Here is a 144,179-nt window from a genome sequence, read left to right on the forward strand (position 1 = left end):
AGGGGACCAAAAGCACCGAACAAGACTAATCTACACTGTCTGCGGAGGACCAAAAACACCGAAAAAGACTAATCTACACTGTCTGCGGAGGACCAAAAACACCGAACAAGACTAATCTATGGTGTCTGCAGAGGACCAAAAACACCGAACCAGACTAATCTACACTGTCTGCGGAGGACCAAAAACACCGAACAAGGCTAATCTACACTGTCTGCAAAGGACCAATAACACCGAACAAGACTAATCTATGGTGTCTGCAGACGACCAAAAACACCAAACAAGACTAATCTATGGTGTCTGCAGAGGACCAAAAACACCGAACAAGAGTGATCTATGGTGTCTGTGGAGGACCAAAAACACCGAACAAGACTAATCTATGGTGTCTGCGGAGGACCAAAAACACCGAACAAGACTAATCTACACTGTCTGCAGAGGTCCAAAAACACCGAACAAGACTAATGTACACTGTCTGCGGAGGACCAAAAACACCGAACAAGACTAATCTACACTGTCTGCGGAGGACCAAATACACCGAACACAACGTATCTACACTGTCTGCGGAGGACCAAAAACACCGAACAAGACTAATCTACGGTGTCTGCGGAGGACCAATAACACCGAACAAGACTAATCTACACTGCCTGCGGAGGACCAAGAACACCAAACAAGAGTAATCTACACTGTCTGTGGAGGACCAAATACACCGAACACAACGTATCTACACTGTCTGCGGAGGACCAAAAACACCGAACAAGACTAATGTACACTGTCTGCGGAGGACCAAAAACACCGAACAAGGCTAATCTACACTGTCTGCGGAGGACCAAAAACACCGAACAAGACTAATCTATGCTGTCTGCGGAGGACCAAAAACACCGAACAAGACTACACCGAACAAGACTAATCTACACTGTCTGCGGAGGATCAAAAACACCGAACAAGACTAATCTATGGTGTCTGCGGAGGACCAAAAACACCGAACAAGACTAATCTAAGGTGTCTGCGGAGGACCAAAAACACTGAACAAGACTAATCTACACTGTCTGCGGAGGACCAAAAACACCGAACAAAACTAATCTACACTGTCTGCGGAGGACCAAAAACACCTAAAAAGACTAATCTATGGTGTCTGCGGAGGACCAAAAACACCGAACACAACTAATCTACACTGTCTGCGGAGGACCAAAAACACCAAACAAGACTAATCTATGGTGTCTGCGGAGGACCAAAAACACCGAACAAGACTAATCTATGGTGTCTGCGGAGGACCAAAAACACCGAACACAACTAATCTACACTGTCTGCGGAGGACCAAAAACACCAAACAAGACTAATCTATGGTGTCTGCGGAGGACCATAAACACCGAACACAACTAATCTACACTGCCTGCGGAGGACCAAAAACACCGAACAAGACTAATCTATGGTGTCTGCGGAGGACCAAACACACCGAACAAGTCTAATCTACACTGTCTGCAGAGGACCAAAAACACCGAACAAGGCTAATCTACACTGTCTGCAAAGGACCAAAAACATCGAACAAGACTAATCTATGGTGTCTGCAGACGACCAAAAACACCGAACAAGACTAATCTATGGTGTCTGCAGAGGACCAAAAACACCGAACAAGAGTGATCTATGGTGTCTGTGGAGGACCAGAAACACCGAACAAGACTAATCTACACTGTCTGCGGAGGACCAAAAACACCGAACAAGACTAATCTATGGTGTCTGCAGAGGACCAAAAACACCGAACAAGACTAATCTACACTGTCTGCGGAGGATCAAAAACACCGAACAAGACTAATCTATGGTGTCTGCGGAGGACCAAAAACACCGAACAAGACTAATCTAAGGTGTCTGCGGAGGACCAAAAACACTGAGCAAGACTAATCTACACTGTCTGCGGAGGACCAAAAACACCGAACAAAACTAATCTACACTGTCTGCGGAGGACCAAAAACACCTAACAAGACTAATTTATGGTGTCTGCGGAGGACCAAAAACACCGAACACAACTAATCTACACTGTCTGCGGAGGAACAAAAACACCAAACAAGACTAATCTATGGTGTCTGCGGAGGACCAAAAACACCGAACAAGACTATTCTATGGTGTCTGTGGAGGACCAAAAACACCGAACAAGACTAATCTATGGTGTCTGCGGAGGACCAAAAACACAGAACACAACTAATCTACACTGTCTGCGGAGGACCAAAAACACCGAACAAAACTAATCTACGGTGTCTGCGGAGGACCAAAAACACCGAACACAACTAATCTACACTGTCTGCGGAGGACCAAAAACACCGAACAAGACTAATCTATGGTGTCTGCGGAAGACCAAAAACACCGAACAAGACTAATCTATGGTGTCTGCAGAGGACCAAAAACACCGAACAAGAGTGATCTATGGTGTCTGTGGAGGACCAAAAACACCGAACAAGACTAATCTACACTGTCTGCGGAGGACCAAAAACACCGAACAAGACTAATCTATGGTGTCTGCAGAGGACCAAAAACACCGAACAAGACTAATCTACACTGTCTGCGGAGGATCAAAAACACCGAACAAGACTAATCTATGGTGTCTGCGGAGGACCAAAAACACCGAACAAGACTAATCTAAGGTGTCTGCGGGGGACCAAAAACACTGAGCAAGACTAATCTACACTGTCTGCGGAGGACCAAAAACACCGAACAAAACTAATCTACACTGTCTGCGGAGGACCAAAAACACCTAACAAGACTAATTTATGGTGTCTGCGGAGGACCAAAAACACCGAACACAACTAATCTACACTGTCTGCGGAGGACCAAAAACACCAAACAAGACTAATCTATGGTGTCTGCGGAGGACCAAAAACACCGAACAAGACTAATCTATGGTGTCTGCAGAGGACCAAAAACACCGAACAAGACCAATCTATGGTGTCTGTGGAGGACCAAAAACACCGAACAAGACTAATCTATGGTGTCTGCGGAGGACCGAAAACACAGAACACAACTAATCTACACTGTCTGCGGAGGACCAAAAACACCGAACAAAACTAATCTACGGTGTCTGCGGAGGACCAAAAACACCGAACACAACTAATCTACACTGTCTGCGGAGGACCAAAAACACCGAACAAGACTAATCTATGGTGTCTGCGGAAGACCAAAAACACCGAACAAGTCTAATCTACACTGTCTGCAGAGGACCAAAAACACCGAACAAGACTAATCTATGGTGTCTGCGGAGGACCGAAAACACCGAACAAGACTAATCTACACTGTATGCAGGGGACCAAAAGCACCGAACAAGACTAATCTACACTGTCTGCGGAGGACCAAAAACACCGAACAAGACTAATCTACACTGTCTGCGGAGGACCAAAAACACCGAACAAGACTAATCTATGGTGTCTGCAGAGGACCAAAAACACCGAACCAGACTAATCTACACTGTCTGCGGAGGACCAAAAACACCGAACAAGGCTAATCTACACTGTCTGCAAAGGACCAAAAACACCGAACAAGACTAATCTATGGTGTCTGCAGACGACCAAAAACACCGAACAAGACTAATCTATGGTGTCTGCAGAGGACCAAAAACACCGAACAAGAGTGATCTATGGTGTCTGTGGAGGACCAAAAACACCGAACAAGACTAATCTATGGTGTCTGCGGAGGACCAAAAACACCGAACAAGACTAATCTACACTGTCTGCAGAGGACCAAAAACACCGAACAAGACTAATGTACAATGTCTGCGGAGGACCAAAAACACCGAACAAGACTAATCTACACTGTCTGCGGAGGACCAAATACACCGAACACAACGTATCTACACTGTCTGCGGAAGACCAAAAACACCGAACAAGACTAATCTACGGTGTCTACGGAGGACCAATAACACCGAACAAGACTAATCTACACTGCCTGCGGAGGACCAAGAACACCGAACAAGACTAATCTACACTGTCTGCGGAGGACCAAATACAACGAACAAGACTAATCTATGGTGTCTGCAGAGGACCAAAAACACCGAACAAGAGTGATCTATGGTGTCTGTGGAGGACCAAAAACACCGAACAAGACTAATCTATGGTGTCTGCGGAGGACCAAAAACACCGAACAAGACTAATGTACACTGTCTGCAGAGGACCAAAAACACCGAACAAGACTAATGTACACTGTCTGCGGAGGACCAAAAACACCGAACAAGACTAATCTACACTGTCTGCGGAGACCAAATACACCGAACACAACGTATCTACACTGTCTGCGGAGGACCAAAAACACCGAACAAGACTAATGTACACTGTCTGCGGAGGACCAAAAACACCGAACAAGACTAATCTACACTGTCTGCGGAGGACCAAAAACACCGAACAAAACTAATCTACACTGTCTGCGGAGGACCAAAAACACCTAAAAAGACTAATCTATGGTGTCTGCGGAGGACCAAAAACACCGAACACAACTAATCTACACTGTCTGCGGAGGACCAAAAACACCAAACAAGACTACTCTATGGTGTCTGCGGAGGACCAAAAACACCAAACAAGACTAATCTATAGTGTCTGCAGAGGAATAAAAACACCGAACAAGACTAATCTATGGTGTCTGTGGAGGACCAAAAACACCGAACAAGACTAATCTATGGTGTCTGCGGAGGACCAAAAACACCGAACACAACTAATCTACACTGTCTGCGGAGGACCAAAAACACCGAACAAGACTAATCTATGGTGTCTGCGGAGGACCAAAAACACCGAACACAACTAATCTACACTGTCTGCAGAGGACCAAAAACACCGAACAAGACTAATCTATGGTGTCTGCGGAGGACCAAAAACACCGAACAAGTCTAATCTACACTGTCTGCAGAGGACCAAAAACACCGAACAAGGCTAATCTACACTGTCTGCAAAGGACCAAAAACATCGAACAAGACTAATCTATGGTGTCTGCAGACGACCAAAAACACCGAACAAGACTAATCTATGGTGTCTGCAGAGGACCAAAAACACCGAACAAGACTAATCTACACTGTCTGCGGAGGACCAAATACACCGAACACAACGTATCTACACTGTCTGCGGAAGACCAAAAACACCGAACAAGACTAATCTACGGTGTCTACGGAGGACCAATAACACCGAACAAGACTAATCTACACTGCCTGCGGAGGACCAAGAACACCGAACAAGACTAATCTACACTGTCTGCGGAGGACCAAATACAACGAACAAGACTAATCTATGGTGTCTGCAGAGGACCAAAAACACCGAACAAGAGTGATCTATGGTGTCTGTGGAGGACCAAAAACACCGAACAAGACTAATCTATGGTGTCTGCGGAGGACCAAAAACACCGAACAAGACTAATGTACACTGTCTGCAGAGGACCAAAAACACCGAACAAGACTAATGTACACTGTCTGCGGAGGACCAAAAACACCGAACAAGACTAATCTACACTGTCTGCGGAGACCAAATACACCGAACACAACGTATCTACACTGTCTGCGGAGGACCAAAAACACCGAACAAGACTAATGTACACTGTCTGCGGAGGACCAAAAACACCGAACAAGACTAATCTACACTGTCTGCGGAGGACCAAAAACACCGAACAAAACTAATCTACACTGTCTGCGGAGGACCAAAAACACCTAAAAAGACTAATCTATGGTGTCTGCGGAGGACCAAAAACACCGAACACAACTAATCTACACTGTCTGCGGAGGACCAAAAACACCAAACAAGACTACTCTATGGTGTCTGCGGAGGACCAAAAACACCAAACAAGACTAATCTATAGTGTCTGCAGAGGAATAAAAACACCGAACAAGACTAATCTATGGTGTCTGTGGAGGACCAAAAACACCGAACAAGACTAATCTATGGTGTCTGCGGAGGACCAAAAACACCGAACACAACTAATCTACACTGTCTGCGGAGGACCAAAAACACCGAACAAGACTAATCTATGGTGTCTGCGGAGGACCAAAAACACCGAACACAACTAATCTACACTGTCTGCAGAGGACCAAAAACACCGAACAAGACTAATCTATGGTGTCTGCGGAGGACCAAAAACACCGAACAAGTCTAATCTACACTGTCTGCAGAGGACCAAAAACACCGAACAAGGCTAATCTACACTGTCTGCAAAGGACCAAAAACATCGAACAAGACTAATCTATGGTGTCTGCAGACGACCAAAAACACCGAACAAGACTAATCTATGGTGTCTGCAGAGGACCAAAAACACCGAACAAGACTAATCTACGGTGTCTGTGGAGGACCAAAAACACCGAACAAGACTAATCTACACTGTCTGCGGAGGACCAAAAACACCGAACAAGACTAATCTATGGTGTCTGCAGAGGACCAAAAACACCGAACAAGACTAATCTACACTGTCTGCGGAGGATCAAAAACACCGAACAAGACTAATCTATGGTGTCTGCGGAGGACCAAAAACACCGAACAAGACTAATCTAAGGTGTCTGCGGAGGACCAAAAACACTGAGCAAGACTAATCTACACTGTCTGCGGAGGACCAAAAACACCGAACAAAACTAATCTACACTGTCTGCGGAGGACCAAAAACACCTAACAAGACTAATTTATGGTGTCTGCAGACGACCAAAAACACCGAACACAACTAATCTACACTGTCTGCGGAGGACCAAAAACACCAAACAAGACTAATCTATGGTGTCTGCGGAGGACCAAAAACACCGAACAAGACTAATCTATGGTGTCTGCAGAGGACCAAAAACACCGAACAAGACTAATCTATGGTGTCTGTGGAGGACCAAAAACACCGAACAAGACTAATCTATGGTGTCTGCGGAGGACCAAAAACACAGAACACAACTAATCTACACTGTCTGCGGAGGACCAAAAACACCGAACAAAACTAATCTATGGTGTCTGCGGAGGACCAAAAACACCGAACACAACTAATCTACACTGTCTGCGGAGGACCAAAAACACCGAACAAGACTAATCTATGGTGTCTGCGGAAGACCAAAAACACCGAACAAGTCTAATCTACACTGTCTGCAGAGGACCAAAAACACCGAACAAGACTAATCTATGGTGTCTGCGGAGGACCGAAAACACCGAACAAGACTAATCTACACTGTATGCAGGGGACCAAAAGCACCGAACAAGACTAATCTACACTGTCTGCGGAGGACCAAAAACACCGAACAAGACTAATCTACACTGTCTGCGGAGGACCAAAAACACCGAACAAGACTAATCTATGGTGTCTGCGGAGGACCAAAAACACCGAACACAACTAATCTACACTGTCTGCGGAGGACCAAAAACACCGAACAAGACTAATCTATGGTGTCTGCGGAGGACCAAAAACACCGAACAAGTCTAATCTACACTGTCTGCAGAGGACCAAAAACACCGAACAAGGCTAATCTACACTGTCTGCAAAGGACCAAAAACATCGAACAAGACTAATCTATGGTGTCTGCAGACGACCAAAAACACCGAACAAGACTAATCTATGGTGTCTGCAGAGGACCAAAAACACCGAACAAGAGTGATCTATGGTGTCTGTGGAGGACCAAAAACACCGAACAAGACTAATCTACACTGTCTGCGGAGGACCAAAAACACCGAACAAGACTAATCTATGGTGTCTGCAGAGGACCAAAAACACCGAACAAGACTAATCTACACTGTCTGCGGAGGATCAAAAACACCGAACAAGACTAATCTATGGTGTCTGCGGAGGACCAAAAACACCGAACAAGACTAATCTAAGGTGTCTGCGGAGGACCAAAAACACTGAGCAAGACTAATCTACACTGTCTGCGGAGGACCAAAAACACCGAACAAAACTAATCTACACTGTCTGCGGAGGACCAAAAACACCTAACAAGACTAATTTATGGTGTCTGCGGAGGACCAAAAACACCGAACACAACTAATCTACACTGTCTGCGGAGGACCAAAAACACCAAACAAGACTAATCTATGGTGTCTGCGGAGGACCAAAAACACCGAACAAGACTAATCTATGGTGTCTGCAGAGGACCAAAAACACCGAACAAGACTAATCTACACTGTCTGCGGAGGACCAAAAACACCGAACAAGACTAATCTATGGTGTCTGCGGAGGACCAAAAACACCGAACACAACTAATCTACACTGTCTGCGGAGGACCAAAAACACCGAACAAGACTAATCTATGGTGTCTGCGGAGGACCAAAAACACCGAACAAGTCTAATCTACACTGTCTGCAGAGGACCAAAAACACCGAACAAGGCTAATCTACACTGTCTGCAAAGGACCAAAAACATCGAACAAGACTAATCTATGGTGTCTGCAGACGACCAAAAACACCGAACAAGACTAATCTATGGTGTCTGCAGAGGACCAAAAACACCGAACAAGAGTGATCTATGGTGTCTGTGGAGGACCAAAAACACCGAACAAGACTAATCTACACTGTCTGCGGAGGACCAAAAACACCGAACAAGACTAATCTATGGTGTCTGCAGAGGACCAAAAACACCGAACAAGACTAATCTACACTGTCTGCGGAGGATCAAAAACACCGAACAAGACTAATCTATGGTGTCTGCGGAGGACCAAAAACACCGAACAAGACTAATCTAAGGTGTCTGCGGAGGACCAAAAACACTGAGCAAGACTAATCTACACTGTCTGCGGAGGACCAAAAACACCGAACAAAACTAATCTACACTGTCTGCGGAGGACCAAAAACACCTAACAAGACTAATTTATGGTGTCTGCGGAGGACCAAAAACACCGAACACAACTAATCTACACTGTCTGCGGAGGACCAAAAACACCAAACAAGACTAATCTATGGTGTCTGCGGAGGACCAAAAACACCGAACAAGACTAAGCTGTGGTGTCTGCAGAGGACCAAAAACAACGAAAAAGACTAATCTACACTGTCTGCGGAGGATCAAAAACACCGAACAAGACTAATCTATGGTGTCTGCGGAGGACCAAAAACACCGAACAAGACTAATCTAAGGTGTCTGCGGAGGACCAAAAACACTGAGCAAGACTAATCTACACTGTCTGCGGAGGACCAAAAACACCGAACAAAACTAATCTACACTGTCTGCGGAGGACCAAAAACACCAAACAAGACTAATCTATGGTGTCTGTGGAGGACCAAAAACACCGAACAAGACTAATCTATGGTGTCTGCGGAGGACCAAAAACACAGAACACAACTAATCTACACTGTCTGCGGAGGACCAAAAACACCGAACAAGACTAATCTATGGTGTCTGCGGAGGACCAAAAACACCGAACACAACTAATCTACACTGTCTGCGGAGGACCAAAAACACCGAACAAGACTAATCTATGGTGTCTGCGGAGGACCAAAAACACCGAACAAGTCTAATCTACACTGTCTGCAGAGGACCAAAAACACCGAACAAGACTAATCTACGGTGTCTGCGGAGGACCAATAACACCGAACAAGACTAATCTACACTGCCTGCGGAGGACCAAGAACACCGAACAAGACTAATCTACACTGTCTGCGGAGGACCAAATACACCGAACACAACGTATCTACACTGTCTACGGAGGACCAAAAACACCGAACAAGACTAATGTACACTGTCTGCGGAGGACCAAAAACACCTAACAAGACTAATCTACACTGTCTGCGGAGGACCAAAAACACCGAACAAGACTAATCTATGCTGTCTGCAGAGGACCAAAAGCACCGAACACAACTAATCTACACTGTCTGCGGAGGACCAAAAACACCGAACAAGACTAATCTATGGTGTCTGCAGAGGACCAAAAACACCGAACAAGACTACTCTATGGTGTCTGCAGAGGACCAAAAACACCGAACAAGACTAATCTACACTGTCTGCGGAGGATCAAAAACACCGAACAAGACTAATCTATGGTGTCTGCGGAGGACCAAAAACACCGAACAAGACTAATCTAAGGTGTCTGCGGAGGACCAAAAACACTGAACAAGACTAATCTACACTGTCTGCGGAGGACCAAAAACACCGAACAAAACTAATCTACACTGTCTGCGGAGGACCAATAACACCTAAAAAGACTAATCTATGGTGTCTGCGGAGGATCAAAAACACCGAACACAACTAATCTACACTGTCTGCGGAGGACCAAAAACACCAAACAAGACTAATCTATGGTGTGTGCGGAGGACCAAAAACACCGAACAAGACTAATCTATGGTGTCTGCAGAGGACCAAAAACACCGAAAAAGACTAATCTATGGTGTCTGTGGAGGACCAAAAACACCGAACAAGACTAATCTATGGTGTCTGCGGAGGACCAAAAACACCGAACACAACTAATCTACACTGTCTGCGGAGGACCAAAAACACCGAACAAGACAAATCTATGGTGTCTGCAGAGGACCAAAAACACCGAACCAGACTAATCTACACTGTCTGCGGAGGACCAAAAACACCGAACAAGGCTAATCTACACTGTCTGCAGAGGACCAAAAACACCGAACAAGACTAATCTATGGTGTCTGCAGACGACCAAAAACACCGAACAAGACTAATCTATGGTGTCTGCAGAGGACCAAAAACACCGAACAAGAGTGATCTATGGTGTCTGTGGAGGACCAAAAACACAAAACAAGACTAATATATGGTGTCTGCGGAGGACCAAAAACACCGAACAAGACTAAGCTGTGGTGTCTGCAGAGGACCAAAAACAACGAAAAAGACTAATCTACACTGTCTGCGGAGGATCAAAAACACCGAACAAGACTAATCTATGGTGTCTGCGGAGGACCAAAAACACCGAACAAGACTAATCTAAGGTGTCTGCGGAGGACCAAAAACACTGAGCAAGACTAATCTACACTGTCTGCGGAGGACCAAAAACACCGAACAAAACTAATCTACACTGTCTGCGGAGGACCAAAAACACCAAACAAGACTAATCTATGGTGTCTGTGGAGGACCAAAAACACCGAACAAGACTAATCTATGGTGTCTGCGGAGGACCAAAAACACAGAACACAACTAATCTACACTGTCTGCGGAGGACCAAAAACACCGAACAAGACTAATCTATGGTGTCTGCGGAGGACCAAAAACACCGAACACAACTAATCTACACTGTCTGCGGAGGACCAAAAACACCGAACAAGACTAATCTATGGTGTCTGCGGAGGACCAAAAACACCGAACAAGTCTAATCTACACTGTCTGCAGAGGACCAAAAACACCGAACAAGACTAATCTATGGTGTCTGCGGAGGACCGAAAACACCGAACAAGACTAATCTACACTGTATGCAGGGGACCAAAAGCACCGAACAAGACTAATCTACACTGTCTGCGGAGGACCAAAAACACCGAAAAAGACTAATCTACACTGTCTGCGGAGGACCAAAAACACCGAACAAGACTAATCTATGGTGTCTGCAGAGGACCAAAAACACCGAACCAGACTAATCTACACTGTCTGCGGAGGACCAAAAACACCGAACAAGGCTAATCTACACTGTCTGCAAAGGACCAATAACACCGAACAAGACTAATCTATGGTGTCTGCAGACGACCAAAAACACCAAACAAGACTAATCTATGGTGTCTGCAGAGGACCAAAAACACCGAACAAGAGTGATCTATGGTGTCTGTGGAGGACCAAAAACACCGAACAAGACTAATCTATGGTGTCTGCGGAGGACCAAAAACACCGAACAAGACTAATCTACACTGTCTGCAGAGGTCCAAAAACACCGAACAAGACTAATGTACACTGTCTGCGGAGGACCAAAAACACCGAACAAGACTAATCTACACTGTCTGCGGAGGACCAAATACACCGAACACAACGTATCTACACTGTCTGCGGAGGACCAAAAACACCGAACAAGACTAATCTACGGTGTCTGCGGAGGACCAATAACACCGAACAAGACTAATCTACACTGCCTGCGGAGGACCAAGAACACCAAACAAGAGTAATCTACACTGTCTGTGGAGGACCAAATACACCGAACACAACGTATCTACACTGTCTGCGGAGGACCAAAAACACCGAACAAGACTAATGTACACTGTCTGCGGAGGACCAAAAACACCGAACAAGGCTAATCTACACTGTCTGCGGAGGACCAAAAACACCGAACAAGACTAATCTATGCTGTCTGCGGAGGACCAAAAACACCGAACAAGACTACACCGAACAAGACTAATCTACACTGTCTGCGGAGGATCAAAAACACCGAACAAGACTAATCTATGGTGTCTGCGGAGGACCAAAAACACCGAACAAGACTAATCTAAGGTGTCTGCGGAGGACCAAAAACACTGAACAAGACTAATCTACACTGTCTGCGGAGGACCAAAAACACCGAACAAAACTAATCTACACTGTCTGCGGAGGACCAAAAACACCTAAAAAGACTAATCTATGGTGTCTGCGGAGGACCAAAAACACCGAACACAACTAATCTACACTGTCTGCGGAGGACCAAAAACACCAAACAAGACTAATCTATGGTGTCTGCGGAGGACCAAAAACACCGAACAAGACTAATCTATGGTGTCTGCGGAGGACCAAAAACACCGAACACAACTAATCTACACTGTCTGCGGAGGACCAAAAACACCAAACAAGACTAATCTATGGTGTCTGCGGAGGACCATAAACACCGAACACAACTAATCTACACTGCCTGCGGAGGACCAAAAACACCGAACAAGACTAATCTATGGTGTCTGCGGAGGACCAAACACACCGAACAAGTCTAATCTACACTGTCTGCAGAGGACCAAAAACACCGAACAAGGCTAATCTACACTGTCTGCAAAGGACCAAAAACATCGAACAAGACTAATCTATGGTGTCTGCAGACGACCAAAAACACCGAACAAGACTAATCTATGGTGTCTGCAGAGGACCAAAAACACCGAACAAGAGTGATCTATGGTGTCTGTGGAGGACCAGAAACACCGAACAAGACTAATCTACACTGTCTGCGGAGGACCAAAAACACCGAACAAGACTAATCTATGGTGTCTGCAGAGGACCAAAAACACCGAACAAGACTAATCTACACTGTCTGCGGAGGATCAAAAACACCGAACAAGACTAATCTATGGTGTCTGCGGAGGACCAAAAACACCGAACAAGACTAATCTAAGGTGTCTGCGGAGGACCAAAAACACTGAGCAAGACTAATCTACACTGTCTGCGGAGGACCAAAAACACCGAACAAAACTAATCTACACTGTCTGCGGAGGACCAAAAACACCTAACAAGACTAATTTATGGTGTCTGCGGAGGACCAAAAACACCGAACACAACTAATCTACACTGTCTGCGGAGGAACAAAAACACCAAACAAGACTAATCTATGGTGTCTGCGGAGGACCAAAAACACCGAACAAGACTATTCTATGGTGTCTGTGGAGGACCAAAAACACCGAACAAGACTAATCTATGGTGTCTGCGGAGGACCAAAAACACAGAACACAACTAATCTACACTGTCTGCGGAGGACCAAAAACACCGAACAAAACTAATCTACGGTGTCTGCGGAGGACCAAAAACACCGAACACAACTAATCTACACTGTCTGCGGAGGACCAAAAACACCGAACAAGACTAATCTATGGTGTCTGCGGAAGACCAAAAACACCGAACAAGACTAATCTATGGTGTCTGCAGAGGACCAAAAACACCGAACAAGAGTGATCTATGGTGTCTGTGGAGGACCAAAAACACCGAACAAGACTAATCTACACTGTCTGCGGAGGACCAAAAACACCGAACAAGACTAATCTATGGTGTCTGCAGAGGACCAAAAACACCGAACAAGACTAATCTACACTGTCTGCGGAGGATCAAAAACACCGAACAAGACTAATCTATGGTGTCTGCGGAGGACCAAAAACACCGAACAAGACTAATCTAAGGTGTCTGCGGGGGACCAAAAACACTGAGCAAGACTAATCTACACTGTCTGCGGAGGACCAAAAACACCGAACAAAACTAATCTACACTGTCTGCGGAGGACCAAAAACACCTAACAAGACTAATTTATGGTGTCTGCGGAGGACCAAAAACACCGAACACAACTAATCTACACTGTCTGCGGAGGACCAAAAACACCAAACAAGACTAATCTATGGTGTCTGCGGAGGACCAAAAACACCGAACAAGACTAATCTATGGTGTCTGCAGAGGACCAAAAACACCGAACAAGACCAATCTATGGTGTCTGTGGAGGACCAAAAACACCGAACAAGACTAATCTATGGTGTCTGCGGAGGACCGAAAACACAGAACACAACTAATCTACACTGTCTGCGGAGGACCAAAAACACCGAACAAAACTAATCTACGGTGTCTGCGGAGGACCAAAAACACCGAACACAACTAATCTACACTGTCTGCGGAGGACCAAAAACACCGAACAAGACTAATCTATGGTGTCTGCGGAAGACCAAAAACACCGAACAAGTCTAATCTACACTGTCTGCAGAGGACCAAAAACACCGAACAAGACTAATCTATGGTGTCTGCGGAGGACCGAAAACACCGAACAAGACTAATCTACACTGTATGCAGGGGACCAAAAGCACCGAACAAGACTAATCTACACTGTCTGCGGAGGACCAAAAACACCGAACAAGACTAATCTACACTGTCTGCGGAGGACCAAAAACACCGAACAAGACTAATCTATGGTGTCTGCAGAGGACCAAAAACACCGAACCAGACTAATCTACACTGTCTGCGGAGGACCAAAAACACCGAACAAGGCTAATCTACACTGTCTGCAAAGGACCAAAAACACCGAACAAGACTAATCTATGGTGTCTGCAGACGACCAAAAACACCGAACAAGACTAATCTATGGTGTCTGCAGAGGACCAAAAACACCGAACAAGAGTGATCTATGGTGTCTGTGGAGGACCAAAAACACCGAACAAGACTAATCTATGGTGTCTGCGGAGGACCAAAAACACCGAACAAGACTAATCTACACTGTCTGCAGAGGACCAAAAACACCGAACAAGACTAATGTACAATGTCTGCGGAGGACCAAAAACACCGAACAAGACTAATCTACACTGTCTGCGGAGGACCAAATACACCGAACACAACGTATCTACACTGTCTGCGGAAGACCAAAAACACCGAACAAGACTAATCTACGGTGTCTACGGAGGACCAATAACACCGAACAAGACTAATCTACACTGCCTGCGGAGGACCAAGAACACCGAACAAGACTAATCTACACTGTCTGCGGAGGACCAAATACAACGAACAAGACTAATCTATGGTGTCTGCAGAGGACCAAAAACACCGAACAAGAGTGATCTATGGTGTCTGTGGAGGACCAAAAACACCGAACAAGACTAATCTATGGTGTCTGCGGAGGACCAAAAACACCGAACAAGACTAATGTACACTGTCTGCAGAGGACCAAAAACACCGAACAAGACTAATGTACACTGTCTGCGGAGGACCAAAAACACCGAACAAGACTAATCTACACTGTCTGCGGAGACCAAATACACCGAACACAACGTATCTACACTGTCTGCGGAGGACCAAAAACACCGAACAAGACTAATGTACACTGTCTGCGGAGGACCAAAAACACCGAACAAGACTAATCTACACTGTCTGCGGAGGACCAAAAACACCGAACAAAACTAATCTACACTGTCTGCGGAGGACCAAAAACACCTAAAAAGACTAATCTATGGTGTCTGCGGAGGACCAAAAACACCGAACACAACTAATCTACACTGTCTGCGGAGGACCAAAAACACCAAACAAGACTACTCTATGGTGTCTGCGGAGGACCAAAAACACCAAACAAGACTAATCTATAGTGTCTGCAGAGGAATAAAAACACCGAACAAGACTAATCTATGGTGTCTGTGGAGGACCAAAAACACCGAACAAGACTAATCTATGGTGTCTGCGGAGGACCAAAAACACCGAACACAACTAATCTACACTGTCTGCGGAGGACCAAAAACACCGAACAAGACTAATCTATGGTGTCTGCGGAGGACCAAAAACACCGAACACAACTAATCTACACTGTCTGCAGAGGACCAAAAACACCGAACAAGACTAATCTATGGTGTCTGCGGAGGACCAAAAACACCGAACAAGTCTAATCTACACTGTCTGCAGAGGACCAAAAACACCGAACAAGGCTAATCTACACTGTCTGCAAAGGACCAAAAACATCGAACAAGACTAATCTATGGTGTCTGCAGACGACCAAAAACACCGAACAAGACTAATCTATGGTGTCTGCAGAGGACCAAAAACACCGAACAAGACTAATCTACACTGTCTGCGGAGGACCAAATACACCGAACACAACGTATCTACACTGTCTGCGGAAGACCAAAAACACCGAACAAGACTAATCTACGGTGTCTACGGAGGACCAATAACACCGAACAAGACTAATCTACACTGCCTGCGGAGGACCAAGAACACCGAACAAGACTAATCTACACTGTCTGCGGAGGACCAAATACAACGAACAAGACTAATCTATGGTGTCTGCAGAGGACCAAAAACACCGAACAAGAGTGATCTATGGTGTCTGTGGAGGACCAAAAACACCGAACAAGACTAATCTATGGTGTCTGCGGAGGACCAAAAACACCGAACAAGACTAATGTACACTGTCTGCAGAGGACCAAAAACACCGAACAAGACTAATGTACACTGTCTGCGGAGGACCAAAAACACCGAACAAGACTAATCTACACTGTCTGCGGAGACCAAATACACCGAACACAACGTATCTACACTGTCTGCGGAGGACCAAAAACACCGAACAAGACTAATGTACACTGTCTGCGGAGGACCAAAAACACCGAACAAGACTAATCTACACTGTCTGCGGAGGACCAAAAACACCGAACAAAACTAATCTACACTGTCTGCGGAGGACCAAAAACACCTAAAAAGACTAATCTATGGTGTCTGCGGAGGACCAAAAACACCGAACACAACTAATCTACACTGTCTGCGGAGGACCAAAAACACCAAACAAGACTACTCTATGGTGTCTGCGGAGGACCAAAAACACCAAACAAGACTAATCTATAGTGTCTGCAGAGGAATAAAAACACCGAACAAGACTAATCTATGGTGTCTGTGGAGGACCAAAAACACCGAACAAGACTAATCTATGGTGTCTGCGGAGGACCAAAAACACCGAACACAACTAATCTACACTGTCTGCGGAGGACCAAAAACACCGAACAAGACTAATCTATGGTGTCTGCGGAGGACCAAAAACACCGAACACAACTAATCTACACTGTCTGCAGAGGACCAAAAACACCGAACAAGACTAATCTATGGTGTCTGCGGAGGACCAAAAACACCGAACAAGTCTAATCTACACTGTCTGCAGAGGACCAAAAACACCGAACAAGGCTAATCTACACTGTCTGCAAAGGACCAAAAACATCGAACAAGACTAATCTATGGTGTCTGCAGACGACCAAAAACACCGAACAAGACTAATCTATGGTGTCTGCAGAGGACCAAAAACACCGAACAAGACTAATCTACGGTGTCTGTGGAGGACCAAAAACACCGAACAAGACTAATCTACACTGTCTGCGGAGGACCAAAAACACCGAACAAGACTAATCTATGGTGTCTGCAGAGGACCAAAAACACCGAACAAGACTAATCTACACTGTCTGCGGAGGATCAAAAACACCGAACAAGACTAATCTATGGTGTCTGCGGAGGACCAAAAACACCGAACAAGACTAATCTAAGGTGTCTGCGGAGGACCAAAAACACTGAGCAAGACTAATCTACACTGTCTGCGGAGGACCAAAAACACCGAACAAAACTAATCTACACTGTCTGCGGAGGACCAAAAACACCTAACAAGACTAATTTATGGTGTCTGCAGACGACCAAAAACACCGAACACAACTAATCTACACTGTCTGCGGAGGACCAAAAACACCAAACAAGACTAATCTATGGTGTCTGCGGAGGACCAAAAACACCGAACAAGACTAATCTATGGTGTCTGCAGAGGACCAAAAACACCGAACAAGACTAATCTATGGTGTCTGTGGAGGACCAAAAACACCGAACAAGACTAATCTATGGTGTCTGCGGAGGACCAAAAACACAGAACACAACTAATCTACACTGTCTGCGGAGGACCAAAAACACCGAACAAAACTAATCTATGGTGTCTGCGGAGGACCAAAAACACCGAACACAACTAATCTACACTGTCTGCGGAGGACCAAAAACACCGAACAAGACTAATCTATGGTGTCTGCGGAAGACCAAAAACACCGAACAAGTCTAATCTACACTGTCTGCAGAGGACCAAAAACACCGAACAAGACTAATCTATGGTGTCTGCGGAGGACCGAAAACACCGAACAAGACTAATCTACACTGTATGCAGGGGACCAAAAGCACCGAACAAGACTAATCTACACTGTCTGCGGAGGACCAAAAACACCGAACAAGACTAATCTACACTGTCTGCGGAGGACCAAAAACACCGAACAAGACTAATCTATGGTGTCTGCGGAGGACCAAAAACACCGAACACAACTAATCTACACTGTCTGCGGAGGACCAAAAACACCGAACAAGACTAATCTATGGTGTCTGCGGAGGACCAAAAACACCGAACAAGTCTAATCTACACTGTCTGCAGAGGACCAAAAACACCGAACAAGGCTAATCTACACTGTCTGCAAAGGACCAAAAACATCGAACAAGACTAATCTATGGTGTCTGCAGACGACCAAAAACACCGAACAAGACTAATCTATGGTGTCTGCAGAGGACCAAAAACACCGAACAAGAGTGATCTATGGTGTCTGTGGAGGACCAAAAACACCGAACAAGACTAATCTACACTGTCTGCGGAGGACCAAAAACACCGAACAAGACTAATCTATGGTGTCTGCAGAGGACCAAAAACACCGAACAAGACTAATCTACACTGTCTGCGGAGGATCAAAAACACCGAACAAGACTAATCTATGGTGTCTGCGGAGGACCAAAAACACCGAACAAGACTAATCTAAGGTGTCTGCGGAGGACCAAAAACACTGAGCAAGACTAATCTACACTGTCTGCGGAGGACCAAAAACACCGAACAAAACTAATCTACACTGTCTGCGGAGGACCAAAAACACCTAACAAGACTAATTTATGGTGTCTGCGGAGGACCAAAAACACCGAACACAACTAATCTACACTGTCTGCGGAGGACCAAAAACACCAAACAAGACTAATCTATGGTGTCTGCGGAGGACCAAAAACACCGAACAAGACTAATCTATGGTGTCTGCAGAGGACCAAAAACACCGAACAAGACTAATCTACACTGTCTGCGGAGGACCAAAAACACCGAACAAGACTAATCTATGGTGTCTGCGGAGGACCAAAAACACCGAACACAACTAATCTACACTGTCTGCGGAGGACCAAAAACACCGAACAAGACTAATCTATGGTGTCTGCGGAGGACCAAAAACACCGAACAAGTCTAATCTACACTGTCTGCAGAGGACCAAAAACACCGAACAAGGCTAATCTACACTGTCTGCAAAGGACCAAAAACATCGAACAAGACTAATCTATGGTGTCTGCAGACGACCAAAAACACCGAACAAGACTAATCTATGGTGTCTGCAGAGGACCAAAAACACCGAACAAGAGTGATCTATGGTGTCTGTGGAGGACCAAAAACACCGAACAAGACTAATCTACACTGTCTGCGGAGGACCAAAAACACCGAACAAGACTAATCTATGGTGTCTGCAGAGGACCAAAAACACCGAACAAGACTAATCTACACTGTCTGCGGAGGATCAAAAACACCGAACAAGACTAATCTATGGTGTCTGCGGAGGACCAAAAACACCGAACAAGACTAATCTAAGGTGTCTGCGGAGGACCAAAAACACTGAGCAAGACTAATCTACACTGTCTGCGGAGGACCAAAAACACCGAACAAAACTAATCTACACTGTCTGCGGAGGACCAAAAACACCTAACAAGACTAATTTATGGTGTCTGCGGAGGACCAAAAACACCGAACACAACTAATCTACACTGTCTGCGGAGGACCAAAAACACCAAACAAGACTAATCTATGGTGTCTGCGGAGGACCAAAAACACCGAACAAGACTAATCTATGGTGTCTGCAGAGGACCAAAAACACCGAACAAGACTAATCTATGGTGTCTGCGGAGGACCAAAAACACCGAACAAGACTAATCTATGGTGTCTGCAGAGGACCAAAAACACCGAACAAGACTAATCTATGGTGTCTGTGGAGGACCAAAAACACCGAACAAGACTAATCTATGGTGTCTGCGGAGGACCAAAAACACAGAACACAACTAATCTACACTGTCTGCGGAGGACCAAAAACACCGAACAAAACTAATCTATGGTGTCTGCGGAGGACCAAAAACACCGAACACAACTAATCTACACTGTCTACGGAGGACCAAAAACACCGAACAAGACTAATCTATGGTGTCTGCGGAAGACCAAAAACACCGAACAAGTCTAATCTACACTGTCTGCAGAGGACCAAAAACACCGAACAAGACTAATCTATGGTGTCTGCGGAGGACCGAAAACACCGAACAAGACTAATCTACACTGTATGCAGGGGACCAAAAGCACCGAACAAGACTAATCTACACTGTCTGCGGAGGACCAAAAACACCGAACAAGACTAATCTACACTGTCTGCGGAGGACCAAAAACACCGAACAAGACTAATCTATGGTGTCTGCGGAGGACCAAAAACACCGAACACAACTAATCTACACTGTCTGCGGAGGACCAAAAACACCGAACAAGACTAATCTATGGTGTCTGCGGAGGACCAAAAACACCGAACAAGTCTAATCTACACTGTCTGCAGAGGACCAAAAACACCGAACAAGGCTAATCTACACTGTCTGCAAAGGACCAAAAACATCGAACAAGACTAATCTATGGTGTCTGCAGACGACCAAAAACACCGAACAAGACTAATCTATGGTGTCTGCAGAGGACCAAAAACACCGAACAAGAGTGATCTATGGTGTCTGTGGAGGACCAAAAACACCGAACAAGACTAATCTACACTGTCTGCGGAGGACCAAAAACACCGAACAAGACTAATCTATGGTGTCTGCAGAGGACCAAAAACACCGAACAAGACTAATCTACACTGCCTGCGGAGGACCAAGAACACCGAACAAGACTAATCTACACTGTCTGCGGAGGACCAAATACACCGAACACAACGTATCTACACTGTCTACGGAGGACCAAAAACACCGAACAAGACTAATCTATGGTGTCTGCAGAGGACCAAAAACACCGAACAAGACTACTCTATGGTGTCTGCAGAGGACCAAAAACACCGAACAAGACTAATCTACACTGTCTGCGGAGGATCAAAAACACCGAACAAGACTAATCTATGGTGTCTACGGAGGACCAAAAACACCGAACAAGACTAATCTAAGGTGTCTGCGGAGGACCAAAAACACTGAACAAGACTAATCTACACTGTCTGCGGAGGACCAAAAACACCGAAGAAAACTAATCTACACTGTCTGCGGAGGACCAATAACACCTAAAAAGACTAATCTATGGTGTCTGCGGAGGATCAAAAACACCGAACACAACTAATCTACACTGTCTGCGGAGGACCAAAAACACCAAACAAGACTAATCTATGGTGTGTGCGGAGGACCAAAAACACCGAACAAGACTAATCTATGGTGTCTGCAGAGGACCAAAAACACCGAAAAAGACTAATCTATGGTGTCTGTGGAGGACCAAAAACACCGAACAAGACTAATCTATGGTGTCTGCGGAGGACCAAAAACACCGAACACAACTAATCTACACTGTCTGCGGAGGACCAAAAACACCGAACAAGACTAATCTATGGTGTCTGCGGAGGACCAAAAACACCGAACACAACTAATCTACACTGTCTGCGGAGGACCAAAAACACCGAACAAGACTAATCTATGGTGTCTGCAGAGGACCAAAAACACCGAACAAGTCTAATCTACACTGTCTGCAGAGGACCAAAAACACCGAACAAGACTAATCTATGGTGTCTGCAGAGGACCAAAAACACCGAACCAGACTAATCTACACTGTCTGCGGAGGACCAAAAACACCGAACAAGGCTAATCTACACTGTCTGCAGAGGACCAAAAACACCGAACAAGACTAATCTATGGTGTCTGCAGACGACCAAAAACACCGAACAAGACTAATCTATGGTGTCTGCAGAGGACCAAAAACACCGAACAAGAGTGATCTATGGTGTCTGTGGAGGACCAAAAACACCAAACAAGACTAATCTATGGTGTCTGCGGAGGACCAAAAACACCGAACAAGACTAAGCTATGGTGTCTGCAGAGGACCAAAAACAACGAAAAAGACTAATCTACACTGTCTGCGGAGGATCAAAAACACCGAACAAGACTAATCTATGGTGTCTGCGGAGGACCAAAAACACCGAACAAGACTAATCTAAGGTGTCTGCGGAGGACCAAAAACACTGAGCAAGACTAATCTACACTGTCTGCGGAGGACCAAAAACACCGAACAAAACTAATCTACACTGTCTGCGGAGGACCAAAAACACCTAACAAGACTAATTTATGGTGTCTGCGGAGGACCAAAAACACCGAACACAACTAATCTACACTGTCTGCGGAGTAACAAAAACACCAAACAAGACTAATCTATGGTGTCTGCGGAGGACCAAAAACACCGAACAAGACTAATCTATGGTGTCTGCAGAGGACCAAAAACACCGAACAAGACTAATCTATGGTGTCTGTGGAGGACCAAAAACACCGAACAAGACTAATCTATGGTGTCTGCGGAGGACCAAAAACACAGAACACAACTAATCTACACTGTCTGCGGAGGACCAAAAACACCGAACAAGACTAATCTATGGTGTCTGCGGAGGACCAAAAACACCGAACACAACTAATCTACACTGTCTGCGGAGGACCAAAAACACCGAACAAGACTAATCTATGGTGTCTGCGGAGGACCAAAAACACCGAACAAGTCTAATCTACACTGTCTGCAGAGGACCAAAAACACCGAACAAGACTAATCTATGGTGTCTGCGGAGGACCGAAAACACCGAACAAGACTAATCTACACTGTATGCAGGGGACCAAAAGCACCGAACAAGACTAATCTACACTGTCTGCGGAGGACCAAAAACACCGAAAAAGACTAATCTACACTGTCTGCGGAGGACCAAAAACACCGAACAAGACTAATCTATGGTGTCTGCAGAGGACCAAAAACACCGAACCAGACTAATCTACACTGTCTGCGGAGGACCAAAAACACCGAACAAGGCTAATCTACACTGTCTGCAAAGGACCAATAACACCGAACAAGACTAATCTAAGGTGTCTGCGGAGGACCAAAAACATTGAACAAGACTAATCTACACTGTCTGCGGAGGACCAAAAACACCGAACAAAACTAATCTACACTGTCTGCGGAGGACCAAAAACACCGAACAAGACTAATCTATGGTGTCTGCGGAGGACCAAAAACACCGAACACAACTAATCTACACTGTCTGCGGAGGACCAAAAACACCGAACAAGCCTAATCTATGGTGTCTGCGGAGGACCAAAAACACTGAACACAACTAAGCTACACTGTCTGCGGAGGACCAAAAACACCGAACAAGACTAATCTATGGTGTCTGCGGAGGACCAAAACACCGAACAAGACTAATCTACACTGTCTGCAGAGGACCAAAACACCGAACAAGACTAATCTATGGTGTCTGCGGAGGACCGAAAACACCGAACAAGACTAATCTACACTGTATGCAGGGGACCAAAAGCACCGAACAAGACTAATCTACACTGTCTGCGGAGGACCAAAAACACCGAACAAGACTAATCTACACTGTCTGCGGAGGACCAAAAACACGGAACAAGACTAATCTATGGTGTCTGCAGAGGACCAAAAACACCGAACCAGACTAATCTACACTGTCTGCGGAGGACCAAAAACACCGAACAAGGCTAATCTACTGTCTGCAAAGGACCAAAAACACCGAACAAGACTAATCTATGGTGTCTGCAGACGACCATAAACACCGAACAAGACTAATCTATGGTGTCTGCAGAGGACCAAAAACACCGAACAAGACTAATCTACACTGTCTGCAGAGGACCAAAAACACCGAACAAGACTAATGTACACTGTCTGCGGAGGACCAAAAACACCGAACAAGACTAATCTACACTGTCTGCGGAGGACCAAATACACCGAACACAACGTATCTACACTGTCTGCGGAGGACCAAAAACACCGAACAAGACTAATCTACGGTGTCTGCGGAGGACCAATAACACCGAACAAGACTAATCTACACTGCCTGCGGAGGACCAAGAACACCGAACAAGACTAATCTACACTGTCTGCGGAGGACCAAATACACCGAACACAACGTATCTACACTGTCTACGGAGGACCAAAAACACCGAACAAGACTAATGTACACTGTCTGCGGAGGACCAAAAACACCTAACAAGACTAATCTACACTGTCTGCGGAGGACCAAAAACACCGAACAAGACTAATCTATGCTGTCTGCAGAGGACCAAAAGCACCGAACACAACTAATCTACACTGTCTGCGGAGGACCAAAAACACCGAACAAGACTAATCTATGGTGTCTGCAGAGGACCAAAAACACCGAACAAGACTACTCTATGGTGTCTGCAGAGGACCAAAAACACCGAACAAGACTAATCTACACTGTCTGCGGAGGATCAAAAACACCGAACAAGACTAATCTATGGTGTCTGCGGAGGACCAAAAACACCGAACAAGACTAATCTAAGGTGTCTGCGGAGGACCAAAAACACTGAACAAGACTAATCTACACTGTCTGCGGAGGACCAAAAACACCGAACAAAACTAATCTACACTGTCTGCGGAGGACCAATAACACCTAAAAAGACTAATCTATGGTGTCTGCGGAGGATCAAAAACACCGAACACAACTAATCTACACTGTCTGCGGAGGACCAAAAACACCAAACAAGACTAATCTATGGTGTGTGCGGAGGACCAAAAACACCGAACAAGACTAATCTATGGTGTCTGCAGAGGACCAAAAACACCGAAAAAGACTAATCTATGGTGTCTGTGGAGGACCAAAAACACCGAACAAGACTAATCTATGGTGTCTGCGGAGGACCAAAAACACCGAACACAACTAATCTACACTGTCTGCGGAGGACCAAAAACACCGAACAAGACAAATCTATGGTGTCTGCAGAGGACCAAAAACACCGAACCAGACTAATCTACACTGTCTGCGGAGGACCAAAAACACCGAACAAGGCTAATCTACACTGTCTGCAGAGGACCAAAAACACCGAACAAGACTAATCTATGGTGTCTGCAGACGACCAAAAACACCGAACAAGACTAATCTATGGTGTCTGCAGAGGACCAAAAACACCGAACAAGAGTGATCTATGGTGTCTGTGGAGGACCAAAAACACAAAACAAGACTAATATATGGTGTCTGCGGAGGACCAAAAACACCGAACAAGACTAAGCTGTGGTGTCTGCAGAGGACCAAAAACAACGAAAAAGACTAATCTACACTGTCTGCGGAGGATCAAAAACACCGAACAAGACTAATCTATGGTGTCTGCGGAGGACCAAAAACACCGAACAAGACTAATCTAAGGTGTCTGCGGAGGACCAAAAACACTGAGCAAGACTAATCTACACTGTCTGCGGAGGACCAAAAACACCGAACAAAACTAATCTACACTGTCTGCGGAGGACCAAAAACACCAAACAAGACTAATCTATGGTGTCTGTGGAGGACCAAAAACACCGAACAAGACTAATCTATGGTGTCTGCGGAGGACCAAAAACACAGAACACAACTAATCTACACTGTCTGCGGAGGACCAAAAACACCGAACAAGACTAATCTATGGTGTCTGCGGAGGACCAAAAACACCGAACACAACTAATCTACACTGTCTGCGGAGGACCAAAAACACCGAACAAGACTAATCTATGGTGTCTGCGGAGGACCAAAAACACCGAACAAGTCTAATCTACACTGTCTGCAGAGGACCAAAAACACCGAACAAGACTAATCTATGGTGTCTGCGGAGGACCGAAAACACCGAACAAGACTAATCTACACTGTATGCAGGGGACCAAAAGCACCGAACAAGACTAATCTACACTGTCTGCGGAGGACCAAAAACACCGAAAAAGACTAATCTACACTGTCTGCGGAGGACCAAAAACACCGAACAAGACTAATCTATGGTGTCTGCAGAGGACCAAAAACACCGAACCAGACTAATCTACACTGTCTGCGGAGGACCAAAAACACCGAACAAGGCTAATCTACACTGTCTGCAAAGGACCAATAACACCGAACAAGACTAATCTATGGTGTCTGCAGACGACCAAAAACACCAAACAAGACTAATCTATGGTGTCTGCAGAGGACCAAAAACACCGAACAAGAGTGATCTATGGTGTCTGTGGAGGACCAAAAACACCGAACAAGACTAATCTATGGTGTCTGCGGAGGACCAAAAACACCGAACAAGACTAATCTACACTGTCTGCAGAGGTCCAAAAACACCGAACAAGACTAATGTACACTGTCTGCGGAGGACCAAAAACACCGAACAAGACTAATCTACACTGTCTGCGGAGGACCAAATACACCGAACACAACGTATCTACACTGTCTGCGGAGGACCAAAAACACCGAACAAGACTAATCTACGGTGTCTGCGGAGGACCAATAACACCGAACAAGACTAATCTACACTGCCTGCGGAGGACCAAGAACACCAAACAAGAGTAATCTACACTGTCTGTGGAGGACCAAATACACCGAACACAACGTATCTACACTGTCTGCGGAGGACCAAAAACACCGAACAAGACTAATGTACACTGTCTGCGGAGGACCAAAAACACCGAACAAGGCTAATCTACACTGTCTGCGGAGGACCAAAAACACCGAACAAGACTAATCTATGCTGTCTGCGGAGGACCAAAAACACCGAACAAGACTACACCGAACAAGACTAATCTACACTGTCTGCGGAGGATCAAAAACACCGAACAAGACTAATCTATGGTGTCTGCGGAGGACCAAAAACACCGAACAAGACTAATCTAAGGTGTCTGCGGAGGACCAAAAACACTGAACAAGACTAATCTACACTGTCTGCGGAGGACCAAAAACACCGAACAAAACTAATCTACACTGTCTGCGGAGGACCAAAAACACCTAAAAAGACTAATCTATGGTGTCTGCGGAGGACCAAAAACACCGAACACAACTAATCTACACTGTCTGCGGAGGACCAAAAACACCAAACAAGACTAATCTATGGTGTCTGCGGAGGACCAAAAACACCGAACAAGACTAATCTATGGTGTCTGCGGAGGACCAAAAACACCGAACACAACTAATCTACACTGTCTGCGGAGGACCAAAAACACCAAACAAGACTAATCTATGGTGTCTGCGGAGGACCATAAACACCGAACACAACTAATCTACACTGCCTGCGGAGGACCAAAAACACCGAACAAGACTAATCTATGGTGTCTGCGGAGGACCAAACACACCGAACAAGTCTAATCTACACTGTCTGCAGAGGACCAAAAACACCGAACAAGGCTAATCTACACTGTCTGCAAAGGACCAAAAACATCGAACAAGACTAATCTATGGTGTCTGCAGACGACCAAAAACACCGAACAAGACTAATCTATGGTGTCTGCAGAGGACCAAAAACACCGAACCAGACTAATCTACACTGTCTGCGGAGGACCAAAAACACCGAACAAGGCTAATCTACACTGTCTGCAAAGGACCAATAACACCGAACAAGACTAATCTATGGTGTCTGCAGACGACCAAAAACACCAAACAAGACTAATCTATGGTGTCTGCAGAGGACCAAAAACACCGAACAAGAGTGATCTATGGTGTCTGTGGAGGACCAAAAACACCGAACAAGACTAATCTATGGTGTCTGCGGAGGACCAAAAACACCGAACAAGACTAATCTACACTGTCTGCAGAGGTCCAAAAACACCGAACAAGACTAATGTACACTGTCTGCGGAGGACCAAAAACACCGAACAAGACTAATCTACACTGTCTGCGGAGGACCAAATACACCGAACACAACGTATCTACACTGTCTGCGGAGGACCAAAAACACCGAACAAGACTAATCTACGGTGTCTGCGGAGGACCAATAACACCGAACAAGACTAATCTACACTGCCTGCGGAGGACCAAGAACACCAAACAAGAGTAATCTACACTGTCTGTGGAGGACCAAATACACCGAACACAACGTATCTACACTGTCTGCGGAGGACCAAAAACACCGAACAAGACTAATGTACACTGTCTGCGGAGGACCAAAAACACCGAACAAGGCTAATCTACACTGTCTGCGGAGGACCAAAAACACCGAACAAGACTAATCTATGCTGTCTGCGGAGGACCAAAAACACCGAACAAGACTACACCGAACAAGACTAATCTACACTGTCTGCGGAGGATCAAAAACACCGAACAAGACTAATCTATGGTGTCTGCGGAGGACCAAAAACACCGAACAAGACTAATCTAAGGTGTCTGCGGAGGACCAAAAACACTGAACAAGACTAATCTACACTGTCTGCGGAGGACCAAAAACACCGAACAAAACTAATCTACACTGTCTGCGGAGGACCAAAAACACCTAAAAAGACTAATCTATGGTGTCTGCGGAGGACCAAAAACACCGAACACAACTAATCTACACTGTCTGCGGAGGACCAAAAACACCAAACAAGACTAATCTATGGTGTCTGCGGAGGACCAAAAACACCGAACAAGACTAATCTATGGTGTCTGCGGAGGACCAAAAACACCGAACACAACTAATCTACACTGTCTGCGGAGGACCAAAAACACCAAACAAGTCTAATCTATGGTGTCTGCGGAGGACCATAAACACCGAACACAACTAATCTACACTGCCTGCGGAGGACCAAAAACACCGAACAAGACTAATCTATGGTGTCTGCGGAGGACCAAACACACCGAACAAGTCTAATCTACACTGTCTGCAGAGGACCAAAAACACCGAACAAGGCTAATCTACACTGTCTGCAAAGGACCAAAAACATCGAACAAGACTAATCTATGGTGTCTGCAGACGACCAAAAACACCGAACAAGACTAATCTATGGTGTCTGCAGAGGACCAAAAACACCGAACAAGAGTGATCTATGGTGTCTGTGGAGGACCAGAAACACCGAACAAGACTAATCTACACTGTCTGCGGAGGACCAAAAACACCGAACAAGACTAATCTATGGTGTCTGCAGAGGACCAAAAACACCGAACAAGACTAATCTACACTGTCTGCGGAGGATCAAAAACACCGAACAAGACTAATCTATGGTGTCTGCGGGGGACCAAAAACACCGAACAAGACTAATCTAAGGTGTCTGCGGAGGACCAAAAACACTGAGCAAGACTAATCTACACTGTCTGCGGAGGACCAAAAACACCGAACAAAACTAATCTACACTGTCTGCGGAGGACCAAAAACACCTAACAAGACTAATTTATGGTGTCTGCGGAGGACCAAAAACACCGAACACAACTAATCTACACTGTCTGCGGAGGAACAAAAACACCAAACAAGACTAATCTATGGTGTCTGCGGAGGACCAAAAACACCGAACAAGACTAATCTATGGTGTCTGCAGAGGACCAAAAACACCGAACAAGACTAATCTATGGTGTCTGTGGAGGACCAAAAACACCGAACAAGACTAATCTATGGTGTCTGCGGAGGACCAAAAACACAGAACACAACTAATCTACACTGTCTGCGGAGGACCAAAAACACCGAACAAAACTAATCTACGGTGTCTGCGGAGGACCAAAAACACCGAACACAACTAATCTACACTGTCTGCGGAGGACCAAAAACACCGAACAAGACTAATCTATGGTGTCTGCGGAAGACCAAAAACACCGAACAAGACTAATCTATGGTGTCTGCAGAGGACCAAAAACACCGAACAAGAGTGATCTATGGTGTCTGTGGAGGACCAAAAACACCGAACAAGACTAATCTACACTGTCTGCGGAGGACCAAAAACACCGAACAAGACTAATCTATGGTGTCTGCAGAGGACCAAAAACACCGAACAAGACTAATCTACACTGTCTGCGGAGGATCAAAAACACCGAACAAGACTAATCTATGGTGTCTGCGGAGGACCAAAAACACCGAACAAGACTAATCTAAGGTGTCTGCGGGGGACCAAAAACACTGAGCAAGACTAATCTACACTGTCTGCGGAGGACCAAAAACACCGAACAAAACTAATCTACACTGTCTGCGGAGGACCAAAAACACCTAACAAGACTAATTCATGGTGTCTGCGGAGGACCAAAAACACCGAACACAACTAATCTACACTGTCTGCGGAGGACCAAAAACACCAAACAAGACTAATCTATGGTGTCTGCGGAGGACCAAAAACACCGAACAAGACTAATCTATGGTGTCTGCAGAGGACCAAAAACACCGAACAAGACCAATCTATGGTGTCTGTGGAGGACCAAAAACACCGAACAAGACTAATCTATGGTGTCTGCGGAGGACCGAAAACACAGAACACAACTAATCTACACTGTCTGCGGAGGACCAAAAACACCGAACAAAACTAATCTACGGTGTCTGCGGAGGACCAAAAACACCGAACACAACTAATCTACACTGTCTGCGGAGGACCAAAAACACCGAACAAGACTAATCTATGGTGTCTGCGGAAGACCAAAAACACCGAACAAGTCTAATCTACACTGTCTGCAGAGGACCAAAAACACCGAACAAGACTAATCTATGGTGTCTGCGGAGGACCGAAAACACCGAACAAGACTAATCTACACTGTATGCAGGGGACCAAAAGCACCGAACAAGACTAATCTACACTGTCTGCGGAGGACCAAAAACACCGAACAAGACTAATCTACACTGTCTGCGGAGGACCAAAAACACCGAACAAGACTAATCTATGGTGTCTGCAGAGGACCAAAAACACCGAACCAGACTAATCTACACTGTCTGCGGAGGACCAAAAACACCGAACAAGGCTAATCTACACTGTCTGCAAAGGACCAAAAACACCGAACAAGACTAATCTATGGTGTCTGCAGACGACCAAAAACACCGAACAAGACTAATCTATGGTGTCTGCAGAGGACCAAAAACACCGAACAAGAGTGATCTATGGTGTCTGTGGAGGACCAAAAACACCGAACAAGACTAATCTATGGTGTCTGCGGAGGACCAAAAACACCGAACAAGACTAATCTACACTGTCTGCAGAGGACCAAAAACACCGAACAAGACTAATGTACAATGTCTGCGGAGGACCAAAAACACCGAACAAGACTAATCTACACTGTCTGCGGAGGACCAAATACACCGAACACAACGTATCTACACTGTCTGCGGAAGACCAAAAACACCGAACAAGACTAATCTACGGTGTCTACGGAGGACCAATAACACCGAACAAGACTAATCTACACTGCCTGCGGAGGACCAAGAACACCGAACAAGACTAATCTACACTGTCTGCGGAGGACCAAATACAACGAACAAGACTAATCTATGGTGTCTGCAGAGGACCAAAAACACCGAACAAGAGTGATCTATGGTGTCTGTGGAGGACCAAAAACACCGAACAAGACTAATCTATGGTGTCTGCGGAGGACCAAAAACACCGAACAAGACTAATGTACACTGTCTGCAGAGGACCAAAAACACCGAACAAGACTAATGTACACTGTCTGCGGAGGACCAAAAACACCGAACAAGACTAATCTACACTGTCTGCGGAGACCAAATACACCGAACACAACGTATCTACACTGTCTGCGGAGGACCAAAAACACCGAACAAGACTAATGTACACTGTCTGCGGAGGACCAAAAACACCGAACAAGACTAATCTACACTGTCTGCGGAGGACCAAAAACACCGAACAAAACTAATATACACTGTCTGCGGAGGACCAAAAACACCTAAAAAGACTAATCTATGGTGTCTGCGGAGGACCAAAAACACCGAACACAACTAATCTACACTGTCTGCGGAGGACCAAAAACACCAAACAAGACTACTCTATGGTGTCTGCGGAGGACCAAAAACACCAAACAAGACTAATCTATAGTGTCTGCAGAGGAATAAAAACACCGAACAAGACTAATCTATGGTGTCTGTGGAGGACCAAAAACACCGAACAAGACTAATCTATGGTGTCTGCGGAGGACCAAAAACACCGAACACAACTAATCTACACTGTCTGCGGAGGACCAAAAACACCGAACAAGACTAATCTATGGTGTCTGCGGAGGACCAAAAACACCGAACACAACTAATCTACACTGTCTGCAGAGGACCAAAAACACCGAACAAGACTAATCTATGGTGTCTGCGGAGGACCAAAAACACCGAACAAGTCTAATCTACACTGTCTGCAGAGGACCAAAAACACCGAACAAGGCTAATCTACACTGTCTGCAAAGGACCAAAAACATCGAACAAGACTAATCTATGGTGTCTGCAGACGACCAAAAACACCGAACAAGACTAATCTATGGTGTCTGCAGAGGACCAAAAACACCGAACAAGACTAATCTACACTGTCTGCGGAGGACCAAATACACCGAACACAACGTATCTACACTGTCTGCGGAAGACCAAAAACACCGAACAAGACTAATCTACGGTGTCTACGGAGGACCAATAACACCGAACAAGACTAATCTACACTGCCTGCGGAGGACCAAGAACACCGAACAAGACTAATCTACACTGTCTGCGGAGGACCAAATACAACGAACAAGACTAATCTATGGTGTCTGCAGAGGACCAAAAACACCGAACAAGAGTGATCTATGGTGTCTGTGGAGGACCAAAAACACCGAACAAGACTAATCTATGGTGTCTGCGGAGGACCAAAAACACCGAACAAGACTAATGTACACTGTCTGCAGAGGACCAAAAACACCGAACAAGACTAATGTACACTGTCTGCGGAGGACCAAAAACACCGAACAAGACTAATCTACACTGTCTGCGGAGACCAAATACACCGAACACAACGTATCTACACTGTCTGCGGAGGACCAAAAACACCGAACAAGACTAATGTACACTGTCTGCGGAGGACCAAAAACACCGAACAAGACTAATCTACACTGTCTGCGGAGGACCAAAAACACCGAACAAAACTAATCTACACTGTCTGCGGAGGACCAAAAACACCTAAAAAGACTAATCTATGGTGTCTGCGGAGGACCAAAAACACCGAACACAACTAATCTACACTGTCTGCGGAGGACCAAAAACACCAAACAAGACTACTCTATGGTGTCTGCGGAGGACCAAAAACACCAAACAAGACTAATCTATAGTGTCTGCAGAGGAATAAAAACACCGAACAAGACTAATCTATGGTGTCTGTGGAGGACCAAAAACACCGAACAAGACTAATCTATGGTGTCTGCGGAGGACCAAAAACACCGAACACAACTAATCTACACTGTCTGCGGAGGACCAAAAACACCGAACAAGACTAATCTATGGTGTCTGCGGAGGACCAAAAACACCGAACACAACTAATCTACACTGTCTGCAGAGGACCAAAAACACCGAACAAGACTAATCTATGGTGTCTGCGGAGGACCAAAAACACCGAACAAGTCTAATCTACACTGTCTGCAGAGGACCAAAAACACCGAACAAGGCTAATCTACACTGTCTGCAAAGGACCAAAAACATCGAACAAGACTAATCTATGGTGTCTGCAGACGACCAAAAACACCGAACAAGACTAATCTATGGTGTCTGCAGAGGACCAAAAACACCGAACAAGACTAATCTACGGTGTCTGTGGAGGACCAAAAACACCGAACAAGACTAATCTACACTGTCTGCGGAGGACCAAAAACACCGAACAAGACTAATCTATGGTGTCTGCAGAGGACCAAAAACACCGAACAAGACTAATCTACACTGTCTGCGGAGGATCAAAAACACCGAACAAGACTAATCTATGGTGTCTGCGGAGGACCAAAAACACCGAACAAGACTAATCTAAGGTGTCTGCGGAGGACCAAAAACGCTGAGCAAGACTAATCTACACTGTCTGCGGAGGACCAAAAACACCGAACAAAACTAATCTACACTGTCTGCGGAGGACCAAAAACACCTAACAAGACTAATTTATGGTGTCTGCAGACGACCAAAAACACCGAACACAACTAATCTACACTGTCTGCGGAGGACCAAAAACACCAAACAAGACTAATCTATGGTGTCTGCGGAGGACCAAAAACACCGAACAAGACTAATCTATGGTGTCTGCAGAGGACCAAAAACACCGAACAAGACTAATCTATGGTGTCTGTGGAGGACCAAAAACACCGAACAAGACTAATCTATGGTGTCTGCGGAGGACCAAAAACACAGAACACAACTAATCTACACTGTCTGCGGAGGACCAAAAATACCGAACAAAACTAATCTATGGTGTCTGCGGAGGACCAAAAACACCGAACACAACTAATCTACACTGTCTGCGGAGGACCAAAAACACCGAACAAGACTAATCTATGGTGTCTGCGGAAGACCAAAAACACCGAACAAGTCTAATCTACACTGTCTGCAGAGGACCAAAAACACCGAACAAGACTAATCTATGGTGTCTGCGGAGGACCGAAAACACCGAACAAGACTAATCTACACTGTATGCAGGGGACCAAAAGCACCGAACAAGACTAATCTACACTGTCTGCGGAGGACCAAAAACACCGAACAAGACTAATCTACACTGTCTGCGGAGGACCAAAAACACCGAACAAGACTAATCTATGGTGTCTGCGGAGGACCAAAAACACCGAACACAACTAATCTACACTGTCTGCGGAGGACCAAAAACACCGAACAAGACTAATCTATGGTGTCTGCGGAGGACCAAAAACACCGAACAAGTCTAATCTACACTGTCTGCAGAGGACCAAAAACACCGAACAAGGCTAATCTACACTGTCTGCAAAGGACCAAAAACATCGAACAAGACTAATCTATGGTGTCTGCAGACGACCAAAAACACCGAACAAGACTAATCTATGGTGTCTGCAGAGGACCAAAAACACCGAACAAGAGTGATCTATGGTGTCTGTGGAGGACCAAAAACACCGAACAAGACTAATCTACACTGTCTGCGGAGGACCAAAAACACCGAACAAGACTAATCTATGGTGTCTGCAGAGGACCAAAAACACCGAACAAGACTAATCTACACTGTCTGCGGAGGATCAAAAACACCGAACAAGACTAATCTATGGTGTCTGCGGAGGACCAAAAACACCGAACAAGACTAATCTAAGGTGTCTGCGGAGGACCAAAAACACTGAGCAAGACTAATCTACACTGTCTGCGGAGGACCAAAAACACCGAACAAAACTAATCTACACTGTCTGCGGAGGACCAAAAACACCTAACAAGACTAATTTATGGTGTCTGCGGAGGACCAAAAACACCGAACACAACTAATCTACACTGTCTGCGGAGGACCAAAAACACCAAACAAGACTAATCTATGGTGTCTGCGGAGGACCAAAAACACCGAACAAGACTAATCTATGGTGTCTGCAGAGGACCAAAAACACCGAACAAGACTAATCTATGGTGTCTGCGGAGGACCAAAAACACCGAACAAGACTAATCTATGGTGTCTGCAGAGGACCAAAAACACCGAACAAGACTAATCTATGGTGTCTGTGGAGGACCAAAAACACCGAACAAGACTAATCTATGGTGTCTGCGGAGGACCAAAAACACAGAACACAACTAATCTACACTGTCTGCGGAGGACCAAAAACACCGAACAAAACTAATCTATGGTGTCTGCGGAGGACCAAAAACACCGAACACAACTAATCTACACTGTCTGCGGAGGACCAAAAACACCGAACAAGACTAATCTATGGTGTCTGCGGAAGACCAAAAACACCGAACAAGTCTAATCTACACTGTCTGCAGAGGACCAAAAACACCGAACAAGACTAATCTATGGTGTCTGCGGAGGACCGAAAACACCGAACAAGACTAATCTACACTGTATGCAGGGGACCAAAAGCACCGAACAAGACTAATCTACACTGTCTGCGGAGGACCAAAAACACCGAACAAGACTAATCTACACTGTCTGCGGAGGACCAAAAACACCGAACAAGACTAATCTATGGTGTCTGCGGAGGACCAAAAACACCGAACACAACTAATCTACACTGTCTGCGGAGGACCAAAAACACCGAACAAGACTAATCTATGGTGTCTGCGGAGGACCAAAAACACCGAACAAGTCTAATCTACACTGTCTGCAGAGGACCAAAAACACCGAACAAGGCTAATCTACACTGTCTGCAAAGGACCAAAAACATCGAACAAGACTAATCTATGGTGTCTGCAGACGACCAAAAACACCGAACAAGACTAATCTATGGTGTCTGCAGAGGACCAAAAACACCGAACAAGAGTGATCTATGGTGTCTGTGGAGGACCAAAAACACCGAACAAGACTAATCTACACTGTCTGCGGAGGACCAAAAACACCGAACAAGACTAATCTATGGTGTCTGCAGAGGACCAAAAACACCGAACAAGACTAATCTACACTGTCTGCGGAGGATCAAAAACACCGAACAAGACTAATCTATGGTGTCTGCGGAGGACCAAAAACACCGAACAAGACTAATCTAAGGTGTCTGCGGAGGACCAAAAACACTGAGCAAGACTAATCTACACTGTCTGCGGAGGACCAAAAACACCGAACAAAACTAATCTACACTGTCTGCGGAGGACCAAAAACACCTAACAAGACTAATTTATGGTGTCTGCGGAGGACCAAAAACACCGAACACAACTAATCTACACTGTCTGCGGAGGACCAAAAACACCAAACAAGACTAATCTATGGTGTCTGCGGAGGACCAAAAACACCGAACAAGACTAATCTATGGTGTCTGCAGAGGACCAAAAACACCGAACAAGACTAATCTATGGTGTCTGTGGAGGACCAAAAACACCGAACAAGACTAATCTATGGTGTCTGCGGAGGACCAAAAACACAGAACACAACTAATCTACACTGTCTGCGGAGGACCAAAAACACCGAACAAAACTAATCTATGGTGTCTGCGGAGGACCAAAAACACCGAACACAACTAATCTACACTGTCTGCGGAGGACCAAAAACACCGAACAAGACTAATCTATGGTGTCTGCGGAAGACCAAAAACACCGAACAAGTCTAATCTACACTGTCTGCAGAGGACCAAAAACACCGAACAAGACTAATCTATGGTGTCTGCGGAGGACTGAAAACACCGAACAAGACTAATCTACACTGTATGCAGGGGACCAAAAGCACCGAACAAGACTAATCTACACTGTCTGCGGAGGACCAAAAACACCGAACAAGACTAATCTACACTGTCTGCGGAGGACCAAAAACACCGAACAAGACTAATCTATGGTGTCTGCAGAGGACCAAAAACACCGAACCAGACTAATCTACACTGTCTGCGGAGGACCAAAAACACCGAACAAGACTAATCTATGGTGTCTGCGGAGGACCAAAAACACCGAAAAAGACTAATCTACACTGTCTGCAGAGGACCAAAAACACCGAACAAGACTAATGTACAATGTCTGCGGAGGACCAAAAACACCGAACAAGACTAATCTACACTGTCTGCGGAGGACCAAATACACCGAACACAACGTATCTACACTGTCTGCGGAAGACCAAAAACACCGAACAAGACTAATCTACGGTGTCTACGGAGGACCAATAACACCGAACAAGACTAATCTACACTGCCTGCGGAGGACCAAGAACACCGAACAAGACTAATCTACACTGTCTGCGGAGGACCAAATACACCGAACAAGACTAATCTATGGTGTCTGCAGACTACCAAAAACACCGAACAAGACTAATCTATGGTGTCTGCAGAGGACCAAAAACACCGAACAAGAGTGATCTATGGTGTCTGTGGAGGACCAAAAACACCGAACAAGACTAATCTACACTGTCTGCGGAGGACCAAAAACACCGAACAAGACTAATCTATGGTGTCTGCAGAGGACCAAAAACACCGAACAAGACTAATCTACACTGTCTGCGGAGGATCAAAAACACCGAACAAGACTAATCTATGGTGTCTGCGGAGGACCAAAAACACCGAACAAGACTAATCTAAGGTGTCTGCGGAGGACCAAAAACACTGAGCAAGACTAATCTACACTGTCTGCGGAGGACCAAAAACACCGAACAAAACTAATCTACACTGTCTGCGGAGGACCAAAAACACCTAACAAGACTAATTTATGGTGTCTGCGGAGGACCAAAAACACCGAACACAACTAATCTAAACTGTCTGCGGAGGACCAAAAACACCAAACAAGACTAATCTATGGTGTCTGCGGAGGACCAAAAACACCGAACAAGACTAATCTATGGTGTCTGCAGAGGACCAAAAACACCGAACAAGACTAATCTATGGTGTCTGTGGAGGACCAAAAACACCGAACAAGACTAATCTATGGTGTCTGCGGAGGACCAAAAACACAGAACACAACTAATCTACACTGTCTGCGGAGGACCAAAAACACCGAACAAAACTAATCTATGGTGTCTGCGGAGGACCAAAAACACCGAACACAACTAATCTACACTGTCTGCGGAGGACCAAAAACACCGAACAAGACTAATCTATGGTGTCTGCGGAAGACCAAAAACACCGAACAAGTCTAATCTACACTGTCTGCAGAGGACCAAAAACACCGAACAAGACTAATCTATGGTGTCTGCGGAGGACCGAAAACACCGAACAAGACTAATCTACACTGTATGCAGGGGACCAAAAGCACCGAACAAGACTAATCTACACTGTCTGCGGAGGACCAAAAACACCGAACAAGAGTGATCTATGGTGTCTGTGGAGGACCAAAAACACCGAACAAGACTAATCTATGGTGTCTGCGGAGGACCAAAAACACCGAACAAGACTAATGTACACTGTCTGCAGAGGACCAAATACACCGAACAAGACTAATCTATGGTGTCTGCGGAGGACCAAAAACACCGAACAAGACTAATCTATGGTGTCTGCAGAGGAATAAAAACACCGAACAAGACTAATCTATGGTGTCTGTGGAGGACCAAAAACACCGAACAAGACTAATCTATGGTGTCTGCGGAGGACCAAAAACACCGAACACAACTAATCTACACTGTCTGCGGAGGACCAAAAACACCGAACAAGACTAATCTATGGTGTCTGCGGAGGACCAAAAACACCGAACACAACTAATCTACACTGTCTGCGGAGGACCAAAAACACCGAACAAGACTAATCTATGGTGTCTGCGGAGGACCAAAAACACCGAACAAGTCTAATCTACACTGTCTGCAGAGGACCAAAAACACCGAACAAGGCTAATCTACACTGTCTGCAAAGGACCAAAAACATCGAACAAGACTAATCTATGGTGTCTGCAGACGATCAAAAACACCGAACAAGACTAATCTATGGTGTCTGCAGAGGACCAAAAACACCGAACAAGAGTGATCTATGGTGTCTGTGGAGGACCAAAAACACCGAACAAGACTAATCTACACTGTCTGCGGAGGACCAAAAACACCGAACAAGACTAATCTACACTGTCTGCAGAGGACCAAAAACACCGAACAAGACTAATGTACACTGTCTGCGGAGGACCAAAAACACCTAAAAAGACTAATCTATGGTGTGTGCGGAGGACCAAAAACACCGAACAAGACTAATCTATGGTGTCTGCAGAGGACCAAAAACACCGAAAAAGACTAATCTATGGTGTCTGTGGAGGACCAAAAACACCGAGCAAGACTAATCTATGGTGTCTGCGGAGGACCAAAAACACCGAACACAACTAATCTACACTGTCTGCGGAGGACCAAAAACACCGAACAAGACTAATCTATGGTGTCTGCGGAGGACCAAAAACACCGAACACAACTAATCTACACTGTCTGCGGAGGACCAAAAACACCGAACAAGACTAATCTATGGTGTCTGCAGAGGACCAAAAACACCGAACAAGTCTAATCTACACTGTCTGCAGAGGACCGAAAACACCGAACAAGACTAATCTATGGTGTCTGCAGAGGACCAAAAACACCGAACCAGACTAATCTACACTGTCTGCGGAGGACCAAAAACACCGAACAAGGCTAATCTACACTGTCTGCAGAGGACCAAAAACACCGAACAAGACTAATCTATGGTGTCTGCAGACGACCAAAAACACCGAACAAGACTAATCTATGGTGTCTGCAGAGGACCAAAAACACCGAACAAGAGTGATCTATGGTGTCTGTGGAGGACCAAAAACACCAAACAAGACTAATCTATAGTGTCTGCGGAGGACCAAAAACACCGAACAAGACTAATCTATGGTGTCTGCAGACGATCAAAAACACCGAACAAGACTAATCTATGGTGTCTGCAGAGGACCAAAAACACCGAACAAGAGTGATCTATGGTGTCTGCAGAGGACCAAAAACACCGAACAAGAGTGATCTATGGTGTCTGTGGAGGACCAAAAACACCGAACAAGACTAATCTACACTGTCTGCGGAGGACCAAAAACACCGAACAAGACTAATCTACACTGTCTGCAGAGGACCAAAAACACCGAACAAGACTAATGTACACTGTCTGCGGAGGACCAAAAACACCTAAAAAGACTAATCTATGGTGTGTGCGGAGGACCAAAAACACCGAACAAGACTAATCTATGGTGTCTGCAGAGGACCAAAAACACCGAAAAAGACTAATCTATGGTGTCTGTGGAGGACCAAAAACACCGAGCAAGACTAATCTATGGTGTCTGCGGAGGACCAAAAACACCGAACACAACTAATCTACACTGTCTGCGGAGGACCAAAAACACCGAACAAGACTAATCTATGGTGTCTGCGGAGGACCAAAAACACCGAACACAACTAATCTACACTGTCTGCGGAGGACCAAAAACACCGAACAAGACTAATCTATGGTGTCTGCAGAGGACCAAAAACACCGAACAAGTCTAATCTACACTGTCTGCAGAGGACCGAAAACACCGAACAAGACTAATCTATGGTGTCTGCAGAGGACCAAAAACACCGAACCAGACTAATCTACACTGTCTGCGGAGGACCAAAAACACCGAACAAGGCTAATCTACACTGTCTGCAGAGGACCAAAAACACCGAACAAGACTAATCTATGGTGTCTGCAGACGACCAAAAACACCGAACAAGACTAATCTATGGTGTCTGCAGAGGACCAAAAACACCGAACAAGAGTGATCTATGGTGTCTGTGGAGGACCAAAAACACCAAACAAGACTAATCTATAGTGTCTGCGGAGGACCAAAAACACCGAACAAGACTAATCTATGGTGTCTGCAGAGGACCAAAAACAACGAAAAAGACTAATCTACACTGTCTGCGGAGGACCAAAAACACCGAACAAGACTAATCTAAGGTGTCTGCGGAGGACCAAAAACACTGAGCAAGACTAATCTACACTGTCTGCGGAGGACCAAAAACACCGAACAAAACTAATCTACACTGTCTGCGGAGGACCAAAAACACCTAACAAGACTAATTTATGGTGTCTGCGGAGGACCAAAAACACCGAACACAACTAATCTACACTGTCTGCGGAGGACCAAAAACACCAAACAAGACTAATCTATGGTGTCTGCGGAGGACCAAAAACACCGAACAAGACTAATCTATGGTGTCTGCAGAGGACCAAAAACACCGAACAAGACTAATCTATGGTGTCTGTGGAGGACCAAAAACACCGAACAAGACTAATCTATGGTGTCTGCGGAGGACCAAAAACACAGAACACAACTAATCTACACTGTCTGCGGAGGACCAAAAACACCGAACAAAACTAATCTATGGTGTCTGCGGAGGACCAAAAACACCGAACACAACTAATCTACACTGTCTGCGGAGGACCAAAAACACCGAACAAGACTAATCTATGGTGTCTGCGGAAGACCAAAAACACCGAACAAGTCTAATCTACACTGTCTGCAGAGGACCAAAAACACCGAACAAGACTAATCTATGGTGTCTGCGGAGGACCGAAAACACCGAACAAGACTAATCTACACTGTATGCAGGGGACCAAAAGCACCGAACAAGACTAATCTACACTGTCTGCGGAGGACCAAAAACACCGAACAAGACTAATCTACACTGTCTGCGGAGGACCAAAAACACCGAACAAGACTAATCTATGGTGTCTGCAGAGGACCAAAAACACCGAACCAGACTAATCTACACTGTCTGCGGAGGACCAAAAACACCGAACAAGACTAATCTATGGTGTCTGCGGAGGACCAAAAACACCGAAAAAGACTAATCTACACTGTCTGCAGAGGACCAAAAACACCGAACAAGACTAATGTACAATGTCTGCGGAGGACCAAAAACACCGAACAAGACTAATCTACACTGTCTGCGGAGGACCAAAAACACCGAACAAAACTAATCTACACTGTCTGCGGAGGACCAAAAACACCTAAAAAGACTAATCTATGGTGTCTGCGGAGGACCAAAAACACCGAACACAACTAATCTACACTGTCTGCGGAGGACCAAAAACACCGAACAAGACTAATCTATGGTGTCTGCGGAGGACCAAAAACACCGAACACAACTAATCTACACTGTCTGCGGAGGACCAAAAACACCGAACAAGACTAATCTATGGTGTCTGCGGAGGACCAAAAACACCGAACAAGTCTAATCTACACTGTCTGCAGAGGACCAAAAACACCGAACAAGGCTAATCTACATTGTCTGCAAAGGACCAAAAATATCGAGCAAGACTAATCTATGGTGTCTGCAGACAACCAAAAACACCGAACAAGACTAATCTATGGTGTCTGCAGAGGACCAAAAACACCGAACAAGAGTGATCTATGGTGTCTGTGGAGGACCAAAAACACCGAACAAGACTAATCTACACTGTCTGCGGAGGACCAAAAACACCGAAGAAGACTAATCTATGGTGTCTGCAGAGGACCAAAAACACCGAACAAGACTAATCTACACTGTCTGCGGAGGATCAAAAACACCGAACAAGACTAATCTATGGTGTCTGCGGAGGACCAAAAACACCGAACAAGACTAATCTAAGGTGTCTGCGGAAGACCAAAAACACTGAGCAAGACTTATCTACACTGTCTGCGGAGGACCAAAAACACCGAACAAAACTAATCTACACTGTCTGCGGAGGACCAAAAACACCTAACAAGACTAATTTATGGTGTCTGCGGAGGACCAAAAACACCGAACACAACTAATCTACACTGTCTGCGGAGGACCAAAAACACCAAACAAGACTAATCTATGGTGTCTGCGGAGGACCAAAAACACCGAACAAGACTAATCTATGGTGTCTGCAGAGGACCAAAAACACCGAACAAGACTAATCTATGGTGTCTGTGGAGGACCAAAAACACCGAACAAGACTAATCTATGGTGTCTGCGGAGGACCAAAAACACAGAACACAACTAATCTACACTGTCTGCGGAGGACCAAAAACACCGAACAAAACTAATCTATGGTGTCTGCGGAGGACCAAAAACACCGAACACAACTAATCTACACTGTCTGCGGAGGACCAAAAACACCGAACAAGACTAATCTATGGTGTCTGCGGAAGACCAAAAACACCGAACAAGTCTAATCTACACTGTCTGCAGAGGACCAAAAACACCGAACAAGACTAATCTATGGTGTCTGCGGAGGACCGAAAACACCGAACAAGACTAATCTACACTGTATGCAGGGGACCAAAAGCACCGAACAAGACTAATCTACACTGTCTGCGGAGGACCAAAAACACCGAACAAGACTAATCTACACTGTCTGCGGAGGACCAAAAACACCGAACAAGACTAATCTATGGTGTCTGCAGAGGACCAAAAACACCGAACCAGACTAATCTACACTGTCTGCGGAGGACCAAAAACACCGAACAAGACTAATCTATGGTGTCTGCGGAGGACCAAAAACACCGAAAAAGACTAATCTACACTGTCTGCAGAGGACCAAAAACACCGAACAAGACTAATGTACAATGTCTGCGGAGGACCAAAAACACCGAACAAGACTAATCTACACTGTCTGCGGAGGACCAAAAACACCGAACAAAACTAATCTACACTGTCTGCGGAGGACCAAAAACACCTAAAAAGACTAATCTATGGTGTCTGCGGAGGACCAAAAACACCGAACACAACTAATCTACACTGTCTGCGGAGGACCAAAAACACCGAACAAGACTAATCTATGGTGTCTGCGGAGGACCAAAAACACCGAACACAACTAATCTACACTGTCTGCGGAGGACCAAAAACACCGAACAAGACTAATCTATGGTGTCTGCGGAGGACCAAAAACACCGAACAAGTCTAATCTACACTGTCTGCAGAGGACCAAAAACACCGAACAAGGCTAATCTACATTGTCTGCAAAGGACCAAAAATATCGAGCAAGACTAATCTATGGTGTCTGCAGACAACCAAAAACACCGAACAAGACTAATCTATGGTGTCTGCAGAGGACCAAAAACACCGAACAAGAGTGATCTATGGTGTCTGTGGAGGACCAAAAACACCGAACAAGACTAATCTACACTGTCTGCGGAGGACCAAAAACACCGAAGAAGACTAATCTATGGTGTCTGCAGAGGACCAAAAACACCGAACAAGACTAATCTACACTGTCTGCGGAGGATCAAAAACACCGAACAAGACTAATCTATGGTGTCTGCGGAGGACCAAAAACACCGAACAAGACTAATCTAAGGTGTCTGCGGAAGACCAAAAACACTGAGCAAGACTTATCTACACTGTCTGCGGAGGACCAAAAACACCGAACAAAACTAATCTACACTGTCTGCGGAGGACCAAAAACATCTAACAAGACTAATTTATGGTGTCTGCGGAGAACCAAAAACACCGAACACAACTAATCTACACTGTCTGCGGAGGACCAAAAACACCAAACAAGACTAATCTATGGTGTCTGCGGAGGACCAAAAACACCGAACAAGACTAATCTATGGTGTCTGCAGAGGACCAAAAACACCGAACAAGACTAATCTATGGTGTCTGTGGAGGACCAAAAACACCGAACAAGACTAATCTATGGTGTCTGCGGAGGACCAAAAACACAGAACACAACTAATCTACACTGTCTGCGGAGGACCAAAAACACCGAACAAAACTAATCTATGGTGTCTGCGGAGGACCAAAAACACCGAACACAACTAATCTACACTGTCTGCGGAGGACCAAAAACACCGAACAAGACTAATGTATGGTGTCTGCGGAAGACCAAAAACACCGAACAAGTCTAATCTACACTGTCTGCAGAGGACCAAAAACACCGAACAAGACTAATCTATGGTGTCTGCGGAGGACCGAAAACACCGAACAAGACTAATCTACACTGTATGCAGGGGACCAAATGCACCGAACAAGACTAATCTACACTGTCTGCGGAGGACCAAAAACACCGAACAAGACTAATCTACACTGTCTGCGGAGGACCAAAAACACCGAACAAGACTAATCTATGGTGTCTGCAGAGGACCAAAAACACCGAACCAGACTAATCTACACTGTCTGCGGAGGACCAAAAACACCGAACAAGGCTAATCTACACTGTCTGCAAAGGACCAAAAACACTGAACAAGACTAATCTATGGTGTCTGCAGACGACCAAAAACACCGAACAAGACTAATCTATGGTGTCTGCAGAGGACCAAAAACACCGAACAAGAGTGATCTATGGTGTCTGTGGAGGACCAAAAACACCGAACAAGACTAATCTATGGTGTCTGCGGAGGACCAAAAACACCGAACAAGACTAATCTACACTGTCTGCAGAGGACCAAAAACACCGAACAAGACTAATGTACAATGTCTGCGGAGGACCAAAAACACCGAACAAGACTAATCTACACTGTCTGCGGAGGACCAAATACACCGAACAAGACTAATCTACGGTGTCTACGGAGGACCAATAACACCGAACAAGACTAATCTACACTGCCTGCGGAGGACCAAGAACACCGAACAAGACTAATCTACACTGTCTGCGGAGGACCAAATACACCGAACAAGACTAATCTATGGTGTCTGCAGAGGACCAAAAACACCGAACAAGAGTGATCTATGGTGTCTGTGGAGGAAAAAAAAACACCGAACAAGACTAATATATGGTGTCTGCGGAGGACCAAAAACACCGAACAAGACTAATGTACACTGTCTGCAGAGGACCAAAAACACCGAACAAGACTAATGTACACTGTCTGCGGAGGACCAAAAACACCGAACAAGACTAATCTACACTGTCTGCGGAGACCATATACACCGAACACAACGTATCTACACTGTCTGCGGAGGACCAAAAACACCGAACAAGACTAATGTACACTGTCTGCGGAGGACCAAAAACACCGAACAAGACTAATCTACACTGTCTGCGGAGGACCAAAAACACCGAACAAGACTAATCTACACTGTCTGCGGAGGACCAAAAACACCGAACAAGACTAATCTATGGTGTCTGCAGAGGACCAAAAACACCGAACAAGACTAATCTACACTGTCTGCGGAGGATCAAAAACACCGAACAAGACTAATCTATGGTGTCTGCGGAGGACCAAAAACACCGAACAAGACTAATCTAAGGTGTCTGCGGAGGACCAAAAACACTGAGCAAGACTAATCTACACTGTCTGCGGAGGACCAAAAACACCGAACAAAACTAATCTACACTGTCTGCGGAGGACCAAAAACACCTAACAAGACTAATCTATGGTGTCTGCGGAGGACCAAAAACACCGAACACAACTAATCTACACTGTCTGCGGAGGACCAAAAACACCAAACAAGACTAATCTATGGTGTCTGCGGAGGACCAAAAACACCGAACAAGACTAATCTATGGTGTCTGCAGAGGACCAAAAACACCGAACAAGACTAATCTATGGTGTCTGTGGAGGACCAAAAACACCGAACAAGACTAATCTATGGTGTCTGCGGAGGACCAAAAACACAGAACACAACTAATCTACACTGTCTGCGGAGGACCAAAAACACCGAACAAAACTAATCTATGGTGTCTGCGGAGGACCAAAAACACCGAACACAACTAATCTACACTGTCTGCGGAGGACCAAAAACACCGAACAAGACTAATCTATGGTGTCTGCGGAAGACCAAAAACACCGAACAAGTCTAATCTAAACTGTCTGCAGAGGACCAAAAACACCGAACAAGACTAATCTATGGTGTCTGCGGAGGACCGAAAACACCGAACAAGACTAATCTACACTGTATGCAGGGGACCAAAAGCACCGAACAAGACTAATCTACACTGTCTGCGGAGGACCAAAAACACCGAACAAGACTAATCTACACTGTCTGCGGAGGACCAAAAACACCGAACAAGACTAATCTATGGTGTCTGCAGAGGACCAAAAACACCGAACCAGACTAATCTACACTGTCTGCGGAGGACCAAAAACACCGAACAAGGCTAATCTACACTGTCTGCAAAGGACCAAAAACACCGAACAAGACTAATCTATGGTGTCTGCAGACGACCAAAAACACCGAACAAGACTAATCTATGGTGTCTGCAGAGGACCAAAAACACCGAACAAGATTGATCTATGGTGTCTGTGGAGGACCAAAAACACCGAACAAGACTAATCTATGGTGTCTGCGGAGGACCAAAAACACCGAACAAGACTAATCTACACTGTCTGCAGAGGACGAAAAACACCGAACAAGACTAATGTACAATGTCTGCGGAGGACCAAAAACACCGAACAAGACTAATCTACACTGTCTGCGGAGGACCAAATACACCGAACACAACGTATCTACACTGTCTGCGGAAGACCAAAAACACCGAACAAGACTAATCTACGGTGTCTACGGAGGACCAATAACACCGAACAAGACTAATCTACACTGCCTGCGGAGGACCAAGAACACCGAACAAGACTAATCTACACTGTCTGCGGAGGACCAAATACACCGAACAAGACTAATCTATGGTGTCTGCAGAGGACCAAAAACACCGAACAAGAGTGATCTATGGTGTCTGTGGAGGACCAAAAACACCGAACAAGACTAATATATGGTGTCTGCGGAGGACCAAAAACACCGAACAAGACTAATGTACACTGTCTGCAGAGGACCAAAAACACCGAACAAGACTAATGTACACTGTCTGCGGAGGACCAAAAACACCGAACAAGACTAATCTACACTGTCTGCGGAGACCAAATACACCGAACACAACGTATCTACACTGTCTGCGGAGGACCAAAAACACCGAACAAGACTAATGTACACTGTCTGCGGAGGACCAAAAACACCGAACAAGACTAATCTACACTGTCTGCGGAGGACCAAAAACACCGAACAAGACTAATCTATGCTGTCTGCGGAGGACCAAAAACACCTAACAAGACTAATCTATGGTGTCTGCAGAGGACCAAAAACACCGATCAAGACTAATCTACACTGTCTGCGGAGGATCAAAAACACCGAACAAGACTAATCTATGGTGTCTGCGGAGGACCAAAAACACCGAACAAGACTAATCTAAGGTGTCTGCGGAGGACCAAAAACACTGAACAAGTCTAATCTACACTGTCTGTGGAGGACCAAAATCACCGAACAAAACTAATCTACACTGTCTGCGGAGGACCAAAAACACCTAAAAAGACTAATCTATGGTGTCTGCAGAGGACCAAAAACACCGAACAAGACTAATCTATGGTGTCTGTGGAGGACCAAAAACACCGAACAAGACTAATCTATGGTGTCTGCGGAGGACCAAAAACACCGAACACAACTAATCTACACTGTCTGCGGAGGACCAAAAACACCGAACAAGACTAATCTATGGTGTCTGCGGAGGACCAAAAACACCGAACACAACTAATCTACACTGTCTGCGGAGGACCAAAAACACCGAACAAGACTAATCTATGGTGTCTGCGGAGGACCAAAAACACCGAACAAGTCTAATCTACACTGTCTGCAGAGGACCAAAAACACCGAACAAGACTAATCTATGGTGTCTGCGGAGGACCAAAAACACCGAACAAGACTAAGCTATGGTGTCTGCAGAGGACCAAAAACACCGAACAAGACTAAGCTATGGTGTCTGCAGAGGACCAAAAACACCGAACCAGACTAATCTACACTGTCTGCGGAGGACCAAAAACACCGAACAAGGCTAATCTACACTGTCTGCAAAGGACCAAAAACATCGAACAAGACTAATCTATGGTGTCTGCAGACGACCAAAAACACCGAACAAGACTAATCTATGGTGTCTGCAGAGGACCAAAAACACCGAACAAGAGTGATCTAATGTGTCTGTGGAGGACCAAAAACACCGAACAAGACTAATCTACACTGTCTGCGGAGGACCAAATACACCGAACAAGACTAATCTATGGTGTCTACAGAGGACCAAAAACACCGAACAAGAGTGATCTATGGTGTCTGTGGAGGACCAAAAACACCGAACAAGACTAATCTATGGTGTCTGCGGAGGACCAAAAACACCGAACAAGACTAATGTACACTGTCTGCAGAGGACCAAAAACACCGAACAAGACTAATGTACACTGTCTGCGGAGGACCAAAAACACCGAACAAGACTAATCTACACTGTCTGCGGAGACCAAATACACCGAACACAACGTATCTACACTGTCTGCGGAGGACCAAAAACACCGAACAAGACTAATGTACACTGTCTGCGGAGGACCAAAAACACCGAACAAGACTAATCTACACTGTCTGCGGAGGACCAAAAACACCGAACAAGACTAATCTATGCTGTCTGCGGAGGACCAAAAACACCTAACAAGACTAATCTATGGTGTCTGCAGAGGACCAAAAACACCGATCAAGACTAATCTACACTGTCTGCGGAGGATCAAAAACACCGAACAAGACTAATCTATGGTGTCTGCGGAGGACCAAAAACACCGAACAAGACTAATCTAAGGTGTCTGCGGAGGACCAAAAACACTGAACAAGTCTAATCTACACTGTCTGCGGAGGACCAAAAACACCGAACAAAACTAATCTACACTGTCTGCGGAGGACCAAAAACACCTAAAAAGACTAATCTATGGTGTCTGCAGAGGACCAAAAACACCGAACAAGACTAATCTATGGTGTCTGTGGAGGACCAAAAACACCGAACAAGACTAATCTATGGTGTCTGCGGAGGACCAAAAACACCGAACACAACTAATCTACACTGTCTGCGGAGGACCAAAAACACCGAACAAGACTAATCTATGGTGTCTGCGGAGGACCAAAAACACCGAACACAACTAATCTACACTGTCTGCGGAGGACCAAAAACACCGAACAAGACTAATCTATGGTGTCTGCGGAGGACCAAAAACACCGAACAAGTCTAATCTACACTGTCTGCAGAGGACCAAAAACACCGAACAAGACTAATCTATGGTGTCTGCGGAGGACCGAAAACACGGAACAAGACTAATCTACACTGTATGCAGGGGACCAAAAGCACCGAACAAGACTAATCTACACTGTTTGCGGAGGACCATAAACACCGAACAAGACTAATCTACACTGTCTGCGGAGGACCAAAAACACCGAACAAGACTAATCTATGGTGTCTGCAGAGGACCAAAAACATCGAACCAGACTAATCTACACTGTCAGCGGAGGACCAAAAACACCGAACAAGGCTAATCTACACTGTCTGCAAAGGACCAAAAACATCGAACAAGACTAATCTATGGTGTCTGCAGACGACCAAAAACGCCGAACAAGACTAATCTATGGTGTCTGCAGAGGACCAAAAACATCGAACAAGAGTGATCTATGGTGTCTGTGGAGGACCAAAAACACCGAACAAGACTAATCTATGGTGTCTGCGGAGGACCAAAAACACCGAACAAGACTAATGTACACTGTCTGCAGAGGACCAAAAACACCGAACAAGACTAATGTACACTGTCTGCGGAGGACCAAAAACACCGAACAAGACTAATCTACACTGTCTGCGGAGACCAAATACACCGAACACAACGTATCTACACTGTCTGCGGAGGACCAAAAACACCGAACAAGACTAATGTACACTGTCTGCGGAGGACCAAAAACACCGAACAAGACTAATCTACACTGTCTGCGGAGGACCAAAAACACCGAACAAAACTAATCTACACTGTCTGCGGAGGACCAAAAACACCTAAAAAGACTAATCTATGGTGTCTGCGGAGGACCAAAAACACCGAACACAACTAATCTACACTGTCTGCGGAGGACCAAAAACACCGAACAAGACTAATCTATGGTGTCTGCGGAGGACCAAAAACACCGAACACAACTAATCTACACTGTCTGCGGAGGACCAAAAACACCGAACAAGACTAATCTATGGTGTCTGCGGAGGACCAAAAACACCGAACAAGTCTAATCTACACTGTCTGCAGAGGACCAAAAACACCGAACAAGGCTAATCTACATTGTCTGCAAAGGACCAAAAATATCGAGCAAGACTAATCTATGGTGTCTGCAGACAACCAAAAACACCGAACAAGACTAATCTATGGTGTCTGCAGAGGACCAAAAACACCGAACAAGAGTGATCTATGGTGTCTGTGGAGGACCAAAAACACCGAACAAGACTAATCTACACTGTCTGCGGAGGACCAAAAACACCGAACAAGACTAATCTATGGTGTCTGCAGAGGACCAAAAACACCGAACAAGACTAATCTACACTGTCTGCGGAGGATCAAAAACACCGAACAAGACTAATCTATGGTGTCTGCGGAGGACCAAAAACACCGAACAAGACTAATCTAAGGTGTCTGCGGAAGACCAAAAACACTGAGCAAGACTAATCTACACTGTCTGCGGAGGACCAAAAACACCGAACAAAACTAATCTACACTGTCTGCGGAGGACCAAAAACACCTAACAAGACTAATTTATGGTGTCTGCGGAGGACCAAAAACACCGAACACAACTAATCTACACTGTCTGCGGAGGACCAAAAACACCAAACAAGACTAATCTATGGTGTCTGCGGAGGACCAAAAACACCGAACAAGACTAATCTATGGTGTCTGCAGAGGACCAAAAACACCGAACAAGACTAATCTATGGTGTCTGTGGAGGACCAAAAACACCGAACAAGACTAATCTATGGTGTCTGCGGAGGACCAAAAACACAGAACACAACTAATCTACACTGTCTGCGGAGGACCAAAAACACCGGACAAAACTAATCTATGGTGTCTGCGGAGGACCAAAAACACCGAACACAACTAATCTACACTGTCTGCGGAGGACCAAAAACACCGAACAAGACTAATGTATGGTGTCTGCGGAAGACCAAAAACACCGAACAAGTCTAATCTACACTGTCTGCAGAGGACCAAAAACACCGAACAAGACTAATCTATGGTGTCTGCGGAGGACCGAAAACACCGAACAAGACTAATCTACACTGTATGCAGGGGACCAAAAGCACCGAACAAGACTAATCTACACTGTCTGCGGAGGACCAAAAACACCGAACAAGACTAATCTACACTGTCTGCGGAGGACCAAAAACACCGAACAAGACTAATCTATGGTGTCTGCAGAGGACCAAAAACACCGAACCAGACTAATCTACACTGTCTGCGGAGGACCAAAAACACCGAACAAGGCTAATCTACACTGTCTGCAAAGGACCAAAAACACTGAACAAGACTAATCTATGGTGTCTGCAGACGACCAAAAACACCGAACAAGACTAATCTATGGTGTCTGCAGAGGACCAAAAACACCGAACAAGAGTGATCTATGGTGTCTGTGGAGGACCAAAAACACCGAACAAGACTAATCTATGGTGTCTGCGGAGGACCAAAAACACCGAACAAGACTAATCTACACTGTCTGCAGAGGACCAAAAACACCGAACAAGACTAATGTACAATGTCTGCGGAGGACCAAAAACACCGAACAAGACTAATCTACACTGTCTGCGGAGGACCAAATACACCGAACAAGACTAATCTACGGTGTCTACGGAGGACCAATAACACCGAACAAGACTAATCTACACTGCCTGCGGAGGACCAAGAACACCGAACAAGACTAATCTACACTGTCTGCGGAGGACCAAATACACCGAACAAGACTAATCTATGGTGTCTGCAGAGGACCAAAAACACCGAACAAGAGTGATCTATGGTGTCTGTGGAGGAAAAAAAAACACCGAACAAGACTAATATATGGTGTCTGCGGAGGACCAAAAACACCGAACAAGACTAATGTACACTGTCTGCAGAGGACCAAAAACACCGAACAAGACTAATGTACACTGTCTGCGGAGGACCAAAAACACCGAACAAGACTAATCTACACTGTCTGCGGAGACCATATACACCGAACACAACGTATCTACACTGTCTGCGGAGGACCAAAAACACCGAACAAGACTAATGTACACTGTCTGCGGAGGACCAAAAACACCGAACAAGACTAATCTACACTGTCTGCGGAGGACCAAAAACACCGAACAAGACTAATCTATGCTGTCTGCGGAGGACCAAAAACACCGATCAAGACTAATCTACACTGTCTGCGGAGGATCAAAAACACCGAACAAGACTAATCTATGGTGTCTGCGGAGGACCAAAAACACCGAACAAGACTAATCTAAGGTGTCTGCGGAGGACCAAAAACACTGAACAAGTCTAATCTACACTGTCTGCGGAGGACCAAAAACACCGAACAAAACTAATCTACACTGTCTGCGGAGGACCAAAAACACCTAAAAAGACTAATCTATGGTGTCTGCAGAGGACCAAAAACACCGAACAAGACTAATCTATGGTGTCTGTGGAGGACCAAAAACACCGAACAAGACTAATCTATGGTGTCTGCGGAGGACCAAAAACACCGAACACAACTAATCTACACTGTCTGCGGAGGACCAAAAACACCGAACAAGACTAATCTATGGTGTCTGCGGAGGACCAAAAACACCGAACACAACTAATCTACACTGTCTGCGGAGGACCAAAAACACCGAACAAGACTAATCTATGGTGACTGCGGAGGACCAAAAACACCGAACAAGTCTAATCTACACTGTCTGCAGAGGACCAAAAACACCGAACAAGACTAATCTATGGTGTCTGCGGAGGACCGAAAACACGGAACAAGACTAATCTACACTGTATGCAGGGGACCAAAAGCACCGAACAAGACTAATCTACACTGTTTGCGGAGGACCAAAAACACCGAACAAGACTAATCTACACTGTCTGCGGAGGACCAAAAACACCGAACAAGACTAAGCTATGGTGTCTGCAGAGGACCAAAAACACCGAACCAGACTAATCTACACTGTCTGCGGAGGACCAAAAACACCGAACAAGGCTAATCTACACTGTCTGCAAAGGACCAAAAACATCGAACAAGACTAATCTATGGTGTCTGCAGACGACCAAAAACACCGAACAAGACTAATCTATGGTGTCTGCAGAGGACCAAAAACACCGAAAAAGAGTGATCTATGGTGTCTGTGGAGGACCAAAAACACCGAACAAGACTAATCTACACTGTCTGCGGAGGACCAAATACACCGAACAAGACTAATCTATGGTGTCTACAGAGGACCAAAAACACCGAACAAGAGTGATCTATGGTGTCTGTGGAGGACCAAAAACACCGAACAAGACTAATCTATGGTGTCTGCGGAGGACCAAAAACACCGAACAAGACTAATGTACACTGTCTGCAGAGGACCAAAAACACCGAACAAGACTAATGTACACTGTCTGCGGAGGACCAAAAACACCGAACAAGACTAATCTACACTGTCTGCGGAGACCATATACACCGAACACAACGTATCTACACTGTCTGCGGAGGACCAAAAACACCGAACAAGACTAATGTACACTGTCTGCGGAGGACCAAAAACACCGAACAAGACTAATCTACACTGTCTGCGGAGGACCAAAAACACCGAACAAGACTAATCTATGCTGTCTGCGGAGGACCAAAAACACCGATCAAGACTAATCTACACTGTCTGCGGAGGATCAAAAACACCGAACAAGACTAATCTATGGTGTCTGCGGAGGACCAAAAACACCGAACAAGACTAATCTAAGGTGTCTGCGGAGGACCAAAAACACTGAACAAGTCTAATCTACACTGTCTGCGGAGGACCAAAAACACCGAACAAAACTAATCTACACTGTCTGCGGAGGACCAAAAACACCTAAAAAGACTAATCTATGGTGTCTGCAGAGGACCAAAAACACCGAACAAGACTAATCTATGGTGTCTGTGGAGGACCAAAAACACCGAACAAGACTAATCTATGGTGTCTGCGGAGGACCAAAAACACCGAACACAACTAATCTACACTGTCTGCGGAGGACCAAAAACACCGAACAAGACTAATCTATGGTGTCTGCGGAGGACCAAAAACACCGAACACAACTAATCTACACTGTCTGCGGAGGACCAAAAACACCGAACAAGACTAATCTATGGTGACTGCGGAGGACCAAAAACACCGAACAAGTCTAATCTACACTGTCTGCAGAGGACCAAAAACACCGAACAAGACTAATCTATGGTGTCTACAGAGGACCAAAAACACCGAACAAGAGTGATCTATGGTGTCTGTGGAGGACCAAAAACACCGAACAAGACTAATCTATGGTGTCTGCGGAGGACCAAAAACACCGAACAAGACTAATGTACACTGTCTGCAGAGGACCAAAAACACCGAACAAGACTAATGTACACTGTCTGCGGAGGACCAAAAACACCGAACAAGACTAATCTACACTGTCTGCGGAGACCAAATACACCGAACACAACGTATCTACACTGTCTGCGGAGGACCAAAAACACCGAACAAGACTAATGTACACTGTCTGCGGAGGACCAAAAACACCGAACAAGACTAATCTACACTGTCTGCGGAGGACCAAAAACACCGAACAAGACTAATCTATGCTGTCTGCGGAGGACCAAAAACACCTAACAAGACTAATCTATGGTGTCTGCAGAGGACCAAAAACACCGATCAAGACTAATCTACACTGTCTGCGGAGGATCAAAAACACCGAACAAGACTAATCTATGGTGTCTGCGGAGGACCAAAAACACCGAACAAGACTAATCTAAGGTGTCTGCGGAGGACCAAAAACACTGAACAAGTCTAATCTACACTGTCTGCGGAGGACCAAAAACACCGAACAAAACTAATCTACACTGTCTGCGGAGGACCAAAAACACCTAAAAAGACTAATCTATGGTGTCTGCAGAGGACCAAAAACACCGAACAAGACTAATCTATGGTGTCTGTGGAGGACCAAAAACACCGAACAAGACTAATCTATGGTGTCTGCGGAGGACCAAAAACACCGAACACAACTAATCTACACTGTCTGCGGAGGACCAAAAACACCGAACAAGACTAATCTATGGTGTCTGCGGAGGACCAAAAACACCGAACACAACTAATCTACACTGTCTGCGGAGGACCAAAAACACCGAACAAGACTAATCTATGGTGTCTGCGGAGGACCAAAAACACCGAACAAGTCTAATCTACACTGTCTGCAGAGGACCAAAAACACCGAACAAGACTAATCTATGGTGTCTGCGGAGGACCGAAAACACGGAACAAGACTAATCTACACTGTATGCAGGGGACCAAAAGCACCGAACAAGACTAATCTACACTGTTTGCGGAGGACCATAAACACCGAACAAGACTAATCTACACTGTCTGCGGAGGACCAAAAACACCGAACAAGACTAATCTATGGTGTCTGCAGAGGACCAAAAACATCGAACCAGACTAATCTACACTGTCAGCGGAGGACCAAAAACACCGAACAAGGCTAATCTACACTGTCTGCAAAGGACCAAAAACATCGAACAAGACTAATCTATGGTGTCTGCAGACGACCAAAAACGCCGAACAAGACTAATCTATGGTGTCTGCAGAGGACCAAAAACATCGAACAAGAGTGATCTATGGTGTCTGTGGAGGACCAAAAACACCGAACAAGACTAATCTATGGTGTCTGCGGAGGACCAAAAACACCGAACAAGACTAATGTACACTGTCTGCAGAGGACCAAAAACACCGAACAAGACTAATGTACACTGTCTGCGGAGGACCAAAAACACCGAACAAGACTAATCTACACTGTCTGCGGAGACCAAATACACCGAACACAACGTATCTACACTGTCTGCGGAGGACCAAAAACACCGAACAAGACTAATGTACACTGTCTGCGGAGGACCAAAAACACCGAACAAGACTAATCTACACTGTCTGCGGAGGACCAAAAACACCGAACAAAACTAATCTACACTGTCTGCGGAGGACCAAAAACACCTAAAAAGACTAATCTATGGTGTCTGCGGAGGACCAAAAACACCGAACACAACTAATCTACACTGTCTGCGGAGGACCAAAAACACCGAACAAGACTAATCTATGGTGTCTGCGGAGGACCAAAAACACCGAACACAACTAATCTACACTGTCTGCGGAGGACCAAAAACACCGAACAAGACTAATCTATGGTGTCTGCGGAGGACCAAAAACACCGAACAAGTCTAATCTACACTGTCTGCAGAGGACCAAAAACACCGAACAAGGCTAATCTACATTGTCTGCAAAGGACCAAAAATATCGAGCAAGACTAATCTATGGTGTCTGCAGACAACCAAAAACACCGAACAAGACTAATCTATGGTGTCTGCAGAGGACCAAAAACACCGAACAAGAGTGATCTATGGTGTCTGTGGAGGACCAAAAACACCGAACAAGACTAATCTACACTGTCTGCGGAGGACCAAAAACACCGAACAAGACTAATCTATGGTGTCTGCAGAGGACCAAAAACACCGAACAAGACTAATCTACACTGTCTGCGGAGGATCAAAAACACCGAACAAGACTAATCTATGGTGTCTGCGGAGGACCAAAAACACCGAACAAGACTAATCTAAGGTGTCTGCGGAAGACCAAAAACACTGAGCAAGACTAATCTACACTGTCTGCGGAGGACCAAAAACACCGAACAAAACTAATCTACACTGTCTGCGGAGGACCAAAAACACCTAACAAGACTAATTTATGGTGTCTGCGGAGGACCAAAAACACCGAACACAACTAATCTACACTGTCTGCGGAGGACCAAAAACACCAAACAAGACTAATCTATGGTGTCTGCGGAGGACCAAAAACACCGAACAAGACTAATCTATGGTGTCTGCAGAGGACCAAAAACACCGAACAAGACTAATCTATGGTGTCTGTGGAGGACCAAAAACACCGAACAAGACTAATCTATGGTGTCTGCGGAGGACCAAAAACACAGAACACAACTAATCTACACTGTCTGCGGAGGACCAAAAACACCGGACAAAACTAATCTATGGTGTCTGCGGAGGACCAAAAACACCGAACACAACTAATCTACACTGTCTGCGGAGGACCAAAAACACCGAACAAGACTAATGTATGGTGTCTGCGGAAGACCAAAAACACCGAACTTGTCTAATCTACACTGTCTGCAGAGGACCAAAAACACCGAACAAGACTAATCTATGGTGTCTGCGGAGGACCGAAAACACCGAACAAGACTAATCTACACTGTATGCAGGGGACCAAAAGCACCGAACAAGACTAATCTACACTGTCTGCGGAGGACCAAAAACACCGAACAAGACTAATCTACACTGTCTGCGGAGGACCAAAAACACCGAACAAGACTAATCTATGGTGTCTGCAGAGGACCAAAAACACCGAACCAGACTAATCTACACTGTCTGCGGAGGACCAAAAACACCGAACAAGGCTAATCTACACTGTCTGCAAAGGACCAAAAACACTGAACAAGACTAATCTATGGTGTCTGCAGACGACCAAAAACACCGAACAAGACTAATCTATGGTGTCTGCAGAGGACCAAAAACACCGAACAAGAGTGATCTATGGTGTCTGTGGAGGACCAAAAACACCGAACAAGACTAATCTATGGTGTCTGCGGAGGACCAAAAACACCGAACAAGACTAATCTACACTGTCTGCAGAGGACCAAAAACACCGAACAAGACTAATGTACAATGTCTGCGGAGGACCAAAAACACCGAACAAGACTAATCTACACTGTCTGCGGAGGACCAAATACACCGAACAAGACTAATCTACGGTGTCTACGGAGGACCAATAACACCGAACAAGACTAATCTACACTGCCTGCGGAGGACCAAGAACACCGAACAAGACTAATCTACACTGTCTGCGGAGGACCAAATACACCGAACAAGACTAATCTATGGTGTCTGCAGAGGACCAAAAACACCGAACAAGAGTGATCTATGGTGTCTGTGGAGGAAAAAAAAACACCGAACAAGACTAATATATGGTGTCTGCGGAGGACCAAAAACACCGAACAAGACTAATGTACACTGTCTGCAGAGGACCAAAAACACCGAACAAGACTAATGTACACTGTCTGCGGAGGACCAAAAACACCGAACAAGACTAATCTACACTGTCTGCGGAGACCATATACACCGAACACAACGTATCTACACTGTCTGCGGAGGACCAAAAACACCGAACAAGACTAATGTACACTGTCTGCGGAGGACCAAAAACACCGAACAAGACTAATCTACACTGTCTGCGGAGGACCAAAAACACCGAACAAGACTAATCTATGCTGTCTGCGGAGGACCAAAAACACCGATCAAGACTAATCTACACTGTCTGCGGAGGATCAAAAACACCGAACAAGACTAATCTATGGTGTCTGCGGAGGACCAAAAACACCGAACAAGACTAATCTAAGGTGTCTGCGGAGGACCAAAAACACTGAACAAGTCTAATCTACACTGTCTGCGGAGGACCAAAAACACCGAACAAAACTAATCTACACTGTCTGCGGAGGACCAAAAACACCTAAAAAGACTAATCTATGGTGTCTGCAGAGGACCAAAAACACCGAACAAGACTAATCTATGGTGTCTGTGGAGGACCAAAAACACCGAACAAGACTAATCTATGGTGTCTGCGGAGGACCAAAAACACCGAACACAACTAATCTACACTGTCTGCGGAGGACCAAAAACACCGAACAAGACTAATCTATGGTGTCTGCGGAGGACCAAAAACACCGAACACAACTAATCTACACTGTCTGCGGAGGACCAAAAACACCGAACAAGACTAATCTATGGTGACTGCGGAGGACCAAAAACACCGAACAAGTCTAATCTACACTGTCTGCAGAGGACCAAAAACACCGAACAAGACTAATCTATGGTGTCTGCGGAGGACCGAAAACACGGAACAAGACTAATCTACACTGTATGCAGGGGACCAAAAGCACCGAACAAGACTAATCTACACTGTTTGCGGAGGACCAAAAACACCGAACAAGACTAATCTACACTGTCTGCGGAGGACCAAAAACACCGAACAAGACTAAGCTATGGTGTCTGCAGAGGACCAAAAACACCGAACCAGACTAATCTACACTGTCTGCGGAGGACCAAAAACACCGAACAAGGCTAATCTACACTGTCTGCAAAGGACCAAAAACATCGAACAAGACTAATCTATGGTGTCTGCAGACGACCAAAAACACCGAACAAGACTAATCTATGGTGTCTGCAGAGGACCAAAAACACCGAAAAAGAGTGATCTATGGTGTCTGTGGAGGACCAAAAACACCGAACAAGACTAATCTACACTGTCTGCGGAGGACCAAATACACCGAACAAGACTAATCTATGGTGTCTACAGAGGACCAAAAACACCGAACAAGAGTGATCTATGGTGTCTGTGGAGGACCAAAAACACCGAACAAGACTAATCTATGGTGTCTGCGGAGGACCAAAAACACCGAACAAGACTAATGTACACTGTCTGCAGAGGACCAAAAACACCGAACAAGACTAATGTACACTGTCTGCGGAGGACCAAAAACACCGAACAAGACTAATCTACACTGTCTGCGGAGACCATATACACCGAACACAACGTATCTACACTGTCTGCGGAGGACCAAAAACACCGAACAAGACTAATGTACACTGTCTGCGGAGGACCAAAAACACCGAACAAGACTAATCTACACTGTCTGCGGAGGACCAAAAACACCGAACAAGACTAATCTATGCTGTCTGCGGAGGACCAAAAACACCGATCAAGACTAATCTACACTGTCTGCGGAGGATCAAAAACACCGAACAAGACTAATCTATGGTGTCTGCGGAGGACCAAAAACACCGAACAAGACTAATCTAAGGTGTCTGCGGAGGACCAAAAACACTGAACAAGTCTAATCTACACTGTCTGCGGAGGACCAAAAACACCGAACAAAACTAATCTACACTGTCTGCGGAGGACCAAAAACACCTAAAAAGACTAATCTATGGTGTCTGCAGAGGACCAAAAACACCGAACAAGACTAATCTATGGTGTCTGTGGAGGACCAAAAACACCGAACAAGACTAATCTATGGTGTCTGCGGAGGACCAAAAACACCGAACACAACTAATCTACACTGTCTGCGGAGGACCAAAAACACCGAACAAGACTAATCTATGGTGTCTGCGGAGGACCAAAAACACCGAACACAACTAATCTACACTGTCTGCGGAGGACCAAAAACACCGAACAAGACTAATCTATGGTGACTGCGGAGGACCAAAAACACCGAACAAGTCTAATCTACACTGTCTGCAGAGGACCAAAAACACCGAACAAGACTAATCTATGGTGTCTGCGGAGGACCGAAAACACGGAACAAGACTAATCTACACTGTATGCAGGGGACCAAAAGCACCGAACAAGACTAATCTACACTGTTTGCGGAGGACCAAAAACACCGAACAAGACTAATCTACACTGTCTGCGGAGGACCAAAAACACCGAACAAGACTAAGCTATGGTGTCTGCAGAGGACCAAAAACACCGAACCAGACTAATCTACACTGTCTGCGGAGGACCAAAAACACCGAACAAGGCTAATCTACACTGTCTGCAAAGGACCAAAAACATCGAACAAGACTAATCTATGGTGTCTGCAGACGACCAAAAACACCGAACAAGACTAATCTATGGTGTCTGCAGAGGACCAAAAACACCGAACAAGAGTGATCTATGGTGTCTGTGGAGGACCAAAAACACCGAACAAGACTAATCTACACTGTCTGCGGAGGACCAAATACACCGAACAAGACTAATCTATGGTGTCTACAGAGGACCAAAAACACCGAACAAGAGTGATCTATGGTGTCTGTGGAGGACCAAAAACACCGAACAAGACTAATCTATGGTGTCTGCGGAGGACCAAAAACACCGAACAAGACTAATGTACACTGTCTGCAGAGGACCAAAAACACCGAACAAGACTAATGTACACTGTCTGCGGAGGACCAAAAACACCGAACAAGACTAATCTACACTGTCTGCGGAGACCAAATACACCGAACACAACGTATCTACACTGTCTGCGGAGGACCAAAAACACCGAACAAGACTAATGTACACTGTCTGCGGAGGACCAAAAACACCGAACAAGACTAATCTACACTGTCTGCGGAGGACCAAAAACACCGAACAAGACTAATCTATGCTGTCTGCGGAGGACCAAAAACACCTAACAAGACTAATCTATGGTGTCTGCAGAGGACCAAAAACACCGATCAAGACTAATCTACACTGTCTGCGGAGGATCAAAAACACCGAACAAGACTAATCTATGGTGTCTGCGGAGGACCAAAAACACCGAACAAGACTAATCTAAGGTGTCTGCGGAGGACCAAAAACACTGAACAAGTCTAATCTACACTGTCTGCGGAGGACCAAAAACACCGAACAAAACTAATCTACACTGTCTGCGGAGGACCAAAAACACCTAAAAAGACTAATCTATGGTGTCTGCAGAGGACCAAAAACACCGAACAAGACTAATCTATGGTGTCTGTGGAGGACCAAAAACACCGAACAAGACTAATCTATGGTGTCTGCGGAGGACCAAAAACACCGAACACAACTAATCTACACTGTCTGCGGAGGACCAAAAACACCGAACAAGACTAATCTATGGTGTCTGCGGAGGACCAAAAACACCGAACACAACTAATCTACACTGTCTGCGGAGGACCAAAAACACCGAACAAGACTAATCTATGGTGTCTGCGGAGGACCAAAAACACCGAACAAGTCTAATCTACACTGTCTGCAGAGGACCAAAAACACCGAACAAGACTAATCTATGGTGTCTGCGGAGGACCGAAAACACGGAACAAGACTAATCTACACTGTATGCAGGGGACCAAAAGCACCGAACAAGACTAATCTACACTGTTTGCGGAGGACCAAAAACACCGAACAAGACTAATCTACACTGTCTGCGGAGGACCAAAAACACCGAACAAGACTAATCTATGGTGTCTGCAGAGGACCAAAAACACCGAACCAGACTAATCTACACTGTCTGCGGAGGACCAAAAACACCGAACAAGGCTAATCTACACTGTCTGCAAAGGACCAAAAACATCGAACAAGACTAATCTATGGTGTCTGCAGACGACCAAAAACACCGAACAAGACTAATCTATGGTGTCTGCAGAGGACCAAAAACACCGAACAAGACTAATCTATGGTGTCTGCAGAGGACCAAAAACACCGAACAAGAGTGATCTATGGTGTCTGTGGAGGACCAAAAACACCGAACAAGACTAATCTACACTGTCTGCGGAGGACCAAAAACACCGAACAAGACTAATGTACACTGTCTGCAGAGGACCAAAAACACCGAACAAGACTAATGTACACTGTCTGCGGAGGACCAAAAACACCGAACAAGACTAATCTACACTGTCTGCGGAGACCAAATACACCGAACACAACGTATCTACACTGTCTGCGGAGGACCAAAAACACCGAACAAGACTAATGTACACTGTCTGCGGAGGACCAAAAACACCGAACAAGACTAATCTACACTGTCTGCGGAGGACCAAAAACACCGAACAAGACTAATCTATGCTGTCTGCGGAGGACCAAAAACACCTAACAAGACTAATCTATGGTGTCTGCAGAGGACCAAAAACACCGATCAAGACTAATCTACACTGTCTGCGGAGGATCAAAAACACCGAACAAGACTAATCTATGGTGTCTGCGGAGGACCAAAAACACCGAACAAGACTAATCTAAGGTGTCTGCGGAGGACCAAAAACACTGAACAAGTCTAATCTACACTGTCTGCGGAGGACCAAAAACGCCGAACAAAACTAATCTACACTGTCTGCGGAGGACCAAAAACACCTAAAAAGACTAATCTATGGTGTCTGCAGAGGACCAAAAACACCTAACAAGACTAATCTATGGTGTCTGCAGAGGACCAAAAACACCGAACAAGTCTAATCTACACTGTCTGCAGAGGACCAAAAACACCGAACAAGACTAATCTATGGTGTCTGCGGAGGACCGAAAACACCGAACAAGACTAATCTACACTGTATGCAGGGGACCAAAAGCACCGAACAAGACTAATCTACACTGTCTGCGGAGGACCAAAAACACCGAACAAGACTAATCTACACTGTCTGCGGAGGACCAAAGACACCGAACAAGACTAATCTATGGTGTCTGCAGAGGACCAAAAACACCGAACCAGACTAATCTACACTGTCTGCGGAGGACCAAAAACACCGAACAAGGCTAATCTACACTGTCTGCAAAGGACCAAAAACACCGAACAAGACTAATCTATGGTGTCTGCAGACGACCAATAACACCGAACAAGACTAATCTATGGTGTCTGCAGAGGACCAAAAACACCGAACAAGAGTGATCTATGGTGTCTGTGGAGGACCAAAAACACCGAACAAGACTAATCTATGGTGTCTGCGGAGGACCAAAAACACCGAACAAGACTAATCTACACTGTCTGCAGAGGACCAAAAACATCGAACAAGACTAATGTACAATGTCTGCGGAGGACCAAAAACACCGAACAAGACTAATCTACACTGTCTGCGGAAGACCAAAAACACCGAACAAGACTAATCTACGGTGTCCACGGAGGACCAATAACACCGAACAAGACTAATCTACACTGCCTGCGGAGGACCAAGAACACCGAACAAGACTAATCTACACTGTCTGCGGAGGACCAAATACACCGAACAAGACTAATCTATGGTGTCTGCAGAGGACCAAAAACACCGAACAAGAGTGATCTATGGTGTCTGTGGAGGACCAAAAACACCGAACAAGACTAATCTATGGTGTCTGCGGAGGACCAAAAACACCGAACAAGACTAATGTACACTGTCTGCAGAGGACCAAAAACACCGAACAAGACTAATGTACACTGTCTGCGGAGGACCAAAAACACCGAACAAGACTAATCTACACTGTCTGCGGAGACCAAATACACCGAACACAACGTATCTACACTGTCTGCGGAGGACCAAAAACACCGAACAAGACTAATGTACACTGTCTGCGGAGGACCAAAAACACCGAACAAGACTAATCTACACTGTCTGCGGAGGACCAAAAACACCGAACAAGACTAATCTATGCTGTCTGCGGAGGACCAAAAACACCTAACAAGACTAATCTATGGTGTCTGCAGAGGACCAAAAACACCGAACCAGACTAATCTACACTGTCTGCGGAGGACCAAAAACACCGAACAAGGCTAATCTAAACTGTCTGCAAAGGACCAAAAACATCGAACAAGACTAATCTATGGTGTCTGCAGAGGACCAAAAACACCGAACAAGACTAATCTATGGTGTCTGCAGAGGACCAAAAACACCGAACAAGAGTGATCTATGGTGTCTGTGGAGGACCAAAAACACCGAACAAGACTAATCTACACTGTCTGCGGAGGACCAAATACACCGAACAAGACTAATCTATGGTGTCTGCAGAGGACCAAAAACACCGAACAAGACTAATCTATGGTGTCTGTGGAGGACCAAAAACACCGAACAAGACTAATCTATGGTGTCTGCGGAGGACCAAAAACACCGAACAAGACTAATGTACACTGTCTGCAGAGGACCAAAAACACCGAACAAGACTAATGTACACTGTCTGCGGAGGACCAAAAACACCGAACAAGACTAATCTACACTGTCTGCGGAGGATCAAAAACACCGAACAAGACTAATCTATGGTGTCTGCGGAGGACCAAAAACACCGAACAAGACTAATCTAAGGTGTCTGCGGAAGACCAAAAACACTGAGCAAGACTAATCTACACTGTCTGCGGAGGACCAAAAACACCGAACAAGGCTAATCTAAACTGTCTGCAAAGGACCAAAAACATCGAACAAGACTAATCTATGGTGTCTGCAGAGGACCAAAAACACCGAACAAGACTAATCTATGGTGTCTGCAGAGGACCAAAAACACCGAACAAGAGTGATCTATGGTGTCTGTGGAGGACCAAAAACACCGAACAAGACTAATCTACACTGTCTGCGGAGGACCAAATACACCGAACAAGACTAATCTATGGTGTCTGCAGAGGACCAAAAACACCGAACAAGACTAATCTATGGTGTCTGTGGAGGACCAAAAACACCGAACAAGACTAATCTATGGTGTCTGCGGAGGACCAAAAACACCGAACAAGACTAATGTACACTGTCTGCAGAGGACCAAAAACACCGAACAAGACTAATGTACACTGTCTGCGGAGGACCAAAAACACCGAACAAGACTAATCTACACTGTCTGCGGAGGATCAAAAACACCGAACAAGACTAATCTATGGTGTCTGCGGAGGACCAAAAACACCGAACAAGACTAATCTAAGGTGTCTGCGGAAGACCAAAAACACTGAGCAAGACTAATCTACACTGTCTGCGGAGGACCAAAAACACCGAACAAAACTAATCTACACTGTCTGCGGAGGACCAAAAACACCTAACAAGACTAATTTATGGTGTCTGCGGAGGACCAAAAACACCGAACACAACTAATCTACACTGTCTGCGGAGGACCAAAAACACCAAACAAGACTAATCTATGGTGTCTGCGGAGGACCAAAAACACCGAACAAGACTAATCTATGGTGTCTGCAGAGGACCAAAAACACCGAACAAGACTAATCTATGGTGTCTGTGGAGGACCAAAAACACCGAACAAGACTAATCTATGGTGTCTGCGGAGGACCAAAAACACAGAACACAACTAATCTACACTGTCTGCGGAGGACCAAAAACACCGAACAAAACTAATCTATGGTGTCTGCGGAGGACCAAAAACACCGAACACAACTAATCTACACTGTCTGCGGAGGACCAAAAACACCGAACAAGACTAATGTATGGTGTCTGCGGAAGACCAAAAACACCGAACAAGTCTAATCTACACTGTCTGCAGAGGACCAAAAACACCGAACAAGACTAATCTATGGTGTCTGCGGAGGACCGAAAACACCGAACAAGACTAATCTACACTGTATGCAGGGGACCAAAAGCACCGAACAAGACTAATCTACACTGTCTGCGGAGGACCAAAAACACCGAACAAGACTAATCTACACTGTCTGCGGAGGACCAAAAACACCGAACAAGACTAATCTATGGTGTCTGCAGAGGACCAAAAACACCGAACCAGACTAATCTACACTGTCTGCGGAAGACCAAAAACACCGAACAAGGCTAATCTACACTGTCTGCAAAGGACCAAAAACACTGAACAAGACTAATCTATGGTGTCTGCAGACGACCAAAAACACCGAACAAGACTAATCTATGGTGTCTGCAGAGGACCAAAAACACCGAACAAGAGTGATCTATGGTGTCTGTGGAGGACCAAAAACACCGAACAAGACTAATCTATGGTGTCTGCGGAGGACCAAAAACACCGAACAAGACTAATCTACACTGTCTGCAGAGGACCAAAAACACCGAACAAGACTAATGTACAATGTCTGCGGAGGACCAAAAACACCGAACAAGACTAATCTACACTGTCTGCGGAGGACCAAATACACCGAACAAGACCAATCTACGGTGTCTACGGAGGACCAATAACACCGAACAAGACTAATCTACACTGCCTGCGGAGGACCAAGAACACCGAACAAGACTAATCTACACTGTCTGCGGAGGACCAAATACACCGAACAAGACTAATCTATGGTGTCTGCAGAGGACCAAAAACACCGAACAAGAGTGATCTATGGTGTCTGTGGAGGAAAAAAAAACACCGAACAAGACTAATATATGGTGTCTGCGGAGGACCAAAAACACCGAACAAGACTAATGTACACTGTCTGCAGAGGACCAAAAACACCGAACAAGACTAATGTACACTGTCTGCGGAGGACCAAAAACACCGAACAAGACTAATCTACACTGTCTGCGGAGACCATATACACCGAACACAACGTATCTACACTGTCTGCGGAGGACCAAAAACACCGAACAAGACTAATGTACACTGTCTGCGGAGGACCAAAAACACCGAACAAGACTAATCTACACTGTCTGCGGAGGACCAAAAACACCGAACAAGACTAATCTATGCTGTCTGCGGAGGACCAAAAACACCGATCAAGACTAATCTACACTGTCTGCGGAGGATCAAAAACACCGAACAAGACTAATCTATGGTGTCTGCGGAGGACCAAAAACACCGAACAAGACTAATCTAAGGTGTCTGCGGAGGACCAAAAACACTGAACAAGTCTAATCTACACTGTCTGCGGAGGACCAAAAACACCGAACAAAACTAATCTACACTGTCTGCGGAGGACCAAAAACACCTAAAAAGACTAATCTATGGTGTCTGCAGAGGACCAAAAACACCGAACAAGACTAATCTATGGTGTCTGTGGAGGACCAAAAACACCGAACAAGACTAATCTATGGTGTCTGCGGAGGACCAAAAACACCGAACACAACTAATCTACACTGTCTGCGGAGGACCAAAAACACCGAACAAGACTAATCTATGGTGTCTGCGGAGGACCAAAAACACCGAACACAACTAATCTACACTGTCTGCGGAGGACCAAAAACACCGAACAAGACTAATCTATGGTGTCTGCGGAGGACCAAAAACACCGAACAAGTCTAATCTACACTGTCTGCAGAGGACCAAAAACACCGAACAAGACTAATCTATGGTGTCTGCGGAGGACCGAAAACACGGAACAAGACTAATCTACACTGTATGCAGGGGACCAAAAGCACCGAACAAGACTAATCTACACTGTTTGCGGAGGACCAAAAACACCGAACAAGACTAATCTACACTGTCTGCGGAGGACCAAAAACACCGAACAAGACTAAGCTATGGTGTCTGCAGAGGACCAAAAACACCGAACCAGACTAATCTACACTGTCTGCGGAGGACCAAAAACACCGAACAAGGCTAATCTACACTGTCTGCAAAGGACCAAAAACATCGAACAAGACTAATCTATGGTGTCTGCAGACGACCAAAAACACCGAACAAGACTAATCTATGGTGTCTGCAGAGGACCAAAAACACCGAACAAGAGTGATCTATGGTGTCTGTGGAGGACCAAAAACACCGAACAAGACTAATCTACACTGTCTGCGGAGGACCAAATACACCGAACAAGACTAATCTATGGTGTCTACAGAGGACCAAAAACACCGAACAAGAGTGATCTATGGTGTCTGTGGAGGACCAAAAACACCGAACAAGACTAATCTATGGTGTCTGCGGAGGACCAAAAACACCGAACAAGACTAATGTACACTGTCTGCAGAGGACCAAAAACACCGAACAAGACTAATGTACACTGTCTGCGGAGGACCAAAAACACCGAACAAGACTAATCTACACTGTCTGCGGAGACCAAATACACCGAACACAACGTATCTACACTGTCTGCGGAGGACCAAAAACACCGAACAAGACTAATGTACACTGTCTGCGGAGGACCAAAAACACCGAACAAGACTAATCTACACTGTCTGCGGAGGACCAAAAACACCGAACAAGACTAATCTATGCTGTCTGCGGAGGACCAAAAACACCTAACAAGACTAATCTATGGTGTCTGCAGAGGACCAAAAACACCGATCAAGACTAATCTACACTGTCTGCAGAGGATCAAAAACACCGAACAAGACTAATCTATGGTGTCTGCGGAGGACCAAAAACACCGAACAAGACTAATCTAAGGTGTCTGCGGAGGACCAAAAACACTGAACAAGTCTAATCTACACTGTCTGCGGAGGACCAAAAACACCGAACAAAACTAATCTACACTGTCTGCGGAGGACCAAAAACACCTAAAAAGACTAATCTATGGTGTCTGCAGAGGACCAAAAACACCGAACAAGACTAATCTATGGTGTCTGTGGAGGACCAAAAACACCGAACAAGACTAATCTATGGTGTCTGCGGAGGACCAAAAACACCGAACACAACTAATCTACACTGTCTGCGGAGGACCAAAAACACCGAACAAGACTAATCTATGGTGTCTGCGGAGGACCAAAAACACCGAACACAACTAATCTACACTGTCTGCGGAGGACCAAAAACACCGAACAAGACTAATCTATGGTGTCTGCAGAGGACCAAAAACACCGAACAAGTCTAATCTACACTGTCTGCAGAGGACCAAAAACACCGAACAAGACTAATCTATGGTGTCTGCGGAGGACCGAAAACACGGAACAAGACTAATCTACACTGTATGCAGGGGACCAAAAGCACCGAACAAGACTAATCTACACTGTTTGCGGAGGACCAAAAACACCGAACAAGACTAATCTACACTGTCTGCGGAGGACCAAAAACACCGAACAAGACTAAGCTATGGTGTCTGCAGAGGACCAAAAACACCGAACCAGACTAATCTACACTGTCTGCGGAGGACCAAAAACACCGAACAAGGCTAATCTACACTGTATGCAAAGGACCAAAAACATCGAACAAGACTAATCTATGGTGTCTGCAGACGACCAAAAACACTGAACAAGACTAATCTATGGTGTCTGCAGAGGACCAAAAACACCGAACAAGAGTGATCTATGGTGTCTGTGGAGGACCAAAAACACCGAACAAGACTAATCTACACTGTCTGCGGAGGACCAAATACACCGAACAAGACTAATCTATGGTGTCTACAGAGGACCAAAAACACCGAACAAGAGTGATCTATGGTGTCTGTGGAGGACCAAAAACACCGAACAAGACTAATCTATGGTGTCTGCGGAGGACCAAAAACACTGAACAAGTCTAATCTACACTGTCTGTGGAGGACCAAAATCACCGAACAAAACTAATCTACACTGTCTGCGGAGGACCAAAAACACCTAAAAAGACTAATCTATGGTGTCTGCAGAGGACCAAAAACACCGAACAAGACTAATCTATGGTGTCTGTGGAGGACCAAAAACACCGAACAAGACTAATCTATGGTGTCTGCGGAGGACCAAAAACACCGAACACAACTAATCTACACTGTCTGCGGAGGACCAAAAACACCGAACAAGACTAATCTATGGTGTCTGCGGAGGACCAAAAACACCGAACACAACTAATCTACACTGTCTGCGGAGGACCAAAAACACCGAACAAGACTAATCTATGGTGTCTGCGGAGGACCAAAAACACCGAACAAGTCTAATCTACACTGTCTGCAGAGGACCAAAAACACGGAACAAGACTAATCTATGGTGTCTGCGGAGGACCAAAAACACCGAACAAGACTAAGCTATGGTGTCTGCAGAGGACCAAAAACACCGAACAAGACTAAGCTATGGTGTCTGCAGAGGACCAAAAACACCGAACCAGACTAATCTACACTGTCTGCGGAGGACCAAAAACACCGAACAAGGCTAATCTACACTGTCTGCAAAGGACCAAAAACATCGAACAAGACTAATCTATGGTGTCTGCAGACGACCAAAAACACCGAACAAGACTAATCTATGGTGTCTGCAGAGGACCAAAAACACCGAACAAGAGTGATCTATGGTGTCTGCGGAGGACCAAAAACACCGAACAAGACTAATCTACACTGTCTGCGGAGGACCAAATACACCGAACAAGACTAATCTATGGTGTCTACAGAGGACCAAAAACACCGAACAAGAGTGATCTATGGTGTCTGTGGAGGACCAAAAACACCGAACAAGACTAATCTATGGTGTCTGCGGAGGACCAAAAACACCGAACAAGACTAATGTACACTGTCTGCAGAGGACCAAAAACACCGAACAAGACTAATGTACACTGTCTGCGGAGGACCAAAAACACCGAACAAGACTAATCTACACTGTCTGCGGAGACCAAATACACCGAACACAACGTATCTACACTGTCTGCGGAGGACCAAAAACACCGAACAAGACTAATGTACACTGTCTGCGGAGGACCAAAAACACCGAACAAGACTAATCTACACTGTCTGCGGAGGACCAAAAACACCGAACAAGACTAATCTATGCTGTCTGCGGAGGACCAAAAACACCTAACAAGACTAATCTATGGTGTCTGCAGAGGACCAAAAACACCGATCAAGACTAATCTACACTGTCTGCGGAGGATCAAAAACACCGAACAAGACTAATCTATGGTGTCTGCGGAGGACCAAAAACACCGAACAAGACTAATCTAAGGTGTCTGCGGAGGACCAAAAACACTGAACAAGTCTAATCTACACTGTCTGCGGAGGACCAAAAACACCGAACAAAACTAATCTACACTGTCTGCGGAGGACCAAAAACACCTAAAAAGACTAATCTATGGTGTCTGCAGAGGACCAAAAACACCGAACAAGACTAATCTATGGTGTCTGTGGAGGACCAAAAACACCGAACAAGACTAATCTATGGTGTCTGCGGAGGACCAAAAACACCGAACACAACTAATCTACACTGTCTGCGGAGGACCAAAAACACCGAACAAGACTAATCTATGGTGTCTGCGGAGGACCAAAAACACCGAACACAACTAATCTACACTGTCTGCGGAGGACCAAAAACACCGAACAAGACTAATCTATGGTGTCTGCGGAGGACCAAAAACACCGAACAAGTCTAATCTACACTGTCTGCAGAGGACCAAAAACACCGAACAAGACTAATCTATGGTGTCTGCGGAGGACCGAAAACACGGAACAAGACTAATCTACACTGTATGCAGGGGACCAAAAGCACCGAACAAGACTAATCTACACTGTTTGCGGAGGACCAAAAACACCGAACAAGACTAATCTACACTGTCTGCGGAGGACCAAAAACACCGAACAAGACTAATCTATGGTGTCTGCAGAGGACCAAAAACACCGAACCAGACTAATCTACACTGTCTGCGGAGGACCAAAAACACCGAACAAGGCTAATCTACACTGTCTGCAAAGGACCAAAAACATCGAACAAGACTAATCTATGGTGTCTGCAGACGACCAAAAACACCGAACAAGACTAATCTATGGTGTCTGCAGAGGACCAAAAACATCGAACAAGAGTGATCTATGGTGTCTGTGGAGGACCAAAAACACCGAACAAGACTAATCTATGGTGTCTGCGGAGGACCAAAAACACCGAACAAGACTAATGTACACTGTCTGCAGAGGACCAAAAACACCGAACAAGACTAATGTACACTGTCTGCGGAGGACCAAAAACATCGAACAAGACTAATCTACACTGTCTGCGGAGACCAAATACACCGAACACAACGTATCTACACTGTCTGCGGAGGACCAAAAACACCGAACAAGACTAATGTACACTGTCTGCGGAGGACCAAAAACACCGAACAAGACTAATCTACACTGTCTGCGGAGGACCAAAAACACCGAACAAAACTAATCTACACTGTCTGCGGAGGACCAAAAACACCTAAAAAGACTAATCTATGGTGTCTGCGGAGGACCAAAAACACCGAACACAACTAATCTACACTGTCTGCGGAGGACCAAAAACACCGAACAAGACTAATCTATGGTGTCTGCGGAGGACCAAAAACACCGAACACAACTAATCTACACTGTCTGCGGAGGACCAAAAACACCGAACAAGACTAATCTATGGTGTCTGCGGAGGACCAAAAACACCGAACAAGTCTAATCTACACTGTCTGCAGAGGACCAAAAACACCGAACAAGGCTAATCTACACTGTCTGCAAAGGACCAAAAATATCGAGCAAGACTAATCTATGGTGTCTGCAGACGACCAAAAACACCGAACAAGACTAATCTATGGTGTCTGCAGAGGACCAAAAACACCGAACAAGAGTGATCTATGGTGTCTGTGGAGGACCAAAAACACCGAACAAGACTAATCTACACTGTCTGCGGAGGACCAAAAACACCGAACAAGACTAATCTATGGTGTCTGCAGAGGACCAAAAACACCGAACAAGACTAATCTACACTGTCTGCGGAGGATCAAAAACACCGAACAAGACTAATCTATGGTGTCTGCGGAGGACCAAAAACACCGAACAAGACTAATCTATGGTGTCTGCAGAGGACCAAAAACACTGAGCAAGACTAATCTACACTGTCTGCGGAGGACCAAAAACACCGAACAAAACTAATCTACACTGTCTGCGGAGGACCAAAAACACCTAACAAGACTAATTTATGGTGTCTGCGGAGGACCAAAAACACCGAACACAACTAATCTACACTGTCTGCGGAGGACCAAAAACACCAAACAAGACTAATCTATGGTGTCTGCGGAGGACCAAAAACACCGAACAAGACTAATCTATGGTGTCTGCAGAGGACCAAAAACACCGAACAAGACTAATCTATGGTGTCTGTGGAGGACCAAAAACACCGAACAAGACTAATCTATGGTGTCTGCGGAGGACCAAAAACACAGAACACAACTAATCTACACTGTCTGCGGAGGACCAAAAACACCGAACAAAACTAATCTATGGTGTCTGCGGAGGACCAAAAACACCGAACACAACTAATCTACACTGTCTGCGGAGGACCAAAAACACCGAACAAGACTAATGTATGGTGTCTGCGGAAGACCAAAAACACCGAACAAGTCTAATCTACACTGTCTGCAGAGGACCAAAAACACCGAACAAGACTAATCTATGGTGTCTGCGGAGGACCGAAAACACCGAACAAGACTAATCTACACTGTATGCAGGGGACCAAAAGCACCGAACAAGACTAATCTACACTGTCTGCGGAGGACCAAAAACACCGAACAAGACTAATCTACACTGTCTGCGGAGGACCAAAAACACCGAACAAGACTAATCTATGGTGTCTGCAGAGGACCAAAAACACCGAACCAGACTAATCTACACTGTCTGCGGAGGACCAAAAACACCGAACAAGGCTAATCTACACTGTCTGCAAAGGACCAAAAACACTGAACAAGACTAATCTATGGTGTCTGCAGACGACCAAAAACACCGAACAAGACTAATCTATGGTGTCTGCAGAGGACCAAAAACACCGAACAAGAGTGATCTATGGTGTCTGTGGAGGACCAAAAACACCGAACAAGACTAATCTATGGTGTCTGCGGAGGACCGAAAACACGGAACAAGACTAATCTACACTGTATGCAGGGGACCAAAAGCACCGAACAAGACTAATCTACACTGTTTGCGGAGGACCAAAAACACCGAACAAGACTAATCTACACTGTCTGCGGAGGACCAAAAACACCGAACAAGACTAATCTATGGTGTCTGCAGAGGACCAAAAACACCGAACCAGACTAATCTACACTGTCTGCGGAGGACCAAAAACACCGAACAAGGCTAATCTACACTGTCTGCAAAGGACCAAAAACATCGAACAAGACTAATCTATGGTGTCTGCAGACGACCAAAAACACCGAACAAGACTAATCTATGGTGTCTGCAGAGGACCAAAAACATCGAACAAGAGTGATCTATGGTGTCTGTGGAGGACCAAAAACACCGAACAAGACTAATCTATGGTGTCTGCGGAGGACCAAAAACACCGAACAAGACTAATGTACACTGTCTGCAGAGGACCAAAAACACCGAACAAGACTAATGTACACTGTCTGCGGAGGACCAAAAACATCGAACAAGACTAATCTACACTGTCTGCGGAGACCAAATACACCGAACACAACGTATCTACACTGTCTGCGGAGGACCAAAAACACCGAACAAGACTAATGTACACTGTCTGCGGAGGACCAAAAACACCGAACAAGACTAATCTACACTGTCTGCGGAGGACCAAAAACACCGAACAAAACTAATCTACACTGTCTGCGGAGGACCAAAAACACCTAAAAAGACTAATCTATGGTGTCTGCGGAGGACCAAAAACACCGAACACAACTAATCTACACTGTCTGCGGAGGACCAAAAACACCGAACAAGACTAATCTATGGTGTCTGCGGAGGACCAAAAACACCGAACACAACTAATCTACACTGTCTGCGGAGGACCAAAAACACCGAACAAGACTAATCTATGGTGTCTGCGGAGGACCAAAAACACCGAACAAGTCTAATCTACACTGTCTGCAGAGGACCAAAAACACCGAACAAGGCTAATCTACACTGTCTGCAAAGGACCAAAAATATCGAGCAAGACTAATCTATGGTGTCTGCAGACGACCAAAAACACCGAACAAGACTAATCTATGGTGTCTGCAGAGGACCAAAAACACCGAACAAGAGTGATCTATGGTGTCTGTGGAGGACCAAAAACACCGAACAAGACTAATCTACACTGTCTGCGGAGGACCAAAAACACCGAACAAGACTAATCTATGGTGTCTGCAGAGGACCAAAAACACCGAACAAGACTAATCTACACTGTCTGCGGAGGATCAAAAACACCGAACAAGACTAATCTATGGTGTCTGCGGAGGACCAAAAACACCGAACAAGACTAATCTATGGTGTCTGCAGAGGACCAAAAACACTGAGCAAGACTAATCTACACTGTCTGCGGAGGACCAAAAACACCGAACAAAACTAATCTACACTGTCTGCGGAGGACCAAAAACACCTAACAAGACTAATTTATGGTGTCTGCGGAGGACCAAAAACACCGAACACAACTAATCTACACTGTCTGCGGAGGACCAAAAACACCAAACAAGACTAATCTATGGTGTCTGCGGAGGACCAAAAACACCGAACAAGACTAATCTATGGTGTCTGCAGAGGACCAAAAACACCGAACAAGACTAATCTATGGTGTCTGTGGAGGACCAAAAACACCGAACAAGACTAATCTATGGTGTCTGCGGAGGACCAAAAACACAGAACACAACTAATCTACACTGTCTGCGGAGGACCAAAAACACCGAACAAAACTAATCTATGGTGTCTGCGGAGGACCAAAAACACCGAACACAACTAATCTACACTGTCTGCGGAGGACCAAAAACACCGAACAAGACTAATGTATGGTGTCTGCGGAAGACCAAAAACACCGAACAAGTCTAATCTACACTGTCTGCAGAGGACCAAAAACACCGAACAAGACTAATCTATGGTGTCTGCGGAGGACCGAAAACACCGAACAAGACTAATCTACACTGTATGCAGGGGACCAAAAGCACCGAACAAGACTAATCTACACTGTCTGCGGAGGACCAAAAACACCGAACAAGACTAATCTACACTGTCTGCGGAGGACCAAAAACACCGAACAAGACTAATCTATGGTGTCTGCAGAGGACCAAAAACACCGAACCAGACTAATCTACACTGTCTGCGGAGGACCAAAAACACCGAACAAGGCTAATCTACACTGTCTGCAAAGGACCAAAAACACTGAACAAGACTAATCTATGGTGTCTGCAGACGACCAAAAACACCGAACAAGACTAATCTATGGTGTCTGCAGAGGACCAAAAACACCGAACAAGAGTGATCTATGGTGTCTGTGGAGGACCAAAAACACCGAACAAGACTAATCTATGGTGTCTGCGGAGGACCAAAAACACCGAACAAGACTAATCTACACTGTCTGCAGAGGACCAAAAACACCGAACAAGACTAATGTACAATGTCTGCGGAGGACCAAAAACACCGAACAAGACTAATCTACACTGTCTGCGGAGGACCAAATACACCGAACAAGACTAATCTACGGTGTCTACGGAGGACCAATAACACCGAACAAGACTAATCTACACTGCCTGCGGAGGACCAAGAACACCGAACAAGACTAATCTACACTGTCTGCGGAGGACCAAATACACCGAACAAGACTAATCTATGGTGTCTGCAGAGGACCAAAAACACCGAACAAGAGTGATCTATGGTGTCTGTGGAGGAAAAAAAAACACCGAACAAGACTAATATATGGTGTCTGCGGAGGACCAAAAACACCGAACAAGACTAATGTACACTGTCTGCAGAGGACCAAAAACACCGAACAAGACTAATGTACACTGTCTGCGGAGGACCAAAAACACCGAACAAGACTAATCTACACTGTCTGCGGAGACCATATACACCGAACACAACGTATCTACACTGTCTGCGGAGGACCAAAAACACCGAACAAGACTAATGTACACTGTCTGCGGAGGACCAAAAACACCGAACAAGACTAATCTACACTGTCTGCGGAGGACCAAAAACACCGAACAAGACTAATCTATGCTGTCTGCGGAGGACCAAAAACACCGATCAAGACTAATCTACACTGTCTGCGGAGGATCAAAAACACCGAACAAGACTAATCTATGGTGTCTGCGGAGGACCAAAAACACCGAACAAGACTAATCTAAGGTGTCTGCGGAGGACCAAAAACACTGAACAAGTCTAATCTACACTGTCTGCGGAGGACCAAAAACACCGAACAAAACTAATCTACACTGTCTGCGGAGGACCAAAAACACCTAAAAAGACTAATCTATGGTGTCTGCAGAGGACCAAAAACACCGAAAAAGACTAATCTATGGTGTCTGTGGAGGACCAAAAACACCGAACAAGACTAATCTATGGTGTCTGCGGAGGACCAAAAACACCGAACACAACTAATCTACACTGTCTGCGGAGGACCAAAAACACCGAACAAGACTAATCTATGGTGTCTGCGGAGGACCAAAAACACCGAACACAACTAATCTACACTGTCTGCGGAGGACCAAAAACACCGAACAAGACTAATCTATGGTGTCTGCGGAGGACCAAAAACACCGAACAAGTCTAATCTACACTGTCTGCAGAGGACCAAAAACACCGAACAAGACTAATCTATGGTGTCTGCGGAGGACCGAAAACACGGAACAAGACTAATCTACACTGTATGCTGGGGACCAAAAGCACCGAACAAGACTAATCTACACTGTTTGCGGAGGACCAAAAACACCGAACAAGACTAATCTACACTGTCTGCGGAGGACCAAAAACACCGAACAAGACTAAGCTATGGTGTCTGCAGAGGACCAAAAACACCGAACCAGACTAATCTACACTGTCTGCGGAGGACCAAAAACACCGAACAAGGCTAATCTACACTGTCTGCAAAGGACCAAAAACATCGAACAAGACTAATCTATGGTGTCTGCAGACGACCAAAAACACCGAACAAGACTAATCTATGGTGTCTGCAGAGGACCAAAAACACCGAACAAGAGTGATCTATGGTGTCTGTGGAGGACCAAAAACACCGAACAAGACTAATCTACACTGTCTGCGGAGGACCAAATACACCGAACAAGACTAATCTATGGTGTCTACAGAGGACCAAAAACACCGAACAAGACTAATCTATGGTGTCTGTGGAGGACCAAAAACACCGAACAAGACTAATCTATGGTGTCTGCGGAGGACCAAAAACACCGAACAAGACTAATGTACACTGTCTGCAGAGGACCAAAAACACCGAACAAGACTAATGTACACTGTCTGCGGAGGACCAAAAACACCGAACAAGACTAATCTACACTGTCTGCGGAGACCAAATACACCGAACACAACGTATCTACACTGTCTGCGGAGGACCAAAAACACCGAACAAGACTAATGTACACTGTCTGCGGAGGACCAAAAACACCGAACAAGACTAATCTACACTGTCTGCGGAGGACCAAAAACACCGAACAAGACTAATCTAAGGTGTCTGCGGAGGACCAAAAACACCTAACAAGACTAATCTATGGTGTCTGCAGAGGACCAAAAACACCGATCAAGACTAATCTACACTGTCTGCGGAGGATCAAAAACACCGAACAAGACTAATCTATGGTGTCTGCGGAGGACCAAAAACACCGAACAAGACTAATCTAAGGTGTCTGCGGAGGACCAAAAACACTGAACAAGTCTAATCTACACTGTCTGCGGAGGACCAAAAACACCGAACAAAACTAATCTACACTGTCTGCGGAGGACCAAAAACACCTAAAAAGACTAATCTATGGTGTCTGCAGAGGACCAAAAACACCGAACAAGACTAATCTATGGTGTCTGTGGAGGACCAAAAACACCGAACAAGACTAATCTATGGTGTCTGCGGAGGACCAAAAACACCGAACACAACTAATCTACACTGTCTGCGGAGGACCAAAAACACCGAACAAGACTAATCTATGGTGTCTGCGGAGGACCAAAAACACCGAACACAACTAATCTACACTGTCTGCGGAGGACCAAAAACACCGAACTAGACTAATCTATGGTGTCTGCGGAAGACCAAAAACACCGAACAAGTCTAATCTACACTGTCTGCAGAGGACCAAAAACACCGAACAAGACTAATCTATGGTGTCTGCGGAGGACCGAAAACACGGAACAAGACTAATCTACACTGTATGCAGGGGACCAAAAGCACCGAACAAGACTAATCTACACTGTTTGCGGAGGACCAAAAACACCGAACAAGACTAATCTACACTGTCTGCGGAGGACCAAAAACACCGAACAAGACTAATCTATGGTGTCTGCAGAGGACCAAAAACACAAAACCAGACTAATCTACACTGTCTGCGGAGGACCAAAAACACCGAACAAGGCTAATCTACACTGTCTGCAAAGGACCAAAAACATCGAACAAGACTAATCTATGGTGTCTGCAGACGACCAAAAACACCGAGCAAGACTAATCTATGGTGTCTGCAGAGGACCAAAAACACCGAACAAGATTAATCTATGGTGTCTGCAGAGGACCAAAAACACCGAACAAGAGTGATCTATGGTGTCTGTGGAGGACCAAAAACACCGAACAAGACTAATCTACACTGTCTGCGGAGGACCAAAAACACCGAACAAGACTAATGTACACTGTCTGCAGAGGACCAAAAACACCGAACAAGACTAATGTACACTGTCTGCGGAGGACCAAAAACACCGAACAAGACTAATCTACACTGTCTGCGGAGACCAAATACACCGAACACAACGTATCTACACTGTCTGCGGAGGACCAAAAACACCGAACAAGACTAATGTACACTGTCTGCGGAGGACCAAAAACACCGAACAAGACTAATCTACACTGTCTGCGGAGGACCAAAAACACCGAACAAGACTAATCTATGCTGTCTGCGGAGGACCAAAAACACCTAACAAGACTAATCTATGGTGTCTGCAGAGGACCAAAAACACCGATCAAGACTAATCTACACTGTCTGCGGAGGATCAAAAACACCGAACAAGACTAATCTATGGTGTCTGCGGAGGACCAAAAACACCGAACAAGACTAATCTAAGGTGTCTGCGGAGGACCAAAAACACTGAACAAGTCTAATCTACACTGTCTGCGGAGGACCAAAAACACCGAACAAAACTAATCTACACTGTCTGCGGAGGACCAAAAACACCTAAAAAGACTAATCTATGGTGTCTGCAGAGGACCAAAAACACCTAACAAGACTAATCTATGGTGTCTGCAGAGGACCAAAAACACCGAACAAGTCTAATCTACACTGTCTGCAGAGGACCAAAAACACCGAACAAGACTAATCTATGGTGTCTGCGGAGGACCGAAAACACCGAACAAGACTAATCTACACTGTATGCAGGGGACCAAAAGCACCGAACAAGACTAATCTACACTGTCTGCGGAGGTCCAAAAACACCGAACAAGACTAATCTACACTGTCTGCGGAGGACCAAAGACACCGAACAAGACTAATCTATGGTGTCTGCAGAGGACCAAAAACACCGAACCAGACTAATCTACACTGTCTGCGGAGGACCAAAAACACCGAACAAGGCTAATCTACACTGTCTGCAAAGGACCAAAAACACCGAACAAGACTAATCTATGGTGTCTGCAGACGACCAAAAACACCGAACAAGACTAATCTATGGTGTCTGCAGAGGACCAAAAACACCGAACAAGAGTGATCTATGGTGTCTGTGGAGGACCAAAAACACCGAACAAGACTAATCTATGGTGTCTGCGGAGGACCAAAAACACCGAACAAGACTAATCTACACTGTCTGCAGAGGACCAAAAATATCGAACAAGACTAATGTACAATGTCTGCGGAGGACCAAAAACACCGAACAAGACTAATCTACACTGTCTGCGGAGGACCAAATACACCGAACACAACGTATCTACACTGTCTGCGGAAGACCAAAAACACCGAACAAGACTAATCTACGGTGTCTACGGAGGACCAATAACACCGAACAAGACTAATCTACACTGCCTGCGGAGGACCAAGAACACCGAACAAGACTAATCTACACTGTCTGCGGAGGACCAAATACACCGAACAAGACTAATCTATGGTGTCTGCAGAGGACCAAAAACACCGAACAAGAGTGATCTATGGTGTCTGTGGAGGACCAAAAACACCGAACAAGACTAATCTATGGTGTCTGCGGAGGACCAAAAACACCGAACAAGACTAATGTACACTGTCTGCAGAGGACCAAAAACACCGAACAAGACTAATGTACACTGTCTGCGGAGGACCAAAAACACCGAACAAGACTAATCTACACTGTCTGCGGAGACCAAATACACCGAACACAACGTATCTACACTGTCTGCGGAGGACCAAAAACACCGAACAAGACTAATGTACACTGTCTGCGGAGGACCAAAAACACCGAACAAGACTAATCTACACTGTCTGCGGAGGACCAAAAACACCGAACAAGACTAATCTATGCTGTCTGCGGAGGACCAAAAACACCTAACAAGACTAATCTATGGTGTCTGCAGAGGACCAAAAACACCGAACCAGACTAATCTACACTGTCTGCGGAGGACCAAAAACACCGAACAAGGCTAATCTACACTGTCTGCAAAGGACCAAAAACATCGAACAAGACTAATCTATGGTGTCTGCAGACGACCAAAAACACCGAACAAGACTAATCTATGGTGTCTGCAGAGGACCAAAAACACCGAACAAGAGTGATCTATGGTGTCTGTGGAGGACCAAAAACACCGAACAAGACTAATCTACACTGTCTGCGGAGGACCAAATACACCGAACAAGACTAATCTATGGTGTCTGCAGAGGACCAAAAACACCGAACAAGAGTGATCTATGGTGTCTGTGGAGGACCAAAAACACCGAACAAGACTAATCTATGGTGTCTGCGGAGGACCAAAAACACCGAACAAGACTAATGTACACTGTCTGCAGAGGACCAAAAACACCGAACAAGACTAATGTACACTGTCTGCGGAGGACCAAAAACACCGAACAAGACTAATCTACACTGTCTGCGGAGACCAAATACACCGAACACAACGTATCTACACTGTCTGCGGAGGACCAAAAACACCGAACAAGACTAATGTACACTGTCTGCGGAGGACCAAAAACACCGAACAAGACTAATCTACACTGTCTGCGGAGGACCAAAAACACCGAACAAGACTAATCTATGCTGTCTGCGGAGGACCAAAAACACCTAACAAGACTAATCTATGGTGTCTGCGGAGGACCAAAAACACCGATCAAGACTAATCTACACTGTCTGCGGAGGATCAAAAACACCGAACAAGACTAATCTATGGTGTCTGCGGAGGACCAAAAACACCGAACAAGACTAATCTAAGGTGTCTGCGGAGGACCAAAAACACTGAACAAGTCTAATCTACAATGTCTGCGGAGGACCAAAAACACCGAACAAGACTAATCTACACTGTCTGCGGAGGACCAAATACACCGAACACAACGTATCTACACTGTCTGCGGAAGACCAAAAACACCGAACAAGACTAATCTACGGTGTCTACGGAGGACCAATAACACCGAACAAGACTAATCTACACTGCCTGCGGAGGACCAAGAACACCGAACAAGACTAATCTACACTGTCTGCGGAGGACCAAATACACCGAACAAGACTAATCTATGGTGTCTGCAGAGGACCAAAAACACCGAACAAGACTAATGTACACTGTCTGCGGAGGACCAAAAACACCGAACAAGACTAAACTACACTGTCTGCGGAGGACCAAAAACACCGAACAAGACTAATCTATGCTGTCTGCGGAGGACCAAAAACACCTAACAAGACTAATCTATGGTGTCTGCGGAGGACCGAAAACACCGAACAAGACTAATCTACACTGTCTGCGGAGGACCAAAAACACCGAACAAGGCTAATCTACACTGTCTGCAAAGGACCAAAAACATCGAACAAGACTAACCTATGGTGTCTGCAGACGACCAAAAACACCGAACAAGACTAATCTATGGTGTCCACAGAGGACCAAAAACACCGAACAAGAGTGATCTATGGTGTCTGTGGAGGACCAAAAACACCGAACAAGACTAATCTACACTGTCTGCGGAGGACCAAATACACCGAACAAGACTAATCTATGGTGTCTGCAGAGGACCAAAAACACCGAACAAGAGTGATCTATGGTGTCTGTGGAGGACCAAAAACACCGAACAAGACTAATCTATGGTGTCTGCGGAGGACCAAAAACACCGAACAAGACTAATGTACACTGTCTGCAGAGGACCAAAAACACGGAACAAGACTAATCTACACTGTCTGCGGAGGACCAAAAACACCGAACAAGACTAATCTATGGTGTCTGCAGACGACCAAAAACACCGAACAAGACTAATCTATGGTGTCTGCAGAGGACCAAAAACACCGAACAAGAGTGATCTATGGTGTCTGTGGAGGACCAAAAACACCGAACAAGACTAATCTATGGTGTCTGCGGAGGACCAAAAACACCAAACAAGACTAATCTACACTGTCTGCAGAGGACCAAAAACATCGAACAAGACTAATATACAATGTCTGCGGAGGACCAAAAACACCGAACAAGACTAATCTACACTGTCTGCGAGGGCCAAATACACCGAACACAACGTATCTACACTGTCTGCGGAAGACCAAAAACACCGAACAAGACTAATCTACGGTGTCTACGGAGGACCAATAACACTGAACAAGACTAATCTACACTGCCTGCGGAGGACCAAGAACACCGAACAAGACTAATCTACACTGTCTGCGGAGGACCAAATACACCGAACAAGACTAATCTATGGTGTCTGCAGAGGACCAAAAACACCGAACAAGAGTGATCTATGGTTTCTGTGGAGGACCAAAAACACCGAACAAGACTAATCTATGGTGTCTGCGGAGGACCAAAAACACCGAACAAGACTAATGTACACTGTCTGCAGAGGACCAAAAACACCGAACAAGACTAATGTACACTGTCTGCGGAGGACCAAAAACACCGAACAAGACTAATCTACACTGTCTGCGGAGACCAAATACACCGAACACAACGTATCTACACTGTCTGCGGAGGACCAAAAACACCGAACAAGACTAATGTACACTGTCTGCGGAGGACCAAAAACACCGAACAAGACTAATCTACACTGTCTGCGGAGGACCAAAAACACCGAACAAGACTAATCTATGCTGTCTGCGGAGGACCAAAAACACCTAACAAGACTAATCTATGGTGTCTGCAGAGGACCAAAAACACCGAACCAGACTAATCTACACTGTCTGCGGAGGACCAAAAACACCGAACAAGGCTAATCTACACTGTCTGCAAAGGACCAAAAACATCGAACAAGACTAATCTATGGTGTCTGCAGACGACCAAAAACACCGAACAAGACTAATCTATGGTGTCTGCAGAGGACCAAAAACACCGAACAAGAGTGATCTATGGTGTCTGTGGAGGACCAAAAACACCGAACAAGACTAATCTACACTGTCTGCGGAGGACCAAATACACCGAACAAGACTAATCTATGGTGTCTGCAGAGGACCAAAAACACCGAACAAGAGTGATCTATGGTGTCTGTGGAGGACCAAAAACACCGAACAAGACTAATCTATGGTGTCTGCGGAGGACCAAAAACACCGAACAAGACTAATGTACACTGTCTGCAGAGGACCAAAAACACCGAACAAGACTAATGTACACTGTCTGCGGAGGACCAAATACACCGAACAAGACTAATCTATGGTGTCTGCAGAGGACCAAAAACACCGAACAAGACTAATGTACACTGTCTGCGGAGGACCAAAAACACCGAACAAGACTAATGTACACTGTCTGCGGAGGACCAAAAACACCGAACAAGACTAATCTACACTGTCTGCGGAGGACCAAAAACACCGAACAAGACTAATCTATGCTGTCTGCGGAGGACCAAAAACACCTAACAAGACTAATCTATGGTGTCTGCAGAGGACCAAAAACACCGATCAAGACTAATCTACACTGTCTGCGGAGGATCAAAAACACCGAACAAGACTAATCTATGGTGTCTGCGGAGGACCAAAAACACCGAACAAGACTAATCTAAGGTGTCTGCGGAGGACCAAAAACACTGAACAAGTCTAATCTACAATGTCTGCGGAGGACCAAAAACACCGAACAAGACTAATCTACACTGTCTGCGGAGGACCAAATACACCGAACACAACGTATCTACACTGTCTGCGGAAGACCAAAAACACCGAACAAGACTAATCTACGGTGTCTACGGAGGACCAATAACACCGAACAAGACTAATCTACACTGCCTTCGGAGGACCAAGAACACCGAACAAGACTAATCTACACTGTCTGCGGAGGACCAAATACACCGAACAAGACTAATCTATGGTGTCTGCAGAGGACCAAAAACACCGAACAAGACTAATGTACACTGTCTGCGGAGGACCAAAAACACCGAACAAGACTAATCTACACTGTCTGCGGAGGACCAAAAACACCGAACAAGACTAATCTATGCTGTCTGCGGAGGACCAAAAACACCTAACAAGACTAATCTATGGTGTCTGCGGAGGACCGAAAACACCGAACCAGACTAATCTACACTGTCTGCGGAGGACCAAAAACACCGAACAAGGCTAATCTACACTGTCTGCGGAGGACCAAATACACCGAACACAACGTATCTACACTGTCTGCGGAAGACCAAAAACACCGAACAAGACTAATCTACGGTGTCTACGGAGGACCAATAACACCGAACAAGACTAATCTACACTGCCTTCGGAGGACCAAGAACACCGAACAAGACTAATCTACACTGTCTGCGGAGGACCAAATACACCGAACAAGACTAATCTATGGTGTCTGCAGAGGACCAAAAACACCGAACAAGACTAATGTACACTGTCTGCGGAGGACCAAAAACACCGAACAAGACTAATCTACACTGTCTGCGGAGGACCAAAAACACCGAACAAGACTAATCTATGCTGTCTGCGGAGGACCAAAAACACCTAACAAGACTAATCTATGGTGTCTGCGGAGGACCGAAAACACCGAACCAGACTAATCTACACTGTCTGCGGAGGACCAAAAACACCGAACAAGGCTAATCTACACTGTCTGCAAAGGACCAAAAACATCGAACAAGACTAATCTATGGTGTCTGCAGACGACCAAAAACACCGAACAAGACTAATGTACACTGTCTGCGGAGGACCAAAAACACCGAACAAGACTAAACTACACTGTCTGCGGAGGACCAAAAACACCGAACAAGACTAATCTATGCTGTCTGCGGAGGACCAAAAACACCTAACAAGACTAATCTATGGTGTCTGCGGAGGACCGAAAACACCGAACAAGACTAATCTACACTGTCTGCGGAGGACCAAAAACACCGAACAAGGCTAATCTACACTGTCTGCAAAGGACCAAAAACATCGAACAAGACTAACCTATGGTGTCTGCAGACGACCAAAAACACCGAACAAGACTAATCTATGGTGTCTGCAGAGGACCAAAAACACCGAACAAGAGTGATCTATGGTGTCTGTGGAGGACCAAAAACACCGAACAAGACTAATCTACACTGTCTGCGGAGGACCAAATACACCGAACAAGACTAATCTATGGTGTCTGCAGAGGACCAAAAACACCGAACAAGAGTGATCTATGGTGTCTGTGGAGGACCAAAAACACCGAACAAGACTAATCTATGGTGTCTGCGGAGGACCAAAAACACCGAACAAGACTAATGTACACTGTCTGCAGAGGACCAAAAACACGGAACAAGACTAATCTACACTGTCTGCGGAGGACCAAAAACACCGAACAAGACTAATCTATGGTGTCTGCAGACGACCAAAAACACCGAACAAGACTAATCTATGGTGTCTGCAGAGGACCAAAAACACCGAACAAGAGTGATCTATGGTGTCTGTGGAGGACCAAAAACACCGAACAAGACTAATCTATGGTGTCTGCGGAGGACCAAAAACACCGAACAAGACTAATCTACACTGTCTGCAGAGGACCAAAAACATCGAACAAGACTAATATACAATGTCTGCGGAGGACCAAAAACACCGAACAAGACTAATCTACACTGTCTGCGAGGGCCAAATACACCGAACACAACGTATCTACACTGTCTGCGGAAGACCAAAAACACCGAACAAGACTAATCTACGGTGTCTACGGAGGACCAATAACACTGAACAAGACTAATCTACACTGCCTGCGGAGGACCAAGAACACCGAACAAGACTAATCTACACTGTCTGCGGAGGACCAAATACACCGAACAAGACTAATCTATGGTGTCTGCAGAGGACCAAAAACACCGAACAAGAGTGATCTATGGTTTCTGTGGAGGACCAAAAACACCGAACAAGACTAATCTATGGTGTCTGCGGAGGACCAAAAACACCGAACAAGACTAATGTACACTGTCTGCAGAGGACCAAAAACACCGAACAAGACTAATGTACACTGTCTGCGGAGGACCAAAAACACCGAACAAGACTAATCTACACTGTCTGCGGAGACCAAATACACCGAACACAACGTATCTACACTGTCTGCGGAGGACCAAAAACACCGAACAAGACTAATGTACACTGTCTGCGGAGGACCAAAAACACCGAACAAGACTAATCTACACTGTCTGCGGAGGACCAAAAACACCGAACAAGACTAATCTATGCTGTCTGCGGAGGACCAAAAACACCTAACAAGACTAATCTATGGTGTCTGCAGAGGACCAAAAACACCGAACCAGACTAATCTACACTGTCTGCGGAGGACCAAAAACACCGAACAAGGCTAATCTACACTGTCTGCAAAGGACCAAAAACATCGAACAAGACTAATCTATGGTGTCTGCAGACGACCAAAAACACCGAACAAGACTAATCTATGGTGTCTGCAGAGGACCAAAAACACCGAACAAGAGTGATCTATGGTGTCTGTGGAGGACCAAAAACACCGAACAAGACTAATCTACACTGTCTGCGGAGGACCAAATACACCGAACAAGACTAATCTATGGTGTCTGCAGAGGACCAAAAACACCGAACAAGAGTGATCTATGGTGTCTGTGGAGGACCAAAAACACCGAACAAGACTAATCTATGGTGTCTGCGGAGGACCAAAAACACCGAACAAGACTAATGTACACTGTCTGCAGAGGACCAAAAACACCGAACAAGACTAATGTACACTGTCTGCGGAGGACCAAAAACACCGAACAAGACTAATCTACACTGTCTGCGGAGACCAAATACACCGAACACAACGTATCTACACTGTCTGCGGAGGACCAAAAACACCGAACAAGACTAATGTACACTGTCTGCGGAGGATCAAAAACACCGAACAAGACTAATCTACACTGTCTGCGGAGGACCAAAAACACCGAACAAGACTAATCTATGCTGTCTGCGGAGGACCAAAAACACCTAACAAGACTAATCTATGGTGTCTGCAGAGGACCAAAAACACCGATCAAGACTAATCTACACTGTCTGCGGAGGATCAAAAACACCGAACAAGACTAATCTATGGTGTCTGCGGAGGACCAAAAACACCGAACAAGACTAATCTAAGGTGTCTGCGGAGGACCAAAAACACTGAACAAGTCTAATCTACAATGTCTGCGGAGGACCAAAAACACCGAACAAGACTAATCTACACTGTCTGCGGAGGACCAAATACACCGAACACAACGTATAAACACCGAACAAGACTAATCTACGGTGTCTACGGAGGACCAATAACACCGAACAAGACTAATCTACACTGCCTTCGGAGGACCAAGAACACCGAACAAGACTAATCTACACTGTCTGCGGAGGACCAAATACACCGAACAAGACTAATCTATGGTGTCTGCAGAGGACCAAAAACACCGAACAAGTCTAATGTACACTGTCTGCGGAGGACCAAAAACACCGAACAAGACTAATCTACACTGTCTGCGGAGGACCAAAAACACCGAACAAGACTAATCTATGCTGTCTGCGGAGGACCAAAAACACCTAACAAGACTAATCTATGGTGTCTGCGGAGGACCGAAAACACCGAACCAGACTAATCTACACTGTCTGCGGAGGACCAAAAACACCGAACAAGGCTAATCTACACTGTCTGCAAAGGACCAAAAACATCGAACAAGACTAATCTATGGTGTCTGCAGACGACCAAAAACACCGAACAAGACTAATCTATGGTGTCTGCAGAGGACCAAAAACACCGAACAAGAGTGATCTATGGTGTCTGTGGAGGACCAAAAACACCGAACAAGACTAATCTACACTGTCTGCGGAGGACCAAATACACCGAACAAGACTAATCTATGGTGTCTGCAGAGGACCAAAAACACCGAACAAGAGTGATCTATGGTGTCTGTGGAGGACCAAAAACACCGAACAAGACTAATCTATGGTGTCTGCGGAGGACCAAAAACACCGAACAAGACTAATGTACACTGTCTGCAGAGGACCAAAAACACCAAACAAGACTAATGTATACTGTCTGCGGAGGACCAAAAACACCGAACAAGACTAATCTACACTGTCTGCGGAGACCAAATACACCGAACACAACGTATCTACACTGTCTGCGGAGGACCAAAAACACCGAACAAGACTAATGTACACTGTCTGCGGAGGACCAAAAACACCGAACAAGACTAATCTACACTGTCTGCGGAGGACCAAAAACACCGAACAAGACTAATCTATGCTGTCTGCGGAGGACCAAAAACACCTAACAAGACTAATCTATGGTGTCTGCAGAGGACCAAAAACACCGATCAAGACTAATCTACACTGTCTGCGGAGGATCAAAAACACCGAACAAGACTAATCTATGGTGTCTGCGGAGGACCAAAAACACCGAACAAGACTAATCTAAGGTGTCTGCGGAGGACCAAAAACACTGAACAAGTCTAATCTACACTGTCTGCGGAGGACCAAAAACACCGAACAAAACTAATCTACACTGTCTGCGGAGGACCAAAAACACCGAACAAGACTAATCTATGGTGTCTGCGGAGGACCAAAAACACCGAACACAACTAATCTACACTGTCTGCGGAGGACCAAAAACACCGAACAAGACTAATCTATGGTGTCTGCGGAGGACCAAAAACACCGAACAAGTCTAATCTACACTGTCTGCAGAGGACCAAAAACACCGAACAAGACTAATCTATGGTGTCTGCGGAGGACCGAAAACACGGAACAAGACTAATCTACACTGTATGCAGGGGACCAAAAGCACCGAACAAGACTAATCTACACTGTTTGCGGAGGACCAAAAACACCGAACAAGACTAATCTACACTGTCTGCGGAGGACCAAAAACACCGAACAAGACTAATCTATGGTGTCTGCAGAGGACCAAAAACACCGAACCAGACTAATCTACACTGTCTGCAAAGGACCAAAAACATCGAACAAGACTAATCTATGGTGTCTGCAGACGACCAAAAACACCGAACAAGACTAATCTATGGTGTCTGCAGAGGACCAAAAACACCGAACAAGAGTGATCTATGGTGTCTGTGGAGGACCAAAAACACCGAACAAGACTAATCTACACTGTCTGCTGAGGACCAAAAACACCGAACAAGACTAATCTATGGTGTCTGCAGAGGACCAAAAACACCGAACACAACTAATCTACACTGTCTGCGGAGGACCAAAAACACCGAACAAGACTAATCTATGGTGTCTGCGGAGGACCAAAAACACCGAACACAACTAATCTACACTGTCTGCGGAGGACCAAAAACACCGAACAAGACTAATCTATGGTGTCTGCGGAGGACCGAAAACACGGAACAAGACTAATCTACACTGTATGCAGGGGACCAAAAGCACCGAACAAGACTAATCTACACTGTTTGCGGAGGACCAAAAACACCGAACAAGACTAATCTACACTGTCTGCGGAGGACCAAAAACACCGAACAAGACTAATCTATGGTGTCTGCAGAGGACCAAAAACACCGAACCAGACTAATCTACACTGTCTGCGGAGGACCAAAAACACCGAACAAGGCTAATCTACACTGTCTGCAAAGGACCAAAAACATCGAACAAGACTAATCTATGGTGTCTGCAGACGACCAAAAACACCGAACAAGACTAATCTATGGTGTCTGCAGAGGACCAAAAACACCGAACAAGAGTGATCTATGGTGTCTGTGGAGGACCAAAAACACCGAACAAGACTAATCTACACTGTCTGCGGAGGACCAAAAACACCGAACAAGACTAATGTACTCTGTCTGCAGAGGACCAAAAACACCGAACAAGACTAATGTACACTGTCTGCGGAGGACCAAAAACACCGAACAAGACTAATCTACACTGTCTGCGGAGACCAAATACACCGAACACAACGTATCTACACTGTCTGCGGAGGACCAAAAACACCGAACAAGACTAATGTACACTGTCTGCGGAGGACCAAAAACACCGAACAAGACTAATCTACACAGTCTGCGGAGGACCAAAAACACCGAACAAGACTAATCTATGCTGTCTGCGGAGGACCAAAAACACCTAACAAGACTAATCTATGGTGTCTGCAGAGGACCAAAAACACCGATCAAGACTAATCTACACTGTCTGCGGAGGATCAAAAACACCGAACAAGACTAATCTATGGTGTCTGCGGAGGACCAAAAACACCGAACAAGACTAATCTAAGGTGTCTGCGGAGGACCAAAAACACTGAACAAGTCTAATCTACACTGTCTGCGGAGGACCAAAAACACCGAACAAAACTAATCTACACTGTCTGCGGAGGACCAAAAACACCTAAAAAGACTAATCTATGGTGTCTGCAGAGGACCAAAAACACCTAACAAGACTAAACTATGGTGTCTGCAGAGGACCAAAAACACCGAACAAGTCTAATCTACACTGTCTGCAGAGGACCAAAAACACCGAACAAGACTAATCTATGGTGTCTGCGGAGGACCGAAAACACCGAACAAGACTAATCTACACTGTATGCAGGGGACCAAAAGCACCGAACAAGACTAATCTACACTGTCTGCGGAGGACCAAAAACACCGAACAAGACTAATCTACACTGTCTGCGGAGGACCAAAAACACCGAACAAGACTAATCTATGGTGTCTGCAGAGGACCAAAAACACCGAACCAGACTAATCTACACTGTCTGCGGAGGACCAAAAACACCGAACAAGGCTAATCTACACTGTCTGCAAAGGACCAAAAACACCGAACAAGTCTAATCTATGGTGTCTGCAGACGACCAAAAACACCGAACAAGACTAATCTATGGTGTCTGTGGAGGACCAAAAACACCGAACAAGACTAATCTATGGTGTCTGCGGAGGACCAAAAACACCGAACAAGACTAATCTACACTGTCTGCAGAGGACCAAAAACACCGAACAAGACTAATGTACAATGTCTGCGGAGGACCAAAAACACCGAACAAGACTTATCTACACTGTCTGCGGAGGACCAAATACACCGAACACAACATATCTACACTGTCTGCGGAAGACCAAAAACACCGAACAAGACTAATCTACGGTGTCTACGGAGGACCAATAACACCGAACAAGACTAATCTACACTGCCTGCGGAGGACCAAGAACACCGAACAAGACTAATCTACACTGTCTGCGGAGGACCAAATACACCGAACAAGACTAATCTATGGTGTCTGCAGAGGACCAAAAACACCGAACAAGAGTGATCTATGGTGTCTGTGGAGGACCAAAAACACCGAACAAGACTAATCTATGGTGTCTGCGGAGGACCAAAAACACCGAACAAGACTAATGTACACTGTCTGCAGAGGACCAAAAACACCGAACAAGACTAATGTACACTGTCTGCGGAGGACCAAAAACACCGAACAAGACTAATCTACACTGTCTGCGGAGACCAAATACACCGAACACAACGTATCTACACTGTCTGCGGAGGACCAAAAACACCGAACAAGACTAATGTACACTGTCTGCGGAGGACCAAAAACACCGAACAAGACTAATCTACACTGTCTGTGGAGGACCAAAAACACCGAACAAGACTAATCTATGCTGTCTGCGGAGGACCAAAAACACCTAACAAGACTAATCTATGGTGTCTGCAGAGGACCAAAAACACCGATCAAGACTAATCTACACTGTCTGCGGAGGATCAAAAACACCGAACAAGACTAATCTATGGTGTCTGCGGAGGACCAAAAACACCGAACAAGACTAATCTACACTGTCTGCGGAGACCAAATACACCGAACACAACGTATCTACACTGTCTGCGGAGGACCAAAAACACCGAACAAGACTAATGTACACTGTCTGCGGAGGACCAAAAACACCGAACAAGACTAATCTACACTGTCTGCGGAGGACCAAAAACACCGAACAAGACTAATCTATGCTGTCTGCGGAGGACCAAAAACACCTAACAAGACTAATCTATGGTGTCTGCAGAGGACCAAAAACACCGATCAAGACTAATCTACACTGTCTGCGGAGGATCAAAAACACCGAACAAGACTAATCTATGGTGTCTGCGGAGGACCAAAAACACCGAACAAGACTAATCTAAGGTGTCTGCGGAGGACCAAAAACACTGAACAAGTCTAATCTACACTGTCTGCGGAGGACCAAAAACACCGAACAAAACTAATCTACACTGTCTGCGGAGGACCAAAAACACCTAAAAAGACTAATCTATGGTGTCTGCAGAGGACCAAAAACACCGAACAAGACTAATCTATGGTGTCTGTGGAGGACCAAAGACACCGAACAAGACTAATCTATGGTGTCTGCGGAGGACCAAAAACACCGAACACAACTAATCTACACTGTCTGCGGAGGACCAAAAACACCGAACAAGACTAATCTATGGTGTCTGCGGAGGACCAAAAACACCGAACAAGACTAATCTACACTGTCTGCGGAGGACCAAAAACACCGAACAAGACTAATCTATGCTGTCTGCGGAGGACCAAAAACACCTAACAAGACTAATCTATGGTGTCTGCAGAGGACCAAAAACAACGATCAAGACTAATCTACACTGTCTGTGGAGGATCAAAAACACCGAACAAGACTAATCTATGGTGTCTGCGGAGGACCAAAAACACCGAACAAGACTAATCTAAGGTGTCTGCGGAGGACCAAAAACACTGAACAAGTCTAACCTACACTGTCTGCGGAGGACCAAAAACACCGAACAAAACTAATCTACACTGTCTGCGGAGGACCAAAAACACCTAAAAACACTAATCTATGGTGTCTGCAGAGGACCAAAAACACCGAAAAAGACTAATCTATGGTGTCTGTGGAGGACCAAAAACACCGAACAAGACTAATCTATGGTGTCTGCGGAGGACCAAAAACACCGAACACAACTAATCTACACTGTCTGCGGAGGACCAAAAACACCGAACAAGACTAATCTACACTGTCTGCGGAGGACCAAAAACACCGAACAAGACTAATCTATGCTGTCTGCGGAGGACCAAAAACACCTAACAAGACTAATCTATGGTGTCTGCAGAGGACCAAAAACACCGATCAAGACTAATCTACACTGTCTGCGGAGGATCAAAAACACCGAACAAGACTAATCTATGGTGTCTGCGGAGGACCAAAAACACTGAACAAGACTAATCTAAGGTGTCTGCGGAGGACCAAAAACACTGAACAAGTCTAATCTACACTGTCTGCGGAGGACCAAAAACACCGAACAAAACTAATCTACACTATCTGCGGAGGACCAAAAACACCTAAAAAGACTAATCTATGGTGTCTGCAGAGGACCAAAAACACCGAACAAGACTAATCTATGGTGTCTGTGGAGGACCAAAAACACCGATCAAGACTAATCTACACTGTCTGCGGAGGATCAAAAACACCGAACAAGACTAATCTATGGTGTCTGCGGAGGACCAAAAACACCGAACAAGACTAATCTAAGGTGTCTGCGGAGGACCAAAAACACTGAACAAGTCTAATCTACACTGTCTGCGGAGGACCAAAAACACCGAACAAAACTAATCTACACTATCTGCGGAGGACCAAAAACACCTAAAAAGACTAATCTATGGTGTCTGCAGAGGACCAAAAACACCGAACAAGACTAATCTATGGTGTCTGCGGAGGACCAAAAACACCGAACACAACTAATCTACACTGTCTGCGGAGGACCAAAAACACCGAACAAGACTAATCTACACTGTCTGCGGAGGACCAAAAACACCGAACAAGACTAATCTATGCTGTCTGCGGAGGACCAAAAACACCTAACAAGACTAATCTATGGTGTCTGCAGAGGACCAAAAACACCGATCAAGACTAATCTACACTGTCTGCGGAGGATCAAAAACACCGAACAAGACTAATCTATGGTGTCTGCGGAGGACCAAAAACACTGAACAAGACTAATCTAAGGTGTCTGCGGAGGACCAAAAACACTGAACAAGTCTAATCTACACTGTCTGCGGAGGACCAAAAACACCGAACAAAACTAATCTACACTATCTGCGGAGGACCAAAAACACCTAAAAAGACTAATCTATGGTGTCTGCAGAGGACCAAAAACACCGAACAAGACTAATCTATGGTGTCTGTGGAGGACCAAAAACACCGATCAAGACTAATCTACACTGTCTGCGGAGGATCAAAAACACCGAACAAGACTAATCTATGGTGTCTGCGGAGGACCAAAAACACCGAACAAGACTAATCTAAGGTGTCTGCGGAGGACCAAAAACACTGAACAAGTCTAATCTACACTGTCTGCGGAGGACCAAAAACACCGAACAAAACTAATCTACACTATCTGCGGAGGACCAAAAACACCTAAAAAGACTAATCTATGGTGTCTGCAGAGGACCAAAAACACCGAACAAGACTAATCTATGGTGTCTGTGGAGGACCAAAAACACCGAACAAGACTAATCTATGGTGTCTGCGGAGGACCAAAAACACCGAACACAACTAATCTACACTGTCTGCGGAGGACCAAAAACACCGAACAAGACTAATCTATGGTGTCTGCAGAGGACCAAAAACACCGAACACAACTAATCTACACTGTCTGCGGAGGACCAAAAACACCGAACAAGACTAATCTATGGTGTCTGCGGAGGACCAAAAACACCGAACAAGTCTAATCTACACTGTCTGCAGAGGACCAAAAACACCGAACAAGACTAATCTATGGTGTCTGCGGAGGACCGAAAACACGGAACAAGACTAATCTACACTGTATGCAGGGGACCAAAAGCACCGAACAAGACTAATCTACACTGTTTGCGGAGGACCAAAAACACCGAACAAGACTAATCTACCATGTCTGCGGAGGACCAAAAACACCGAACAAGACTAATCTATGGTGTCTGCAGAGGACCAAAAACACCGAACCAGACTAATCTACACTGTCTGCGGAGGACCAAAAACACCGAACAAGGCTAATCTACACTGTCTGCAAAGGACCAAAAACATCGAACAAGACTAATCTATGGTGTCTGCAGACGACCAAAAACACCGAACAAGACTAATCTATGGTGTCTGCAGAGGACCAAAAACACCGAACAAGAGTGATCTATGGTGTCTGTGGAGGACCAAAAACACCGAACAAGACTAATCTATGGTGTCTGCGGAGGACGAAAAACACCGAACAAGACTAATGTACACTGTCTGCAGAGGACCAAAAACACCGAACAAGACTAATGTACACTGTCTGCGGAGGACCAAAACCACCGAACAAGACTAATCTACACTGTCTGCGGAGACCAAATACACCGAACACAACGTATCTACACTGTCTGCGGAGGACCAAAAACACCGAACAAGACTAATGTACACTGTCTGCGGAGGACCAAAAACACCGAACAAGACTAATCTACACTGTCTGCGGAGGACCAAAAACACCGAACAAGACTAATCTATGCTGACTGCGGAGGACCAAAAACACCTAACAAGACTAATCTATGGTGTCTGCAGAGGACCAAAAACACCGATCAAGACTAATCTACACTGTCTGCGGAGGATCAAAAACACCGAACAAGACTAATCTATGGTGTCTGCGGAGGACCAAAAACACCGAACAAGACTAATCTAAGGTGTCTGCGGAGGACCAAAAACACTGAACCAGACTAATCTACACTGTCTGCGGAGGACCAAAAACACCGAACAAAACTAATCTACACTGTCTGCGGAGGACCAAAAACACCTAAAAAGACTAATCTATGGTGTCTGCAGAGGACCAAAAACACCGAACAAGACTAATCTATGGTGTCTGTGGAGGACCAAAAACACCGAACAAGACTAATCTATGGTGTCTGCGGAGGACCAAAAACACCGAACACAACTAATCTACACTGTCTGCGGAGGACCAAAAACACCGAACAAGACTAATCTATGGTGTCTGCGGAGGACCAAAAACACCGAACAAGACTAATCTACACTGTCTGCGGAGGACCAAAAACACCGAACAAGACTAATCTATGGTGTCTGCGGAGGACCAAAAACACCGAACAAGTCTAATCTACACTGTCTGCAGAGGACCAAAAACACCGAACAAGACTAATCTATGGTGTCTGCGGAGGACCGAAAACACGGAACAAGACTAATCTACACTGTATGCAGGGGACCAAAAACACCGAACAAGACTAATCTACACTGTTTGCGGAGGACCAAAAACACCGAACAAGACTAATCTACACTGTCTGCGGAGGACCAAAAACACCGAACAAGACTAATCTATGGTGTCTGCAGAGGACCAAAAACACCGAACCAGACTAATCTACACTGTCTGCGGAGGACCAAAAACACCGAACAAGGCTAATCTACACTGTCTGCAAAGGACTAAAAAACATCGAACAAGACTAATCTATGGTGTCTGCAGACGACCAAAAACACCGAACAAGACTAATCTATGGTGTCTGCAGAGGACCAAAAACACCGAACAAGAGTGATCTATGGTGTCTGTGGAGGACCAAAAACACCGAACAAGACTAATCTACACTGTCTGCGGAGGACCAAAAACACCGAACAAGACTAATGTACACTGTCTGCAGAGGACCAAAAACACCGAACAAGACTAATGTACACTGTCTGCGGAGGACCAAAAACACCGAACAAGACTAATCTACACTGTCTGCGGAGACCAAATACACCGAACACAACGTATCTACACTGTCTGCGGAGGACCAAAAACACCGAACAAGACTAATGTACACTGTCTGCGGAGGACCAAAAACACCGAACAAGACTAATCTACACTGTCTGCGGAGGACCAAAAACACCGAACAAGACAAATCTATGCTGTCTGCGGAGGACCAAAAACACCTAACAAGACTAATCTATGGTGTCTGCAGAGGACCAAAAACACCGATCAAGACTAATCTACGCTGTCTGCGGAGGATCAAAAACACCGAACAAGACTAATCTATGGTGTCTGCGGAGGACCAAAAACACCGAACAAGACTAATCTAAGGTGTCTGCGGAGGACCAAAAACACTGAACAAGTCTAATCTACACTGTCTGCGGAGGACCAAAAACACCGAACAAAACTAATCTACACTGTCTGCGGAGGACCAAAAACACCTAAAAAGACTAATCTATGGTGTCTGCAGAGGACCAAAAACACCGAACAAGACTAATCTATGGTGTCTGTGGAGGACCCAAAACACCGAACAAGACTAATCTATGGTGTCTGCGGAGGACCAAAAACACAGAACACAACTAATCTACACTGTCTGCGGAGGACCAAAAACACCGAACAAGACTAATCTATGGTGTCTGCGGAGGACCAAAAACACCGAACACAACTAATCTACACTGTCTGCGGAGGACCAAAAACACCGAACAAGACTAATCTATGGTGTCTGCGGAGGACCAAAAACACCGAACAAGTCTAATCTACACTGTCTGCAGAGGACCAAAAACACCGAACAAGACTAATCTATGGTGTCTGCGGAGGACCGAAAACACGGAACAAGACTAATCTACACTGTATGCAGGGGACCAAAAGCACCGAACAAGACTAATCTACACTGTTTGCGGAGGACCAAAAACACCGAACAAGACTAATCTAAGGTGTCTGCGGAGGACCAAAAACACCGATCAAGACTAATCTACACTGTCTGCGGAGGATCAAAAACACCGAAAAAGACTAATCTATGGTGTCTGTGGAGGACCAAAAACACCGAACAAGACTAATCTATGGTGTCTGCGGAGGACCAAAAACACCGAACACAACTAATCTACACTGTCTGCGGAGGACCAAAAACACCGAACAAGACTAATCTACACTGTCTGCGGAGGACCAAAAACACCGAACAAGACTAATCTATGCTGTCTGCGGAGGACCAAAAACACCTAACAAGACTAATCTATGGTGTCTGCAGAGGACCAAAAACACCGATCAAGACTAATCTACACTGTCTGCGGAGGATCAAAAACACCGAACAAGACTAATCTATGGTGTCTGCGGAGGACCAAAAACACTGAACAAGACTAATCTAAGGTGTCTGCGGAGGACCAAAAACACTGAACAAGTCTAATCTACACTGTCTGCGGAGGACCAAAAACACCGAACAAAACTAATCTACACTATCTGCGGAGGACCAAAAACACCTAAAAAGACTAATCTATGGTGTCTGCAGAGGACCAAAAACACCGAACAAGACTAATCTATGGTGTCTGTGGAGGACCAAAAACACCGATCAAGACTAATCTACACTGTCTGCGGAGGATCAAAAACACCGAACAAGACTAATCTATGGTGTCTGCGGAGGACCAAAAACACCGAACAAGACTAATCTAAGGTGTCTGCGGAGGACCAAAAACACTGAACAAGTCTAATCTACACTGTCTGCGGAGGACCAAAAACACCGAACAAAACTAATCTACACTATCTGCGGAGGACCAAAAACACCTAAAAAGACTAATCTATGGTGTCTGCAGAGGACCAAAAACACCGAACAAGACTAATCTATGGTGTCTGCGGAGGACCAAAAACACCGAACACAACTAATCTACACTGTCTGCGGAGGACCAAAAACACCGAACAAGACTAATCTACACTGTCTGCGGAGGACCAAAAACACCGAACAAGACTAATCTATGCTGTCTGCGGAGGACCAAAAACACCTAACAAGACTAATCTATGGTGTCTGCAGAGGACCAAAAACACCGATCAAGACTAATCTACACTGTCTGCGGAGGATCAAAAACACCGAACAAGACTAATCTATGGTGTCTGCGGAGGACCAAAAACACTGAACAAGACTAATCTAAGGTGTCTGCGGAGGACCAAAAACACTGAACAAGTCTAATCTACACTGTCTGCGGAGGACCAAAAACACCGAACAAAACTAATCTACACTATCTGCGGAGGACCAAAAACACCTAAAAAGACTAATCTATGGTGTCTGCAGAGGACCAAAAACACCGAACAAGACTAATCTATGGTGTCTGTGGAGGACCAAAAACACCGATCAAGACTAATCTACACTGTCTGCGGAGGATCAAAAACACCGAACAAGACTAATCTATGGTGTCTGCGGAGGACCAAAAACACCGAACAAGACTAATCTAAGGTGTCTGCGGAGGACTAAAAACACTGAACAAGTCTAATCTACACTGTCTGCGGAGGACCAAAAACACCGAACAAAACTAATCTACACTATCTGCGGAGGACCAAAAACACCTAAAAAGACTAATCTATGGTGTCTGCAGAGGACCAAAAACACCGAACAAGACTAATCTATGGTGTCTGTGGAGGACCAAAAACACCGAACAAGACTAATCTATGGTGTCTGCGGAGGACCAAAAACACCGAACACAACTAATCTACACTGTCTGCGGAGGACCAAAAACACCGAACAAGACTAATCTATGGTGTCTGCAGAGGACCAAAAACACCGAACACAACTAATCTACACTGTCTGCGGAGGACCAAAAACACCGAACAAGACTAATCTATGGTGTCTGCGGAGGACCAAAAACACCGAACAAGTCTAATCTACACTGTCTGCAGAGGACCAAAAACACCGAACAAGACTAATCTATGGTGTCTGCGGAGGACCGAAAACACGGAACAAGACTAATCTACACTGTATGCAGGGGACCAAAAGCACCGAACAAGACTAATCTACACTGTTTGCGGAGGACCAAAAACACCGAACAAGACTAATCTACCATGTCTGCGGAGGACCAAAAACACCGAACAAGACTAATCTATGGTGTCTGCAGAGGACCAAAAACACCGAACCAGACTAATCTACACTGTCTGCGGAGGACCAAAAACACCGAACAAGGCTAATCTACACTGTCTGCAAAGGACCAAAAACATCGAACAAGACTAATCTATGGTGTCTGCAGACGACCAAAAACACCGAACAAGACTAATCTATGGTGTCTGCAGAGGACCAAAAACACCGAACAAGAGTGATCTATGGTGTCTGTGGAGGACCAAAAACACCGAACAAGACTAATCTATGGTGTCTGCGGAGGACGAAAAACACCGAACAAGACTAATGTACACTGTCTGCAGAGGACCAAAAACACCGAACAAGACTAATGTACACTGTCTGCGGAGGACCAAAACCACCGAACAAGACTAATCTACACTGTCTGCGGAGGACCAAAAACACCGAACAAGACTAATCTATGCTGACTGCGGAGGACCAAAAACACCTAACAAGACTAATCTATGGTGTCTGCAGAGGACCAAAAACACCGATCAAGAATAATCTACACTGTCTGCGGAGGATCAAAAACACCGAACAAGACTAATCTATGGTGTCTGCGGAGGACCAAAAACACCGAACAAGACTAATCTAAGGTGTCTGCGGAGGACCAAAAACACTGAACCAGACTAATCTACACTGTCTGCGGAGGACCAAAAACACCGAACAAAACTAATCTAAACTGTCTGCGGAGGACCAAAAACACCTAAAAAGACTAATCTATGGTGTCTGCAGAGGACCAAAAACACCGAACAAGACTAATCTATGGTGTCTGTGGAGGACCAAAAACACCGAACAAGACTAATCTATGGTGTCTGCGGAGGACCAAAAACACCGAACACAACTAATCTACACTGTCTGCGGAGGACCAAAAACACCGAACAAGACTAATCTATGGTGTCTGCGGAGGACCAAAAACACCGAACAAGACTAATCTACACTGTCTGCGGAGGACCAAAAACACCGAACAAGACTAATCTATGGTGTCTGCGGAGGACCAAAAACACCGAACAAGTCTAATCTACACTGTCTGCAGAGGACCAAAAACACCGAACAAGACTAATCTATGGTGTCTGCGGAGGACCGAAAACACGGAACAAGACTAATCTACACTGTATGCAGGGGACCAAAAACACCGAACAAGACTAATCTACACTGTTTGCGGGGGACCAAAAACACCGAACAAGACTAATCTACACTGTCTGCGGAGGACCAAAAACACCGAACAAGACTAATCTATGGTGTCTGCAGAGGACCAAAAACACCGAACCAGACTAATCTACACTGTCTGCGGAGGACCAAAAACACCGAACAAGGCTAATCTACACTGTCTGCAAAGGACTAAAAAACATCGAACAAGACTAATCTATGGTGTCTGCAGACGACCAAAAACACCGAACAAGACTAATCTATGGTGTCTGCAGAGGACCAAAAACACCGAACAAGAGTGATCTATGGTGTCTGTGGAGGACCAAAAACACCGAACAAGACTAATCTACACTGTCTGCGGAGGACCAAAAACACCGAACAAGACTAATGTACACTGTCTGCAGAGGACCAAAAACACCGAACAAGACTAATGTACACTGTCTGCGGAGGACCAAAAACACCGAACAAGACTAATCTACACTGTCTGCGGAGACCAAATACACCGAACACAACGTATCTACACTGTCTGCGGAGGACCAAAAACACCGAACAAGACTAATGTACACTGTCTGCGGAGGACCAAAAACACCGAACAAGACTAATCTACACTGTCTGCGGAGGACCAAAAACACCGAACAAGACTAATCTATGCTGTCTGCGGAGGACCAAAAACACCTAACAAGACTAATCTATGGTGTCTGCAGAGGACCAAAAACACCGATCAAGACTAATCTACGCTGTCTGCGGAGGATCAAAAACACCGAACAAGACTAATCTATGGTGTCTGCGGAGGACCAAAAACACCGAACAAGACTAATCTAAGGTGTCTGCGGAGGACCAAAAACACTGAACAAGTCTAATCTACACTGTCTGCGGAGGACCAAAAACACCGAACAAAACTAATCTACACTGTCTGCGGAGGACCAAAAACACCTAAAAAGACTAATCTATGGTGTCTGCAGAGGACCAAAAACACCGAACAAGACTAATCTATGGTGTCTGTGGAGGACCCAAAACACCGAACAAGACTAATCTATGGTGTCTGCGGAGGACCAAAAACACAGAACACAACTAATCTACACTGTCTGCGGAGGACCAAAAACACCGAACAAGACTAATCTATGGTGTCTGCGGAGGACCAAAAACACCGAACACAACTAATCTACACTGTCTGCGGAGGACCAAAAACACCGAACAAGACTAATCTATGGTGTCTGCGGAGGACCAAAAACACCGAACAAGTCTAATCTACACTGTCTGCAGAGGACCAAAAACACCGAACAAGACTAATCTATGGTGTCTGCGGAGGACCGAAAACACGGAACAAGACTAATCTACACTGTATGCAGGGGACCAAAAGCACCGAACAAGACTAATCTACACTGTTTGCGGAGGACCAAAAACACCGAACAAGACTAATCTATGGTGTCTGCGGAGGACCAAAAACACCGAACACAACTAATCTACACTGTCTGCGGAGGACCAAAAACACCGAACAAGACTAATCTATGGTGTCTGCGGAGGACCAAAAACACCGAACAAGACTAATCTACACTGTCTGCGGAGGACCAAAAACACCGAACAAGACTAATCTATGGTGTCTGCGGAGGACCAAAAACACCGAACAAGTCTAATCTACACTGTCTGCAGAGGACCAAAAACACCGAACAAGACTAATCTATGGTGTCTGCGGAGGACCGAAAACACGGAACAAGACTAATCTACACTGTATGCAGGGGACCAAAAACACCGAACAAGACTAATCTACACTGTTTGCGGGGGACCAAAAACACCGAACAAGACTAATCTACACTGTCTGCGGAGGACCAAAAACACCGAACAAGACTAATCTATGGTGTCTGCAGAGGACCAAAAACACCGAACCAGACTAATCTACACTGTCTGCGGAGGACCAAAAACACCGAACAAGGCTAATCTACACTGTCTGCAAAGGACTAAAAAACATCGAACAAGACTAATCTATGGTGTCTGCAGACGACCAAAAACACCGAACAAGACTAATCTATGGTGTCTGCAGAGGACCAAAAACACCGAACAAGAGTGATCTATGGTGTCTGTGGAGGACCAAAAACACCGAACAAGACTAATCTACACTGTCTGCGGAGGACCAAAAACACCGAACAAGACTAATGTACACTGTCTGCAGAGGACCAAAAACACCGAACAAGACTAATGTACACTGTCTGCGGAGGACCAAAAACACCGAACAAGACTAATCTACACTGTCTGCGGAGACCAAATACACCGAACACAACGTATCTACACTGTCTGCGGAGGACCAAAAACACCGAACAAGACTAATGTACACTGTCTGCGGAGGACCAAAAACACCGAACAAGACTAATCTACACTGTCTGCGGAGGACCAAAAACACCGAACAAGACTAATCTATGCTGTCTGCGGAGGACCAAAAACACCTAACAAGACTAATCTATGGTGTCTGCAGAGGACCAAAAACACCGATCAAGACTAATCTACGCTGTCTGCGGAGGATCAAAAACACCGAACAAGACTAATCTATGGTGTCTGCGGAGGACCAAAAACACCGAACAAGACTAATCTAAGGTGTCTGCGGAGGACCAAAAACACTGAACAAGTCTAATCTACACTGTCTGCGGAGGACCAAAAACACCGAACAAAACTAATCTACACTGTCTGCGGAGGACCAAAAACACCTAAAAAGACTAATCTATGGTGTCTGCAGAGGACCAAAAACACCGAACAAGACTAATCTATGGTGTCTGTGGAGGACCCAAAACACCGAACAAGACTAATCTATGGTGTCTGCGGAGGACCAAAAACACAGAACACAACTAATCTACACTGTCTGCGGAGGACCAAAAACACCGAACAAGACTAATCTATGGTGTCTGCGGAGGACCAAAAACACCGAACACAACTAATCTACACTGTCTGCGGAGGACCAAAAACACCGAACAAGACTAATCTATGGTGTCTGCGGAGGACCAAAAACACCGAACAAGTCTAATCTACACTGTCTGCAGAGGACCAAAAACACCGAACAAGACTAATCTATGGTGTCTGCGGAGGACCGAAAACACGGAACAAGACTAATCTACACTGTATGCAGGGGACCAAAAGCACCGAACAAGACTAATCTACACTGTTTGCGGAGGACCAAAAACACCGAACAAGACTAATCTAAGGTGTCTGCGGAGGACCAAAAACACCGATCAAGACTAATCTACACTGTCTGCGGAGGATCAAAAACACCGAACAAGACTAATCTATGGTGTCTGCGGAGGACCAAAAACACCGAACAAGACTAATCTAAGGTGTCTGCGGAGGACCAAAAACACTGAACCAGACTAATCTACACTGTCTGCGGAGGACCAAAAACACCGAACAAAACTAATCTACACTGTCTGCGGAGGACCAAAAACACCTAAAAAGACTAATCTATGGTGTCTGCAGAGGACCAAAAACACCGAACAAGACTAATCTATGGTGTCTGCGGAGGACCAAAAACACCGAACACAACTAATCTACACTGTCTGCGGAGGACCAAAAACACCGAACAAGACTAATCTAAGGTGTCTGCGGAGGACCAAAAACACCGATCAAGACTAATCTACACTGTCTGCGGAGGATCAAAAACACCGAACAAGACTAATCTATGGTGTCTGCGGAGGACCAAAAACACCGAACAAGACTAATCTAAGGTGTCTGCGGAGGACCAAAAACACTGAACCAGACTAATCTACACTGTCTGCGGAGGACCAAAAACACCGAACAAAACTAATCTACACTGTCTGCGGAGGACCAAAAACACCTAAAAAGACTAATCTATGGTGTCTGCAGAGGACCAAAAACACCGAACAAGACTAATCTATGGTGTCTGCGGAGGACCAAAAACACCGAACACAACTAATCTACACTGTCTGCGGAGGACCAAAAACACCGAACAAGACTAATCTATGGTGTCTGCGGAGGACCAAAAACACCGAACAAGACTAATCTACACTGTCTGCGGAGGACCAAAAACACCGAACAAGACTAATCTATGGTGTCTGCGGAGGACCAAAAACACCGAACAAGTCTAATCTACACTGTCTGCAGAGGACCAAAAACACCGAACAAGACTAATCTATGGTGTCTGCGGAGGACCGAAAACACGGAACAAGACTAATCTACACTGTATGCAGGGGACCAAAAACACCGAACAAGACTAATCTACACTGTTTGCGGAGGACCAAAAACACCGAACAAGACTAATCTACACTGTCTGTGGAGGACCAAAAACACCGAACAAGACTAATCTATGGTGTCTGCAGAGGACCAAAAACACCGAACCAGACTAATCTACACTGTCTGCGGAGGACCAAAAACACCGAACAAGGCTAATCTACACTGTCTGCAAAGGACCAAAAACATCGAACAAGACTAATCTATGGTGTCTGCAGACGACCAAAAACACCGAACAAGACTAATCTATGGTGTCTGCAGAGGACCAAAAACACCGAACAAGAGTGATCTATGGTGTCTGTGGAGGACCAAAAACACCGAACAAGACTAATCTACACTGTCTGCGGAGGACCAAAAACACCGAACAAGACTAATGTACACTGTCTGCAGAGGACCAAAAACACCGAACAAGACTAATGTACACTGTCTGCGGAGGACCAAAAACACCGAACAAGACTAATCTACACTGTCTGCGGAGACCAAATACACCGAACACAACATATCTACACTGTCTGCGGAGGACCAAAAACACCGAACAAGACTAATGTACACTGTCTGCGGAGGACCAAAAACACCGAACAAGACTAATCTACACTGTCTGCGGAGGACCAAAAACACCGAACAAGACTAATCTATGCTGTCTGCGGAGGACCAAAAACACCTAACAAGACTAATCTATGGTGTCTGCAGAGGACCAAAAACACCGATCAAGACTAATCTACGCTGTCTGCGGAGGATCAAAAACACCGAACAAGACTAATCTATGGTGTCTGCGGAGGACCAAAAACACCGAACAAGACTAATCTAAGGTGTCTGCGGAGGACCAAAAACACTGAACAAGTCTAATCTACACTGTCTGCGGAGGACCAAAAACACCGAACAAAACTAATCTACACTGTCTGCGGAGGACCAAAAACACCTAAAAAGACTAATCTATGGTGTCTGCAGAGGACCAAAAACACCGAACAAGACTAATCTATGGTGTCTGTGGAGGACCCAAAACACCGAACAAGACTAATCTATGGTGTCTGCGGAGGACCAAAAACACCGAACACAACTAATCTACACTGTCTGCGGAGGACCAAAAACACCGAACAAGACTAATCTATGGTGTCTGCGGAGGACCAAAAACACCGAACACAACTAATCTACACTGTCTGCGGAGGACCAAAAACACCGAACAAGACTAATCTATGGTGTCTGCGGAGGACCAAAAACACCGAACAAGTCTAATCTATACTGTCTGCAGAGGACAAAAAACACCGAACAAGACTAATCTATGGTGTCTGCGGAGGACCGAAAACACGGAACAAGACTAATCTACACTGTATGCAGGGGACCAAAAGCACCGAACAAGACTAATCTACACTGTTTGCGGAGGACCAAAAACACCGAACAATACTAATCTACACTGTCTGCGGAGGACCAAAAACACCGAACAAGACTAATCTATGGTGTCTGCAGAGGACCAAAAACACCGAACCAGACTAATCTACACTGTCTGCGGAGGACCAAAAACACCGAACAAGGCTAATCTACACTGTCTGCAAAGGACCAAAAACATCGAACAAGACTAATCTATGGTGTCTGCAGACGACCAAAAACACCGAACAAGACTAATCTATGGTGTCTGCAGAGGACCAAAAACACCGAACAAGAGTGATCTATGGTGTCTGTGGAGGACCAAAAACACCGAACAAGACTAATCTACACTGTCTGCGGAGGACCAAAAACACCGAACAAGACTAATCTATGGTGTCTGCAGAGGACCAAAAACACCGAACAAGACTAATCTACACTGTCTGCGGAGGATCAAAAACACCGAACAAGACTAATCTATGGTGTCTGCGGAGGACCAAAAACACCTAACAAGACTAATCTATGGTGTTTGCAGAGGACCAAAAACACCTAACAAGACTAATCTATGGTGTCTGTGGAGGACCAAAAACACCGAACAAGACTAATCTATGGTGTCTGCGGAGGACCAAAAACACAGAACACAACTAATCTACACTGTCTGCGGAGGACCAAAAACACCGAACAAGACTAATCTATGGTGTCTACGGAGGACCAAAAACACCGAACACAACTAATCTACACTGTCTGCGGAGGACCAAAAACACCGAACAAGACTAATCTATGGTGTCTGCGGAAGACCAAAAACACAGAACAAGTCTAATCTACACTGTCTGCAGAGGACCAAAAACACCGAACAAGACTAATCTATGGTGTCTGCGGAGGACCGAAAACACCGAACAAGACTAATCTACACTGTATGCAGGGGACCAAAAGCACCGAACAAGACTAATCTACACTGTCTGCGGAGGACCAAAAACACCGAACAAGACTAATCTACACTGTCTGCGGAGGACCAAAAACAGCGAACAAGACTAATCTATAATGTCTGCAGAGGACCAAAAACACCGAACCAGACTAATCTAAGGTGTCTGCGGATGACCAAAAACACCGAACAAGGCTAATCTACACTGTCTGCGAAGGACCAAAAACACCGAACAAGACTAATCTATGGTGTCTGCAGACGACCAAAAACACCGAACAAGACTAATCTATGGTGTCTGCAGAGGACCAAAAACACCGAACAAGAGTGATCTATGGTGTCGGTGGAGGACCAAAAACACCGAACAAGACTAATCTATGGTGTCTGCGGAGGACCAAAAACACCGAACAAGACTAATCTACACTGTCTGCAGAGGACCAAAAACACCGAACAAGACTAATGTACACTGTCTGCGGAGGACCAAAAACACCGAACAAGACTAATGTACACTGTCTGCGGAGGACCAAAAACACCGAACAAGACTAATCTACACTGTCTGCGGAGACCAAATACACCGAACACAACGTATCTACACTGTCTGCGGAGGACCAAAAACACCGAACAAGACTAATGTACACTGTCTGCGGAGGACCAAAAACACCGAACAAGACTAATCTACACTGTCTGCGGAGGACCAAAAACACCGAACAAGACTAATCTATGCTGTCTGCGGAGGACCAAAAACACCTAACAAGACTAATCTATGGTGTCTGCAGAGGACCAAAAACACCGATCAAGACTAATCTACACTGTCTGCGGAGGATCAAAAACACCGAACAAGACTAATCTATGGTGTCTGCGGAGGACCAAAAACACCGAACAAGACTAATCTAAGGTGTCTGCGGAGGACCAAAAACACTGAACAAGTCTAATCTACACTGTCTGCGGAGGACCAAAAACACCGAACAAAACTAATCTACACTGTCTGCAGAGGACCAAAAACACCTAAAAAGACTAATCTATGGTGTCTGCAGAGGACCAAAAACACCGAACAAGACTAATCTATGGTGTCTGTGGAGGACCAAAAACACCGAACAAGACTAATCTATGGTGTCTGCGGAGGACAAAAAACACCGAACACAACTAATCTACACTGTCTGCGGAGGACCAAAAACACCGAACAAGACTAATCTATGGTGTCTGCGGAGGACCAAATACACCGAACAAGTCTAATCTACACTGTCTGCAGAGGACCAAAAACACCGAACAAGACTAATCTATGGTGTCTGCGGAGGACCGAAAACACGGAACAAGACTAATCTACACTGTATGCAGGGGACCAAAAGCACCGAACAAGACTAATCTACACTGTTTGCGGAGGACCAAAAACACCGAACAAGACTAATCTACACTGTCTGCGGAGGACCAAAAACACCGAACAAGACTAATATATGGTGTCTGCAGAGGACCAAAAACACCGAACCAGACTAATCTACACTGTCTGCGGAGGACCAAAAACACCGAACAAGGCTAATCTACACTGTCTGCAAAGGACCAAAAACATTGAACAAGACTAATCTATGGTGTCTGCAGACGACCAAAAACACCGAACAAGACTAATCTATGGTGTCTGCAGAGGACCAAAAACACCGAACAAGACTAATCTATGGTGTCTGCGGAGGACCAAAAACACCGAACAAGACTAATCTAAGGTGTCTGCGGAGGACCAAAAACACTGAACAAGACTAATCTACACTGTCTGCGGAGGACCAAAAACACCGAACAAAACTAATCTACACTGTCTGCGGAGGACCAATAACACCAAACAAGACTAATCTATGGTGTGTGCGGAGGACCAAAAACACCGAACAAGACTAATCTATGGTGTCTGCAGAGGACCAAAAACACCGAAAAAGACTAATCTATGGTGTCTGTGGAGGACCAAAAACACCGAACAAGACTAATCTATGGTGTCTGCGGAGGACCAAAAACACCGAACACAACTAATCTACACTGTCTGCGGAGGACCAAAAACACCGAACAAGACTAATCTATGGTGTCTGCGGAGGAACAAAAACACCGAACACAACTAATCTACACTGTCTGCGGAGGACCAAAAACACCGAACAAGACTAATCTATGGTGTCTGCGGAGGACCAAAAACACCGAACACAACTAATCTACACTGTCTGCGGAGGACCAAAAACACCGAACAAGACTAATCTATGGTGTCTGCGGAGGACCAAAAACACCAAACAAGTCTAATCTACACTGTCTGCAGAGGACCAAAAACACCGAACAAGACTAATCTATGGTGTCTGCGGAGGACCGAAAACACGGAACAAGACTAATCTACACTGTATGCAGGGGACCAAAAGCACCGAACAAGTCTAATCTACACTGTTTGCGGAGGACCAAAAACACCGAACAAGACTAATCTACACTGTCTGCGGAGGACCAAAAACACCGAACAAGACTAATCTATGGTGTCTGCAGAGGACCAAAAACACCGAACAAGACTAATCTACACTGTCTGCGGAGGATCAAAAACACCGAACAAGACTAATCTATGGTGTCTGCGGAGGACCAAAAACACCTAACAAGACTAATCTATGGTGTTTGCAGAGGACCAAAAACACCTAACAAGACTAATCTATGGTGTCTGTGGAGGACCAAAAACACCGAACAAGACTAATCTATGGTGTCTGCGGAGGACCAAAAACACAGAACACAACTAATCTACACTGTCTGCGGAGGACCAAAAACACCGAACAAGACTAATCTATGGTGTCTACGGAGGACCAAAAACACCGAACACAACTAATCTACACTGTCTGCGGAGGACCAAAAACACCGAACAAGACTAATCTATGGTGTCTGCGGAAGACCAAAAACACCGAACAAGACTAATCTATGGTGTCTGCAGAGGACCAAAAACACCGAAAAAGACTAATCTATGGTGTCTGTGGAGGACCAAAAACACCGAACAAGACTAATCTATGGTGTCTGCGGAGGACCAAAAACACCGAACAAGACTAATCTATGGTGTCTGCGGAGGACCAAAAACACCGAACACAACTAATCTACACTGTCTGCGGAGGACCAAAAACACCGAACAAGACTAATCTATGGTGTCTGCGGAGGACCAAAAACACCGAACAAGTCTAATCTACACTGTCTGCAGAGGACCAAAAACACCGAACAAGACTAATCTATGGTGTCTGCAGAGGACCAAAAACACCGAACCAGGCTAATCTACACTGACTGTGGAGGACCAAAAACACCGAACACAACTAATCTACACTGTCTGCGGAGGACCAAAAACACCGAACAAGACTAATCTATGGTGTCTGCGGAGGACCAAAAACACCGAACACAACTAATCTACACTGTCTGCGGAGGACCAAAAACACCGAACAAGACTAATCTATGGTGTCTGCGGAGGACCAAAAACACCGAACAAGTCTAATCTACACTGTCTGCGGAGGACCAAAAACACCGAACAAGACTAATCTATGCTGTCTGCGGAGGACCAAAAACACCTAACAAGACTAATCTATGGTGTCTGCAGAGGACCAAAAACACCGATCAAGACTAATCTACACTGTCTGCGGAGGATCAAAAACACCGAACAAGACTAATCTATGGTGTCTGCGGAGGACCAAAAACACCGAACAAGACTAATCTAAGGTGTCTGTGGAGGACCAAAAACACTGAACAAGTCTAATCTACACTGTCTGCGGAGGACCAAAAACACAGAACAAGACTAATCTATGGTGTCTGCGGAGGACCAAAAACACCGAACAAGTCTAATCTACACTGTCTGCAGAGGACCAAAAACACCGAACAAGACTAATCTATGGTGTCTGCGGAGGACCGAAAACACGGAACAAGACTAATCTACACTGTATGCAGGGGACCAAAAGCACCGAACAAGACTAATCTACACTGTTTGCGGAGGACCAAAAACACCGAACAAGACTAATCTACACTGTCTGCGGAGGACCAAAAACACCGAACAAGACTAATCTATGGTGTCTGCAGAGGACCAAAAACACCGAACCAGACTAATCTACACTGTCTGCGGAGGACCAAAAACATCGAACAAGGCTAATCTACACTGTCTGCAAAGGACCAAAAACATCGAACAAGACTAATCTATGGTGTCTGCAGACGACCAAAAACACCGAACAAGACTAATCTATGGTGTCTGCAGAGGACCAAAAACACCGAACAAGACTAATCTATGGTGTCTGCGGAGGACCAAAAACACCGAACAAGACTAATCTAAGGTGTCTGCGGTGGACCAAAAACACTGAACAAGACTAATCTACACTGTCTGCGGAGGACCAAAAACACCGAACAAAACTAATCTACACTGTCTGCGGAGGACCAATAACACCAAACAAGACTAATCTATGGTGTGTGCGGAGGACCAAAAACACCGAACAAGACTAATCTATGGTGTCTGCAGAGGACCAATCACACCGAAAAAGACTAATCTATGGTGTCTGTGGAGGACCAAAAACACCGAACAAGACTAATCTATGGTGTCTGCGGAGGACCAAAAACACCGAACACAACTAATCTACACTGTCTGCGGAGGACCAAAAACACCGAACAAGACTAATCTATGGTGTCTGCGGAGGACCAAAAACACCGAACACAACTAATCTACACTGTCTGCGGAGGACCAAAAACACCGAACAAGACTAATCTATGGTGTCTGCGGAGGACCAAAAACACCGAACAAGTCTAATCTACACTGTCTGCAGAGGACCAAAAACACCGAACAAGACTAATCTACGGTGTCTGCAGAGGACCAAAAACACCGAACCAGACTAATCTACACTGTCTGCGGAGGACCAAAAACACCGAACAAGGCTAATCTACACTGTCTGCAGAGGACCAAAAACACCGAACAAGACTAATCTACGGTGTCTGCAGAGGACCAAAAACACCGAACCAGACTAATCTACACTGTCTGCGGAGGACCAAAAACACCGAACAAGGCTAATCTACACTGTCTGCAGAGGACCAAAAACACCGAACAAGACTAATCTATGGTGTCTGCAGACGACCAAAAACACCGAACAAGACTAATCTATGGTGTCAGCAGAGGACCAAAAACACCGAACAAGAGTGATCTATGGTGTCTGTGGAGGACCAAAAACACCGAACAAGACTAATCTATGGTGTCTGCAGAGGACCAAAAACAACGAAAAAGACTAATCTACACTGTCTGCGGAGGATCAAAAACACCGAACAAGACTAATCTATGGTGTCTGCGGAGGACCAAAAACACCGAGCAAGACTAATCTACACTGTCTGCGGAGGACCAAAAACACCGAACAAAACTAATCTACACTGTCTGCGGAGGACCAAAAACACCTAACAAGACTAATTTATGGTGTCTGCGGAGGACCAAAAACACCGAACACAACTAATCTACACTGTCTGCGGAGGACCAAAAACACCAAACAAGACTAATCTATGGTGTCTGCGGAGGACCAAAAACACCGAACAAGACTAATCTATGGTGTCTGCAGAGGACCAAAAACACCGAACAAGACTAATCTATGGTGTCTGCAGAGGACCAAAAACACCGAACAAGACTAATCTATGGTGTCTGTAGAGGACCAAAAACACCGAACAAGACTAATCTATGGTGTCTGCGGAGGACAAAAAACACCGAACACAACTAATCTACACTGTCTGCGGAGGACCAAAAACAACGAACAAGACTAATCTATGGTGTCTGCGGAGGACCAAAAACACCGAACACAACTAATCTACACTGTCTGCGGAGGACCAAAAACACCGAACAAGACTAATCTATGGTGTCTGCGGAGGACCAAAAACACCGAACAAGTCTAATCTACACTGTCTGCAGAGGACCAAAAACACCGAACAAGACTAATCTATGGTGTCTGCGGAGGACCGAAAACACGGAACAAGACTAATCTACACTGTATGCAGGGGACCAAAAGCACCGAACAAGACTAATCTACACTGTTTGCGGAGGACCAAAAACACCGAACAAGACTAATCTACACTGTCTGCGGAGGACCAAAAACACCGAACAAGACTAATATATGGTGTCTGCAGAGGACCAAAAACACCGAACCAGACTAATCTACACTGTCTGCGGAGGACCAAAAACACCGAACAAGGCTAATCTACACTGTCTGCAAAGGACCAAAAACATTGAACAAGACTAATCTATGGTGTCTGCAGACGACCAAAAACACCGAACAAGACTAATCTATGGTGTCTGCAGAGGACCAAAAACACCGAACAAGACTAATCTATGGTGTCTGCGGAGGACCAAAAACACCGAACAAGACTAATCTAAGGTGTCTGCGGAGGACCAAAAACACTGAACAAGACTAATCTACACTGTCTGCGGAGGACCAAAAACACCGAACAAAACTAATCTACACTGTCTGCGGAGGACCAATAACACCAAACAAGACTAATCTATGGTGTGTGCGGAGGACCAAAAACACCGAACAAGACTAATCTATGGTGTCTGCAGAGGACCAAAAACACCGAAAAAGACTAATCTATGGTGTCTGTGGAGGACCAAAAACACCGAACAAGACTAATCTATGGTGTCTGCGGAGGACCAAAAACACCGAACACAACTAATCTACACTGTCTGCGGAGGACCAATAACACCAAACAAGACTAATCTATGGTGTGTGCGGAGGACCAAAAACACCGAACAAGACTAATCTATGGTGTCTGCAGAGGACCAAAAACACCGAAAAAGACTAATCTATGGTGTCTGTGGAGGACCAAAAACACCGAACAAGACTAATCTATGGTGTCTGCGGAGGACCAAAAACACCGAACACAACTAATCTACACTGTCTGCGGAGGACCAAAAACACCGAACAAGACTAATCTATGGTGTCTGCGGAGGACCAAAAACACCGAACACAACTAATCTACACTGTCTGCGGAGGACCAAAAACACCGAACAAGACTAATCTATGGTGTCTGCGGAGGACCAAAAACACCGAACAAGTCTAATCTACACTGTCTGCAGAGGACCAAAAACACCGAACAAGACTAATCTATGGTGTCTGCAGAGGACCAAAAACACCGAACCAGGCTAATCTACACTGACTGTGGAGGACCAAAAACACCGAACACAACTAATCTACACTGTCTGCGGAGGACCAAAAACACCGAACAAGACTAATCTATGGTGTCTGCGGAGGACCAAAAACACCGAACACAACTAATCTACACTGTCTGCGGAGGACCAAAAACACCGAACAAGACTAATCTATGGTGTCTGCGGAGGACCAAAAACACCGAACAAGTCTAATCTACACTGTCTGCGGAGGACCAAAAACACCGAACAAGACTAATCTATGCTGTCTGCGGAGGACCAAAAACACCTAACAAGACTAATCTATGGTGTCTGCAGAGGACCAAAAACACCGATCAAGACTAATCTACACTGTCTGCGGAGGATCAAAAACACCGAACAAGACTAATCTATGGTGTCTGCGGAGGACCAAAAACACCGAACAAGACTAATCTAAGGTGTCTGTGGAGGACCAAAAACACTGAACAAGTCTAATCTACACTGTCTGCGGAGGACCAAAAACACAGAACAAGACTAATCTATGGTGTCTGCGGAGGACCAAAAACACCGAACAAGTCTAATCTACACTGTCTGCAGAGGACCAAAAACACCGAACAAGACTAATCTATGGTGTCTGCGGAGGACCGAAAACACGGAACAAGACTAATCTACACTGTATGCAGGGGACCAAAAGCACCGAACAAGACTAATCTACACTGTTTGCGGAGGACCAAAAACACCGAACAAGACTAATCTACACTGTCTGCGGAGGACCAAAAACACCGAACAAGACTAATCTATGGTGTCTGCAGAGGACCAAAAACACCGAACCAGACTAATCTACACTGTCTGCGGAGGACCAAAAACATCGAACAAGGCTAATCTACACTGTCTGCAAAGGACCAAAAACATCGAACAAGACTAATCTATGGTGTCTGCAGACGACCAAAAACACCGAACAAGACTAATCTATGGTGTCTGCAGAGGACCAAAAACACCGAACAAGACTAATCTATGGTGTCTGCGGAGGACCAAAAACACCGAACAAGACTAATCTAAGGTGTCTGCGGTGGACCAAAAACACTGAACAAGACTAATCTACACTGTCTGCGGAGGACCAAAAACACCGAACAAAACTAATCTACACTGTCTGCGGAGGACCAATAACACCAAACAAGACTAATCTATGGTGTGTGCGGAGGACCAAAAACACCGAACAAGACTAATCTATGGTGTCTGCAGAGGACCAATCACACCGAAAAAGACTAATCTATGGTGTCTGTGGAGGACCAAAAACACCGAACAAGACTAATCTATGGTGTCTGCGGAGGACCAAAAACACCGAACACAACTAATCTACACTGTCTGCGGAGGACCAAAAACACCGAACAAGACTAATCTATGGTGTCTGCGGAGGACCAAAAACACCGAACACAACTAATCTACACTGTCTGCGGAGGACCAAAAACACCGAACAAGACTAATCTATGGTGTCTGCGGAGGACCAAAAACACCGAACAAGTCTAATCTACACTGTCTGCAGAGGACCAAAAACACCGAACAAGACTAATCTACGGTGTCTGCAGAGGACCAAAAACACCGAACCAGACTAATCTACACTGTCTGCGGAGGACCAAAAACACCGAACAAGGCTAATCTACACTGTCTGCAGAGGACCAAAAACACCGAACAAGACTAATCTACGGTGTCTGCAGAGGACCAAAAACACCGAACCAGACTAATCTACACTGTCTGCGGAGGACCAAAAACACCGAACAAGGCTAATCTACACTGTCTGCAGAGGACCAAAAACACCGAACAAGACTAATCTATGGTGTCTGCAGACGACCAAAAACACCGAACAAGACTAATCTATGGTGTCAGCAGAGGACCAAAAACACCGAACAAGAGTGATCTATGGTGTCTGTGGAGGACCAAAAACACCGAACAAGACTAATCTATGGTGTCTGCAGAGGACCAAAAACAACGAAAAAGACTAATCTACACTGTCTGCGGAGGATCAAAAACACCGAACAAGACTAATCTATGGTGTCTGCGGAGGACCAAAAACACCGAGCAAGACTAATCTACACTGTCTGCGGAGGACCAAAAACACCGAACAAAACTAATCTACACTGTCTGCGGAGGACCAAAAACACCTAACAAGACTAATTTATGGTGTCTGCGGAGGACCAAAAACACCGAACACAACTAATCTACACTGTCTGCGGAGGACCAAAAACACCAAACAAGACTAATCTATGGTGTCTGCGGAGGACCAAAAACACCGAACAAGACTAATCTATGGTGTCTGCAGAGGACCAAAAACACCGAACAAGACTAATCTATGGTGTCTGCAGAGGACCAAAAACACCGAACAAGACTAATCTATGGTGTCTGTAGAGGACCAAAAACACCGAACAAGACTAATCTATGGTGTCTGCGGAGGACAAAAAACACCGAACACAACTAATCTACACTGTCTGCGGAGGACCAAAAACAACGAACAAGACTAATCTATGGTGTCTGCGGAGGACCAAAAACACCGAACACAACTAATCTACACTGTCTGCGGAGGACCAAAAACACCGAACAAGACTAATCTATGGTGTCTGCGGAGGACCAAAAACACCGAACAAGTCTAATCTACACTGTCTGCAGAGGACCAAAAACACCGAACAAGACTAATCTATGGTGTCTGCGGAGGACCGAAAACACGGAACAAGACTAATCTACACTGTATGCAGGGGACCAAAAGCACCGAACAAGACTAATCTACACTGTTTGCGGAGGACCAAAAACACCGAACAAGACTAATCTACACTGTCTGCGGAGGACCAAAAACACCGAACAAGACTAATATATGGTGTCTGCAGAGGACCAAAAACACCGAACCAGACTAATCTACACTGTCTGCGGAGGACCAAAAACACCGAACAAGGCTAATCTACACTGTCTGCAAAGGACCAAAAACATTGAACAAGACTAATCTATGGTGTCTGCAGACGACCAAAAACACCGAACAAGACTAATCTATGGTGTCTGCAGAGGACCAAAAACACCGAACAAGACTAATCTATGGTGTCTGCGGAGGACCAAAAACACCGAACAAGACTAATCTAAGGTGTCTGCGGAGGACCAAAAACACTGAACAAGACTAATCTACACTGTCTGCGGAGGACCAAAAACACCGAACAAAACTAATCTACACTGTCTGCGGAGGACCAATAACACCAAACAAGACTAATCTATGGTGTGTGCGGAGGACCAAAAACACCGAACAAGACTAATCTATGGTGTCTGCAGAGGACCAAAAACACCGAAAAAGACTAATCTATGGTGTCTGTGGAGGACCAAAAACACCGAACAAGACTAATCTATGGTGTCTGCGGAGGACCAAAAACACCGAACACAACTAATCTACACTGTCTGCGGAGGACCAAAAACACCGAACAAGACTAATCTATGGTGTCTGCGGAGGACCAAAAACACCGAACACAACTAATCTACACTGTCTGCGGAGGACCAAAAACACCGAACAAGACTAATCTATGGTGTCTGCGGAGGACCAAAAACACCGAACACAACTAATCTACACTGTCTGCGGAGGACCAAAAACACCGAACAAGACTAATCTATGGTGTCTGCGGAGGACCAAAAACACCGAACAAGTCTAATCTACACTGTCTGCAGAGGACCAAAAACACCGAACAAGACTAATCTATGGTGTCTGCAGAGGACCGAAAACACGGAACAAGACTAATCTACACTGTATGCAGGGGACCAAAAGCACCGAACAAGTCTAATCTACACTGTTTGCGGAGGACCAAAAACACCGAACAAGACTAATCTACACTGTCTGCGGAGGACCAAAAACACCGAACAAGACTAATGTACACTGTCTGCAGAGGACCAAAAACACCGAACCAGACTAATCTACACTGTCTGCGGAGGACCAAAAACACCGAACAAGGCTAATCTACACTGTCTGCAAAGGACCAAAAACATTGAACAAGACTAATCTATGGTGTCTGCAGACGACCAAAAACACCGAACAAGACTAATCTATGGTGTCTGCAGAGGACCAAAAACACCGAACAAGACTAATCTATGGTGTCTGCGGAGGACCAAAAACACCGAACAAGACTAATCTAAGGTGTCTGCGGAGGACCAAAAACACTGAACAAGACTAATCTACACTGTCTGCGGAGGACCAAAAACACCGAACAAAACTAATCTACACTGTCTGCGGAGGACCAATAACACCAAACAAGACTAATCTATGGTGTGTGCGGAGGACCAAAAACACCGAACAAGACTAATCTATGGTGTCTGCAGAGGACCAAAAACACCGAAAAAGACTAATCTATGGTGTCTGTGGAGGACCAAAAACACCGAACAAGACTAATCTATGGTGTCTGCGGAGGACCAAAAACACCGAACACAACTAATCTACACTGTCTGCGGAGGACCAAAAACACCGAACAAGACTAATCTATGGTGTCTGCGGAGGACCAAAAACACCGAACACAACTAATCTACACTGTCTGCGGAGGACCAAAAACACCGAACAAGACTAATCTATGGTGTCTGCGGAGGACCAAAAACACCGAACAAGTCTAATCTACACTGTCTGCAGAGGACCAAAAACACCGAACAAGACTAATCTATGGTGTCTGCAGAGGACCAAAAACACCGAACCAGGCTAATCTACACTGTCTGCGGAGGACCAAAAACACCGAACACAACTAATCTACACTGTCTGCGGATGACCAAAAACACCGAACAAGACTAATCTATGGTGTCTGCGGAGGACCAAAAACACCGAACACAACTAATCTACACTGGCTTGCGGAGGACCAAAAACACCGAACAAGACTAATCTATGGTGTCTGCGGAGGACCAAAAACACCGAACAAGTCTAATCTACACTGTCTGCGGAGGACCAAAAACACCGAACAAGACTAATCTATGCTGTCTGCGGAGGACCAAAAACACCTAACAAGACTAATCTATGGTGTCTGCAGAGGACCAAAAACACCGATCAAGACTAATCTACACTGTCTGCGGAGGATCAAAAACACCGAACAAGACTAATCTATGGTGTCTGCGGAGGACCAAAAACACCGAACAAGACTAATCTAAGGTGTCTGTGGAGGACCAAAAACACTGAACAAGTCTAATCTACACTGTCTGCGGAGGACCAAAAACACAGAACAAGACTAATCTATGGTGTCTGCGGAGGACCAAAAACACCGAACAAGTCTAATCTACACTGTCTGCAGAGGACCAAAAACACCGAACAAGACTAATCTATGGTGTCTGCGGAGGACCGAAAACACGGAACAAGACTAATCTACACTGTATGCAGGGGACCAAAAGCACCGAACAAGACTAATCTACACTGTTTGCGGAGGACCAAAAACACCGAACAAGACTAATCTACACTGTCTGCGGAGGACCAAAAACACCGAACAAGACTAATCTATGGTGTCTGCAGAGGACCAAAAACACCGAACCAGACTAATCTACACTGTCTGCGGAGGACCAAAAACATCGAACAAGGCTAATCTACACTGTCTGCAAAGGACCAAAAACATCGAACAAGACTAATCTATGGTGTCTGCAGACGACCAAAAACACCGAACAAGACTAATCTATGGTGTCTGCAGAGGACCAAAAACACCGAACAAGACTAATCTATGGTGTCTGCGGAGGACCAAAAACACCGAACAAGACTAATCTAAGGTGTCTGCGGAGGACCAAAAACACTGAACAAGACTAATCTACACTGTCTGCGGAGGACCAAAAACACCGAACAAAACTAATCTACACTGTCTGCGGAGGACCAATAACACCAAACAAGACTAATCTATGGTGTGTGCGGAGGACCAAAAACACCGAACAAGACTAATCTATGGTGTCTGCAGAGGACCAATCACACCGAAAAAGACTAATCTATGGTGTCTGTGGAGGACCAAAAACACCGAACAAGACTAATCTATGGTGTCTGCGGAGGACCAAAAACACCGAACACAACTAATCTACACTGTCTGCGGAGGACCAAAAACACCGAACAAGACTAATCTATGGTGTCTGCGGAGGACCAAAAACACCGAACACAACTAATCTACACTGTCTGCGGAGGACCAAAAACACCGAACAAGACTAATCTATGGTGTCTGCGGAGGACCAAAAACACCGAACAAGTCTAATCTACACTGTCTGCAGAGGACCAAAAACACCGAACAAGACTAATCTACGGTGTCTGCAGAGGACCAAAAACACCGAACCAGACTAATCTACACTGTCTGCGGAGGACCAAAAACACCGAACAAGGCTAATCTACACTGTCTGCAGAGGACCAAAAACACCGAACAAGACTAATCTACGGTGTCTGCAGAGGACCAAAAACACCGAACCAGACTAATCTACACTGTCTGCGGAGGACCAAAAACACCGAACAAGGCTAATCTACACTGTCTGCAGAGGACCAAAAACACCGAACAAGACTAATCTATGGTGTCTGCAGACGACCAAAAACACCGAACAAGACTAATCTATGGTGTCAGCAGAGGACCAAAAACACCGAACAAGAGTGATCTATGGTGTCTGTGGAGGACCAAAAACACCGAACAAGACTAATCTATGGTGTCTGCAGAGGACCAAAAACAACGAAAAAGACTAATCTACACTGTCTGCGGAGGATCAAAAACACCGAACAAGACTAATCTATGGTGTCTGCGGAGGACCAAAAACACCGAGCAAGACTAATCTACACTGTCTGCGGAGGACCAAAAACACCGAACAAAACTAATCTACACTGTCTGCGGAGGACCAAAAACACCTAACAAGACTAATTTATGGTGTCTGCGGAGGACCAAAAACACCGAACACAACTAATCTACACTGTCTGCGGAGGACCAAAAACACCAAACAAGACTAATCTATGGTGTCTGCGGAGGACCAAAAACACCGAACAAGACTAATCTATGGTGTCTGCAGAGGACCAAAAACACAGAACAAGACTAATCTATGGTGTCTGTGGAGGACCAAAAACACCGAACAAGACTAATCTATGGTGTCTGCGGAGGACCAAAAACACCGAACACAACTAATCTACACTGTCTGCGGAGGACCAAAAACACCGAACAAGACTAATCTATGGTGTCTGCGGAGGACCAAAAACACCGAACACAACTAATCTACACTGTCTGCGGAGGACCAAAAACACTGAACAAGACTAATCTATGGTGTCTGCGGAGGACCAAAAACACCGAACAAGTCTAATCTACACTGTCTGCAGAGGACCAAAAACAACGAACAAGACTAATCTATGGTGTCTGCGGAGGACCGAAAACACCGAACAAGACTAATCTACACTGTATGCAGGGGACCAAAAGCACCGAACAAGACTAATCTACACTGTCTGCGGAGGACCAAAAACACCGAAAAAGACTAATCTACACTGTCTGCGGAGGACCAAAAACACCGAACAAGACTAATCTATGGTGTCTGCAGAGGACCAAAAACACCGAACCAGACTAATCTACACTGTCTGCGGAGGACCAAAAACACCGAACAAGGCTAATCTACACTGTCTGCAAAGGACCAATAACACCAAACAAGACTAATCTATGGTGTCTGCAGACGACCAAAAACACCAAACAAGACTAATCTATGGTGTCTGCAGAGGACCAAAAACACCGAACAAGAGTGATCTATGGTGTCTGTGGAGGACCAAAAACACCGAACAAGACTAATCTATGGTGTCTGCGGAGGACCAAAAACACCGAACAAGACTAATCTACACTGTCTGCAGAGGACCAAAAACACCGAACAAGACTAATGTACACTGTCTGCGGAGGACCAAAAACACCGAACAAGACTAATCTACACTGTCTGCGGAGGACCAAATACACCGAACACAACGTATCTACACTGTCTGCGGAGGACCAAAAACACCGAACAAGACTAATCTACGGTGTCTGCGGAGGACCAATAACACCGAACAAGACTAATCTACACTGCCTGCGGAGGACCAAGAACACCAAACAAGACTAATCTACACTGTCTGTGGAGGACCAAATACACCGAACACAACGTATCTACACTGTCTGCGGAGGACCAAAAACACCGAACAAGACTAATGTACACTGTCTGCGGAGGACCAAAAACACCGAACAAGGCTAATCTACACTGTCTGCGGAGGACCAAATACACCGAACACAACGTATCTACACTGTCTGCGGAGGACCAAAAACACCGAACAAGACTAATGTACACTGTCTGCGGAGGACCAAAAACACCGAACAAGGCTAATCTACACTGTCTGCGGAGGACCAAAAACACCGAACAAGACTAATCTACACTGTCTGCAGAGGACCAAAAACACCGAACAAGACTAATCTATGGTGTCTGCAGAGGACCAAAAACACCGAACCAGGCTAATCTACACTGTCTGCGGAGGACCAAAAACACCGAACACAACTAATCTACACTGTCTGCGGATGACCAAAAACACCGAACAAGACTAATCTATGGTGTCTGCGGAGGACCAAAAACACCGAACACAACTAATCTACACTGGCTTGCGGAGGACCAAAAACACCGAACAAGACTAATCTATGGTGTCTGCGGAGGACCAAAAACACCGAACAAGTCTAATCTACACTGTCTGCGGAGGACCAAAAACACCGAACAAGACTAATCTATGCTGTCTGCGGAGGACCAAAAACACCTAACAAGACTAATCTATGGTGTCTGCAGAGGACCAAAAACACCGATCAAGACTAATCTACACTGTCTGCGGAGGATCAAAAACACCGAACAAGACTAATCTATGGTGTCTGCGGAGGACCAAAAACACCGAACAAGACTAATCTAAGGTGTCTGTGGAGGACCAAAAACACTGAACAAGTCTAATCTACACTGTCTGCGGAGGACCAAAAACACAGAACAAGACTAATCTATGGTGTCTGCGGAGGACCAAAAACACCGAACAAGTCTAATCTACACTGTCTGCAGAGGACCAAAAACACCGAACAAGACTAATCTATGGTGTCTGCGGAGGACCGAAAACACGGAACAAGACTAATCTACACTGTATGCAGGGGACCAAAAGCACCGAACAAGACTAATCTACACTGTTTGCGGAGGACCAAAAACACCGAACAAGACTAATCTACACTGTCTGCGGAGGACCAAAAACACCGAACAAGACTAATCTATGGTGTCTGCAGAGGACCAAAAACACCGAACCAGACTAATCTACACTGTCTGCGGAGGACCAAAAACATCGAACAAGGCTAATCTACACTGTCTGCAAAGGACCAAAAACATCGAACAAGACTAATCTATGGTGTCTGCAGACGACCAAAAACACCGAACAAGACTAATCTATGGTGTCTGCAGAGGACCAAAAACACCGAACAAGACTAATCTATGGTGTCTGCGGAGGACCAAAAACACCGAACAAGACTAATCTAAGGTGTCTGCGGAGGACCAAAAACACTGAACAAGACTAATCTACACTGTCTGCGGAGGACCAAAAACACCGAACAAAACTAATCTACACTGTCTGCGGAGGACCAATAACACCAAACAAGACTAATCTATGGTGTGTGCGGAGGACCAAAAACACCGAACAAGACTAATCTATGGTGTCTGCAGAGGACCAATCACACCGAAAAAGACTAATCTATGGTGTCTGTGGAGGACCAAAAACACCGAACAAGACTAATCTATGGTGTCTGCGGAGGACCAAAAACACCGAACACAACTAATCTACACTGTCTGCGGAGGACCAAAAACACCGAACAAGACTAATCTATGGTGTCTGCGGAGGACCAAAAACACCGAACACAACTAATCTACACTGTCTGCGGAGGACCAAAAACACCGAACAAGACTAATCTATGGTGTCTGCGGAGGACCAAAAACACCGAACAAGTCTAATCTACACTGTCTGCAGAGGACCAAAAACACCGAACAAGACTAATCTACGGTGTCTGCAGAGGACCAAAAACACCGAACCAGACTAATCTACACTGTCTGCGGAGGACCAAAAACACCGAACAAGGCTAATCTACACTGTCTGCAGAGGACCAAAAACACCGAACAAGACTAATCTACGGTGTCTGCAGAGGACCAAAAACACCGAACCAGACTAATCTACACTGTCTGCGGAGGACCAAAAACACCGAACAAGGCTAATCTACACTGTCTGCAGAGGACCAAAAACACCGAACAAGACTAATCTATGGTGTCTGCAGACGACCAAAAACACCGAACAAGACTAATCTATGGTGTCAGCAGAGGACCAAAAACACCGAACAAGAGTGATCTATGGTGTCTGTGGAGGACCAAAAACACCGAACAAGACTAATCTATGGTGTCTGCAGAGGACCAAAAACAACGAAAAAGACTAATCTACACTGTCTGCGGAGGATCAAAAACACCGAACAAGACTAATCTATGGTGTCTGCGGAGGACCAAAAACACCGAGCAAGACTAATCTACACTGTCTGCGGAGGACCAAAAACACCGAACAAAACTAATCTACACTGTCTGCGGAGGACCAAAAACACCTAACAAGACTAATTTATGGTGTCTGCGGAGGACCAAAAACACCGAACACAACTAATCTACACTGTCTGCGGAGGACCAAAAACACCAAACAAGACTAATCTATGGTGTCTGCGGAGGACCAAAAACACCGAACAAGACTAATCTATGGTGTCTGCAGAGGACCAAAAACACAGAACAAGACTAATCTATGGTGTCTGTGGAGGACCAAAAACACCGAACAAGACTAATCTATGGTGTCTGCGGAGGACCAAAAACACCGAACACAACTAATCTACACTGTCTGCGGAGGACCAAAAACACCGAACAAGACTAATCTATGGTGTCTGCGGAGGACCAAAAACACCGAACACAACTAATCTACACTGTCTGCGGAGGACCAAAAACACTGAACAAGACTAATCTATGGTGTCTGCGGAGGACCAAAAACACCGAACAAGTCTAATCTACACTGTCTGCAGAGGACCAAAAACAACGAACAAGACTAATCTATGGTGTCTGCGGAGGACCGAAAACACCGAACAAGACTAATCTACACTGTATGCAGGGGACCAAAAGCACCGAACAAGACTAATCTACACTGTCTGCGGAGGACCAAAAACACCGAAAAAGACTAATCTACACTGTCTGCGGAGGACCAAAAACACCGAACAAGACTAATCTATGGTGTCTGCAGAGGACCAAAAACACCGAACCAGACTAATCTACACTGTCTGCGGAGGACCAAAAACACCGAACAAGGCTAATCTACACTGTCTGCAAAGGACCAATAACACCAAACAAGACTAATCTATGGTGTCTGCAGACGACCAAAAACACCAAACAAGACTAATCTATGGTGTCTGCAGAGGACCAAAAACACCGAACAAGAGTGATCTATGGTGTCTGTGGAGGACCAAAAACACCGAACAAGACTAATCTATGGTGTCTGCGGAGGACCAAAAACACCGAACAAGACTAATCTACACTGTCTGCAGAGGACCAAAAACACCGAACAAGACTAATGTACACTGTCTGCGGAGGACCAAAAACACCGAACAAGACTAATCTACACTGTCTGCGGAGGACCAAATACACCGAACACAACGTATCTACACTGTCTGCGGAGGACCAAAAACACCGAACAAGACTAATCTACGGTGTCTGCGGAGGACCAATAACACCGAACAAGACTAATCTACACTGCCTGCGGAGGACCAAGAACACCAAACAAGACTAATCTACACTGTCTGTGGAGGACCAAATACACCGAACACAACGTATCTACACTGTCTGCGGAGGACCAAAAACACCGAACAAGACTAATGTACACTGTCTGCGGAGGACCAAAAACACCGAACAAGGCTAATCTACACTGTCTGCGGAGGACCAAAAACACCGAACAAGACTAATCTATGCTGTCTGCGGAGGACCAAAAACACCTAACAAGACTAATCTATGGTGTCTGCAGAGGACCAAAAACACCGAACAAGACTAATCTACACTGTCTGCGGAGGATCAAAAACACCGAACAAGACTAATCCATGGTGTCTGCGGAGGACCAAAAACACCGAACAAGACTAATCTAAGGTGTCTGCGGAGGACCAAAAACACCGAACAAGACTAATCTATGGTTTCTGCGGAGGACCAAAAACACCGAACAAGACTAATCTAAGGTGTCTGCGGAGGACCAAAAACACTGAACAAGACTAATCTACACTGTCTGCGGAGGACCAAAAACACCGAACAAAACTAATCTACACTGTCTGCGGAGGACCAATAACACCAAACAAGACTAATCTATGGTGTGTGCGGAGGACCAAAAACACCGAACAAGACTAATCTATGGTGTCTGCAGAGGACCAAAAACACCGAAAAAGACTAATCTATGGTGTCTGTGGAGGACCAAAAACACCGAACAAGACTAATCTATGGTGTCTGCGGAGGACCAAAAACACCGAACACAACTAATCTACACTGTCTGCGGAGGACCAAAAACACCGAACAAGACTAATCTATGGTGTCTGCGGAGGACCAAAAACACCGAACACAACTAATCTACACTGTCTGCGGAGTACCAAAAACACCGAACAAGACTAATCTATGGTGTCTGCGGAGGACCAAAAACACTAAACAAGTCTAATCTACACTGTCTGCAGAGGACCAAAAACACCGAACAAGACTAATCTATGGTGTCTGCAGAGGACCAAAAACACCGAACCAGGCTAATCTACACTGTCTGCGGAGGACCAAAAACACCGAACACAACTAATCTACACTGTCTGCGGACGACCAAAAACACCGAACAAGACTAATCTATGGTGTCTGCGGAGGACCAAAAACACCGAACACAACTAATCTACACTGTCTGCGGAGGACCAAAAACACCGAACAAGACTAATCTATGGTGTCTGCGGAGGACCAAAAACACCGAACACAACTAATCTACACTGTCTGCGGAGGACCAAAAACACCGAACAAGACTAATCTATGCTGTCTGCGGAGGACCAAAAACACCTAACAAGACTAATCTATGGTGTCTGCAGAGGACCAAAAACACCGATCAAGACTAATCTACACTGTCTGCGGAGGATCAAAAACACCGAACAAGACTAATCTATGGTGTCTGCGGAGGACCAAAAACACCGAACAAGACTAATCTAAGGTGTCTGCGGAGGACCAAAAACACTGAACAAGTCTAATCTACACTGTCTGCGGAGGACCAAAAACACCGAACAAAACTAATCTATGGTGTCTGCAGAGGACCAAAAACACCGAACAAGACTAATCTATGGTGTCTGTGGAGGACCAAAAACACCGAACAAGACTAATCTATGGTGTCTGCGGAGGACCAAAAACACCGAACACAACTAATCTACACTGTCTGCGGAGGACCAAAAACACCGAACAAGACTAATCTATGGTGTCTGCGGAGGACCAAAAACACCGAACACAACTAATCTACACTGTCTGCGGAGGACCAAAAACACAGAACAAGACTAATCTATGGTGTCTGCGGAGGACCAAAAACACCGAACAAGTCTAATCTACACTGTCTGCAGAGGACCAAAAACACCGAACAAGACTAATCTATGGTGTCTGCGGAGGACCGAAAACACGGAACAAGACTAATCTACACTGTATGCAGGGGACCAAAAACACCGAACAAGGCTAATCTACACTGTCTGCAAAGGACCAAAAACATCGAACAAGACTAATCTATGGTGTCTGCAGACGACCAAAAACACCGAACAAGACTAATCTATGGTGTCTGCAGAGGACCAAAAACACCGAACAAGACTAATCTATGGTGTCTGCGGAGGACCAAAAACACCGAACAAGAATAATCTAAGGTGTCTGCGGAGGACCAAAAACACTGAACAAGACTAATCTACACTGTCTGCGGAGGACCAAAAACACCGAACAAAACTAATCTACACTGTCTGCGGAGGACCAATAACACCAAACAAGACTAATCTATGGTGTGTGCGGAGGACCAAAAACACCGAACAAGACTAATCTATGGTGTCTGCAGAGGACCAAAAACACCGAAAAAGACTAATCTATGGTGTCTGTGGAGGACCAAAAACACCGAACAAGACTAATCTATGGTGTCTGCGGAGGACCAAAAACACCGAACACAACTAATCTACACTGTCTGCGGAGGACCAAAAACACCGAACAAGACTAATCTATGGTGTCTGCGGAGGACCAAAAACACCGAACACAACTAATCTACACTGTCTGCGGAGGACCAAAAACACCGAACAAGACTAATCTATGGTGTCTGCGGAGGACCAAAAACACCGAACAAGTCTAATCTACACTGTCTGCAGAGGACCAAAAACACCGAACAAGACTAATCTATGGTGTCTGCGGAGGACCAAAAACACCGAACCAGACTAATCTACACTGTCTGCGGAGGACCAAAAACACCGAACAAGGCTAATCTACACTGTCTGCAGAGGACCAAAAACACCGAACAAGGCTAATCTATGGTGTCTGCAGACGACCAAAAACACCGAACAAGACTAATCTATGGTGTCAGCAGAGGACCAAAAACACCGAACAAGAGTGATCTATGGTGTCTGTGGAGGACCAAAAACACCGAACAAGACTAATCTATGGTGTCTGCAGAGGACCAAAAACAACGAAAAAGACTAATCTACACTGTCTGCGGAGGATCAAAAACACCGAACAAGACTAATCTATGGTGTCTGCGGAGGACCAAAAACACCGAACAAGACTAATCTAAGGTTTCTGCGGAGGACCAAAAACACTGAGCAAGACTAATCTACACTGTCTGCGGAGGACCAAAAACACCGAACAAAACTAATCTACACTGTCTGCGGAGGACCAAAAACACCTAACAAGACTAATTTATGGTGTCTGCGGAGGACCAAAAACACCGAACACAACTAATCTACACTGTCTGCGGAGGACCAAAAACACCAAACAAGACTAATCTATGGTGTCTGCGGAGGACCAAAAACACCGAACAAGACTAATCTATGGTGTCTGCAGAGGACCAAAAACACCGAACAAGACTAATCTATGGTGTCTGTGGAGGACCAAAAACACCGAACAAGACTAATCTATGGTGTCTGCGGAGGACCAAAAACACCGAACACAACTAATCTACACTGTCTGCGGAGGACCAAAAACACCGAACAAGACTAATCTATGGTGTCTGCGGAGGACCAAAAACACCGAACACAACTAATCTACACTGTCTGCGGAGGACCAAAAACACCGAACAAGACTAATCTATGGTGTCTGCGGAGGACCAAAAACACCGAACAAGTCTAATCTACACTGTCTGCAGAGGACCAAAAACACCGAACAAGACTAATCTATGGTGTCTGCGGAGGACCGAAAACACCGAACAAGACTAATCTACACTGTATGCAGGGGACCAAAAGCACCGAACAAGACTAATCTACACTGTCTGCGGAGGACCAAAAACACCGAAAAAGACTAATCTACACTGTCTGCGGAGGACCAAAAACACCGAACAAGACTAATCTATGGTGTCTGCAGAGGACCAAAAACACCGAACCAGACTAATCTACACTGTCTGCGGAGGACCAAAAACACCGAACAAGGCTAATCTACACTGTCTGCAAAGGACCAATAACACCGAACAAGACTAATCTATGGTGTCTGCAGACGACCAAAAACACCAAACAAGACTAATCTATGGTGTCTGCAGAGGACCAAAAACACCGAACAAGAGTGATCTATGGTGTCTGTGGAGGACCAAAAACACCGAACAAGACTAATCTATGGTGTCTGCGGAGGACCAAAAACACCGAACAAGACTAATCTACACTGTCTGCAGAGGACCAAAAACACCGAACAAGACTAATGTACACTGTCTGCGGAGGACCAAAAACACCGAACAAGACTAATCTACACTGTCTGCGGAGGACCAAATACACCGAACACAACGTATCTACACTGTCTGCGGAGGACCAAAAACACCGAACAAGACTAATCTACGGTGTCTGCGGAGGACCAAGAACACCAAACAAGACTAATCTACACTGTCTGTGGAGGACCAAATACACCGAACACAACGTATCTACACTGTCTGCGGAGGACCAAAAACACCGAACAAGACTAATGTACACTGTCTGCGGAGGACCAAAAACACCGAACAAGGCTAATCTACACTGTCTGCGGAGGACCAAAAACACCGAACAAGACTAATCTATGCTGTCTGCGGAGGACCAAAAACACCTAACAAGACTAATCTATGGTGTCTGCAGAGGACCAAAAACACCGAACAAGACTAATCTACACTGTCTGCGGAGGATCAAAAACACCGAACAAGACTAATCCATGGTGTCTGCGGAGGACCAAAAACACCGAACAAGACTAATCTAAGGTGTCTGCGGAGGACCAAAAACACTGAACAAGACTAATCTACACTGTCTGCGGAGGACCAAAAACACCGAACAAAACTAATCTACACTGTCTGCGGAGGACCAAAAACACCTAAAAAGACTAATCTATGGTGTCTGCGGAGGACCAAAAACACCGAACACAACTAATCTACACTGTCTGCGGAGGACAAAAACACCGAACAAGACTAATCTAGGGTGTCTGCGGAGGACCAAAAACACCGAACAAGACTAATCTATGGTGTCTGCAGAGGAATAAAAACACCGAACAAGACTAATCTATGGTGTCTGTGGAGGACCAAAAACACCGAACAAGACTAATCTATGGTGTCTGCGGAGGACCAAAAACACCGAACACAACTAATCTACACTGTCTGCGGAGGACCAAAAACACCAAACAAGACTAATCTATGGTGTCTGCGGAGGACCAAAAACACCGAACACAACTAATCTACACTGTCTGCGGAGGACAAAAACACCGAACAAGACTAATCTAGGGTGTCTGCGGAGGACCAAACACACCGAACAAGTCTAATCTACACTGTCTGCAGAGGACCAAAAACACCGAACAAAGCTAATCTACACTGTCTGCAAAGGACCAAAAACATCGAACAAGACTAATCTATGGTGTCTGCAGACGACCAAAAACACCGAACAAGACTAATCTATGGTGTCTGCAGAGGACCAAAAACACCGAACAAGACTAATCTATGGTGTCTGTGGAGGACCAAAAACACCGAACAAGACTAATCTACACTGTCTGCGGAGGACCAAAAACACCGAACAAGACTAATCTATGGTGTCTGCAGAGGACCAAAAACACCGAACAAGACTAATCTACACTGTCTGCGGAGGATCAAAAACACCGAACAAGACTAATCTATGGTGTCTGCGGAGGACCAAAAACACCGAACAAGACTAATCTAAGGTGTCTGCGGAGGACCAAAAACACTGAGCAAGACTAATCTACACTGTCTGCGGAGGACCAAAAACACCGAACAAAACTAATCTACACTGTCTGCGGAGGACCAAAAACACCTAACAAGACTAATTTATGGTGTCTGCGGAGGACCAAAAACACCGAACACAACTAATCTACACTGTCTGCGGAGGACCAAAAACACCAAACAAGACTAATCTATGGTGTCTGCGGAGGACCAAAAACACCGAACAAGACTAATCTATGGTGTCTGTGGAGGACCAAAAACACCGAACAAGACTAATCTATGGTGTCTGCGGAGGACCAAAAACACAGAACACAGCTAATCTACACTGTCTGCGGAGGACCAAAAACACCGAACAAAACTAATCTACGGTGTCTGCGGAGGACCAAAAACACCGAACACAACTAATCTACACTGTCTGCGGAGGACCAAAAACACCGAACAAGACTAATCTATGGTGTCTGTGGAAGACCAAAAACACCGAACAAGACTAATCTATGGTGTCTGCAGAGGACCAAAAACACCGATTAAGAGTGATCTATGGTGTCTGTGGAGGACCAAAAACACCGAACAAGACTAATCTACACTGTCTGCGGAGGACCAAAAACACCGAACAAGACTAATCTATGGTGTCTGCAGAGGACCAAAAACACCGAACAAGACTAATCTACACTGTCTGCGGAGGATCAAAAACACCGAACAAGACTAATCTATGGTGTCTGCGGAGGACCAAAAACACCGAACAAAACTAATCTACACTGTCTGCGGAGGACCAAAAACACCGAACAAGACTAATCTACACTGTCTGCGGAGGACCAAAAACACCGAACAAGACTAATCTATGGTGTCTGCAGAGGACCAAAAACACCGAACCAGACTAATCTACACTGTCTGCGGAGGACCAAAAACACCGAACAAGGCTAATCTACACTGTCTGCAAAGGACCAAAAACACCGAACAAGACTAATCTATGGTGTCTGCAGACGACCAAAAACACCGAACAAGACTAATCTATGGTGTCTGCAGAGGACCAAAAACACCGAACAAGAGTGATCTATGGTGTCTGTGGAGGACCAAAAACACCGAACAAGACTAATCTATGGTGTCTGCGGAGGACCAAAAACACCGAACAAGACTAATCTACACTGTCTGCAGAGGACCAAAAACACCGAACAAGACTAATGTACAATGTCTGCGGAGGACCAAAAAAACCGAACAAGACTAATCTACACTGTCTGCGGAGGACCAAATACACCGAACACAACGTATCTACACTGTCTGCGGAAGACCAAAAACACCGAACAAGACTAATCTACGGTGTCTACGGAGGACCAATAACACCGAACAAGACTAATCTACACTGCCTGCGGAGGACCAAGAACACCGAACAAGACTAATCTACACTGTCTGCGGAGGACCAAATACACCGAACAAGACTAATCTATGGTGTCTGCAGAGGACCAAAAACACCGAACAAGAGTGATCTATGGTGTCTGTGGAGGACCAAAAACACCGAACAAGACTAATCTATGGTGTCTGCGGAGGACCAAAAACACCGAACAAGACTAATGTACACTGTCTGCAGAGGACCAAAAACACCGAACAAGACTAATGTACACTGTCTGCGGAGGACCAAAAACACCGAACAAGACTAATCTACACTGTCTGCGGAGACCAAATACACCGAACACAACGTATCTACACTGTCTGCGGAGGACCAAAAACACCGAACAAGACTAATGTACACTGTCTGCGGAGGACCAAAAACACCGAACAAGACTAATCTACACTGTCTGCGGAGGACCAAAAACACCGAACAAAACTAATCTACACTGTCTGCGGAGGACCAAAAACACCTAAAAAGACTAATCTATGGTGTCTGCGGAGGACCAAAAACACCGAACACAACTAATCTACACTGTCTGCGGAGGACCAAAAACACCAAACAAGACTAATCTATGGTGTCTGCGGAGGACCAAAGACACCGAACAAGACTAATCTATGGTGTCTGCAGAGGAATAAAAACACCGAACAAGACTAATCTATGGTGTCTGTGGAGGACCAAAAACACCGAACAAGACTAATCTATGGTGTCTGCGGAGGACCAAAAACACCGAACACAACTAATCTACACTGTCTGCGGAGGACCAAAAACACCGAACAAGACTAATCTATGGTGTCTGCGGAGGACCAAAAACACCGAACACAACTAATCTACACTGTCTGCGGAGGACCAAAAACACCGAACAAGACTAATCTATGGTGTCTGCGGAGGACCAAAAACACCGAACAAGTCTAATCTACACTGTCTGCAGAGGACCAAAAACACCGAACAAGGCTAATCTACACTGTCTGCAAAGGACCAAAAACATCGAACAAGACTAATCTATGGTGTCTGCAGACGACCAAAAACACCGAACAAGACTAATCTATGGTGTCTGCAGAGGACCAAAAACACCGAACAAGAGTGATCTATGGTGTCTGTGGAGGACCAAAAACACCGAACAAGACTAATCTACACTGTCTGCGGAGGACCAAAAACACCAAACAAGACTAATCTATGGTGTCTGCGGAGGACCAAAAACACCGAACAAGACTAATCTATGGTGTCTGCAGAGGACCAAAAACACCGAACAAGACTAATCTATGGTGTCTGTGGAGGACCAAAAACACCGAACAAGACTAATCTATGGTGTCTGCGGAGGACCAAAAACACCGAACACAACTAATCTACACTGTCTGCGGAGGACCAAAAACACCGAACAAGACTAATCTATGGTGTCTGCGGAGGACCAAAAACACCGAACACAACTAATCTACACTGTCTGCGGAGGACCAAAAACACCGAACAAGACTAATCTATGGTGTCTGCGGAGGACCAAAAACACCGAACAAGTCTAATCTACACTGTCTGCAGAGGACCAAAAACACCGAACAAGACTAATCTATGGTGTCTGCGGAGGACCGAAAACACCGAACAAGACTAATCTACACTGTATGCAGGGGACCAAAAGCACCGAACAAGACTAATCTACACTGTCTGCGGAGGACCAAAAACACCGAAAAAGACTAATCTACACTGTCTGCGGAGGACCAAAAACACCGAACAAGACTAATCTATGGTGTCTGCAGAGGACCAAAAACACCGAACCAGACTAATCTACACTGTCTGCGGAGGACCAAAAACACCGAACAAGGCTAATCTACACTGTCTGCAAAGGACCAATAACACCGAACAAGACTAATCTATGGTGTCTGCAGACGACCAAAAACACCAAACAAGACTAATCTATGGTGTCTGCAGAGGACCAAAAACACCGAACAAGAGTGATCTATTGTGTCTGTGGAGGACCAAAAACACCGAACAAGACTAATCTATGGTGTCTGCGGAGGACCAAAAACACCGAACAAGACTAATCTACACTGTCTGCAGAGGACCAAAAACACCGAACAAGACTAATGTACACTGTCTGCGGAGGACCAAAAACACCGAACAAGACTAATCTACACTGTCTGCGGAGGACCAAATACACCGAACACAACGTATCTACACTGTCTGCGGAGGACCAAAAACACCGAACAAGACTAATCTACGGTGTCTGCGGAGGACCAAGAACACCAAACAAGACTAATCTACACTGTCTGTGGAGGACCAAATACACCGAACACAACGTATCTACACTGTCTGCGGAGGACCAAAAACACCGAACAAGACTAATGTACACTGTCTGCGGAGGACCAAAAACACCGAACAAGGCTAATCTACACTGTCTGCGGAGGACCAAAAACACCGAACAAGACTAATCTATGCTGTCTGCGGAGGACCAAAAACACCTAACAAGACTAATCTATGGTGTCTGCAGAGGACCAAAAACACCGAACAAGACTAATCTACACTGTCTGCGGAGGACCAAAAACACCGAACAAGACTAATCTAAGGTGTCTGCGGAGGACCAAAAACACTGAACAAGACTAATCTACACTGTCTGCGGAGGACCAAAAACACCGAACAAAACTAATCTACACTGTCTGCGGAGGACCAAAAACACCAAACAAGACTAATCTATGGTGTCTGCGGAGGACCAAAGACACCGAACAAGACTAATCTATGGTGTCTGCAGAGGAATAAAAACACCGAACAAGACTAATCTATGGTGTCTGTGGTGGACCAAAAACACCGAACAAGACTAATCTATGGTGTCTGCGGAGGACCAAAAACACCGAACACAACTAATCTACACTGTCTGCGGAGGACCAAAAACACCGAACAAGACTAATCTATGGTGTCTGCGGAGGACCAAAAACACCGAACACAACTAATCTACACTGTCTGCGGAGGACCAAAAACACCGAACAAGACTAATCTATGGTGTCTGCGGAGGACCAAAAACACCGAACAAGTCTAATCTACACTGTCTGCAGAGGACCAAAAACACCGAACAAGGCTAATCTACACTGTCTGCAAAGGACCAAAAACATCGAACAAGACTAATCTATGGTGTCTGCAGACGACCAAAAACACCGAACAAGACTAATCTATGGTGTCTGCAGAGGACCAAAAACACCGAACAAGAGTGATCTATGGTGTCTGTGGAGGACCAAAAACACCGAACAAGACTAATCTACACTGTCTGCGGAGGACCAAAAACACCAAACAAGACTAATCTATGGTGTCTGCGGAGGACCAAAAACACCGAACAAGACTAATCTATGGTGTCTGCAGAGGACCAAAAACACCGAACAAGACTAATCTATGGTGTCTGTGGAGGACCAAAAACACCGAACAAGACTAATCTATGGTGTCTGCGGAGGACCAAAAACACCGAACACAACTAATCTACACTGTCTGCGGAGGACCAAAAACACCGAACAAGACTAATCTATGGTGTCTGCGGAGGACCAAAAACACCGAACACAACTAATCTACACTGTCTGCGGAGGACCAAAAACACCGAACAAGACTAATCTATGGTGTCTGCGGAGGACCAAAAACACCGAACAAGTCTAATCTACACTGTCTGCAGAGGACCAAAAACACCGAACAAGACTAATCTATGGTGTCTGCGGAGGACCGAAAACACCGAACAAGACTAATCTACACTGTATGCAGGGGACCAAAAGCACCGAACAAGACTAATCTACACTGTCTGCGGAGGACCAAAAACACCGAAAAAGACTAATCTACACTGTCTGCGGAGGACCAAAAACACCGAACAAGACTAATCTATGGTGTCTGCAGAGGACCAAAAACACCGAACCAGACTAATCTACACTGTCTGCGGAGGACCAAAAACACCGAACAAGGCTAATCTACACTGTCTGCAAAGGACCAATAACACCGAACAAGACTAATCTATGGTGTCTGCAGACGACCAAAAACACCAAACAAGACTAATCTATGGTGTCTGCAGAGGACCAAAAACACCGAACAAGAGTGATCTATGGTGTCTGTGGAGGACCAAAAACACCGAACAAGACTAATCTATGGTGTCTGCGGAGGACCAAAAACACCGAACAAGACTAATCTACACTGTCTGCAGAGGACCAAAAACACCGAACAAGACTAATGTACACTGTCTGCGGAGGACCAAAAACACCGAACAAGACTAATCTACACTGTCTGCGGAGGACCAAATACACCGAACACAACGTATCTACACTGTCTGCGGAGGACCAAAAACACCGAACAAGACTAATCTACGGTGTCTGCGGAGGACCAAGAACACCAAACAAGACTAATCTACACTGTCTGTGGAGGACCAAATACACCGAACACAACGTATCTACACTGTCTGCGGAGGACCAAAAACACCGAACAAGACTAATGTACACTGTCTGCGGAGGACCAAAAACACCGAACAAGGCTAATCTACACTGTCTGCGGAGGACCAAAAACACCGAACAAGACTAATCTATGCTGTCTGCGGAGGACCAAAAACACCTAACAAGACTAATCTATGGTGTCTGCAGAGGACCAAAAACACCGAACAAGACTAATCTACACTGTCTGCGGAGGATCAAAAACACCGAACAAGACTAATCCATGGTGTCTGCGGAGGACCAAAAACACCGAACAAGACTAATCTAAGGTGTCTGCGGAGGACCAAAAACACTGAACAAGACTAATCTACACTGTCTGCGGAGGACCAAAAACACCGAACAAAACTAATCTACACTGTCTGCGGAGGACCAAAAACACCTAAAAAGACTAATCTATGGTGTCTGCGGAGGACCAAAAACACCGAACACAACTAATCTACACTGTCTGCGGAGGACCAAAAACACCAAACAAGACTAAGCTATGGTGTCTGCGGAGGACCAAAAACACCGAACAAGACTAATCTATGGTGTCTGCAGAGGAATAAAAACACCGAACAAGACTAATCTATGGTGTCTGTGGAGGACCAAAAACACCGAACAAGACTAATCTATGGTGTCTGCGGAGGACCAAAAACACCGAACACAACTAATCTACACTGTCTGCGGAGGACCAAAAACACCAAACAAGACTAATCTATGGTGTCTGCGGAGGACCAAAAACACCGAACACAACTAATCTACACTGTCTGCGGAGGACCAAAAACACCGAACAAGACTAATCTAGGGTGTCTGCGGAGGACCAAACACACCGAACAAGTCTAATCTACACTGTCTGCAGAGGACCAAAAACACCGAACAAAGCTAATCTATGCTGTCTGCAAAGGACCAAAAACATCGAACAAGACTAATCTATGGTGTCTGCAGACGACCAAAAACACCGAACAAGACTAATCTATGGTGTCTGCAGAGGACCAAAAACACCGAACAAGACTAATCTATGGTGTCTGTGGAGGACCAAAAACACCGAACAAGACTAATCTACACTGTCTGCGGAGGACCAAAAACACCGAACAAGACTAATCTATGGTGTCTGCAGAGGACCAAAAACACCGAACAAGACTAATCTACACTGTCTGCGGAGGATCAAAAACACCGAACAAGACTAATCTATGGTGTCTGCGGAGGACCAAAAACACCGAACAAGACTAATCTAAGGTGTCTGCGGAGGACCAAAAACACTGAGCAAGACTAATCTACACTGTCTGCGGAGGACCAAAAACACCGAACAAAACTAATCTACACTGTCTGCGGAGGACCAAAAACACCTAACAAGACTAATTTATGGTGTCTGCGGAGGACCAAAAACACCGAACACAACTAATCTACACTGTCTGCGGAGGACCAAAAACACCAAACAAGACTAATCTATGGTGTCTGCGGAGGACCAAAAACACCGAACAAGACTAATCTATGGTGTCTGTGGAGGACCAAAAACACCGAACAAGACTAATCTATGGTGTCTGCGGAGGACCAAAAACACAGAACACAGCTAATCTACACTGTCTGCGGAGGACCAAAAACACCGAACAAAACTAATCTACGGTGTCTGCGGAGGACCAAAAACACCGAACACAACTAATCTACACTGTCTGCGGAGGACCAAAAACACCGAACAAGACTAATCTATGGTGTCTGTGGAAGACCAAAAACACCGAACAAGACTAATCTATGGTGTCTGCAGAGGACCAAAAACACCGAACAAGAGTGATCTATGGTGTCTGTGGAGGACCAAAAACACCGAACAAGACTAATCTACACTGTCTGCGGAGGACCAAAAACACCGAACAAGACTAATCTATGGTGTCTGCAGAGGACCAAAAACACCGAACAAGACTAATCTACACTGTCTGCGGAGGATCAAAAACACCGAACAAGACTAATCTATGCTGTCTGCGGAGGACCAAAAACACCGAACAAAACTAATCTACACTGTCTGCGGAGGACCAAAAACACCGAACAAGACTAATCTACACTGTCTGCGGAGGACCAAAAACACCGAACAAGACTAATCTATGGTGTCTGCAGAGGACCAAAAACACCGAACCAGACTAATCTACACTGTCTGCGGAGGACCAAAAACACCGAACAAGGCTAATCTACACTGTCTGCAAAGGACCAAAAACACCGAACAAGACTAATCTATGGTGTCTGCAGACGACCAAAAACACCGAACAAGACTAATCTATGGTGTCTGCAGAGGACCAAAAACACCGAACAAGAGTGATCTATGGTGTCTGTGGAGGACCAAAAACACCGAACAAGACTAATCTATGGTGTCTGCGGAGGACCAAAAACACCGAACAAGACTAATCTACACTGTCTGCAGAGGACCAAAAACACCGAACAAGACTAATGTACAATGTCTGCGGAGGACCAAAAAAACCGAACAAGACTAATCTACACTGTCTGCGGAGGACCAAATACACCGAACACAACGTATCTACACTGTCTGCGGAAGACCAAAAACACCGAACAAGACTAATCTACGGTGTCTACGGAGGACCAATAACACCGAACAAGACTAATCTACACTGCCTGCGGAGGACCAAGAACACAGAACAAGACTAATCTACACTGTCTGCGGAGGACCAAATACACCGAACAAGACTAATCTATGGTGTCTGCAGAGGACCAAAAACACCGAACAAGAGTGATCTATGGTGTCTGTGGAGGACCAAAAACACCGAACAAGACTAATCTATGGTGTCTGCGGAGGACCAAAAACACCGAACAAGACTAATGTACACTGTCTGCAGAG

Source organism: Lampris incognitus, chromosome 1, assembly GCF_029633865.1.
Source record: "Lampris incognitus isolate fLamInc1 chromosome 1, fLamInc1.hap2, whole genome shotgun sequence".
NCBI classification, from domain to species: Eukaryota; Metazoa; Chordata; class Actinopteri; order Lampriformes; family Lampridae; genus Lampris; species Lampris incognitus.